Genomic DNA, 122,461 nt, shown 5'->3' with positions numbered 1-122,461 from the left:
TCAAGTTCTGCAGTCGAGCGTACTTCAGACAGATGTGCTGCAAGACTTGCCAGGGGCACTGACCCTTTGAATACAAGAGTGAGACAAGAAGATGGTCATAAAGGCAAGAAAGATGGAGGGATACAGTGCTTAAGAGGGTGAGAAGAAAACAGCAGACTGGAAAATGCATCCCGACTCTGAACCAGTGGAAGAATGAAAAAGTTGTCAATGTTGAAGACGGGAGAAAAGCGAGGATTTCCCTGTTTATCATACCCCATACTCCTGCCCTCTGTCGTGGTGGAATCTAAACCACTGCTCAGCCCATAATGCTGACACAAACATTATTTTTTTGTTTTTTACATTTTCACTTCTGTGAAGTGGAACTCGGAAGATTAACTGTTGGTGATGTTATCTTTTATTATAATAATAATTATTAATATCATTGTTAGTCTTCCTCAGTGTTTGTTTTTTTTACGAATCCAAAGTGCTGGACACATCGCTCGCAGAGGATGTACCCCGGAGATTAGAAGAGGGGGGATGGGAGACTCCTGTCTTTGGGATGACTGTGATGGTGCTATTGGCAGAGCAGACTTCTGGCTTCGGTGCACTTTTTTCATGTAAATACCAATTTACTGCTCAAATGCAACAGAGAATCCCTGTTGGTGTACTGTATATTTATTGTACAATCCAAAACAGAGCTGATATATTGTCCTCTGATCATCTTTTCGCCAGATAGTAGCCTATTGTTATGGAAGGGAATGTAATGTGATTGAATTCATATTCAGTTTCTTTGTGCTTGAGTGAAAATATTACATACTGTAACATATGTTAAACCCTTGTATACTGTAAGGATTTGTATATTATATACATATGTTAATCCAGGGCCAAAAAATACACCGTGGTTATTGGAGATTTTTAAATCTTTTTTTCCCCCAGCTGGGTGCCTTAGTTCTTAACAGTCAGGTAAAAGTTCACCCAAAATCACCAAAGTCATCTTTTCAAATGGTGCCTATGCCACATGAAAAATTAGCGACCAGACCTTTACTAGCATCTTACTGAGTTTAGTATTAAAGGATTTATATGTTTTGTTCATCTGAGTCAAAGTGCAGTCACCATTACATACTCTTTTTGAGGTAAACTAATAGCCCCGCAGTTTGCAAAATGGCCTTCTTACCAATGATTACATGAAAAGATTGATGTATGAGGTCTGGGCAAGACGATCGTTAGCTCAGGCCTCAGTCACAATTTAATACTGGCAACACAAATAGGGTGATCCTCAGCAAATGTCCTTGTGATTGCTTTAGTTGCTAGCAGATTGCCGTGGTCACCTGTAGTTTGCATGAAAGATGCCAACTTGTCTGCAGACATTTATTTCTTGAGCTTTAATGACATTTTAATTAGTTTACATTTGCTTTTAAAGAATAAGTTGTCTTACTGCTGCAACCTACATATTTTGGAATGTGTAACTTTTACTTTGAAAGCATATGTTTAGGTTACACTTACCATTTCACTACTGCTTGGTAAGTCCACTTCTTCCATGCAAAAATCAGCTGAAAATGGAAATTTGCCAGTGTCCAAAGCAATTTCAGAGAATTTTTCTGTCCAGCACCCTCACAGCGACCAATTTGTGATAGTGACTGCCAGCAACCTCCAGCAATCAGTTGCCAAATAGTTGTAAAATACACATGGGGGTTGGCAGGAGGTCATTAACTGGTCTGCACACTAGTGTGCACAGCTGTTTGACTAAGACCTTAGGAAAAGTGGAGGGAAAATGCTGACTAGCTAGGGTGACATGAATCAACCTATTAGCACATCTAAAGCTCACCAATTTACAATTAACATTTAATGTAAAAAAAAAAAAAAAAAAAAAAAGGATCATTAAAATTCACCATTTAAATGTAAATTAGGACATAAATCAGTAAGTTTATAATGTTGCTTTTGTCTTTAGTACAAAACCAGCTCCATATAAATGTCGTATGAAGACCAGTTCAGCAACAGTTTGCAACAGCTAATATGTCTGTTTAATTTAGCTCTGTGATCTTTTAATAAGCAGTACTGTATCTGCTTGAAGCCACCAATGCCAGCAAAGACTTAATTTGAAGATTTGGTTGTCAATATTGTTGAACACTTCTGGCTTTATGGGAGGTTAATCACAGGCTGCCTGACTTGTGAAGCTGATGCTTTAAGGGGGACTAATGAACTAAATGTAGCCTACCCATTCATTCTCATCAAAGATGCTTGCTGGCACATAATAAAACCAACTAGGCATTTTGGAGCTGGGCATGTACATCAGAAACTGAAAAACACACTTTTAAAAATTGTTCTAATGACCCCCCCGCCCAAAAAAAAGAAAAAAAAAAAGAAAATTGGGGGGATGTGATATGGGACAAAATTAAGATTTAGAGTGTTTAAGAAGGCATCTCTCCAACCTCCCAGCCTTTTAGACTAAGCTAACGTGTGGGATTATTCACAAGGGAGTGAACAGGCTTGTTTCACAAATATTGAGATATTCCTGTTAAATATACATGCAAATACCACTTTTGTTGCCAGGCTATGTCAGCTGGCTTCACTCTGCTGCTCACAGACTCCACACTCTGCCTCCTACCCCCATCATGTTCATCATCATCACCTTTGTCCCATAAATGAATAAAAAAACAAAACAAAAACAGCATACTCAGTGGTGCTTGCCCTGCTCTTGTATTTTTTATTTTTTTTAATTTCCAAGAAATACTGTGTTTACCTCTCTTTCCTCCTGCTATGCTTCGAGGCTTGCGGCCTTCCCAGGCTTCTGGTGCTATCAAGTGGGTGCTTCCATTCAAACCCATTCCAGTGTGCTAATAAGAAAAGAAAAGTGAGGCTGGATCCAAACAGTATGAAAAAAAAAATTATATATACTTGTCAAAATTTCTGTTGATTTAATGCTGGTCATGTTATCGTTTAGTTTGTATCTGTCTATACCTCACACTGGGAATTTTCATTGTCAACTGTGTATTGTTGCTTGTGCAGCCAACAAAACAGTCACACCCCCGGACGAAAGCGATCACTTCACCCAGGTGACGTTTGGGTTGTGAAAGGGGAACAGCAATTAAAGTGAGTGTGTAAGGATCTTGTCAGAGCTGTTAAAACCGACGTTCTAATTTTGCTGCTGCTACGTTTTTTTTTTTTGTTTTGTTTTGTTTTGTAGCCACATTCAGAATGACAGTGCTGAGCAGATTTTGTTGGAAAGGATGGTGGATGCTGCATTCAAAGACAGCAGAATTCAAACTGCTTGAACTGACTCATCTACTGGCTGTGGGATTAAGAAGCTCCATTTAGAAAAAGAAAAGACAACTTAATCAAACTGGTACTCGTTGCTGTGAACTTGGATGTTTGAATGTCACATTGCTTCAAAACGTATCTGAAGTGCAAGCGAAATGAAAAGCATCATGTGATTAGCTGCATATATTTTGTATTCAGTATTATTGTTGGTACACTGTTACTAATTTTTTTTTTCAAATGTAAATTATATGCTAATTTATTGCATTGTCACTTGTACATTGATTTCACTGCATGCAAACTGAAATTTAGCATAGTGAAAAAAATGCCATGATACGGCCCTTCACCAACTTTTTTTTTTAAGTAGATAAATGAATAAAAAGAGCAGCTTTTAAACAGAATCCTCTGTTAACACATTCATTTTTACTATGCTTGTCAAAACATATTAGAGTGTGCAACCTTAAAACTTGCATGGCAAGGTTATTTCCATCATTAACTTGGTTTTGCTCAGGTTCAGTGGTTTGGAGACAAAGAGGTGGAGCTGAGATAGTTTAGATGTGCAGCGGCAGGATGGTGGCTATATTAGACAAAGGATGTTGAACATGGAGCTGCTAGGCAGGGGATAAAGTAATTCAGTTTTATTTATATAGCGCCAAATCACAACAGTCGCCTCAGAGAATTGGAATCAACATTATTTATTTGTATAAATGTTAATAGCCATCATCAAACTAAGGATTTAGTCTTTTTATTTATTATATTATTATTATTTATATATTATATTTATTTTATTATGTTATATATTTTATCTTTATCGTTTCTTCTCTAACCCTGTGTTTTAGAGAACAGTCAAAAAGGAACTTTTACTGGGGAAAAACAATTAATGTATTAATGTTCATCAGAATGTGTTTTTTTCTGCCAGCTTATTATCAATACTTGTGAAGAGAATCCCACACTGGAACAGCATGGAGTTGGAGTTATATGTTAGGGTTAAGGATTGCAATACCTCAGCAGTGATTCCTGTGAGAAGGAAACACTCAGGATGAAATATGTGCCAGGGTGGATGCCCCACTCACAGGGTTTAAGAGATGTATACTCTTTTTTTAAATTCAACTCTTGGAACACCCTCAGAGTGAGAACAGCTGATGGTGTTACACCAGGATATTGGTTACCAGCTTTAAAGAAGTGCATTCATTTGCTGCCTCAGTTTAGGGTGACCATATCAAAGAAGGGACTTTTGTTCTGATCCACCTTACTCGAAATCCCCAGCCACATCATTATCTGAGATTCAAGGATAAGACTTTGTTTGAGCAGCGTCAAACAACTTGCCAAACATTTTTGTTGATATAGTTTTATTATTGGACTTTACGTTCTCTTATCCCCATCAGAAAGTGTCTAGGTCCACTCGTAGGAAGCTCTGAGATTTCCACTCTCCCTGGTAATTAATTCCAAATAAACAGTAACTAGCCCACTTGGCTGGGAAACACAGCCATCTCTGTCTAATCCAGTGTCCAATTACTGGGGGAGACAGATGGCCTGTTTGGTTTAATGTAACCAGTTTAGAATACCTGTATGTCTGGCCCAGCTTCTGTCTCTTACACTGGCCCTTCTGCAGGGGTCTGTGATTACATTAGCCCCAACCTGTGGAGCTTAAGGTGACAAGGAGAGAGAGAAAAATAAGAAGCTGAGGGATCGTGTATCTGCAGATGACCTGACAGCCATGAGGTGACTGCCTTACATGAAACATTTACACCTGATTATGTGAGCACATACGTCCATGAGAGCTTGCTGTAGACTCAACACACAAACGGAAAGAAACAGAAGCCATCCACTGGATACTGTGAATGTACACATGGACAAGAAGCCTCCAGGCAATGAAAGCAAGATTTACTGGTATTTACCTTTCTTGGTTTCAGGGCTGCAGGTCTTAAGTCTCGTGAGTTCAGGCCTTAGAATCCCACCAATCCATTGAGCTGACTTATTTGTCTGGGATGGTGACATGAAAAAGTAGTTTCTTGGTTGACTGGGAGGACTAACAATAGGCCATTCAACAATAGCTACAACTGCACTTTTAACTAGTCAAATATAACTTAAAAAAAAAAGAAAAGAAATTATGTGATTTTCTCTTAAATGGAAGTTTAAAAGAACAGGTTTTAGCTCTCCTGTGTTTGTGCAACATTTCAGGATACCAGTGTGCAACATCTCAACTGATTTTTTGATTTCCAATTCAACTGTAATACAGCAGGAGAAGAACCAAGCAAGGGGCAGCTTCCAGGATTAAAAAACGAAGCCAAAGCAGAAGTTCCACAAACTGCAGTTCAGTTGCTATAATGTCTCCAGAAACTGGCTTCAAAAGCAGCTTGGTTGGTTGGTTTTTGGGGTATGCAACCAATACAGACGTGTAGCATGACAGTGATGATGCTATGCATAGTTAGTGGGGGGGATAGAAACAGCAGAGTCCAGCATGAAGGTAAAAAATCTTAAAAAAAAAAAAAAGTTAATCGCTCAACTGCACAAACACAAACAAGAGTACCCCACCTAGCACTTCATTGCATGCTTACAACTAGATATAACATGAAGACTACAGGAAAGAAAAGTGTAATCTTTTTACCGTTATATGTTACCTTTAATAGTTAAGGAGATAAAATTAGTCTCTCTGACTTGCAGGGAGACACTTGAATGGAGGAGTGATAGTGTGATTCCCAGTACATCGGCTTAGTAAGACTAGGAGCTAGCAGGCTACTTATGATAAGAGGTGTGGAGAGGACGAGGATCAGATTTCTCTAGCAAACTCCTGACAATGAAAGAAGCCATTGCTGTGTTTTATCCGCAACACAATATCTTACAAGCTATGACAAAACAAAGCTGTGCAAAGATACACCAGTGATAAGACACCAACAATTCCCAGGTTGAGAACTCAGGCTCGACTACATGCTGGAATTCCTCCGGGAGTTTTCTGCTGTGTGTCCGACTTAACAATCTGCCACCCCTTGAAGTTTAAAACCCCAAATACCTGTGGATTTACTCTTGGCTGTGGTCCTGTCATACCTCTGTTTGTGTGCCTATTCTCCAGCTGAGAGGTGTGAGGATTAGCATAGTGATGAATAACATAGAGTAGCACTGTAAAGGTTTATCTTAATCAGAAGAGCTGTGCCACTGCAGTATGTGCGATGAGTGCTTGAAGTGTTTTGGACACTCTTCCATTTGAACTCAGTGCAGCAGGACAAACAGCTCCAGATGGTGTGGCTGGAGACACTACATGCGTGGATCCGGGGGGTCTGACAGGCAGGAATGCTGGCCTGGGATGGTCATGGCTTCAGCACCTGCTATCTACTGGGCTCTGTCCTGTTAAGCCCTGCTGCTTTTTCCCACAGCTGTGGCCCAGACTGAACTGCCATGGGTGAGATCAAAGGCCTGAGGGCCACTAGTTTCATAGGAGAAGGCAACAGCCATGCTATCACATACGCCAGGACAATGTGCTTTTCTTCACACCTTTCTCAGTGGACTAAACACACTAATGTGTATATGGATGCCATACTGTTACATTTCAGCAGGGCAGTGTTTGTGAATGAACTGAAATATGGCACATAGAAATGTATTTGTATACACCACGGGAAGCCTAGAACGGAGTTGTTACTGGCAGGTTGTGCAGCAGAATGTGGCTAATGATGTGGCTATTTTTATTTTGGTGGAAAATGGAAACAAAGAGGAAAACTTTAATGGAAGCTCTTCTCATCTAGAAGAACACTGCTGTATTAAACCAAAGTCTCACAACTAGGAAGCTGTCTTAGTAGAACCTCCAATCTGTTGTTTGGGAACATATTAAAGCCTTTATCTAAATGATTGAGTGAAATAAAGTTTCCAGGTCATAAAAAGTAAACTGTCATTTAAAAACATCTTAAATAATGTAAAAATCATATTTTTCCAGCTACTGACTTTCACAGTCATGTGAAAAAGAGAAAAGAACCAGCTTTAGCAGCAATACTTGAAGTAATTCCCCAAAGTTTGATTCTGTTCATCTGGTTGTAGCGTTTTCAGTGGGAGAAACGTTTCATCACTCATCCAAGTGACTTCTTCAGTCTCAGCTGACTGCAGGTTTCCCCAATCTTATAAACAGTACATTGCATAATGACTGAAACTGGCACCACTGAAGGAACAATGGGCTGGGAGGTCAGTTCCTTGATCATTAATATGCAAATTCTCATGACCATTGATCAACAACCACTGATCAAAGCTCATTGATCAAAGACCACTGATGAATGGCCATGAGTACCATTCACAGAGAGTTGGAGAATGGCTGCAATCACAGCATTGTAAGATGGCAAAAGATGTACCCTTCGATTCAGAGATGGTCTTTCCCTTTTCACGTAAATGGCCTCCTTGACTCCGTGCTCAAACCAGCGTTCCTCCCTGTCCAGGATGTGTACATCCTCATCATTGAAAGAGTGTCCACTGGCCTGTAGGTGTAAATAGACTGCTTGGCCTTGGCCTGACAAGGTAGCTCTTCTGTGTTGTGCCATCCGCTTCACCAGAGGTTGTTTGGTTTCCCGGATGTATAAATTCTGGCAATCCTCCTGTACACTATGTTACTCTGTTTGTGTTGGGGGACCCGGTCCTTAGGGTGGACCAATCTTTGGCGCAGCGTGTTTTGGGGTTTAAAAGCCACAGAGACTCGGTGTTTAGAAAAAATGTGTCTCAGCTGTTCCAATACTCCTGACACGTACGGGATCACTATGGGTTTTCTCTTAGGCAGCGGTTGTCCTTCTCTCCTGGATCAGCTGGAACTTTCTTTAGGCGCCTTTCCAGCTTTGACAAAAGTCCAGCTGGGATAACCACATTTACTCAGGGCCTTCTTGATGTGATGTTCTTCTGCTTCCCTGGCCGCTGTGTCAGTGGGGATGGTGTTCGCTCTGTCTTGTAGCGTCCTGATGACACCCGGTTTATGCTCCAGTGGATGATGAGAGTCAAACCTTAAATACTGATCTTTATGTGTAGGTTTACTATACACATCAGCTTTTAGATGTCCCCCACTACTGATGGAAATCTCACAGTCTATGAAGGCTAACCTTCCACTTTTCATATCCTCCCTGGTGTATTTGATGTATCGGTCCACCGAGTTAATGTGATCCGTGAATTGTGGTACGTCCTGAGATTTGATTTTCACCCAGGTGTCATCCACATACCTGAACCAATGGCTTGGTGGTGTTCCAGGGTAGGATAGCAAAGCCCTCTTTTCCACTTCTTCCATGTACAAGTTGGCCACGATGGGTGAAACTGGGAAACCCATGGCACACCCATGTTTCTGCCTGTAGTACTGACCCTTGTATGTGAAATAGGTGGAATTAAGACACAGTTCCAAAAGCAAACACACTTGGTCGGTGCTGAGAGTGGTCCTATTGCTGAGGCTGGGGTCATCCTGTAATCTCTTACGAACTACCTCCAACGCTTCCGTGACTGGGATGCAAGTGAAGAGAGATGTAACATCGTACGAGAACATGGTTTCATCTGCCTCCATAATGACATCTCTCACCTTCTCAACAAAATCCAAGGTGTTCTGGATGTGGTGTTCAGAGCTGCCCACCAATGGGTTGAGGATCGGAGCCAGAAACTTAGAGATGTTAGAGGTGACTGAATTGATCATGCAGACAATCGGTCTTAAAGGTGCACCCTGTTTATGTATCTTCGGTAAACCATACAGACTTGGTGTAGATTCCCCTGGGTATAGCCTGTAGTATTAGGTCCGGTCTTGTTCTAACTGCTTCAGACAGTCTATCACGCTCTTCCTGTAATCACTTCCTGGGTCTCGTTTCAGGGGCTCATAAGTATTTTCGTCACTGAGCAGTGACATCATTTTCTCATGATAGTCTTTCTGGTTTAGCAAAACCCTGCGCCTACCCTTGTCTGCTGGAAGGATGATAATGTTGTTGTCATTGCTAAATGATGTGAGTGCCTTTCCTCTCCTCCATACTGATGTTGGATGCTGGGGGCTTCGTATTGCTGAGACAGGCTGAAACTTTCGTCCGTAGTTGCTCTGCTTCCATGTCTGCAACGTTGTTGTTTCGAATTGCTGTTTTTGTGGCTGTGATCAGTTCCATTAGCAGGATTTGTCTCTCACCGCCAAATTCAACCCTTTAGCAAGGATGTTTTTCTCTGCTTGGTCGAGCTGTCTGTCAGACAAATTCTTCACCCACTTGTCCACTGACCTCCCAGCCCATTGTTCCTTCAGTGGTGCTAGTTTCAGTCATTATGCAATGTACTGTTTATAATATTGGGGAAACCTGCAGTCAGCTGAGACTGAAGAAGTCACTTGGATGAGTGATGAAACGTTTCTCCCACTGAAAATGCTACGTCCAGATGACCAGAATCAAACTTTGGGGATTTACTTACCTGGATGATTGAGCATGCATCAAGATATTTTGGCCCACCGTTCTTTACACCATTGCATCAGTTCACTGAGGTTTGCAGACATGCGTTTATGCACAGCTCTCTTAAGGTCCCACCACAGCTTTCAAAGGATCTGAGGTCCAGACCTCAGATACAGAGGAGCTCATGATGGACTCAATGACTGCAAGATGCCCAGGTCATGTGGCTGCAAAAAAAAAAAAAGCCTAACTCATTACCCTTTCACCACTGTGCATTACATTAGGTATGAGGTATTTGTATACATATGCTGTGTTCCTTTTTCACCAAATGCGGTGATATGCATTATGGTCAAAGGTCTCTGCTTCAGTTTCATCTGTCCATTATTCCAGAAGGCATGTGATTCATTCAGCTGTGCTACCTTCTCTTTTAGAAGAGGCCATCTCTTAGTAATCTTTCCAAACAAGCCATAGTTGTTCAATCTTTTTTCTAATTGTACTGTAATGAATTTCAATGTTCAACATGCTAACTGAGGCCTGTAGAGTCTGAATGTAGTTTTTGGGTTGAACTTCTCAGATTGTCCACTCCTGGGAAGATTGTTGCGTTGTGTTATCATGCATCTGAATGCTCCACAGCAGCAAACTGCCAAAACATCTGCTTTTATAGCAGATGCTATTATACATGCTGAAAATCACTTATTCAAGGGTATTTCATAAGCAGCACCTTTTAATTAATTTGGAAACAGTAAGTGTGTACTTAGCCTTTCACAGAACTGCACATAGTCTAATGTTTCAATCTGGAGTGCCAATAAGATAATCTCTAGCTTATTCCGCTGAAAAAAACAAAAAATGCCATGTTAGTGGAAGTTATAGAAAGTAGATCAAAGAAAAATATAAATATATACAATTTTACTACAATAATACCACCACATAGCTGAAAGTGACATAAACTCTAACTTGCATGTATCAGTGCAACAAAGTTCATTGTTGCACTGACTTACATCTTTTCCTATTTTGACCGGCTCTACTGGGATCACAGGTGGGGGGTTCAGCATCTTTGCCATTATAGAATTCTCCCAGAGATTTCTATTAAGGATTCTTTAATTGGAATCTTTCTCTCTTCATCATCAAAACCAAATCAAAAACAGGGCTAGAAGACTCAGATTTTTGAAAATTTAAAGGGTTACCAAATGGATTCAAGCGATATCCTAGTAGCAGCGCCATAGTGCTGTTTTTACTACTCCCTGTTTTCAGAAAGCTAAATAAACTGTAAATTTTGGCTTTCTCCAAAAGCAGTGTGTACTGTTTTACCAGCTGGGTTGTCTTTAAAGGATACGGCTTTGTTACATTACTGTCCTCTGTCAGCAGGACAGACAGCAGGTAAGTGGATTATATGTTTAAGCAATCAATAGCCAATCACTTAGGCCAGTGGAATAAAGCCAAGAGCCCTTGCTTGGTTGTGGATGGGACTGAATAATTGTGTGTGTGTGTGTGTGTGTGTGTGTGTGTGTGTGTGTGTGTGTGTGTGTGTGTGCTGTTGAACTGCGTACTCTATATGCAGCACGCTTAAGGACATCCTCACTTCAGGACATTATGAAATCCATCAGGAGTGAATGATGTTGTGATTCATCCTTTTCTGCTCCAGCTGTCTACATCTAATAAATGAGAGTAAGCTAATGAGAACAAATGGTAATGAGGAGGCAGTGCAGAAAACTACAAGGCCATTCAGTTGCATTGTAATGCTGCTTCTGTCTCTGTTTTGCATGTCCTTCACTGCTACAGTAAAAGGTGAATCTCTTTGTAATACATGGACATGTTGAGGACATCCAGTCAAGGCACGCCAAGCGTTTGACAGCTCCAGTAATGTGAAACCTTTTAAAGATCTATTCTTTTAGTAGCCTGTAATTGTAATTAATTTATGAGGTAACAAAATGTCTTCTGGAGGAAAAAGTCATCCTGTTTAATAGTGTCTGTAATTTTGCCGCTCTCTCGTTACAGTGAAAAAGTGGCTGTAAAGATGAAATGGTCTGCTTGAAAGCAATTCAATTAAGTGAAAAAGAGATTCATCAGTAAGTTGTAATAATAAGAGAACAGAAGTCCATTACAGCCCTTGTTCTTGTCTTTAAGATGGTAAAAAAAAAAAAGGACAAGTCACACCTACAAACAAAATTGTGCAGATAACACAATTTTCATAAAACTACTGCAGCTATCATAACTTTCAGTTGCAGAAGGAAATATTTGGATTTGCAGTATTCTATGAGGTTCTGTGAGCCACTGTAAACTTTTGGAGGTCTAAATCATAATTGGTGACGACTCCAAACCCAACCCAAACTCTAACCCTAGGCAATCAGAATATATAATTTCTGATTTTATTAAATTGTTCTCCAGTGTCCTGGCCATCAGAAACCACAACAAGAAATACAACAAGTTGGGAAACATACTACACATAGTCATGGCACAAAAGTGATTACACTTTATTTAGGTAATGTAATACAGCAACCAAATAAGCACTGAACTCAACAGAGCAGTATGTGTCAGAAGTAACAACAGCAGTACCGTGTGATTTTTGTAAAAGTCACAGTGAGATATAGATGAAGGACAACCTGTCTGAGCTTGTAACATTTTTTTCTTTGCCTGAGGATAAGCTTTGTGCTTCTTGTAAGACTTCTTGAAAAACTTAGCAATGTCCACTTCTAGAGAAATATAATTAAAAAATATCCATCCATCCATCTGGGACTGTGGGAGTTAAAAAACCTCAGGCCTCAGTCACACAGGCATAGACACTAGTGTATGTGAAATCTCCCCTTGTGGGACTAATAAAGGTATCTTATCTTATCTTATCTTATCTTATCTTATCTTATCTTATCTTATCTTATCTTATCTTAGTCCATGACTCTCTGGCAACCACTTGTTTATTGGGACTGATGGTTGCCTGGTTTGTATGGAAAACAAGTCGGAGTCTTCACTACAAACTACAGGCAACAGCTTCAATCTGCTAGTGCCCAAAGCATTTATAAGTAGGTTTTTGGTGCAGTGCTTTATACATATTTGCAACCAATTTCACATGGCAGTAGCAAGCAACCTCCTGCAAACAACTGCCATGCAGTTGGTCAGAGAATACATGTTATTCTTTAGCAACGAATACCATGGGGTCACTTACCAATACTGGGAAATAGTAACTGATTTCACAGCAATTACCAGCAACCACTCACAATCGGTTGGGGAAAATTCATTTTTCCCTATTGAATTGATCTAATGCTGATTGGTTGAACGGTTGGGTTGAATAATACAACAACCTGCTAGAACAGAAACCTTCAGTAAAGGTGAGAGGATTGAAATTGGGAGTGGGTTTAAATACCTTGGGATGATTCTTGACTCAAATATCAGTAAAAATCACATTAAGAAAAATGATCAAAACTTTTAAGTATAATCTCATCAATTTTAGGTGCATTAGAGGCTGCCTCTCAATGCAGTACTGCTAAGACATTCATGCACGCTATTATTACTAATGTCAGATTGCATCACATGTTGGAGCCAAGCTGAGGAAACAGTGGATTCATGTATACCGTGACTGGATAGAATTCTTGCCTGCACTGAATCCAAACCACATTGAGGCCCATGTGAACCATACATTTCTGGGCACTTATCAAAATACAGGTATATTTACATATTCCTGTACTCTGTCAGTATATGAAATAAATTCATCTTAGACTTTTAGATCTGAAATGGAAACATTTCATAAAATCTGACAAAGCAACTCCTGTCCATGTAACTCAATTCTATGACTCGTTCCAGTTTGAGGGTTTTTCTAATTTTCTGAGGGTTTTTTTTTTAGTTTAACCTTGGTGGTAGATGTAGTCTTGGCCTTAATTTATTGTTTACACTGGTGTCCTTCAGTGTACTCAGTTTCTAGAGAATTGCATTCATTCCTTTTCAGCCCTGTCCAATTGCTGTGGTATTGGAAATTTCACAGGCAGGCCTTTGTTGGACTTAATATTTGGCAAAATGAATATGTTATTGCTCATATCCCAACACCCGGGCAGTTCTCTGCATCACCCAGCACTGGCTGGCATCTCTGCTCTGGCATGTCATTTTTAAGGTGTGTCTAAGTAGTCTCAACTATGATCCATAAATATACCAGCAACAAAAAGAACATAGCAACACTGCCAGACAAAGACTGCTCTGTGTTACTTTATCAGCTTAGTATGTTAAAACAAAAGCACTTGCTAATTTTGGTCTGGTGTAACACAAGAAGAACTTTTTGAGAATATTGTGTTCATACAGAGGGAAAAAAGAGAGGAAGCGCTGTAATAGGGAAGAGAAAGACTTGGCCTATATGAAAAATAAATCTTATAAAGTAGCCGTGAAATATGATCAGTGACATGAGGACTTTAATCTAAGCAAAGCATATTAAAGGAGAAGGAGCCCTGATTCAGCAGATGTTAAAATACCAATTCACATTTTTCTGCCTTAAAACAATACCCACATGCACATATGTACATCAAAAGAGTTATTGGTGACTGTAATTCTTCCTCCTGTCTGTGTGTAGTGTAGAAATCCTTTCTAATTTGCTCATATACTGACTGATGTATTGTGTTCACCACTTTAGTTGACAGCTAAAGCTAATAATTAATAGATTCATAGTTTTACATTTTAGCATCAATTCCAGTAATGGCTCAGCTAGACTAGAGCTAAAACAGGAACCTCTTAGGAACAATTGGTAATTGCTTGGTGATTGTGTTGAATTTTTTGCTATCAGTGACTGACGGCAAATAGTTGGGATGAAACAACTTATTGACCAGAGGCTGAGCGTGCAACACCTTCAACCTCTGGACGACCACTTTCAGTCTTAAGGTTGCCTGGTGGGAGGCAACCTATCTCCAAACAACTGCAAACTGACTCGAAGTGACAGCAATCACTATATATTTAAACTCTTTGAGGTTTTGCTAGACATGGAAAGGAAACAATTAATGTGAAGTTTTGTATATGAAGACAGTAACAGATTTGGAAACATAACAAAAATTGCAAAAGATTTGCTGTACTTTCTTGCCAATTTTACTTAGTTCAACCGCAAACTGATGCACATACGTTGCTTTGAGGATGGCAGCTGACTGCAAGTGGTTGCAGGTGTAGTCCCATGCTTTCAAGCAACCATTTCAAAAGCAACAAGATCACAAGTCCAATGCACATGCTCACAACAGTTTTGGTCCTGTCGCCGTTTTCTATAGTGCGACTGTAGTATAATAGGTTTGTGCCAGATGTCATACTCATGTCTATTACCTTGCATAGATGCACTATGATATTACTATTTAAGCCTTGAATTTAGCAATTTTGGCACTGGCATTTTGTTTTCTTGCTTAAAAGAGGACATGACTATATTTAAACAACAGGGTAATGCTGTCCTGCTGTCCTGTTTCACAAGCATGTGTTGATGAAGTGATTCTCTGTGATATCACAACCTCAAAAGGTTGCTACTTGCACTCATCCTTCTTTTCATTACATTTTCCCAAACAGTAAAATTCTGCTTATAACAACATCAGTATTAATTACATAATTTATAATGTTTAATTGGAGTGTCTGATTTACTGCAGAAACAACATTTTCCTTATTATTCTAACATCACACAGTACCAGGTTATAGATATTAAATTGCATCCCACTGAGCATTACTGAGCATGAAACATTTGGTGAAGTGACTGCCTTTAAGTTCCAAAATGAATGAAGTTCTTTTACATCAAATTTGTTTGTTGTTGATTAGAAAAACTATATGCTGCAGTTTAAACAGCTAGAGACATTTGGCTGTTAATATAACATAACTGTTATGTAATTAGGATCCTGGATGGAGGACATTCTATTCTAACAAAACACTATTTTACACAAATAAACATTGTTTTCTGAAAGTGCACAATCTTGCTTCTGAGCATTGTAAACCAATGCACTGTGCGCTGTTGTCTGGTTATCTTTTAAATTCATGGATCTGATAAAATTTCATTTTGGTATCTACTATCACACTATTTCACCTTCACAAGCAAACCCTGTCTGAGGAGGAAGAAAGAATTTGTTCCTAAACCCCATATTCCAAGTTTCAATGATACATGTTTAATTAAACTAACTTAAACTGCAGAATCCTGATACAACATAAGCTTTCATCACTGACAGTGAAATTACTTTATCTGATGTATGGACAAGAAGAGCAGTCTGAGCACCAGCAAATCTTTCAGTGTAGTCATGGGTATGCAAGCGCTGTATTAGGATAGAGTGAGAAAATTTTGAATTTGTCCTTCAACAATAAGGTGCAGACAAAAAGCTGACAGCAGAGACAAATGAACTCACTGCTCTGTCCTTGGACGTCTGGGAATTGCCAGAGCTTAACAATGACACTCTGCTGTGCCTGTACAAACCATCTCCTCTTTGATCTTGCATTTTTCTTCTGGCCATTGCACCCAGAGGAGTTAGCTATAGAGGGAGGACTCATGGTCACAGTAACACACATGTGTTCTCTTGCATAGCTATTCAACATATGAGAAAGCAACTGAGACAATTTGCCACAGTTCTTCTGTCTTGTCTCCACATGTAATCCCAGACTGACTCCATCAAGCTGAGATAAGGGCACTGAGGGGGCCAGACCAGGTCTCCTTGTACTTTTCATTGCTTGAGATAGCTGTTTATCTGACTCTGGATTTGTCATTGTAATAAAGACTCCATACAGACTTTTGGGAATGATCAGATGCCCCCAGTGGTTTTGCAATCTAGAAACCTAAAGGACCTTGCTTTCTTATGGGCTTTACGGTAAATCCCTTCTTTAATGTCATAAATACAAGTTACATGGAAAGAGAAGAACAAAACGCCCTGGTTCCAAAAGGAATGTTTAATTTAATTAGTCATGTCTTTAGACATTAGAAGAATTAGCTTGTCATTTTTGATGCTTACACCCAAGGGCAGAAGGAGAAGGCAGTGGAAGAGCATGATAATGCCATTACCTTCCCATCTCATTCCTCCGGAATCACATGATGAGCAAAAGAGGGGTATTTTCTACTTGAAGTTGGGTGCAGTGACGCAGAGAAATGTTAAATATTCTCCACCTTGTCTTTCTCTCTGGCTTCCCTTCAAACATAAATTACCGATTTACTTGGCAAGCAGAGTCCTTGTAAAGAACTAATTTATCTGAGGAGTGTCTTCAAGGCCAGTGTGGCCATTAGAAATTAGAGCGAAAGAGCATGGGAGTATTACAAGGCTTGCTTTATGACATACTCAAGAAAAAAGTGAATCTCTCGTTACATTTCAGAATATCTCAGTTATTAACACTGGCATGTTTAATCGTGAGCAAGACCCAGAAGCACAGAGTCGGTCAGACCACTGTATCACCTGTTTTAAATTTTCAGCAGCTTGGGCAGAGCTGGCCTCTTAATGTAACATTAACTGTACGTCTCGTTTCATATTGAAATTTAAGCATAATCCCACAAGTCCAGTTAAAAAAAAAGTGTGCTGCTCCTGGTCGCACACAGCAGCTGATCATTTTGGGTTAAGTGTTTGAACAGTTCTGTTTTCAACAAGCCCTGACTGCTCCAGTGATGACCCGAGCAGGACAATGAAAAAGAAATGTGTCCGGATGACTGAGCTGTCTCTGGTTTTTACCCCAGCATTAAAAAGTTGTTTTTCTATTTAATATTTTGTGAAGTACGCAATCATAGCAGAAAGTTCACTGAGAAAATCAATACTTCTCGTAACTGTTCATTAAATGTGTAATGGTGTTTTTACACCTGCTCTGTGGACTGTGCCAGACTAGTGGCACAGTGTTTCCAGTTCCAGCTAAGCTGAGCCACTAACAGCTGTAGATTCATATTTGTCTTATGGAAAAGGGTGGTATCAATTGTCCATTCTAGGGTCTGTGTCCACAGCCAGCCATTTTTTAACTGAAATCCCCCATGACCTCAGTTTTAGAGGGCTTCTCTCAAGCGCTGTAATCATTGCTAGGCTACTTCTTCAGTGTTAAGTTGCAATTTACTGGCTCCTCAGTGACAACTACAATCAGTTTCTTCTTTGCAACTGTTGAGAGCTGATATTCTAAGACCCACCCCTTCTTGATTTTGATTGGTAAGTGAGAGCACTTTGGTGCTCTAGTTGTAAGCAAAGAAGCTCCTCCCACCTGCTGTTCCTTCTACCTGCTCCTTGCCAACCTTCTGTTAGCAAAGGCTGCCAAGAAAGCTGGCTTAAAGACAGGGGGAAAGGGAGCTAAAATGTTTTTTTTCTCCAGACAGAGGATGAGCTAAGGGACTGCACCAATGCCCAGTATAAAATAGATGAATTTTATTTGAACTCAGATTCATGCAAACATACTTAAAACATTTGGAAATCTGCATATTAGGATACCTGTGAAATGTTACTCCCTGTTGCTTGGGTTTGAATCATTCTTTCATTCATTTTTCATATCCAAAGACCCACAGAATGTGGTACTTTCTGCTGTTTTAACTGGCTATAACCACAAAGCAGTATTCCAGTGGTAAAGACCCATAATATATAGCTGATTTGGAGCATGTGCATTCGTTGATCAGCCTCAACATTAAATCCAGAGCCAGGCTGACTGGCTGACGGATTTGATATGTACCGCTCACCTAAACATTGATGCTGACCATCAAACACCTTCCCTGACTGCACAAGTGTTCCCCAGAAGTGATAATGGGTCCAGACACCACAAAAACTATCTAGGAAAGGCTTGAGTAACATGACAAAGACCATCACCGTCAAGCCAAAAGAAGCCACACTTGCCTGTCAACATCCTTGTGCCAGAAACCACAGGACACTCAGCTTTTCTGTATCCATACCCTGACCTAAATGATATTAGGCAAGCATTTTTTGTGCAAGTATTGTTGTGGTCTATATGCCTGACTTGTCCCAGACTGGCTGAAAGCTAAGTGAATAGTAGAGTGTCCACACAAGAGATTTACTTGCATATTTGTTCAAACTAAATCTGAAGAAACACTTGAATGTGGAAGTCAGCCATAGCACCAGTGCAAGCAGAGGATGGATGAGCTGTCCAAACACGAATAGTTGATGCCAGATGGAAAGAAGAGAGTGGGCACATACACCAGGTTTTATAGCCCTTCCATGTAAGCAAGAAAGGCCTCACAAACTGCATTAGAGTATCAATTCATCCTGAAAAATGGCTCCTTAGTGATACATTTGTATAAAATCAAACAGAACAGAGTCATTACAGGCTGTTTATGATTGGTATTTATTTTTCTAACAAAGGCTCACATTTAACTGTAAACAGAAAATACAAAGTCATATAAATGAACATTACATGTAAGGTTCACTATTTTTTTCCTCCTGATGAGTAACTGTTCAGGTGAAGCTGTGAAGAAGCCGTTTCCTCACAGAAAATGGGGACATCATGTTTTCGGCTCAGCATCTTCATTTGTAATGTTCGCACCAGGAAATGGTTCAACAAAGCCGGGTTTGAAGCAATGAAAAGGTAGACTGCCAGGATGCTGTACGGCCAGTTTTGGTTTTAGTCACATGGCTTCGGCACGACCTATGACCTTGTGACCTCACCTCTTGGCCTTCTTTTCTTTCAGGATCTTCTTGCTCTCCTCTCTCCTGCGTTTGTTAACGGGGTTGCGTGGGTCATAGATCTCAAAGGTGTCCTCATCCTGCATGTTGGCATCCTTGACTTTTCTGCTTTGCTCATCAAACTGCAGAACATGGGCCATCCTAAATCAGACAAAGAGAGGTGGAGAGAGTTCAAAGAACAGCAGGACAGGATCCACTAAATCACTGCTCTGTGGAACCGTTACCCAGAGGCCAGTTTCTCCTTTGCTTTGAGAAGTTTCATAACAACAAACCCAATAATTAGTTGAAGCAGGGGAAAATAACAGTCCTTCGGGCAAGATACTGAACCTTTAGTTGCACTCCAATGTGATCATTGGAGTGTGAAAACGTGTGAATGTTAAATAGAAAGCATTTAGGCATAGAAAATAGTGCTTGTATGAATGTGTTTGAATGGGTGAATGAGCTTTGAGTAGAATAGAAAAGCCTATAAAACATCACCATTGGGGAAAACAAAAGAGGGTGGCAGGAACAAGTCTGTAGACCTACACAAGACTGGAATGGATTACAAGATCAAGAAGCTGGTTGAAAAGGTGCAAACTGTTGACCATCAATCGTCCTTTGGTCAGATGAAACCAAAATCGAGCTCTCTGGCAGATAATTACACACTAATCAACGTATATTTTGAAACTACAACATTATTTTATCTATTTAATGATCTGAAAAGATTACTTAATGAACCTTTAAACCCAGTTGAAATGTTAAATCAAGACTAAGAGTCTAATTTGTCAATATAATAGTGTTCTTTAAACAGTAGCTAAAATGACTTAAATAGATGCTCTAAAATCACCAGTGTTTTTGACATTAAGCCTATAGTATTGTGTTTATTTACCAAGTGTGGCTTACCCTCACTGTGGCTTTCTAAAAAAAAACAGATAAAAGAAGGAGGGCATTTCCCAACAAAAAAAATACCAAGGTGAAGTCCAAGGGGGCTTAAACCTAGTGACTCTGGTGGTCTTTGCTACAGTTTTTCCACAGAGCCACACATTAGCACTTTAACACAAAGAACTGACATAATAATCATGGTTAACTTGCATTCACATTCTTCTTAGCCTCATTTCCTGAGCTGAGAAGTAATTTTCCCAGCTTCAAGTCTTTTTTTTCAAAATGTAAAAAAGGCAAAAAATGTAATCACTCTACATTTTTATCTTAATCAGTAATGGTTCCAGTTAGTTTTGCAGCATAGCTGCAATGGCAGTGAATGGCACAGTTCCCTCGCAGCAAGGTTTGCATTTTTAACCTGCTGGTAAGCAGAGATGGGCAGTAACTAGGGTTGCCAACTCCCTGAAAAATAAATAAGGGACACCTCGTGGCCAGGGCCGGGCAACCCAGTTGTCTTCACCCTTCCCAGTGTGGTAGCTCTTTTTTTTGTGTGAAGTTATTTTTTAACCATTTGACTTGAATTTGATTTAAGCAGATGCATATTCTTTGTGATATGACCATATGGGAAACAAATGATCATTTAGCCATTTATTTTTAGCTCAAAATGACAACATTAACACAGTAAAACAGGTCTCTTTCTTAAACAGAAGCCTGTCATGCTTAACTTTTGAGAATATAAGTAAATCTTTCTTTAAAAGAACTCTGTCCTGCTTAACTTAAAATTATATAAATTAATAGAAAACAATAGAACAAAAAATATTCTTGTAACAGTGCACATATAGTGCATTTAGTACAATTGGCTTCAGTTGAGGTATTATTTCAGCTTTTCTAATGCTAATCAGCTGCTCCTGTTTGTAAACCCACTTGTTCCCATGATTACGCATCATAACTCATCATCATTATTAATCTATGTATTACTTTTATGTATTAGTGATCTATTTGTTGTAATCATCTATCCTTGCAGTTGTTTATTACACAAAATAAATTATATTATCACACTTCTGGCCACATAGCGCTGATATTCACTGCACATGCCCATATTAACCTTAACCAGAGGGTTTAAAAAAAACAAACCAATGTTTACATACCATATCTGCTTCTGCCGTGGCCTGGTGGACAAAAAATTGGTTAAGGTTCCCCGAGCTTTCACGCCCCTCATGTTCTTCATGTGCCCACCATTAGAAGCATGCCTATGGAAAAAGTGCGCCGGCACACAGTGCAGTGCGCTTTATAGGTGTTATCGTGCATTTTCCCAGCCAGGTGTTTTCCTTTTCCCATTCCTCCCTGTACTTTTGCAGCCTTTTTTTTCTTTCTCTGAGCGAACAAACATTGCTGGTCTAATGCCGGGCTTACACTGTGCGATTTTTGGCCCATTTTGAGCCGATTTTTGAGTCGTGCGACCGTGCACTCAGGTCGCATCAGAGTATAGTGTGAGACCCTGCATCGTGACCTACCAACTTCTAACCCCTGTGAGTCAATCGTGCAGTTTGAGCAGGAGCTGAATAACGTGACTGAAAAAAAATCGCACAGTGTTTGCCCAGCTTTAGGTGTACTGTCGTCCGAGACTTGCACCGCAGTGCCAGCGTTCGTTTCCCTGTTGGCCATGCTTGTTGTTGTGGTCATCTGTTGTCTTCCGGTATTTTCTCCGTAAGCGACCTTTCCTCGACCAATGAGATGAGCGGTAATCTGAATTGTCATACTCGAATTGTCATAAGTGTGCTGTCAGCTCATTGGTCACAAAGCAGGAGAGGGGCTGGGAATTATGTTTTCAAACAAAGCGTTAATTCCATAAACATTTATAGACTACTTTTGATTCTCACTGTATTACGGGACAAAGTGCGTCCCTTATTAGCTCAATACGGGACGTGTACTTTTGTTTCTAAATACGGGACGATTCCGTTTTTTAAGGGACGGTTGGCAACCCTAGCAGTAACGCGTTACTTGTAACGCGTTACTTGTAACGCGTTACTGTAATCCGATTACTTTTTTCAAGTAACGAGTAAAGTAAGGGATTACTATTGCAAAAACGGTAATTAGATTACCTTTACTTTCCCGTAGGAACGCTGCGTTACTGCGTTACTAAAACCGTGATTTTTTTGCGAGAATGTCTCATGACAGTGACGTAGGCAAGTGCGACGGTCGTGACAACATCTGTGTGCAGATCAACAGTGGATCATATATCGAGTACGGGAGAGAGTATGAGCGTGCAGCGTTTAAAGTGTGGAAGTACTGACCTTACTTTAAGTTTGATTCCATAAAAAGTGACAAAAACATTAGCGTCCATTAGCATTGTGCGTGGGAAGAAAACATCTTTTTACAGCGAAAAAAACCCCTAAACTTCCAAGCAAGCTCCAGTGCGCTACCACGTAATGGGAAATTCACAGAGAAACTGCCGTATCCTTCCACTGACCGCTGCGGCACACCTGCACCAGGGTAAACCTCCGCCTACCCAACTCCTGCTTTACAGGTGAAAATAGAGCAAAAGGACCGCTAGTCTTTGATTTTATTTATTTTCTGCTGTGTTTTACTTGCATCTATTTGAAAGACTGAGTGTAAACACACAAAAAAAATATTTTATGTGCTGGAATGTGCAGAAAATAGGTTTAAATATTAAACAAATTTCTTCCAGTCAGAGAATGTTGCATATAATAAAATTTTTGCTTGTGTACCAACATTACATGGTGGAACAATTGTGGGGCCCAAATTCTATTTACAATCAGCTCATGCTATGCTTGTTGTATGAAACCAGAGGACCAGATGGAAATGCAAACGTAGTTTTGTTCATACCTAAAATAAGAAAATCTTTCAAAGTTCACGATCAACAGATTGTTTCAGTGTGTTTCCACATGCCTGTATTAAAAAACAGAACTCCATGCTGTAAACTTAAACAATGGTTGTTCTAGACCATGACCTCTTCTACGTGTCTGTGCGGTTAGGGTGTTTTAGTATGTTGGTGCGATCTGGATTTTCTCCTGTGTTCATTTGAAATCGGCAGGAGTTGTGACAGCTCATCTAGAATGCCACGGTTAGACTCTGGCAGGCCCTGAGGACTCCTGCTGCATGAGCATGCCGCCTCTGATAATTTGTCTAGCAGTCTCTGTGATGACAGTCTGCCGGTCATACAGGCTCAGAGTCATCCAGCTCTGAAACATGATGTGGAAAGGCAGCGTTCGGGGCTTATCAAAACCGCTGTGCTGCCATAATGTGAGTCTACAGAAGCTTTTCCTCTATTTATTTGTCTTGCATTCTTTTTACTCAAGCAGGGGGTGGGATTTACTGAATATGGAGGAATGGTGAAAGCAATGGAGGGCTCTTTGCTTTGAGAGAGTGGGCTCTGAGGTTGTGTGTTAGCAAAGCAAAGAAGGAGTTGGGGGAGGAGGGGGCAGTAGAGGGAGAGTCAGAATTTGGAGACACAGACACAGATGGAATAGTTTACCTCCTCTGGCCCAGACTTGACTTCCAATGTCTGACCTGTTGTAACCCACATTCTGTTCGCAGTACTCCTAGAGTGGCACAGACTTCCCCACTGGTGTTTTTCTAGGACTGCTATGCTACTGCCCCGTCCCTCCCTTCTCACCATACCTGGCAGGGGCAACACCGTGAGGTGTCTACAGCCGGGAGAGGCTCCAAACGCCAGCCAAGGCTTCTCTCAAATTCATTAGGGCCCCCACATATGCACGCTGACACACAAACGCACACACAGACTGAACTTCAAGGGGGCTTCTTGAGACTAATAGGAACTACAGATTTTGTTATTCTAAATCTCTTGCACACAGACACTTTGCTCACGTTCAAACACATGGTATTCATTTCAAACCCTCACTCTGTGCAGTTAGACTTTGAGATCTTTGGTGAAAAACAGAATATGAGAGGAAAACACACAGTCAGGCCTGATTTCCTGATGGCCAATCTGGTGGCTGTGGCTTGAAATCCCAACGTGACACACATACACAAGCACACAACCTGAACTTTCACACACATTTATCAGAACTTGGAGTGAGCTTTAGATCTTATAGAGTTCAGATTCATCTGTACAAGGAAGGATTTTTTTCCATTGTCTCATGTTTGTTGCTCCTGATATTATGTTGTCTTTTAGCGATAGTCATCATATTATGAATTAAATAATAAAACAACTTTTTTCTAGTTAGCCTGTCATGCTTAAACTTCACTGTCCACAAAATGGTGTGTATGCCGGACTGCTTCTTGGGCTCTGGGAGGACTGATGTGCTCACGTACTGCTCAGAGTTTCTCCTATTATTGACTGCAGTGAACAGTGAATTTAAGTTATAGACCAATGATGTGGTACTTTTCTTGGGGAGTTATATAGAATCAGCATTAACTGTTAACAGTTAGACTAGTAAGTTTGTTCATGTATTAAAGTAGTCTAACCAGAGAAAACAAAAAACATGGACAAAGATTCCCTGTCAGAAAAATGAAGCCACTGCGGAAGTGCCTTAAAAACTGCATTCTGTCTTAAAGCCACCAGATGGCGATAGCTGGGGTTGCAAACAAACGTCCAGCCCGAGCCTTTTCCCTCCATAGAAAGCTATGGGGGTGGGCGGGGGGGTAGACAAGGCTTTCTTTGTTGACCTTTTTGCTCATACCATGTTTTGCTCATTGACTAACAACTTGTCAGTCACAAACCATCTGCTGATGAGTCAGTGGTTTTACACTCAGACCCACCTCTTCTTGTTACATCAGTTTTCTTGCAACCAAGATGTTGATGGCGGAAAACGGTAATCTCGAAACTTCAAAAATGGGAATCCAGACACCAGTGGGTGACATCATAGTGGTTATGTCTTTATTACTGTCTATGAGTATAACACTATAATCAGCAAGTTTTAACTAAAAAAAATAACCAAAAGCAACATTTAAATGAAAATTTAACCGTCTTCCATTTAATCTTTTAAATGTCTTCAAATTTTAAAGAACTAAATAGTCATTTTTAACATAATTGTGTCAGGCCAGGGTCCTTCTGTGTGGAGTTTGCATGTTCTCCCCGTGTTTGTGTGGGTTCTCTCCAGGTACTTCAGCTTCCTCCCACAGTCCAAAAACATGCAGTTAGTGGGGTTAGGTTAATTGGAAACACTAAATTGCCCAATGCGGGAGTAAATGTGAGTGCGAATGGTAGCCCTGTGACAGACTGGCGACCTGTCCAGGGTGTATCCTGCCTCTCACCCTAAGACAGGTGGGATAGGCTCATGATCATGCTTGACTTTGCTTTATTCAGTTGCATAAATTGAAATAAATGAACAATGTCTGGATTCTTTCCTAAAAGATGACCATGAAAGAAGAAAATGAAAATATCCGCTTATTTATCTCGAATAGTGTCAAGCTCACTGACCATCCTTTGTCATCATCCTCTGCCAGCTCCTCCACGTCCTCCTGTGGACCCTCAGTGATGGCCGATGACAGCTTGGACTTGAAGCTGTTGAGCAGGGCCAGCGTCTACCGTAAAGATCAGAAATCATTAAAACACACGTTAACAACTACAGAATTTACAGTCTATTTCAATTTCAGTAATTTAGTGCAACATATTGTGCCCTCTTGCCTGTTCTTCTCTGCTTGAGCCTTTTTTCAGTTTTCGGTTCTTGAGCCCTTCATATTTCTTTCTTCCCTCCAAGTACTCAGCCACAGCTTCACTGGTTGGCTTTTTCTCCACTTTAGAGAGTCAAAAGAGACAAAGTAGACAGCTGTTATAGCAGCAAAGCAAGAAATCAGACAAATCTTAACTAACAACTTGAGAAATCTCTGCATGTCCGTACTTCCAACTGTTCTTTACCTATCTCAACAACTGTTTATCCAAACCACTTCAAGCTTGCAGGCTGTGTTGCCAAGGAAATTAGTTAAGTGCATTGCCAAGTTTGAGCTTGTTTGGATGAGCGACTCTCTGGCCTGAGGGAGCCAGAATGAAAGCCGGCCAAGAAGTTTTAACTTTTACAAAATTACATTATTTGGATGGTCTAAAATTCAAACTGGTTCATGCAAAGATAACTGGAGAGGTTTTTAATAATAGTCTTTGGTTTCGTCTTTTTGACCACTTGTGAAACTGTACCTAAACTGAACAGAATTCAGGGATGTTTTACCAGATTTAAAATAAATGAATAAATATTTATTTTCAGATGTTCAGTTTTAAGTGTAATTAACTGCTACTTAACAAACGACAGGTAAAAAACCCCAAAACAAACAAACAAACAAAAAAAATAAACAGAACAAGAGCAGCAAGAAAACATAAAAGGAAAAGCCTTCACAGATGCTGCTGTACATGCTCCATGACCATGATTACCAGAAAACTGAAAAGATAGTCTGTCCACCTCAGACTGTCATGCTCTGTATGTATCCATGCTATTGCTCACCATCACAAAGAAGGAATAAAATAATCATCCCTCACTTTTTTCCTGATCAAAGATGACATACGTAACGAGCCTTAAGATTTAACCGAGTCAGTTAAATTTTAGCGCAGATTAGAGCAAGTGTGAACCATATTCAGCTGATTTGAGAGTAGTGAAGGTCACTTAACTGGTCCTACTGAAATATTATCAAGGAATTAAAAAAAATCTATTATTATTATTTTTAAATGATTATAGAAGGTGACAAATGTAAGGAAAGTAGTGGTTTGCACCATCTCCAAGTGTCTGAACCTGTTTGAAAGGACTGAACAGGAGTACATTTTAAAATTATTTTTTAAATTAAGCAGTTTATTTGAAGCTCAAAAGCTCTTTTTAAACTTGTGAATTCAAATAAGAAAAAGAGGCTCATTATTTTATTGTTTTATTATTAGCGTATCCTCCAGTTGATAATGAAAACTATAAACGTCGAAATGTCGAATAAATGTCAAAATACTGCACTGACTGTATTTAACAACCTTTGTTGACTACAAACAGAAACTGATACAACTGTTAGGCTACTTCAAAATATACTAGACTAAATTATAACGTATGTGGAACTTGACTTGCAGGAGTCGGAGATTCTTTAGCTAATCATCGCTGATCTCTAATGTGGAAATAAAGCTGCACTGAAAAGAAGAGGATTAATCATGTTGTTGATTCATTCTTTTTTGCTTTTTTCTGTTTCACATCACTGGCTGGACAAAATCCATGAAGTGAAAAAAAAACACTTAATAAAGCTTCTTAAATGTAAATATTTTTATTTTTCATAATCTTCTGAACACTGAAGCAGTTTTAGACTGCAAGTCAGTAAAAAAAAAAAACGGCACCAAAAATGGTATATAAAGATGCCACCCTGGATTTTTACTTCTTTATATGCTCTATGTTTTGTGTAATTTACAGACATAAAATATAAGTGAGAGCACAACCAACTGAACTAACTGACAATGAAGATATTCCTTAGTTTCATCTCTAATACAAATAAAAGGAAGGAAATTGGACTGTAGCCGCCTAGTGCAACAGATGTACTGTATGAGCTGTGTGTGTCACAAAGTACAGACAGAGAGGGTAAAATCACAGTATGCTGGGAATACTTTTCCACCAAACTGTCCTCTCTGCAGTATGTGTGAAAAATTCTCTCATCGTGAATAGAAGGAGAGACAATCAGTGTGCTGACATCGATGTCTCATGCAGTTAATGTGCTTCTGTAAATCTCAGAGTTCAGGCGTACAGTCTGTGAAGTCACAGAGTGGCAGACAGTGAGCACAGTCTGCTGGCTGTCTGAGCACTTTCTTTCCACAACAAAATGTGATGTCACACACAGACACAAGCCCCAGGTCACCGTCACCTCACTCGCCAAGCTGTGCCACTCCTGACTGGATGCTCTGACATATTCAGCTGCACTAAATAAATTATGCAACAGAGAAAACACATGAGGCCCCTGCTTGTCATTTAGGAGAGAGCTGCTATTTTATGAGTTCATGAGACAACATATTTCCCAAAATAGAAGAACTTAAGGCAGGCATATGAACCAGACCTTACTGAAAAGCTTGTTTAAATGACCCAAGCATGCACAACTAACTAGAGACTATACCAACTGAAACCCTTAAATATCCTCCTGAGAACCAGGCTGTTCATTTATGTCCTCTGTAATGGATATTTGTTTTTGGTCTATATCTTTTGACTTATTTCAGGTAACCTACTGAGTCCTAAAGTACTAAATAGAGGAGATTTCCATTGATATCGCATGTGTTTGGGTGGCCTCTTTTAGCTGTAAAAGAAGAAAGAAATCACAAAAAAGTGCAATGGGGAGATTCCTTTTTCCTTGGTTCTCAGGAGGATATGATTAAAAAAAATAGAATAACAAACTGGACAGGTCATGTTTCATGTAAGTCATTGGTCAATCTTGGTTTGAATAAAAGACAAATACAAAATGTGTTATAACTACAAAAAAAAGAAAAAAAAACTATTTGTGTGTCTTTAAACAATAATTCATTATGCACTTTGAGAAAATTAGAAGGAGTTGCTCCAAACCAAATGTCAAGACATCGCCCTCCCTGGGCCTGGGTCTGCCGGAGGTTTTATCTTGTTAAAAGGGAGTTTTTCCTTCCCACTGTCGCCATCTGCTCAAAGGGAGTTGTCTGATGTTTCTCTCTTTACTTTACAATATAAAGCACCTTGAGGTAACTGTTGTTGTGATTTGGTGCTATACAAACAAAAACTGAACTGAATAATGTAACTTGCTTCGTGGTACAGTATAAGAAGTGAGTGCTTCAGTTTTGGTGAGTGAAATTCTGGTGGATCCTTTGCAAATAACTCCAAATAAGAAATCACTGAATTTCCAAACCAAATGCACACAGATCACAAAAAAAGGGGGGAAAAAAATCAAAGTATAACACTTTCCCCCACTTGACTGGTGTCATTACTGAAGTCTGTTGTGCTGCTTAGAGGGGCAGCCCTTTTTCTGACTTGATTTATGACACAAACACGTGATCTTCCTCCATCTCTTGCCCAGTCACCTCTGCTGCAACCTATGACATGCCGGATGCTGACTGATGATGCCCTGAGGTCATGCGCGAAGAACACACATCCCTTATCCAGCTGTTGTCACTGACTATCCCTGAGTTTGATGACATTTTAAATTATATTCCTCCCCTTTCCTGTCACCTGGGATCTAGAGAGCTACAAATCAAGCTGCTGTTATAGCAACCGAGGTGTGTTGTGGACGACAAACGCCCCTTTCACAGGATCAAGTTTTCCCCATTCTCTGTTAAACAATCAGGAGTTTTTAACAAAGTCAAAGTGGCACAATAAAAAGTAATAAATAAAGGTAGTTAAACTGAGTAAACTGTGTAAACTTAAAAGCTGCTCTGCTGATTGTTTAAAAAGAAACACAAAACAACCTCTCTGAAATGAATTTTTAGATGGCTTTGTGTTGCTGTTGTATAGATGCATGACACATGCCTTCCTAAAGTAACCACAATTCAGTGATATACTGCCTTTTGTAATTCATAAACAAAATAAGCAAGACATTACGAAAACTAAAGGGACTCCATCATGGAGCATCCATGCAAAAAGTGATGTGCTTGTGATTTACTTGCATCACTTTGTAGCTGATGATTGGTAACTAGTGGACATCCCAGGCTCCTGTTGCCTAGTTAAGCCTCTAATTTATACTACTCTATCATATGTCCCCTACTGGCAGGTTTCAGAGTCGTTGGCAATTCAGATTCAATTCCCTGACTTGCATTGCTCTGTACCTGCTGGTTGCTAGCGAACATTTTTGTCTCGAGTTGCCTAGGTAACCCTGTAATTGGCAGTAGGTTCAATTGCTTGCCTCAAAGCAGAGAAATTTTTAAGTGGCAACATAATGTTTCTAGTGGTTATGTTGCCCGTTGTCACTGAATGTTATCAGTTTTCTGTGTCCTCTGGTCACCATGTTGTACTTGTACTTGCTTCCTGGGTGTCATTGAGATGACATAATTTGATCGCATGCTATCAAATTAGGAAAATATCTGACTGAAAAAAAACAAGGCAATAAGTTATCTTATTTTATCTGAGCAGTGCTTTTGGGGGTTTAAAGTGGATGAAAATACCAAAGATGTGTTTTGTAAAAACAATCAAGCTGGTCTAAGACTCCCAGTTGATCTGCTGAGCAGTTAAAATAATAATTCCAATCACAGTATTTGGCATTTCATATAGCATTCAATTGATACATGTCCTAAAAATGAACAACATGACTGACAAGGCACCAGTGTAATACAACGCCAGGAATACACACGCAGACCTGTATAATATCTAAGTGGGATAAAGTATGCTGCCACATCATTTTAGAGGGTTTTGAATGGACAGTAGTTTCAGAATGCCTCTCTTATTTTTGGCTCTGGTACCCAGTGGTCATGCCAAGAAAGAGAAATCCAGACTGCAGGAACATGCTATAATTTCTGTGAAAGCTGAAGAGAAAACTGAAGTGATGATTGTGATGAACTAAACTGTGTGTTAAAGGTGAATTCTGAAGAGACGGTTTGCATTTCAGGCCAATCAAGTTTAATGCCAGGCACAGCGGTGAGTGAGGATAAGGAATGGACACAGAATGACATCAGGCAGGCATGCAGATCAAGAATCATATACACACTGATGGTATATTACAGGCTGAAGAATATGCATTTAAGAATATTTTAGTGCAGGCACAATAAATTACTATTATTATTATTATTTTTTGTTTTTTTTTTACATTTATTTTATGTTATTTCAAGTATTCAATTACTTGCAGTAGAATAATCTTTGATAATCTTAACTGCCTTGTAAGTGATAGTAAACTGATCATCTCTAGGACTTTCCACTGTCAGCTGTGGAAAATGGGAATTTGGAGATGCCATCATGACTTTCCTGTTTTGCCATATCTCAGATGACATAATTTACCAAGAACATATCTAGTGGATTATATGACAACCCCCCCGATGATTTGTTACAGATGCAAAATAATTCAAACAAGCATCATGTGTTCACTGAGTCAGCACTGACCAATTAAAGAGACATGTGAGCGAATGGCACCAGACGCTGACCTTCACAAAGTGGTCAAAGCAGAATCAGGAGAAAAATTTTAGCTTAAAGGGATGGCATTGTCTCTGTGTGTGTGTGCGTGCGTAGCCCTTATTGCTGCACAGCTTCTCCAGTGAGATGAGATAAAACAAAAACCTCACCACAGTGCTCGTCTGTGGCTGAGTGGAGTTACAAGATTTACTGCATTTAAGCAGACATCCGTCTCCCCTGCAGCGGCCATTGGCCCGTGACATCTATCCATTCCATTTAATGGAATTAACTTTTGTTTCCAACACAAAAATGTAACGAGGAACTCTTTAAAAGAAACCCCTGCCTCTGGCTAAGCTGACAGGAAAGAACAAAACAAAGGCCCCTGGCTGAATTTAAATACCTTGTAAGATAATAGAGGAGCTTAGGCTACTCGCCATTAGGTAGAACAATGCAAGGCTGCTACTGTCTCAACACCTGAATTAATAAGTGGATTTTTTTTAGAGACTACGTCTTCTTGAGTGTTAGAATAGAGATAAAATTGAGAGCAACACAAATTTAGAGAGAGCAAAATAATTGTAGTTAATGATAGTATTGGAGTACAACATAGTGACTGCATCTTGTCCTCTTTAATCTAAAATCTTGCCGCCAATTGGCAGCAAATAAACATTAGGGTCTGTGTGTCTACTTAAAAGCATGACTCCATCAGTGTTTGTGGAGACAAAAACAATGTTTGAGCAACAAGAGCTCTTCGTGGACTTTTGTAAATTTTGGCTGGTGGTAATCCCACACTTAGGCTGCTCCCTGCAGACACCCCCTGTAAACCACTTTGTTTTGTGGCACAACAACACACACAACCTCAGGCTAACCTCTGTGTCTGAGTGGTTTTTGTAATTCTCAAAAATGCGTTTCAGCGTCAGCAAAAATCCAGTGATTGACGGCATTATGACAGACTGGAGTGTGGTGAAGACCAGAGGAGATTTGGGGGCAGATTTGTACAGAATTTAGTTGGGCCAAAGCTGCAAACTAACAAACACATTGGGTTTGATGTGCAACCATGGCGGCCACTCAACAATTTTTACCCATGCAATTTTCAGAAAGCTTCAACACAAAAATGCAGGCCGTTTAGGTGGTGGGGGGGAAATAGACGTCTGCAACTAATTGACAAAATCAGAGGGTTGCCTGTCTCAGTGTCCATTAGCAGAGAATGTAGCACAGACCACCCTCCTAGAGACTTACTTCACACTTAGATCTACTTTTAAAGATCATTAAAAAAAACCCTAAACCTATAAATATATATTATATACATATAATATACACCCACTATATCATCTGCCACCAATAAATGTAAAATATAATGGGTTACACCAGGACACTTAAGAGTGCATGTAGGGGATTAAACATTTGCACACATACCCTCCTTGACTTCATCTTTTGCAGGTTTTGAACTTTCTTCTCTTCTTTGCTTTATGGCCTGCAGTTCTTTCTTCAACTGTCGCGCCTCTTTCCGTAATTCATCACTGTAAATGGAGAAATACAGTTTTGAGATCATAAACTCAACGTATACATCTGTTATAAAAGGAATACACTTGTTAACAGACAAGAAGAATCCCAGAGCGGCAGGCCCAAAGAAAAAAGTCATCCATTACAAACGAGAAGAGAATAGTTTGAACAGACATTTGGCTCCACTGGCTTCATCGCAAAACAAACACAAGGCATACATTTTTTTACGTTTTAAGAATATTAAACGTCTTTATAAACAAACAAGTTGCTACTTGTCATTATGGTGGGCACATATACGAAACACAGAATAAAGAAGGCACATGGAAAAGCTGGTGTTGATTCAGTAAACAGAAAACACTTTCCTCGAGAGTTTGTGCCCTTAGTTGCTTGTTTGAAGTCTTACTGAATACAACATGATGTTCACTTTTTAAACTATAGTTCCCATTTAGAGTCAAACAAGACGCTAGCCTGCAAACGACCAGTGTCCCCCGATTTCTCAGTCAAATCAGTTCTTCGCTCACCTGATCGCGTTTCAAAACATCCAAATGGTGACAGCCAAATCACTCAATTTGACACTTCAAACGGGACTTCACTAACCAGTGGATGATGTCACAGTGGGTATTACCCATCTTTTTATTGTGGTCAAGACCAAAGTGGAGAGAGGCGAGTCTGGAATTTGAACTTGGTCTCAAGTGAAGATCAAGAACTCAAAAATTAAATCCCAGGTTGATTTAGACACTTTCCAAGTCAAGTCACAGGTAATAACTAACAAGAACCATGCCAAAGCCAGTCAGTCTAAAGCCAAAATCATCTTCCTCTTTTTTCGACTGCTTCCTTTAGAGATCTGCTTGCATCTCACCCTATCACTTGCATCCTCCTCTGTCACACCAACCAGCTGCATGCCCTTCACTACATCCATGAACTTCCTTCAGGTCCCTCTCATTTCTTCCTGCCCGGCAGCTCCATCTTCAACATCCTATGTGTGTAATATATTCAGCCTCTCTCCTTGACACATGTTCTAAATGTCTCACTCTCTAACTTTGTCTCCAAACCGCTCAACCTGAGCTGCTCAAGAACCAAAGCTGTGTTTCAGACCATAAACTCATCCCTTTTGCGATATAAATGGAAAGTGATGAATCTCTGGGGTTGGTTTTTAAAACTGAGTTACAGTACTTTTTTTTTTTTGGCAATCTAAAGCTAAATTTGACTTCAACAAAATTTGTTAATGACGTCAGTATCATGTTCATATTTGTACAACATGCAGAACATGCACATATTTAATTTGCATATAAATCAGAGCACTACACAAGTTGTATGAAGTTAAATATGAATGTTTTTCGATACATAAAATACACAATGCTCTGAGTGGCAGAAGTAATAAAAAACTTTATACTTCCTCTGCTCAAGTGGCACTGCAATAACTATCCCAGGCACTCCTCTCCTGGCTAGCCACCCTTGTAAAACCTTTAACTGGATGACAGAGGCAGGCCAAGGCACATCCTCACTTCCTTAACTCCAAGGTGGTGTCCTTTTTGGCAGGCGGCCTAAAGCCCAGCTCATACGAGGCCAGAAATGCTGATTATTGTTCCCCATCATATGACTGAGACTTCTGCCAGTTACAGAGCAGATATGTTATGTTAAGAAATGATAATATTTTTGTACTGCCTGACAGCTCTGTTTTCATCCCATTCACTTGCAGAGCCACAAAGCACAGGTAAGCTGCACAGTCTGGGCCCCTGGCCTAGAAACATCTGAGGCATCTCCAGACCAAACAATGGCTGCTTTTGTTTCCTACATCTGCTTTTCTGGACAGACATTCATTTCTATCCTTTCTCTTTCCTTTTATGTGGAACTTTGATTCTTGTGTTTGTAGCTAGTGCTATATTTGTTTAATTCTCTGACATTGTCTGTGGCAAAGTACTGAGGCATCAAACTGAGTGATATTTTAACTGTAAGTGGCTCAGCAAATATTAACAGCTGTGTCTGACTTGATGTCATGTCTCTTCCTTGTTAGCTTTCCTGGTTCTTCTGAGGATACACATAAGGAATCAGTCAGACATACAGTTGTTAGTCCTCTGTTTTCCTGAAGAAAAAAAAATTGCTTCAGCTGAATCCAAACTAAGTTGCCAAGGGTAGAAACTGGTTGGCAGAATCTGCCTATGCGAGGAAGTTGCTTGCTCAGCTCAGTCTACAGAAGAATCAATAACAACAAACCTCTTTTCTAAGACATATTTTACATAAAGCATTGTAATGTGACACAGATGTGAAAACCCATAGGTGGGCAAAGAACGTAATAATTTGAAGACTCCAGCTGCTATTCACACTCCCACATGATGAATGGGTTTTTGTCTCTCTGGTGGTACTCTTTGATTAAAATGATAGCAGAAAACTCTCCATCCACGTTACTGCAGAATTACTGCAGTAGGTGGCCAGTTAACTATTTCGTTTTTTAAGGTGATGAAGGCAGCAACAAACCTTTTTAATACCAACTGTCAGATTTAACAAAGATTGTGCAAATGCAAGCTGAGCTCCAATAATTTAATATTGCACTTTCATTAAGATGTTTTAAAAAAGTCACACACACAACAAAAGAGGGTTTAACAGCCTTACTAGTAGTACGGGTCAAGTTTCAAAAACATGCTTCCCATTTATGCAATGTTCTAGCAATTTTTTGTACTTCTTGGTAACAATTTCAAAACTTGTCTGCTATCATCTGATACGATTTGGGTACAATGGCTAATACTTGGGAATAATATTGGTATCGAATGTAGCCAGGGACTAAGACTTTTGTTCCGTGTATTGACTATTTCACCGGTACTGTCTAACCATATTCAGTAAAGGCATGCAAGGATTGAAGGATACTGGTGCTAGGATTGCTAATGTTTATCAAGTTAAAAAATATTAGACCTTTTAATTGAAATTAGCTGCTAGGAATATATACTGCTGTGGACACTGAAACATCACAGGGTTGACCAGCTGAAGATTGAGGTTTTAGCCTCTTTAGCCAAACACTCAAAAAAGTGAATTTGGGTGGTTCTTACATTTAGAACAGTCTAAATTGTAATTTAATTAGTGCTGTCAGCGTTAATCTTGCTAAAATGACGTTAACGCCATAACTGCATTAACGCGGCAAATCTCCGTTAACAAGTTACCGCGGATCGCCCCGTGCGTGGGGCTGCACTGCGTCAACACGTTACCGCGGTTAGCTTGCCGCGTTAATGCAGTTATGGCGTTAACATCATTTTAGCGAGATTAACGTTGATGGCAATAAATTTGATCAAAATAATTTTATGTTTATATGGTGAATCATATAAGATCTTGTTGAAATGACATGATACAGTCTTGCAGGAGTGGTTAGTTGCCTGGACACGATACCACAAGATCACATGAGATTTCAAACCAAAAGAAAATCACTGAGGTTATAAGAGGCAGAAAAGCCTACACACACCCCGTGTATGCTATCATTATTGTATATCGACAAAAAATAATATATATAAAAAAAATCTATATCTTTCCTTGTTATTGTGTACTTGTTGTAAATAATCATTGACAGCTCGGTGGTGCGCTGCTTAGCACTGTTGCCTCACAAGAAGAAGGTCCTGAGTTCAAATCAACCATCTGGCCTGCATGGCTTGCATGGGTTCTCTCCGGATACTCTGACTTCCTCCCACAGTCCAAAGACATGCAGTTAGTGGGGTTAAGTTAAATGGTAATTCTAAATTACCCATAAGTGTCAATGTGACTTCAAATTGTTCTCTGTGTTAGCCCTGCGATAGACCGGCAAGTTTTATGTTATCCAGACTCTAATTTTTTTTAACATTTCAAAAAATAACTCTTTAAATGAACTTAATCATGGAAAGGATTTCAGCATTAATAAATGGCTTTCTATTAGCAGCAACTACTTTTGTTGGACTAATGTAATTTGCATGGGTTAAACTAAGTTGGACTCAACTGCATTAAATAAGTTGATTCATCATTAATAAATTATGGTCCAAGTTAATGTACTTCAGTTGGACCAACTTAAGTTGGAATGATAGAAATGCATAATGCTAAAATAAAGCAATTTAATCACGTGGAAATCCTTTCTATGATTTATTTAATACTTTTTTTTGAGTGCACATAGTCAACACAAATTTACCTGCCTCCAAAAAGTCACATAGGCTGCAGGCATGTTGCTTTTTACTAGTTATCGTAATTATTATTGTTGTTGTTATTTTACTAGTGGCAGTAGCCATCTTTCACAGCTCACTGAGCTCAGGTGACCATTCTAATAGTAAAGACTTGTTGGCAAAGGCTGTGCAGTACACTATATTATATTATCCTTATACAGAAGCTCCCCATTCATTTAATAGTGAGGAGATTCTGTAGTTTTGGCAGTACTGATGATCATACAGTTGGGATTTCCAAAAGCCCTTTAATCTAGTATCTCTTGTGGGTTTTATAGGAACATCATCCCTGACACTTCTCTGGCATTAATGGGCATTAATAGGAAGGATTTTGCAAGCCTATTTTTGAGTAAAGAACACACTGGACTACGTGATCATTTTTGGCCTGCCTTGACATGTTGCCATTAGGAAAACAGGAGATGAATCCAAGGCAACAGCTGAACAATCAGCCCCATAACCATGGTGCCAATAAAGAAAAAAGGGCAGAAAGGACAGGAAAAGCCCCACCAACACCTGTTAGGACACACCTCGGGGCTCAGCAAATTCCTCCCAAGACCCTCACATCATAACACAACAAACTACTCTGTTTCTACACTTGTTGCCCAGTCCGAATCACAATGTTTTGTCTAATGTATGTAAATGCATGTTTTAGTCACAGATTTTTTTTAGGCAGCCAGCAGTATCAATGTTAAGATGGACATTTATAACTCAGGTTCAGCAAAAAACAAGGAAAAAACCCCAAAAGAAAATAACACTTTAATAACACTTCATTCAGTGCAAGGTAAGAATAACTGAAGAAGAGAATAAAGGAGAGACAAAGCACAGGGTAGCTCCTTCTTGTCCCATTTCTGCAAGTCTACCCATCCCTTTACTCAATAAGGCAATCTATTTGCCAGCAGGAGAGACAAATTTAACAATCATTTTAAAAAACAAGGCCAATCGGAGAGGTACTCATCTGTTGTCATTTGTTGCCAGATAAACAGACCAAAACTGGCAGGACTAGATATATTATCAATCTTTTTTGTGACTCCCTACTAGCCCCTGCGGTCTGAGTGTACTTTGGGGCTGCCAGCTACTGTCACTCCTTCTGAAAATTCAAGAAATGTGAAAACCAGAGAGCTGTGGATGATTAACTTTTCATAAAGAAAGCATATGAAGTGATTGGCAGTAGACCAAGTACTCATGATTCCGAACCTTGCATTTAATACTCCAGTGTCTGGCAGGAGTCTGAGGCTGACACAGGAATTTGACAACCTTAAAAATAGTAAAGTGATGACTGTATGGTTCATCAAAAATTCAATAGTTTTTCCAAAATAGACAAGCACGCTGTGCTGTCCTTTTTTGGATTTCTTTGTATTCTCATCTTGCCTTCAAATGGCTTTCACGAAATGTAAATACTGACAGAAATCAAACAGTTTTCACTTAAAATGTGGCCACAACGTGATTAAGATGGGTCAAAAGTATGTCTAAAAGTAAAACTTAACACCTCAGAGTTGTTTAGAGTAAGTACACCACAAGGGTGGCAGCAGCAGCTTCTCTTTGCTACGTTGGATTAAATCCAGTCTAATGACTGAGCAAGTGATGTGGATGAATGTGCTAGAATAACAAGGTGGCTGGGTGAACTCCCCTCGGGGGGCACTCCATGGCTTGGTCAAAAGCCAAGGAGAACTGTGAGCTGGAGTTGAAGAATCTAACCTCAACACAGGAATTTGCAGGACTTTGCAAAGTGATCTAGGTCAATGCAGTGGACCAAGGTTCCTTTTTAGAGCGCTTCACCTGCCTAATTTCTGAAACGATGCTTTAGCCTTCATCTAATCAGTTATGCTGGAAGTAACTCATTAATGTCATAGAGTATTAACTGTATGAATTATACTTAGTTTCACATTTTCTACTTCACTTAAATATTTTGCCTTTATGAGAGAATAAGACATAAATGTGCACAGTATCAGATGATGATGTTGATTACAGTCCAAGCCTCACTTTTGCTTTTTATTCACTTTGAATTATATAAAACAAAGAAACAAAAAAACCCCTCAAAACTTCACACATCTTAGATATGCATTGCTGTATGGAACTGTTTCCAGCAAGCAAGTGCCCCATATGGTGCAGACATGCTACAGTGGTCCAGAGATGTGTAAACCTGGCAGTTCCAAAACATACACAACTCTGCTGCCAAGAACTGGATTATCTCAAGCAGGTTTCTGTACAAATGCAGCGCTGAATGCTTTCATGATCTCTGCAACCTTTCCCTGAGAATGCACTGGGTTATGACCAATGACAAGAGACAAGTGCAGCCAATTAATACACAGTGACATACTGTCTGCAGCTTGGTTGGGATAATTAGTGTCTGATGTCTCATTTAAGGTAAACTGTCCACAAGGCTAAGGGAATGCTTTCTTAAGGTGTTTTAAATACTGAAAAGATGTTTGAAATGTGGAAAGAGAAACAGACCCAACGTGGCAGAAGACCAACAGATGAAGAATAGAACTACAGGGGCCGGTCAATTCATTAGTTAGTCAATCAACGGAAAGCGAGTCAGCAACTCGTTTGAAAAATGATTAATCTTTATAGTCGTTTTTTAACTAAAACCTTCTCCAACATGAAGATTTGGTTTTCCTCTGTTTTATATTAACGTAAACTGACTCTCCCACAAACATTTACTCTCAGGTTTTGGAAAATTGTGGTAACATTTTATAGACTAAACAACTCAACGAATTAAGAAGACATTCACAAGATTAAAACACACACAGCTTTTGATTAGAGCACGTGGCAGAGTGCCAGAGGGAACATAGATTTTTCTTTTCTCTCGAGGAGTTTGACACTATGATAACTTGAAATTATATATTATATACAAATTCACTGGTTCCATGTCCTCAGATGAGAATATCTCCTGGTTTTCTTTTATGATGTTAAAATTTCTTTGGGCTGGGAATGTTTGAAAGGAACATTAAACATTAATTTACAGCCAATATAATATACTGATATTGGCATACTCTTATACTGGCTGTAAAACTTTCTTTTTGTAATATAGTACAACACTCAAAAAAGATGCTTGGTTAGCTTCAGAAATAGTGTCATTAAACAGAATGTCCTACAGAATGGCTTCAACTTCTTTGTTTAAAACACACTTAGTATTGTCTGCAGCACATGTAGGAGAGTTGCATCACAGAGGAGCAGACAGTAATGCAAAGTCAAGCTAAAGTTAATGAACAATGACCCGCATAGCTTTTCATAAACATATGGGAAAAGCAGAGTATATATATTAAACAAAAACAGTCAATGTGCTGATGAATACATTTTTTACTACCCTAAAACTGCTGCTGGCATTGGGCCCCAAAATCCAGTATTCTTACACTCTAAAGAAGAAAATCTACATCATAATCAATATTGAAAAGTCACTGTAAATCAGATACTGGATGCTTTATTTTCCTACATTTATTCACACCTAAATACATTTCTATGTATCATGTGTATACACCTACACTAAAAATACACACAAGTCCCTACCAAATGTAATTTTAATTAGAATATTCTACAGATGACATGAAAATGAAAATCTGGAAGACACACTGAATTAAAAAAAAAAAAGTCATTCCATCTGTATTATTAGGTCACCAAATACACATAAGTGATAACAAGTGGAATAAATAACAGGATGTGCTGTTCTGTCATTATCTTCAGTCTGCTGTAACTAAAAAGCCATTACCAGAAACAGCAGAGGGAGCCAGGCCATGCTGGCAGAAGCAGCTCACCCTGTGTCCCACAGCCATATGGAAGCGTTTTGCTTCCCCAGTCATGCCCCGTCGGGTTTAACAAAAGTGGCGACTACCACATACACTGCTTTTGGGACTTCATTCTGTAGTGTCTTTTATAAAGCACCCCCCACCCTCCCACTCAAGACAAAGAGGCCCACTTGAAAGAGCAAAGGCACTTGATCAATAGTAACATAAAGGGAGTGTCAAACTGTAAGTGTAAAGGCTTAAAGAGAGGTACCCACAACATCGACTACACAACAAGTTGAAGCAAACTCTGGGAGAAATGAATGTGTTTTGATCAATTGTGTCCTTAGTTTTAAAGTTGTATTCACAGGTAAACTATTATTTGGAAACTGAATACTGAATATGAACAAGTCCAAGCATTTTGCAATGACGGAATATTGCAGTGGAATATCATCTGGCTCCTGGAAAGCAACTTAAGACAGTTTTTACATCAAGTCAAAACTATTTTGGATTCATGCACGCTCCTAATTTCATGGTTTTCTCAGCAATAGGGGGAGCTTTGTAAAATTTACTCCGTAAGTCACTACAAACCTGTATATCTCTCTCTCACATACTCACACTCACACACATAGCAACTACAAAGGAATTAAATGAAAGACCAAATAGCAGAAGTCATGCAGCAGTGAAGGCCATCAGACAGAATGGAGATTAGTGACTGCTGTTAACATCCTGCCTCCTTTTTCCCAGGTGACTAGATAGCAGTTGGTGTTCTTCCTTGCGGACAAAGTAGCTGAAAGCCCAAAGCAAAGCAACGGTGGGAGAGCAAGCTCACCCTGCAACAATGCCCCCTTTGTCCTGTACTAACACTGTACCTACCAGCCTGCTCTTTGATTCCCTGCCAAGACAAACCACTGTGTTGGGTTACAGTTCTTGTAGCAAAACAATCTGCGCTTGTGTTTAATATACTGCAGTCTGCCTGCATTGGGCTGGCTGTCAGTCAGGGCACGCACACACGCACACACACACACACACACACACACATCTGACTGGGGGCCCGATCTTTATCCTATTAGCACTAATGAGAGAGGGGTATGTTGATTATGTGTGCTGAGAGCTACCTGTGAAGAGGATATTGTGGAGAGATAACTGTTAAATAACTCTCTCCATTCTCCACAGGTCATTTTCATCCAAATATTATCACACACACCATCACTCTCACCTCCATTGCGCTCATACGGCTGGCTTGGACAGACGTGCTGTTTACTGCTAAGTAAGCAATTTGTGTTGAATGCCAATTTTCCTGCTTCAAAGAGCAGAGTCCTGATGTTGGTCCAGTGAGAAACAACTGAGATGTGCGAGCTTTGGTGTGTGTGCGTGCGTGCATGTGTTTGTCAGAATGTATCAAAGTAAGTGGGTGTGTACTGACAGAGCTGGAGGTAATGTAAAAAAAACAGGTTAGACTCCACTTCATTGGGTGAGAACTAAATAGATAATATTGGGGAAAAAGTAGGAGAACTGGAGATAAGGACTTCTAGTAGACAATTTTTCTTGAAAAGCCACTGCGAGTTTAGTGTACTTGTCACAAGGAGGCTTTGAAATCAGTTGTTTAATGTCTCTTTGGCTCTGAAGAGAGTTTTGTAACAAGTGAAAAACACTTATCAGTTATACAATATTGGGTATTCTAAGTTTGGGCTTGTGCTTAAAGTTTAAATGTGAAGTTAGCTGTATCATGGGAAAAGGAGGATCTAGTGGTTTGTTTGGAGCTTTTCAGATACTATTGACTAGGACTTTATGGTCCGAAATTTCTGAATTCTGACCTCAAAGTTTTCCACGGCAAATGTAAAGAATCAAAATGGCTGTGAGCAGGAACTTTCTTAAGTTCATCCACTGCTACTCATGAAATCAGGGTGCATGATATTAGTCTTAGTTTCTTAATAAGAACTTCAAACTTCCATCATACTTCTTAAAGCAGGATGTCTAAAATGTATGGCTTCCAGGTTATATCTAACAGCATAGGAGCAGGAAGATTCTTCAGTCTCTGCTACTTTGATTTAGACCATTCTTTTTAGTCTGTCTTGTGAATCGCCCGACTTCAAATTTCCAACAAAAATTCATAGAGTATTCCCTAAATAGGAGCAGTTTTTCCATAGCTTCAGTTTCTCTCCCTTCATAAAAACTGTATGAGGATGATTCTTCTTTATATCTCGTGTGTGAACTTCACTGATGCTTCTAGTTAGGGCTGCAAATGTTCTGACAGACACACAGCTGTATCCTACAGCTGTCAGCTTTGTGTTAGGACTCTGCAAACTGAAGCCACTAAAGTGGACGTTTGGAAATATTTATGGTGCCTTTTGTAAACAAATGGAATTATACAATTCCACTACCAGGATATAGCCATACTCCATGACATGTATTCACTATGTTAATGTGGAATGAAAGTTATCCAGATTAAAAATCCAAACATTTAGCATTAACCAGTCAGAGTGACCCACCCTCAAAAAACCCTCGAAGACAAATGCAAACAAAGAGTCACACTTTTGAAACACAAAAAGATCCTGAATTCGCTCAAACACTGAAATGAATACCTTTGCATTCAAGCATCAAATCAAACTATCAAAAAACTTCACACGCAGATTTATTGACATTTAATGTATAACAACTGGTTCAGGACTGATACTTATTGTTTTAAGTATTTAACTGCATTGTTTTTTGTTCCATCATATTTTTTTGGTCCACAACCACCTCTCCTTTTTGAGAGGAAAGGTGGTTGAGAGGTGATTTAACATTATGCGTAGGAAGAGGCAAGCAGACATAGTGTGCCTTCTTGAGAAAGAGAGAAAGCACGTTTGCCTCTATTTGTTTGTGGTCCACACCTGCTCCCATGGACACTGTGGAAAAGCTTATAGGCGAGTATAAGAGAGCTGCGCATCATTCAAGAATACTGTTTTCTACTCCTGCTGGCCAAAACAACCCTCAGGTCACAACAGCTCCTAGTGGGCAGCCCACTGAAGCTCTTGTCTAAATATGGTCGCTCCTGACACTGGAAGATCAAGAAAGAGATTACCATGAAGATAAACTACAGAGGAGGCTGTGCCTGTCTTTTATATAGACTGTGGTTAAAAAAACAAAACAACAACAACAACAACAAAAAGACTTCTGGAGCAATGTTCTTCGGACAGACAAGGTCAAAGTGGAGATTATTTTTGTCAAAAAACAAGCACAGCATATCAGCGGAAACACCTCACACCAACTGTCAAGCAGGATGGGGGAGGCCTGATAATATATACTTGTTTTGCAGCTAAAGGATTTGGGCACCTAACAATCACTGAGTAAACCATAAACTCCTCTGTATACTAACATACTCTAATGTCAAATGCGAGGCCATCTGTTGACAGCTAAAGCTTTGCTGAAACTGGGTCATGCAACGGGACAGTGATCCCCATCACAGCCGCAAATCTACAACAGAATGGCTGAAAAAAAAGAGAAAAGAATCAAGGTGTTGCAATGGCCCAGCAAAGTCCAGACCTCAATCTGATTGAAATGCTGTGACTGGATCTTAAGAAAAACGTGCATAAACGAATGTTTGCAAACCTCAATGAACTGAAGCAATGTTGAGAAGAGTGGGCCAAAATTCCTCCACAGCGATGTGAAAGATTGATAGGGTCAAACACAAAACAATTATTTCCAGTGAATGCTGCTAAAGCTATGATTGGGTGTACTAACTATTTTGTAAGACTACACAGGGTCCTGTAAAAATGTATTGTGATAACGTATTTGTAATTTAACTCATTTCAAGCCAAAGCTTCAAATATTCTCTGGATCCAGCTTTTGAAACTGGATAAATCACTACACATGAATAAAAATAACCAAGTTGGCCCTATAACTTTTTTTCATAACTAATTGGGCTCACTTTTATCTAAAAATCTAATAAAGATTAAGGTTCTCCATCTATTTCAGGTTAGAAATCTATCACATTAGAATGCTTAAATACATCTGAGGAATATTTTAAATAAATCCAGTTAATATATGCCTGTTAAAGATAAATGTTTTGCTACTAATGACTTAAAAAGGGGTATCTATTATGCATTTTCTTATCTTCTGTGACATATATGGTTACAATGGTGGGTGCTCAAATTAAACATGACTAAAGTTTCAAATAGTGACGCCAAGGTATGAACCACTCCTCCCTACGTGCCTCAAGTGCCTCAGTCTGGAAACCTTCTTTCCAGTATGGTGAGCAAGTCAGCATCAAAGTGGCTGTAAGGGTGGCACTAAAGGATGACAATCTAAAATAGCTCACGAACAAGTAACACCAAATCTAAATTGTTAAATATACATTAATTTGTACAACAAAGTCCTCCAGCAATCCAACCACGACTGCTCCAGAGAAACTGCAGCATGACTGTTCAAGAGGATTTGCTGCTGCAGAGAGGTACTAATTAATACGAGCTAATGATTGTTTCTACTGTGTCTAGGCCACTGAGCTGTTAAAATATTATACAAATCCTTCTCATCTCTCTTGAATTTGTTCTTGTTGTCATGAAATTTCAAGATTAGGTCAAGGTGGAGCTAAAACAACGACATTTTTCTAGTAAAGATGCTAAAGGTTTACCATTTCCTGCTTCTCATAAACTGAAATTTGGTGCTTTTATTTATCACATCTGAATGAAATTTGTGGGTTTCAAATTGTTGTTTATCATTGTGTTGCACTGCTATGTCTTTAGGAATCTCAGACTAACAATTACCTAATTGAAAAAAGAAAAAAATATGCAGCTATGAACATTGAAAAGTAACATTTTGTCTATTGGACTCACTAAATATTTTCCTTGTCAAAAAAATAAAAGTTATAATAACAATCAGCAATAGGTAAGGTTTAGCATCATCTATATATTACATAGTCCAATAGCTCCCCCACCAGGATGTCACACCACATTACAAGTTCAACAACGACCATAAGACGCTGCTGAAAAAACTATGAAATACTATTTTTTTGTTTTTAGCAGCCATGTAATTTTAACTACACACAACAGTTTTTAGTGGTAAAATTTTTCAAAATACATAATTTTAGAGAGATCATTATGCAGTAGCTACGTTTTAAAATTTTCTAGTAGTTCAGTTTAATTTATTTGCAGCAGGGTTGCAAAAAAACAAACAAACAACCAAGAAAAAAAAACATACCTGCGGCTCATCTTTTTTTCTTGCTCCTCTTCAATGGGCTCTGCCACTTTCTCTCCACCCTTTTCCTTCTTTAGCTTTTTACTTATGAGCTCTCTGATCTTCTCTTTCTTCTCCGAGTCATATTCCTCATCTGTGTCCATGTCATCCTCAACATCATCATCAGCCTCGTCACCTGACTGGAGAAACACATCAAAAACTTAATGCAGATACTTCGCCTCTGAGTGCAAATGGAGGAAAATCTAAAAGACTTACCAAAGCTGCATCACCAGATGCAGATGCTTTTTTCTTCTTACCCCTGTGAGCAGAGCCAACGTAGGTTCAGACTTTTTAATAATTCAAATTTAAAAAGGAAATTAAAATAGTTTTATAACTATTAATGAATTACTTATTAACTGCTGGAACAGAGCTCAGTCTGGGATCATCTTTCAAAAGGTCATGGCTGCTTTTGCTTTTTCCCTTGAATGTCTATTTAAAAAAAGAAAAGAAAAGAAAAGAAAAATGCCCAGACAACCGTTATTTACATGTCTATGTACTTTTTGAAATTTCTTAATATTTCTAATATACACCTAGTTATGATGTGCGAGTGGCACAAGAGTAAATGTCAGAGGTGCCCACATATAATGGTTTTATGATCCAGTACCTGGCTGACTTGGTTCACCATCTCCTCATCTTCTTCAGCTTCCTCTCCAAATGATAAAAGACTGAAATTCCTGCAAAACACACCAACATGGGTAATTGCAGGGAAATAACATATTGTTATAAATCTTTATCAATAACATTATTGGCACTAAAAATAAATTAAACATGTAGCAAACAGTAATGAGTTTAAAGAGGACCTATTAAACTTTTTACCTCTAGTTCAGGCTATCATTCAGGTTCTTCAAAGAGAAGAACAGGAAGTGTTGCAACCTAGACTAACAGTATGAGGCCAAATATACTGGACCAAACCTGCCAATCTTTGCATTCAGGTGTTTTAAGTCACATTGCCACAGGTGTATGTAAGCCATGCAGTCTGCCATGCAGAATGGTCGCTCTAAAAAGCTTCATGACACGGAGCATAGACCTGAATTAGGATCAGCAAGTTAATTTGTGAAATTTCTTCCATCCAAGATATTCCATGATCAATTGTAAGTGGCATTATTCCAAAGAGGAAGGCTTTAGGAACCACAGCAACTCAATCACAGCGTGGCAGACCATATAAAGTTACTGAGATGCTGAGGCACAATGATGTAATCATCAATGCTCTGCTGACCTAGAAACTACAGAGTTCTCAGCCTCACATCAGCACAATTATGACGTGCTACTGGCTTCGTGGCATGGGTTTCAATGGCCGATCAGCTCCTGTAGGTGTAACGTGTAAGTAGCCAGACACTTTTGTCCATATAGTGTATAAACCAGGGCCAGAGGTTCAAATAATAATGATAATAATGATGTTAGCACAGGTACAATAAATCCCTAGGAGCCAAGAGACCAAAAGCAGAGGTTTCATACTGACCTAAACAATCTGTGTGAATATATTGTTTTCTAACATTTTAACACCAACATGTACACAAAACACCAAAGATCAGGGATAACAGCACATACACCAATCAGGCATTATGGCCACCTGCCTAATATTGTGTTAGTCCCTGACTCGACAAGACTCCTGAAGGTGTGCTATGGTATCTGGCACCATGATGCTAGCAACAGATCCTCTAAATAGAATTTGGATGCCAAGTCAACACTTAAAACTCACTGTTGTGCTTCTTGTCCTCAAACCATTTTTGAAAAATGAAACTGGCCTGATTGTAGGTGTAATGCAGGTAAATGATGCACATCCACGTAATTCATCAGACCAGGCCACCTTCTTCCATTGCTCTGTAGTTCAGTACTACTGCTTGGTGCTTTCTGTGGTGGACAGGGGTCAGCATGGGCATGCTGACTGGTCTGTGCCTATGCATACACAACTGTACAGTGTATTGTGATTCTATCAGAAACAGCAATACATTTTTGGCAGTTTGAGCTACAGTATCTAAACTGTTGGATTGAAACACGGGCCAGCCATCACTCGCGCCTCAATAAGCCTATAAGCCAGGCCACCAATGACACTGACCACTGCATATTTTTCCTGCTTCTAACATCAATTGGGGGAGATAAAGTTAATTTTCTGCCTAACATATCTCACCTACTAACATGTGCCATGATGAAGAGATAATCAGTGTGACCACTATCAGTGTTATGCCTGATTGGTGTATGAGAAGCATAAACAGCAGCTCAGTGGACACTTTCACTGTTTGTAAACACTTGATTTCACTTCAGAATAACTTTGTGGTCTATGACCTCTGTAGTCTTCTGGCAGGTGATAAGCTAAAGGAGCAACAACACTGGGGTAACTAAAAAAGTTGGCATATAGAATGGGTTACCTTAAAGGTTCAACCTTTTTTACATAAATGATGAACCATAGACCAAGGCTCGGTATAAGACTCAGTATAAGACAAATGAGTAATATTTTATACTGTGAATCATGCAAAGCTACTCTAGTAAAGTGCAAGAAAATATATATCTATATACAGATATGGAAATAAGTATAATATATTCCCTTATGTACAAAAATGCAGGTGCTCCTGGGTACAGTCTTGATCTTGTTTCAATCAGAAAGACAGATGAAGGCCGAGCACTCACTTTGTGGCTTTTGACTGTGATTTCTTCGTCTCTTCTTTATCCTTTTCCTTTTTGAGTTTCTTTATTTCACGAGGTATGATGTCATCAAATGGAGAATGTAACACCTAGGAAAGACAAAAAGAAAAGCTTAAATTACAGAAGCTAGATAAACATATTGCTGAGCAGGTAAAATAGAATGAACTAAAATACCTCAGCAGATTTGATCTTGTGAGGATTCAGAGGTCTTTCCTCACCATCACACTCAACTTCTGCTAATCTGAGCATGTTATACACGGTGTCTCCAGTGACCTGGAGTGGGGATTGCAGAAAATAGAAATGGTCAGGCACACTCTTATCACTCTTAGCACATCCTGCCTGGGGAAAACGCCACTCATCTTGGTATATTCATATATTCATTGAAGACAGCATTCAATCATGAATACAGATAGAGAATAAGTCATCATGTTCTTACAGATTTACCTTGCCAAATATGGTATGTTTATTGTTGAGTTCATCTGCACGTCCCAAGGTGAGAAAAAACTGACTGCCATTGTCATGTGGCCCTGCATTTGCCATGGCAACCAAACCCCTCCGATTGAAGCGCAACCTAGAGTGAAACTCATCCTGAAAGGCGAAAGAAAGTTTAGAAGACATCGTATTTTAGTGTCACCTGCTCATAGGAATTAGAAATCCACTTCAGAATTAAAAATAAAATGAGAAGAAAAGCAGCCTCACCTTGAATGGTCGGCCATAGATGGACTCTCCGCCTGCCCCTGTCCCAGTAGGATCTCCCCCCTGAACGATGAAATCAGGCACCACTCTGTGGAACACTGTACCATCATAATAACCTAGAAGATCAAGACATACTGTATACTAAAAAACAATAAGGCAACAACAGTTCCCTCAAGAAATCTGAGCCAACAAGGACATTTAAATAAAGACAGTGCTCAGCTGAATATAGTTTCTGGGATTAAAAAAAGTCTTATGTACACTCATAGCAGCCATTTCTCTGCTTACAAGAATTATATAAGTAACTATGGCTAAGACTCAACATTTATTCACATTTTAGTCCATCAATAATCTTCAAAATAAGATAAAAACATGACACTTACACGCATCATGGCCTAATGCTTAAAGAGGCTAGTTTTACCAAACCAATATATTTTAAGGGCACGCCTGGAATAATTCGGCCTAATTTAGCGCAAACTGAATTTGACGTTGTTCTCCAGTGGTTTCTGCACTTCCTTGGTGAATTCTTACCTTCCATGCACAGCTGCACGAAGTTCCTGCATGCTTTAGGAGCCTCCTTGGACCACAACTCAATGTCAATATCACCTGCTGTTGTCTTTAACAGGACCTGCGAAAAGACCACGAAATTATACATTCAGAGCTAAACAGTGTTAGGAGTGGCTAGCTATTGGTGCCTACAAATCCGCAACATTATGCACGAAAAAACTGAAGTTCAAATTGTAAACTGGCGCTTACCTTCCCATTTGTTGGTGGCTCTTGAATGTAAATGTTGCTCATCCTGCCGCTACGTTTCTGTGTTTTGTTAGCAGAATAAAAAATATATTCTCACACGATCTGAACTTTGGGTTCCTCGAAACTACAGATAGTAAAGTTTGTTACAGTAGGTAACTTTAAATGTGATACATTTCACATTTCACTCTTTACAGCCATATTGGGGATACATGAGTTGATTGTTTACTTCCGAGAACATAGGGGGTTTCGGTTTAATTATTGATTTTCTGTTCCGTCTTTTTCAAAGAACGTCACTTAATTTGTTTTTTTCTGTTTCCATAAAATACATAAAAAACTTTTATTCGCACGTGAATCAAACTCCGAGAGTGTTGATGACAAAACAATCCAAAACAAGCTCGGTACTTCACCCCGAGAAACAGATTTTTGGATCGCTCCTAGTGCGCTATCACAACAGCCCCTCTGGAAACAACAAGTTCCGTGTAATTACAGCGTAATCTCATTAATCCCAATAATTATTCATTCTTGAGAAAAAGTGAGACACATAACACGTTGTTTATAATTAATAATTGCAGAATTTTAGCAACTTGGACTTGAAACAAAAACAACTGCACAAAGAAATCAGAGATTTAGGCGCTGAACGGAAGTACCGTATTTACGGAAGGACCACACGGGCGATCACGGCAATGGCGGCTACTGAAAAGAATGTGGAACTGAAGCGCAAAGTAGATGATGATCATGATGGGGATGGGGACGAAGAAGATGCCGAGTGGGTTGGACCCATGCCAAGCGAAGCCACAAAGGCAAAGAAAAGGAAAGGTGGGATTCTGGCTGTTCATTCGGCACACTGGCAGCTTTTTGCGACTGCTCTCTAATCACTGCTAATAAAGCGCCAAACGCCGTCCGTTAACTTCTGTGTGTATTTGTTTCTCTCAGTACTCGAGTACGAGCGTGTCTATCTGGACAACCTCCCGTCGGCTGCAATGTATGAACGGAGCTATATGCACAGGGACGTCATCACACACTTAGTTTGTACAAAGTAAGTCAGCAGCTACAAGGAAACTTTCCTTTATACGTGAGGAAGCGTTTCCACTTTACAGCACTACTCACTTACATCCAGCTTATTAAACCACCTTAATAAAAGCGATGCAATGTTAAAATGCCCAAACTATCAATTATTAGTATTGCCAGCATACTTCATATTCCAGGATTTTCTTTGTGCTGATCCAGTGTTAGCATTCATGCTTGTGCCAACGTAATATGTAAAAAAAAGTCAACCTAAAATGGTGACGTTTATGATACCATCACCTGGGAAATCTAAACGAAGCACCAGAATTTAGTAATTCTTTTATTTAAGAGTGGGCAGCCGTTTTAATAATTATTATTGATGTATTTTCTATCATTCCAGTGACAAGTCATGCCAATTTCCTGCAGCCTTCTGTTTATAGAGGAACCTTGCAGGCTGTATTACTTGTTATTAGTTGGTTGTGTCTGTTCATTGTTTGTTTGAAAAGCCACTGAGTGCTGTATCTGTAATAACAATGAAGTTCCATCAGCTGATATAAGCTGTGTTGTTTGCTGTTGACCTGTGAGCTTGTAAGATGACATTTTATCATCAGTAATGGCTAACATTTATCTGTTGGGTCTTATCACTTTTAGCCTGAAAGTGTATTATTGTATTATTATCTGTTTCCCTGGCATAAATTGAATGACAAAACCCCCAAAACAAAACAGGCAAACAAAGAAAAACTTCGATGCATCCATATTCGCAATCCTGATTTTTTTTTTTTTTTTTCTCTCTACTTCAAATAAAGATTGTCTAACTCCATCAGTAGATGGGATGTGGATGGGAAAAGTGGGCCGAAGCTGAAATAACGCCATAACATTGTGCTGTTTCAGGTCAGACTTCATCCTCACTGCCAGCCAGGATGGCCATGTCAAATTTTGGAAGAAGAAGGAGGACGAGGGGATAGAGTTTGTCAAACACTTTCGAAGTCATCTCGGTATGAACTTAATTTGTGATAACTTCTTTTTAACATTCTGAGTGGCACTGGACTGAGAGGAGGTTATGGAGACCCGGTGCATTGTATCTTATAATATAACATGTCTTTAATGAGTGAAAAAGATGTGTATAAACACTGTTCTTGCTTTTTGCCCAGGTGTGATAGAAAGCATTGCGGTCAGTGCGGAAGGGGCCCTTTTCTGTTCCGTTGGTGATGATCAGGCCATGAAAGTATTTGACGTGGTCAATTTTGACATGATCAATATGCTGAAGTTGGGGTGAGTCTAAATGAAGATTTTCTGGCTAGACACAATAATGTTTTTGCTGCTGATAGACTTGGAGTGCAAGTTCTCCTTTAATTTGATTGGTTTCTCTACTGTGATCTGTCTATATGTAGCTTTCATCCAGGCCAGTCTGAGTGGATCTATAATCCTGGAGATGCCATCTGCACAGTAGCCTGCTCAGAAAAGTCCACAGGGAAAATCTTCATCTATGATGGTAGGGGAGGCAACGACCCCCTCCATGTCTTTGACAAAATGCACTCCGCACCGCTTTCCCAAATCCGCCTGAATCCCAAGTTTCGAGTCATTGTGTCTGCTGACAAAGCGGGAATGCTGGAGTACTGGACAGGCCTTCCAAATGAATTCAAGTTCCCCAAACATGTGGATTGGGAATACAAAACTGACACTGACTTGTATGAATTTGCAAAACACAAAACCTATCCCACCAGCCTTGCCTTTTCCCCCGATGGGAAGAAGATGGCCACCATCGCTTCTGATAGGAAAGTCAGGATCTTCCGATTCCTAACAGGAAAACTAATGCGAGTGTTTGATGAATCATTAACGGTAACATGCCATTCACCTTTCAGCCTGGATAATTGCTAGCGTTATGAATTTTGCACGCCAATCACAGCTGCTATATGTGTGTTAGATGTTCACAGAGCTGCAGCAGATGAGACAGCAGCTTCCTGACATGGAGTTTGGGAGGCGGATGGCTGTGGAGAGAGAACTAGAGAAGGTGGATGGTATCCGGCTGGCAAACATCATCTTTGATGAGACTGGCCACTTTGTTCTGTATGGGACCATGCTGGGCATCAAGGTCATCAATGTGGAAACCAACAGGTATGCTCGCAAATGAAGGTGGAGACTGAATCACAGTTGTGTTTCGTAATAAAATAATGTTTAAGAGATGTAAATGAGTATTCTAATTGTAGTATACAAACTAATGAAATCAAATGTGATAACGTCACCACTTCACATACAGAGTTATATAGACATATAACTCCCGAGCCCTGTGTTTCTTGTTTTCTAGATGTGTGCGGATCCTTGGGAAGCTAGAGAACATCCGTGTGGTTCAGCTGAGTTTGTTCCAAGGTGTTGCAAAGGCCATGCAAGTGGCACCCACTGTGGAGATGAAAGCTTCTGACAACCCTGCCTTACAGAACGTAGAGCCTGACCCAACCATCTTCTGTAGTGCTTTTAAGAAGAACCGCTTTTACTTGGTGAGACAGAAAGGCATTCATTTCAAAGTGACAGCGCTGCATTTTTTCCTATCTTACTATAAGTTTTTTGTCGTCTCGTTTTGAAGTTTTCGAAGAGAGAACCAGAGGATACCAAGAGCGCCGATTCAGACAGAGACATCTTTAACGAGAAGCCCTCAAAAGAAGAGGTGATGGCCGCCACGCAGGCCGAGGGCCCCAAGAGAGTGTCTGACAGTGCCATCATCCACACCACTATGGGAGACATCCACATCAAGCTTTTCCCTGTGGAGTAAGTCCTCAGTGTGAATGCTTTTGGCTCCTCCTTTCACTTTAGAAGACAGGAACAGAACTTTTCCTCTCTTTGGTTTTAGATGCCCCAAAACTGTGGAGAACTTCTGCGTCCACAGCAGGAATGGATACTACAATGGCCACATATTCCACAGAGTGATCAAGGTACGTTGTCCTTTTTCTTTATGAAGCTTGGCGATCAACTGTGTGATTCTGGCTCTGAGTGTTTGTCTCTTTGTCGTTGACAGGGCTTCATGATTCAGACTGGAGACCCCACAGGAACAGGCATGGGAGGAGAGAGCATCTGGGGAGGGGAGTTTGAAGACGAGTTCCACGCCACGCTGAGACACGACCGCCCATACACACTTAGCATGGCAAACGGAGGCCCCGGCACCAATGGCTCACAATTTTTTATCACTGTGGTACCCACTGTAAGTAGCCCAACTAAAACTACTTTCAGACGTGTATTTTATCATTGTGTGAATAAGATGTCAATTTACTTTTCTGAAAATGTACGACAGCTACATGTAAGATGGTGACATTACCATTTCAAACTTCTAATTAGAATTATGGTAAAAAGAAGATTATATAAAGTACACCCTTTATTGGCTCTAAGATTTTATTTATCAGGTCATAATAAAAAGAATTTAGGTAATTGGGTAAATTAGCTCAATACAACCTCAGACAAAGAACAAAATATGACACTGGCTGATATTCATTTAACAAATCTCAGGACTTATGGTCATAATGTGTCAGGTTTGGTGAAACCAAATGGCATGGCAGCGCAAACCGCTCACATCAGCTCCTAAACATGTAATTGGTGAGATGATGGTTAGACTTGGGCAGCTTTCAGCCATTGACTTGACGGTGAAACTTCTGTGTAAACCAAAGTTATTCTAGAGTCAAATGTGAAGCCATCTGTCTGACAGCTAAAGTGAAAGTGGGTTGTGCAACAGGCAAATGATCCCAAGCACAGTGGCAAACCTACTACAGAATGACTAAAAAGAAAAGAATCAAGGTGTTTCCATGGACCACCCAAAGTCCACACCTCAACCTGCTTGAAATGTTGAAAGGTTGTATTTACCGAAGTGCTCATAACACCTAGATAATGTTTTATTACATCTTGATATGTAAAATCTTAAAAATTACTGTGCACTTTCCTTTCACCATAACTACAGATGAAGTCATAATTTTAATTTATATTAACACACCGTTTGCAATGCAGCAGAAAATGCAGGATTCAGCAAAGTCTGGTGTCGTTCACGGAACAGCATCAGTGTCAGCAATCTTGTAACGTTACATGTAAATGACCAAGCAGAGTGTTGGGTTTCATTCTGTTTCTGTGTAACATGGCAACAGTAAACACAAATGCTGTCAGGCACTCAGAGTGTAATGGAAGCCTACACAGACCTGGTGCGTCACATTTACCAAAGTTTTCAAAATCCACAACATCACTGCATGAGCCAGACTCACGGTTTAATACGCAAATTATTCTAAATGGGGGGTGAAGTTAGAGATAGAATTACTATAGTTTTGTTTTCTTTTTTTAATTTTGCGTTTGTTTGTTTTTTATATATAGTTTTCAATTTACTTTTTATAAATTGCTAGTTTGAGTCTTTTTGTTGTTATATGGGGGATTTTTTTTCAGGATAAAGATTCTGTGTTGACTCTATGCAGAGCTTACTACGCATAATGGGTAATCAGCATTTATACCCGTCTTGCTTTGCAGTTTTGGTGCCAAAACTCTAGTTAGCAAATCTCTTCCAGTCAATTTAAAAGTATGGGGAGAAAATAGTTACCAGACATGAATAGGAGTAAACAATGACATTGCAGGCTGAACCAAACCACATGTAGCTACAGTTGTCAGAAGAGCAGGGCAGGTTATTGAGTAGTTACTGGTGTATGCTTGAGAAGGTTTGCACTTATAACATAGTTTCAGCATTGGTTTAATGCAGAAACAAAAAATCCACCTAAGTCTCAATAAATGTGCACCAAAGCCTCATTTTGCAGGTTGTGTTGACAGATTTGATCTGACTGAGACTTAAATTTAGTTAGTTTGGGGTTAGTTCTATCCATCCATGCATTTTCTTAGCTGCTTAACAGTTGAAGGCTCTATATGGTATTCAAATGGGAAGGAAGGACTCTGAAATAGAAAGAAGACCTGAGAGTGCAAATGGCAGCAGCTCAGAGAGGTACTGTGGAGTGAGGTTGTGAATCTCCTTAAATGCGAGGAGCAAAATCTTGTAATCAAATCTACCAGAAGTTGGTGGAGCTGCTGAAGGACAGCTGTGGAATCCAATGGAAGGAGTTTTGGTGATGATGCAAGCAGTGGTTGAAGTTGTATGGACATTAGAGGAAGACAGAAAAGAGAGAGAGTTAGAGTAACCAAGGTGTAAACAAGGATGGCAGTACTGTTAGGTAAGACATACATACTTTTGGACTGTGGGATGAAGCCAGAGTACCCGGAGAGAGTGTGCAAACAGCATACAAGAAGGCTCCACCCAGATGCTGAATCCAAGCCCTCTCGATTTGACGGTGCTAACCTCTGCACCACCCTTGTTTAACTTAGTTGTGTTTTTCAAATGTCTTGCTTTTTGCCTTTTATTTAACTAAAATGCTTTTTATTTAGTTAAGGATAATGACCTCTGTCAGCAATGGACAACAAGTGCTTATAAGATCAACATATGTGTGATTTTTTTTTTTAAATTTCTTTATGTGCTTCTGTTTTTCTGCAGCCCTGGCTTGACAACAAGCACACTGTGTTTGGGAGGTGCACTAAAGGCATGGAGGCAGTCCAGAGGATCTCCAATGCCAAAGTCAACCCGAAGACTGACAAGCCATATGAAGACATCAGCATTATTAACATCACCATAAAGTAATTGTATGCCTTTGTCATGTAATGTACAGCGATTTATTAAAGAAGACCAAATGTTGTTATAAGAGTGTCTCCAGTTTACATGTCGAAGTATCATCGGGCAAGATGCTGAACCCTGAGTTGCCCCGATGCGCGTGTGTGTGTGTGAGAGAGAGAATGATAGAGACAAGTGCTGTGTGACTGTGTGAATAATATTTGTAGTAAGAAGTGCTTTGTATGTTCATCTTGAGGTGTTTTTTAACTATCAGTCACTTTACCAGTCGAATAAATTTATTATAGAGCATCACATTATGTATAATTTACAAAAGCCATATTCAAGTCCACTGGTAACAAAGGTTTCAATGCACTTTGTGCTTCTACGTTTCCAAAAAACCCCAAAACAAATTGAAATGATGTCGCAAACTATGCGGCAAGGCTTTTCACACGTGCATTTTTCTTTTTGTAGTTGTTTAAATATTTTTATACATAAGTACAAATAGTTAACATTACATAGCAATGAATAAAGATCAAACTCAAATGATGGTTCCTCAATAACAAGACAAGTGTAAGTGTTAGGTTTAACGTTTCACTACTTTCACATTACAGAATTACTGAAGGCTGATTAACGGTGTACCATCTTAAAAGCACTCCAGAAAAACGAAAACATAAAAGAAAACTTGTGTAGGATAGAGGAATATTTTCACGACTTTTTTTTCTTTCGCACTGAGGTTAACACTCATAGTCTACTTAAGAAACAGCAGGTGGTTCATTTGCTTTCAAATGGAAACTCTGGAGCGAGGCGGCAGACGAGTGCAGTCGACAAATTCTGCGTGCAGTACGCTCAACAAAACGGAGGCAGAATCGGTGCATTTAAAAACTGTTTTTTGTTTTTTTTTTTTAAACCCACAACAGCTTGTATCAAAGTAAAGTCTGCTCGTCCCGCTCATCAGTGAGCTCAGTAAACAGTTGCTTAGTAACAGAAAACACTACATTCAAACCAAACCTTACCAGCTGTGGCTTTTAAATATGTTCACACTCTTAAAAACAAAACAAAAGACTTTGCACACAAAGATCCAAAGAAAAAAATCAGCTGCTATTGCTTACGGTAGATGACCAGGCAAAATCTGAACGTTAGACTGCTTGAAGCCACTGTGTTCATTTAAAGTAGACCTATTATGCTTTTCCTTCCTTTCTACTATTTGTATGTTATTGGTGACATTATAATAAGTTTGGCTCTTTATGATACCAGCGTGAGAGGATATCCTAATATGGTCATGGCAGGCATACAAGTTGTGTAATGTGTAAGGGTGTGAATCAGAAGAAAACAGCTTGTTGCAGACGTGTGGCAGCCAAAGAATCCTGAATTGAAATCTATGGAAGGAAGTGGAATAACTAGAACTTCCATGGGGGAATAAAAAGCTTTTTGAAACCTTACTTTGGAGCAAAGTCCAAGTGGTGGGACAGACTGTCACCAAAGCCCCAGTATAAGATGACTATGTAGTATTCTGATTTGAGAATCATGCAAAGCTACTCCAAATTTAATCAAAGACTAAAATTATGGAGCTGAAAGTGTGCATAAGAGGTCCCCTTTACACCATAGCAATGTTTCTGTTCCATCTCACTTAACCTGCAAGTGTACTGGAATAAACTGAAAGGGGACTAAAGTCAACTGTCAGGACGATTTGAAGCGCACTAAAAAGCATACATAAATGATACTATCATCACAACATGGACCGGTGTGCATTTAGTTCAGTTCAAGGTCACATATTTGGAGGATTATGGTGAGTTAACATGTGGGGTAGAAAAAACAGACACAGTTCACTTTGTCAGGGCACAAGAAGCATGTCTAACATTTAACTGGACCTAAGTTCAAAAGCTATAAATGCCAGATAAACAGCTCATCACCTAAACTATGAAGAAAAAATGAAGTGTGTAAGCCACATGAAGGCATAAAGCAGGATGGGAGGACGTAGTCTCAACTCAGGATTTAGGTCCAGTGACTATTTCTCAGAGGTCGGGAGTAGCAGGAAGGGCAGGCTTGAAGACATATTTGTAGTTCCCATATTACGAAGCTAGAGAAGATATATACGTCTTTTGTTTTTTTTGCCGACAATGGTGCTCGGAGATGGAAAGGTGGAGAAGTCGGGTTTAAAGCTGCAGCCTTGTAGCGAAGCTCATGTTAAAAAGTTTTTGGAGAACTGATGAACCAGGCTCAGAGGCTGGGGGGTTTGTGTTCAGATTTCAGGGGGTTGGGTGGAGAGTGAAAAGAGTCCGCATGTGGAGGGAGGAGGCATTTAGGCGACGTCCAGGACGCCGGCAGCTACCAGCTGTCTGGAGAGCCAATCCAGCCCCTCGTGGAGGCCCATCCCGCTGCGGGCGTCACAGCCCTGAATGTGCCAGCTCCTCCCACAGCACAGCTTGTGCAGACTTAGCAGCTCCGTCATCTCCTCCACAGACACAGCGCCGGGAACGTCCTGTAAAGTGGACAGGTGATGCAACCTGGCATCTCTGAGCTTAATCAAGATTACGTGTCTTTTTTTTTTCTTTACACTACCTGTTTATTTGCAAAGATGAGCAGCAAGGCATCTCGCAGCTCCTTCTCTGTCAGCAGTTTGGCCAGCTCACTGTGGGCCTCCATGAGTCTGTCCCGGTGGCAGCTGTCAATCACAAACACCACCGCTGCACAAATATGAGAGTTGAAAGAAAGAGATTTACCATTAAAGCATTTGATGATTGGCAATAGTGGTCTGTACACCTTTCTCATCAAGACTGACAACAACTATGGCTATGGGTACAACATTTTGTACATGTAGCGCTAAAAGGCTGACACCACCCCTCTTCTGTTAAGAGCAGTAGGTGCTTTCTCCCCAGTGCAGTCATAGTAGGCTCAGTTCAGGACAGATTTTCCTGTAGAACAGTTAGATTGCGGCTTCTGTCTACATCTGGTTTACTGTTAAAGCAGACCTATGATGCCGTTCCCTTTCTTCCATCATACAAATGCTGTGAAGGCTGATGCTTGTATAAATGTGACAAAAATAAATTCAAATATTTCCTATGAGCTAAAAGTTCAGACTTCATTAGCATCACCTCCCAGGGTGACATCAGCAGGGGGGAAACCCTCACATACTCCGTGGACCTCCAGCAACGGGAAAGCAGTAGCGATGGGCTGAGGGTCTGTCTCTGCACAGCACTGTGGCCAAATCATTACGCATCACAATTTCTCCTTGTGCTGTAGCAGCCTCACACAGAAAAGAGTTGCTGCCCAACAGGTTAGCCTGGCAAGCTAGCCTGCAGTGGAGTAGTTTGCATGGAAAAGCCGCACAGTGGATACACTCATGAGTGGATGTCAAGACGGCCCAAACATGCAATAAGCCTGGGCATCCCTCACTTTCTCCAAACAGTACCACTTTACCGCCATACTTATCAATGCTCATGTCACATCTTGTTCAGATTATTATAATTCTCTTCTCTATGGTCTACCTCATAAATCTCTCCATAAACTGCAGTTAATTCAAAATTCAGCTGTTCATATTGTATCCAGAATTAGATCCACTGAACATATAACAACAGTTCTTAAACAGCTCCATTGGCTTCCAGTTCACCTACAAATCAATTTTAAGATCCTCCTTCTTACTTTCGAAGCCCTTCATAACCTCGCTCTTCCATATTTATCTGATCTTTTCCATACATACTCACCCTTTTGTCCACTCTGCTCTTTTTCATTTTCTCTTTTGTCTGTTATACCTGCTCACCCGACTACCATGGGACACAGAACCTACCCGTAAGACTTTGGAATACACTTCCACCAGATCTCCGCACTACAAACTCTCTGGGAAACTATTGCTACTTCCCAGGGTGAAAGTATTGCTACTAAACACCAGCAACAGGACAGTAATGCAACTGTTTGTATGCTAGTGAACAACTGAAATGTTGGCAACAAAGCGCCTGGTGACAGAGCTGTTCACTTGAATTTGTGGACAGTTTAGCTTAGCACCTAACAGCACAGTTGTCTACAGGCTTCTGTGCTTCTGTGTTTTTTTTAATCACATCTGGCACCAAGTCAGCCTATTATACAGGGAGGCCCTAGCCCCGCCTGACATGGGCATCATTTAGCCAGCCTGTAAGGGCTCATTTTCCTGTCCTATGTACTAAAAGCCCAAAAAGGTAAAACCTAAAATGAAAAATGGAAAGCAACCAATGTAAAACAAAAACAAATCAAGTAAAAACACAATATCCACAAAGGTTTGAAAAATGGCCACATGCTATGCAGGTGGGTGAGAGGTAAATCTTGTTCCTGAGGGGCAGCTGATCACAATAAAGCCTGCTTAAAGGAAAACAGCTAAAACTTCCTGAGGCCCATCACCACACCTCATAAAATAAGGATTATTTTAAACTGTGAGTCAAGCACAAAGCTACTTCAGTAGAGTCCAAGACAAAAACTGTGGAGCTCTCTAATATATAAGGTTATTTGTAGATTATGTTAAGACCAAGTGAATGTGTCTGGTATTCTTCCTTATGAACAGAACCCATGCTTGATGTACTTCAGCCAATGTGCTTGTATTGTCCTCAAATTATTTTAAAGTAAACGACAAGCCTTTCACAAAGTTAATAAACTCATGATAGCTGGAATATGTTAAATTTTGCAAGATAAATGAGGGTTTGCTTTGCTGTTAGCCAGAACCACGCTGTGTGGCCTCACAGTTTAGTGAGGCTGTAAATCAACCTGTTTCTCATTTAGCCAATGTAACCACTGGGTTTATTTTGGTATATTTTTCTAACTTTGTTTAATTCCCTCCCTGTGCTGAAACCACACACAGATTGAAGGTGCAACAAAGACATCTCTTTACACCCCGCCAGGAATTTGAAATAAAAACAAAAAAAATCTCTCTTTTACTAGTACCTCTAGACTATTGTGGTCTGTTGTCTGACCAATCACTCTGTGGTGTGCCGTGATTTCCCTTAACCCATCAGTGGCCACTGTCAGCCGTTCTTTTTTTTTTGTTTGATATGCATGGATCCCGAAGGATGAAACCGGCTGACTTTGGTGATCCTCTGACTTTTCCGCTCACACCACAAAGAGGTTGACATTTATGGTTCAGTCTGTACCATAAATGTCAACTATCTGATGGATTGCCTTGACATTTCCCGGAGATATTTCAGGTCTGCAGAGGATACAGTGTAACAACATTAATGATTCCATCACTTTACCCAGTACTGTGGGTTAGAAGTAGATGGCTGCGAAAAAGATGACAAAAAAAGCCAATCAATTACTCTTTTTTTTTTTTTTTTAATGCACGGAGTCAAAAAGCTTGTCTGGCAAGCAAAGGTCTATTTACTCATGAACAACAATGATTTTTTCCTTCGAACCTGCAATGCTTTAGTGACATGATAGGGATCAAATGTTTCTCAGAAACCTTAAAGTCAACATACGCTGATCGAGGGAAACAGTAAAATCACACACTAATACAGCTCTGAACAGTCAGATACAGTCCCAGTGTCTGTGGAATCATGCACTGGGACATTAGCTAGGATCTTTTGGGTGGGGAGATAGGGCCACCATGGATCAGGCTTGTTCCACAGACCTTTGATTGGATAGGGATCTGGGGAGTTTGGATTCTCGGTCAGTGCCTTGTGCTCTTTGTTGTATGCCCGGAGCCATACCGGAACAGTTTTTAGACCGTGGCAGGAGGAATTGTTAAAAAATGTTTAAGAAGCTGGCACAAAGCAGCAGTTTATAGGGCTGAAAAATGAAGCAAACTCAGAGCTTCAAAAAATTGAAGTAACTCAAATAGCCACTTGTACGTTGGCCCTAAGAGATCAAACAAACTAGAACTTACAAAACACAAGCAACTAGAAAAACGCTACAAAAGCTCACAAAACATAATTTCAATAAGACACAATGGAAATAGAAACAAATTGTGCAAAGCTCACACCAAAAATCAATCAATAAAAGAATTAACTTTTTTCTTTAAATCACAAAACTAAACTGAAGTGTTTTTGGGGAGACGACAATGTGATGGAACTGCTGCGAAAGTGACAGCAAACGGCTAATAGCAAACATGTATCGAGAGTATTATGTGAATTATGTGATTGTAACACACACTACAATGCAACATTTTCTCCCTCAAATCACTGATGAATCTTCCCCTTTTACATGTGTTTCGTTTCAACCCTACACATGTTTTGGTTTCTGTCACTTCTGCAGCTGTTCAGTCACATTATTGTCGCCGTAAAAATATTTTGTTGTGTCTATTTTAATTTCGGTTGTGTGTTTTTGGACAGTTTTTTTTCCATTTGCTGGTGTGTCCTTACATCACAGTGCATTTGACCTCTCACTGGCACCACACCCATGAGCCTGCCTATGAAATGGAGTCAATCTGTAGAGAACTTCTATTGTCTACTCCCTTTAGGGGTCGCCACAGCGGATCATCTGCCATCTTCACCCTACCCTAGCATCTTCCTCTGTCACTTTAACCCTGTCATCTTTCACTACATCTTTGAGTGTTCTCTGTGAACTTCCTATATACCCCCTGCTGACAGCTCCATCTTCAACATCTTTTGTCAAGTATATCCACTATCTCCAGAGCTTCATTCAAAAAATACTGGTGGTCACCAGTGCTAAACCTTTAGACACCTAGCAGATGGATAAATGGATGTTTGAAAATCATATGCTATTTTCTGAAAGTTGACCACTGACCTTGCTATTAAAGTCAGTGTCACCAGGATTAAAACTCCCAGAGGTTTTCAGCAGATGCAAATACAGTATTGAATGACTTTAAAAATCCTACATCGCCTCACAAACTTGGGTATCCACACCACCTGCAATCAGCTCTCTGCTGGACCTCACTTCTGCCTTAAAACTGGACCCAATGGGCACCGTGACTACATTTGTCTTTTATATACCGTCTGTGAGCGTCAAAGTGAAATACACACAAAGCCAAGATTTCCCAGCAAAACTGTGCATTTAACTAGATGCTCCAAGTTATTCACTTCACCTGTCAGTGGTCCAAGTCACACAAAAGTACTAGTTAAATCCAAGAACATGCTATAAATATCCAAAGCACAGAAAGCACAAAACATACCTTGAGTGTTTAGATAATAGTGTTTCCAGAGGGGTCTGAGCTTGTGCTTCCCACCCACATCCCAGATGGTGAATTTTAGGTTCTTATATTCAACCGTCTCCACATTGAAACCTTGGACAAAGATCAAAAGCAAGCTTTATATAGGATAATATAAAAAAAAAAGAAAGACTTGTATTATCCTGACTCTAAAGTGACTCTGTGAACCATTAAACTGCAGGTGCATTTACCAATGGTTGGGATGGGCTGCATGAACTCGTCTTGTTTCAGCTTGAATAGGATGGTGGTTTTTCCAGCGCCATCGAGCCCCAGAGTCACTACGCGGATCTCCATCTTTGGACCAATGTGGACCCTGTTGTCCTGAAAAGACATTTTCAATGTCATTACTACATTTATAGGAAAACCCAAGGCCTTTCCATTTTTTGCGACACATTTGGTTTACAGAAGCAAATTTCTATGAGCAGCGACAGCGTGTACCTTAGTGAAGGTGACTGGGATGCCGGCATCCAGCTGAATGTGATCTGCCAGCTCAGTGAACTGGTGTTGCTGCTTCTGAAGCGTCTCCAGCAAACAGTTGATCTCCTGCTTTGCCAGAACAACTCTGCAGTCGTCCTAAAAGACAAAAGAAGCAACGCACATCACACCTTTAACGGCATTACGCAAGCATTTCCCCAAAATCACCACAGCTTTGATCTTAATTGGGGTGAGAAAAAGAAAGAAACAAGTTCCTAAACTCACCAGTACTCCTCACATCTCCTACCTGCTGAAGTGTTTTCTCACAGTGCAGGCAGGCAGTGGACACCTGAGACAGCAGGATGGTCATATCCTCCTGCTGCTGCCTCAGCCAGATGAGCCTCTCCCTTACATGGGCGTCCACCACGCTCAGCGCCATCTCCTCCTGCCGACACAGGGTCTCGTGCAGATCTGCAAAATAAGCTCGGACACAGGAGCGGGCGCTCTCTGCTGTGCCGGGGACCTGAAGCACACATGGGAAAGATCTAAGAGCCAAAACAGAAGCATGATCATTCGTGTTTTATTAAGAAGCCCTTTGTCTTACATGTTCAGTGTGTGCCATGCCTACTCCATCCTCAACTATCTGCTCGCCACCTTCTATCTGCTGCACGATGCCGACCAACTTCCTCGAGTACTCGGACACCTCCTCTGTGAAAGTTCGGATACAGTGGGCCATGTCCAGAATGGATGCACGAATCTGATTGGCTTCAGTCTCAAGAACAGCATGCTGTTAGGGAAAATACGGCAATATATAACCATATCTTTTTCAGTGACTATATCTAATATGGGAACAAGTTTTCCAGCTACCTTATGGCCCTGGTGCTTGCCGTACTCCTTACATACACAGCACATGAGGGGCCCCGACTGACAAGCTTCCTCCAGGCAGACAAACTCGATGGCATGGACCTGATGCTGTGGGCACAAGGTCTTCTCGTGGGGCTTATCGGCCAGTGGCACCCGCCGGTGTTTGGCCAGTGTGCGAGTGGAGTGGGTGAGCTGAGAGCACTCGCCACACAGGTGGGTGGCACACACGGTACAGTACATGGAGGCTGTGTGGCTCTCATCCTCGTCGCAGCGAATTATACACTAGTTTATAAAAAGATGGATTGAGGATAAAGCATGCAGAAGGTGTGAAGGTGACACATCTCTTATCAGTAAAATCATAGCTGCCTTACTTCTCCCATGCCTTTCAAGGCGTCCTCTGCCATTCCTGACTGGTTAGTCGCTCCATTCTGGAGTCTCTCCAAGAGTTCAAGCAGAGCAAAGTTTTTCTTTAGACCCCAAACTCCAGAGTCCCCTAAGCAAAAGTGAAGAAAGCAAATTCACTTTGAAAGGCAAATAATGCCAGCACTGTACAGCTCCATGCCCTCAAAAACACCCTTAGCCTCAACTGGATCATGGATTTCTGCAGCAAGAATAATGTTTTCTGTAATAAAGACAACTTCAATTTTTCACAACTTCTGGGTAAAAGTCTCTTTTTTAATGGGGCTTGCATGAAGTCAAATAAAGAGAAATGTGCAGATCACAGGATGTTGTTCTAAGGTTCTTAGTTGGTTTTGATAGCTCTTTTTATGCTCTTGTTTTTAGAAGAACGATCAGTCTCAGGATTCAGCCACTGAATTTCACTTAACGATTTATATAGCAGGTATTACACATATGTGTCCGCTATATACACAATGCTGGAAAGCGTGATGACATCACTCACCCAGCTCAGTGACCTGCCTGTCAAAGGGGCAGCGGACCGCTCTGCCATGGAGGGGCAACCGGGTTAGACAGTCATGGCACACCGTGTGGCCGCAGAGCAGAAGACGAGGGACCTTGTCCCCCTGGAGAGAGAAGACATCCTCACAAACACCACATTCCAGCACCTGCAAATAAACCAATACCAGTATTAAAGCACCCGATCACAGGAGGGTACAGATGCCTCTGGGTTACTGCAGAGAGATGCTCTATAAGGTCTCAGACAGAACAATAACTAGTCGGATGCAGTCATCTTGACCTGTAGCGTTACAGCTGGATAACACTTCTGATTTCTACTTTCAGTGATCTTTAAGTGAATACATTGAAAGCAGTACGAAAAGCATCTTCTGACACGATCACACTCTGAGCTGGGCTCCCTCACAGAGGAGCTGCAGCAGTGAACCACAGCTAGCACTGACGCCAACTACCGACGGAAGACCAGCCAGCTCATCTGCTAGCATGATGCAGGCACAAATACCAGCCATGTCAACGTGCACCAGTCTAAGTTTATAATGCAGCGCTAAAAAACGATCGTCTTGTGAAACAGTGTTTACACATGACTCTGGTCCGATCTATAAAATAAAGCTCTGACATCCTCCTGCCAACGACGCCAACGCAGCAGCGTTCGCCCAAAATCAAAAGCGTCAGAGGCAAGCCTGATGTCGGTCATTCGGTCAACATAACAAAATAGCCAAACACCACCGATCGACATGTAGTTGGATCTAAGATTGTAGTGACAACATTACAACCTTAACCGTGCTCCCATTAGCTCCTCTCCCGTGTCGGATACAGGGCTCCATCGTCGCTACGGCGCCCTGCTTGTTTATTCCTGCTGCAGCAGCGGCCATTCTTGGACGACGGCGCAGAGACCCGAGCAGGTTTGAGAGGACAATCCCCAGAAGCACTTCCGGTTTTGTTCTTTTTCGCTCTTTCAGCATCTCTACTAGTATAGGCTACCGTGCCTATATATTTCCAGTCATTTCTGTTCAATTTACGAAAAAATACCCTGCCCCCAAAAATAACCAGGGGCGTTTGAAAATAGCTGAGTAGCGGCAAGATTTTCTCCTGGAAAGAGTTTTTAAAATTAATATGGGGTTGTAAAACACGGATTTAAAATCTTAAATGAAGACGTGACGGACAACTGAATAATGTTACTTTTTAAAACATACTTATTTATTTTATTTTATTTTATTTTATTTTTTGAGTGGATTACGTATGAAACGCATGACAATGACGTATTTTTGGCGCGTCACGCTTGGCTCAAACAGAAGCAACTAAACGTTGAGCATTGCGTTCGTAATGGTAGGTATAATTTTAATTTTAAGGAATCAGGCGTTTACTGTGTTAATCATTTAAGTCTCATTGTGGTTATATTTTTGATAAATTGTGATATTTTTGATTCGGAGAGGAGGTTCACTTACGCCGTGTTTCTCACTGGTTACGCTGTATTTTCTTTTGGTCATTGCACCTTATTTTACTTTCTTATTTAATCTAACCCCTCAGTTCATTAGTGATGTCTCAACAAGCACAACAAACGATTCCTTCCGCCCCTGACTCCCCTGCGCTGGTTGTCACATCTAACGTGCAGAAATATGCAATAAAGAAGAAAAAAGTCCTCAGCGCCGAAGAAATTGAGCTGTTCGAACTTACTCAGGCTGCAGGAATCACTGTGGATCAGGAGGTTTTTAAGTATGTTTAATAATAACCTTATCTGTGGGTTACATGGAGGACCATGGTTTTATGTCCTAACCCCCTTCCTCCTCCTCACAGAATCATAGTGGACTTGCTGAAGATGAATGTGGCTCCTCAAGCAGTCTTCCAGACCTTGAAGGCAATGTGTGCAGGACAGAGGGTAGCTGAAAGCTGTGGTGGAGACCCTTCAGCTGGCACCCACACCACAAGCATGACCACAGCGCACACAGAAGCCAGAGGTTAGTATCTGAAGAATGGGATGTAATGCAACTGAAAGTATATGTATATTTGTCATTTAAATGTTGACTATCTTTCAGCTCACATAGTCTACCTTCTTTTAAGTAAGAAACATTGCAGAAAGGCTGGGAAGTTTTAGTCTCCCCATTTATACTGCCTTATTGTAGTCCGTTCCTGTTTTCCCCCTCTGTTGGGTCCTCCTAACCCACCATTGGTCAGTCCAGGATGCAGCAGCCACAAACACTAGTTAAGATTCAGATATCACCCCCTAGGTCACAATTGACTTTGGAAAAGAGGGCTGTCATTTGTCACCTACAGTTTAACCCTCTGAAAGTCAGAAAAGTTCAGGATGTGTTTTGCTCTTTTTAATCATTGTGGCTTCACATTTTTGGCAATATAAAACCCTGCACCTTTAATGAAAGCCAAGGCTAGAAGGAGAAAGAACTCATCACTGTCTTTTGTAAAGTGTAGCATAGTTATGCCACAAATCATTATTATATTAGCATAAATTATGTATGTCGGGTTTTTTTTTAAATCGATATATAAACTATTGTTGTATAAACTATCAAAATTCCCAAATCTCAGTCTAATCGAACATCTGTGAGATATGCTGGACAAGGAAGTCCGATCCATGGAGTCCCCACCTCACATCTTAATGGACTTAAAGGATCTGTTGCTAACCTCTTGGTCCCAGATACCAATGCACACCTCTAGAGCGTCTAGTGGAGTCCATGTGGACCAACACAATATTAGGTAGTTGGTGATAATGTTATGCTTGATTGGTGTATGATCTGGTGGGAATGGAGAACATCGAAGGTCCAAGAATAGAACATTAGGGAAGAGGACTGGTCAGAGGGGGTCCTGAGACCAACCTACTTTCCAATGCAAACAAGCCCAGTTGTTGGTAACAGTAATTTCTGATAACAACAAGCGTGTTTGTGGCTACAGATATGATTTTTGATGCAAAGACTCAGAATGTTAAAGTTTTTTTTTTCTAACAATTTATGTTATATTCTTTCTTTGCTCCTCTCTTTGCTTTTTAAGTGTGTGAAATAATCACATTCCTCCATTTAAGTTCTGTATGTGCTGTAGCAGAGGTTCTGTGCTGCACTCTTCCCTTACCCCACCTCACTAACTAAATCCAATCTTCACTTCACCCCACACAGCACAGTTTTCCACATAAAGGGAGGGCATCTGAAGACAGGCATAGTCATGCAAACTCATCTACAAATCGCTCATCCTCACTGTGTTGCAGGTTTTTCTGATTTCCTCTCTATCCCGGTCAGTTCTTTCTTTTCTGTCTTTTTTCTGTGTGTCTTGTTTCCTGAAGAAGAGGACTCTTTGGCCTCTGGAAAGAGCCCTAAACCTGCCGCAGCTCCCCCCACAGCAGCAGGCCCCAGAGCCACAAGGGTCAACACTAAGATTGTGGTCTACGGCCCCCAAGACACTAGTTCTCCTCACTCTCAAGGTCCCTTTTGCTGCACTCTGTCCTTCACCTCCATCTGCCCACTTGCTTGCCTTTCTCATTAACAAAAGTTGTATTTATGTGCCATTTGATATGGAGCAGGATTTTGGAAAACAAACTGCATGCTGTGCTTTCTTTATATGTGCATGCATGCAATTGTGTGTGGACTGCAAAAATTGAATTTGCCCTTGGATGTTTTCATACTCATGGAGATTTATTCACCGTGCAGTGGATTTTTTTCCCTTTGTTTTTAAGTGGCTAGAAAGTTAAAAAAAAAAACTCTGAAGTACTCTTTTTATTGATTCTTTTACACAAGAGCAGCTTGAATTTACAAGTTAATAAAAGTCTTTTATGTTGCTGTGTGATGGTTAACCTGTGACGGAACAAGAAAAGAGGATCTTGACTTGGTTCATACAATATGCACTTACTGAGTTCTATTTTCAGGATTTCACTTACTGAAGAAGTCTTCTTCAGTATAAATGGTCAGAAACTTAAACTTGACAAATAAAGCAGAGAAAAGTGTGCGAGCACCAAGCTTTTTATGACTTTTTAAATAACAGATTAAACATTTGACTTGCTAAGAACCTTAACCCTAAGCAACCCCAACGGCTTGATTTTGTATTTCTAAATGGTTACATCAGTTTAGTGAGATATATATATTAAAATACAGAACTTGAACTTGAAGAAGCACTTTCAAAATAAAAAAGAATGCTAAAATCTGTGATTATAGTACAAATGGAGAGTATAAATGCTATAGAAATACTTTTTTGTAAAACAAAAACAATGAACAATATCACTATCAGCTGGAACAACATATATATATTTTTTCCTGTATTATTATTTTTGCTAAGGCTTATGGGATATTGCTGTCCTCCCACCCAGCTCGGTGGGTGGGAGGGCAGTGTGGACACTTAAGTTTGTGAATGCAATAACTTGAGAACGAAGCGACATAGCACCTTCAAATTGATACCATAGGTGTATCTACTAAAAATCTCGGGTGAGTTTTAATCTCACTAACGTTGACTTAAAGGTTTTTCAAGAATATAATGACATAGGGTTTTGAAATTGATTCCGTAGGCATGTCTTCTAGGAATCTGAGGGGTAGTACTGGTAATTTCCAGTATTTTTAAAGTGATCTTAAGAAATATTGCTCCAGGCTTTCTAAAGGTCCTTCAGAGTTTTTCTTTGACTGCTTTTTCACTCCTTTTCAGTCCAGTCCTTGTACTTGATCATTTTTAGAGGTGTGATTTTTTTTTTTTTTTTTTTTTTTTTTTTTTTTTTCCCGTTAAGCCAGTTGAAACTGACCTGTAAAATATTCAAGAAAACAACTCTTTGTCTGGATCTTTAAAAAAATGCCAAAGTTAACATTGGAGAAGTGAAGGACAAAACAAGAAGTTGGCAGGTCAGAAAACTGTCTGCGGTACATGGACAGTATCTGACAGTCATGTGTTTAAGACATAGGGAAAAAGTTCCAGAAAGAACTGACACAGGACCTGAGAGGTGGATCTGGCCCTTCAGCTGATCCATCTACTCTTTGCTGAAGCCTCATTTGAAATATGCTCAGTGGAACGGGTGGCCATCAAGAAGCCATTCTTAAGGAAGGGAAACATAGAGAAAATGCAGAGGTATGCCATATTTCAAAAGACCTAGACTGAAAATCAATGGCATCAGGTCTTATAGAGTGATGAATCAAATGTGAAACTTTAAATAATTGTGTCAAAATATTCTTTTGAATTGAGAACATAGAAAGTACCGTCAGTTTTTGATCCACCATACAGTCCCATCTGGAAAGCTAAAAGAAAGAAAGAAATCTAGCTGGCAACAGGTTTATTTTTCCCACATGGCAGTGAGCCCAGACATACTGCCAATGCACACAAGCATACCTGGATAGAAAAACACAAACTACAGGGAGTGCAGAATTATTAGGCAAGTTGTATTTTTGAGGAATAATTTTATTATTGAACAACAACCATGTTCTCAATGAACCCAAAAAACTCATTAATAGCAAAGCTGAATGTTTTTGGAAGTAGTTTTTAGTTTGTTTTTAGTTTTAGCTATTTTAGGGGGATATCTGTGTGTGCAGGTGACTATTACTGTGCATAATTATTAGGCAACTTAACAAAAAACAAATATATATACCCATTTCAATTATTTATTTTTACCAGTGAAACCAATATAACATCTCCACATTCACAAATATACATTTCTGACATTCAAAAACAAAACAAAAACAAATCAGCGACCAATATAGCCACCTTTCTTTGCAAGGACACTCAAAAGCCTGCCATCCATGGATTCTGTCAGTGTTTTGATCTGTTCACCATCAACATTGCGTGCAGCAGCAACCACAGCCTCCCAGACACTGTTCAGAGAGGTGTACTGTTTTCCCTCCTTGTAAATCTCACATTTGATGATGGACCACAGGTTCTCAATGGGGTTCAGATCAGGTGAACAAGGTGGCCATGTCATTAGTTTTTCTTCTTTTATACCCTTTCTTGCCAGCCACGCTGTGGAGTACTTGGACGCGTGTGATGGAGCATTGTCCTGCATGAAAATCATGTTTTTCTTGAAGGATGCAGACTTCTTCCTGTACCACTGCTTGAAGAAGGTGTCTTCCAGAAACTGGCAGTAGGACTGGGAGTTGAGCTTGACTCCATCCTCAACCCGAAAAGGCCCCACAAGCTCATCTTTGATGATACCAGCCCAAACCAGTACTCCACCTCCACCTTGCTGGCGTCTGAGTCGGACTGGAGCTCTCTGCCCTTTACCAATCCAGCCACGGGCCCATCCATCTGGCCCATCAAGACTCACTCTCATTTCATCAGTCCATAAAACCTTAGAAAAACCAGTCTTGAGATATTTCTTGGCCCAGTCTTGTCGTTTCAGCTTGTGTGTCTTGTTCAGTGGTGGTCGTCTTTCAGCCTTTCTTACCTTGGCCATGTCTCTGAGTATTGCACACCTTGTGCTTTTGGGCACTCCAGTGATGTTGCAGCTCTGAAATATGGCCAAACTGGTGGCAAGTGGCATCTTGGCAGCTGCACGCTTGACTTTTCTCAGTTCATGGGCAGTTATTTTGCGCCTTGGTTTTTCCACACGCTTCTTGCGACCCTGTTGACTATTTTGAATGAAACGCTTGATTGTTCGATGATCACGCTTCAGAAGCTTTGCAATTTTGGGACTGCTGCATCCCTCTGCAAGATATCTCACTATTTTTGACTTTTCTGAGCCTGTCAAGTCCTTCTTTTGACCCATTTTGCCAAAGGAAAGGAAGTTGCCTAATAATTATGCACACCTGATATAGGGTGTTGATGTCATTAGACCACACCCCTTCTCATTACAGCGATGCACATCACCTAATATGCTTAATTGGTAGTAGGCTTTCGAGCCTATACAGCTTGGAGTAAGACAACATGCATGAAGAGGATGATGTGGACAAAATACTCATTTGCCTAATAATTCTGCACTCCCTGTAGAACACAAATCGGTCATGGATTGGCCTCCCTAAAACTCTGACCTCACCATTATTGAAGTGGTATTGAATCATCTTGACAGAGAAGAAAACAAATGTTCTTCAGAAGCCTAGAGAAATGTTCTTGAAGACTACTTAAATAAACAGTTAAAGAGAGTTCGGGTTGTCTATTCTTCAGTTGTGCTGAAGAATAGATTTCAGAATGAAAAGACTTTAACACTCATTAAAATAGTACAAGTTCTTTTCTCTTTTTTGCCTTATATACTGTATTTCCATGTATGCTTATGTTTCAGTAAATCACAGCACCCATTTTTCATTTTCCAAGCAAAATATAAAGAAATAAAGGGCGACACAAGACTTTTGCACAGCACTGTGACAAGCACTAAACCATCGTGTATGTAAGGAAAGAATCGGTTAAGTGTCTGAATTATGTCATTTACACAGGAAGATCTGTTTACGTATAGCTTTATTGGCTAAAGTAAGCTGTAAGCTAAAGGCTATAGTAGTAGTACTTTGTGTTATTAATAACGAATAAAAATAAATAAATAAAAAAAAATCTTCTTTTCTTCCTTCACCAGTAAAATAGTCAGGTCTCTTGACACATGCTATATTTGCAGTTCATAATTTCTGAGGGCACTTTCTCGCCACTTCATAGTTAATGGGCAGTGCTGTTGTGACATACTGTCAAGTATATAAGAAAACGAGCTGTTTTATCAGCTGCACTTTCTCATTCCCCGTCATTATCATTTCCATTTTTATTTTTCTAAAATGCCATATTGCATGGTATATGCGAAGCAGTCCTATAACAGTCACCTAAACATTTATTTCCTCCTTTCCCTGAGTGCATTTTCTTTTTTGCTTCGTTTCAGGAGTACGCAGTAAAGCCGGTACTAGCCACAGTGAGAAGAGCAGGGAGGCTTCCAGCCAGAGAGTGCAGCGGCAGCCCAGTGCCACTAGAGGGCAGAAAACCAAGAGCTCCGGCAGCAGTAGTTCTTCCTCACAGATAAACTCGACCTAAAACTCTGGCAGTTGGAGGCCATTTGTAAATATGTAGGTTTCTTTACATTTAACTTATGTGTACGTTTCTCTGTTTTACATCTTAAAGGACTGGTTTACCTAGATTACAAATAAATATAGGTGTTCTGGTATCATTTTCCTCCTCCTTTTAAAAGATGAATGGTTGGTGTAAATAATCAGTGTTAATCTTTTTATGTGGTTCAGACACTGACAATTAACTGTAAGATATGTTATGAGGGAGTGTCTGCTGTATTGAAAAATTAAAGCTGCCTACATCGCTTAATCAAGTGTCATTGATGTAAAAATAAATAAATAAAAATTGCCTAATCCAGTTCTTTAAGGTTCTAACTATTTCAAAATGGGTGTGCGATGTGTCTCCTTATTACTCTGTCAGATTTTGGTGGGTAAAGCTTTTTGCCCAGTTGCTATCAAACGAGTGAGACACAAAAGAAGACAAAAATAAATGTTTTAATTTGAATATTTTCTACTGAGAAATGTCTATTCATCGTGAACGTTTTTGTTTTTTATATCACATCTTTAAAAAAATCTCCTAACAATTTACTTATCAGATTTGTCTCTTTTACTCTGCGGCAAGATACACCAATTCCACATTTTTACAGCATTGAAAAATATATGTACTGGAATAGTCGCTTGTATTTGATGTAATTTAAAAAAAAAAAAAAAAAAAGATACCTGATTCAAATTCAGCCGATTTCATTCTCAGAGACATGTTAAAGGTGTTTAAAGTGAGTGCAGAGGTATGCCTCTCAGCAGTAGCAGTATGTGGTGCACAGCAACATTGCATCTTCACGATTTTCCCAGTGTTTGATTTTCAGTTGCTTTGTGACATTGTCAGTGTCTTTCACTGACCTGTTGTACTGAAGACAATATGGCACCCAAAGGTAAAGAGTGGCTCTTTTTCTCTTCGCTGGTCAGTAAAAATGGCTTTCCATCTCAGACAAATGGTTCTTTGTCTGACACCGAGAGAGAAATGCAGCAAAGAATTTGAGACGTGCAAAAGAGATGAAATGCAGATTTGTGTCACTTTGAAGATTTCTCACTGCTTTTGGATCTTTCGGTGTTTTGATGATGAGAAGATGATGCGCATGGAGTGCTGTAACGTTAATATGCGCTTTTAAAAGTTTGGACTTTTATTTTGGCTCTGTACTGGTGACTGGGTTTTCATCTGTCACACGGGGGCAGTAGAAGCACACTGCAGTTAACACAGTGAGCCTAAATCTTCACATAGGTTTTAGCCTTTTTCATAAATTTGCCTCAGTATCATGAAAGAGTCAGGAATGCATGCATTGTGCAGTTTTTTTCTTTCCCATCTGTATTTGAAACAAACCCAGACTCATTCAGAAACAGAATGACACCTCAAAAAGGTAAAAGGTGCAGAGAGAGAGTGTTTGTGTGTGTTTGAGAGAGGCAGGCTGCAGGGCTTTATGTCTTTTATGTGGCCGTTTGTCCTGTTTATGTGCTCCTGCCTCTCCTCTCCTCTGCGCTCTGCATTGATGGCAGCGTGCCTGTAATTGATGGCACCATATTGCTGTGGTGTAGCAGGTTTAATGGGGCTTGACAGAGCAAGGGAAAGCAGCATGCAGCCAGGGAGGGAACTTAACCCTTTCACACGCACTCCACCCTCCATCGGAGACCCTCCCCGTTCTCCCCTGCCACCCTCGCCTGTTCTCTAGTTTTTGCACCCTCCCCCCTGCACATCAGCGTGTGCAAACACAAACGAGAATACAAATAGGCCCTCGGTGATTAGCTTGTTTACGATTCCTACTGTTATCAGTGGTCATGGTAATGGCAGTTTGGTTCATGATCAAGGAAGCTCAGACACCCCTCTGACTCCACTTCTGAAAATAAATACTCGCCAGCTGTTGGGGCTCCTTACTGTTTTGCTTGGAGGAGCCTAAATGTGTTTGACAAAGGTAAACAGCTGGGAATTTATTTCTTCAAACTTGCTGCCAGCCTGCAGTGCCTCGATGTCACCTACAGGGGCCAGTGTGGATCCAAGATACGAGGAGTGGCCTTCCAACTGACTTGGATTTCCATTGGCATCTGCTCCAGTATTTTGGATGTGTTTATTTTGTTATGAGGGAATTTCGTAGCCTGTACAGAGCCTTTCATTAAATAGGGAGCGTTATTCGTCACTCAGGCACGCTGAAAAACATTCAGGCCTGCAAACACGTGCACGCGCCTGCACACACTATATGCTCCATTAATCAATAGAGAGGATGAAATGATGCTATTGTGTGCGAGGCAAGGCGAATGGCATGTTGAAGAATGAGCTAGTCAAAGCTGTTGGCAAATCATTAATGTAAGGTGCTGGTCTAAACCAAGTTCTCACATTCTCTGTGCAAGCTGTTCCCAGGTGACAAAAAACTGGGGAGAGACGCTATTTTAAGAGTCAATATCACACCTCTTGTCTCTCCCTCTCTCTCTCTCTTTCTCCCTCTCTTTTTTAACCAAGTCACTTATATTCCCTACTGAATCGCTTTCTCTCTGAAAGGATTTGGGTGTGGTACGCAGGAATATCCCGTTTCTCGCTTTTTTCCTTCTTTCCCCTTTTTCTCTCAGGTATTATCACTTTCCGTGAACTCTCGGTCCACATTTCTCTGGAAATTTATAGGCCACTTTCCCTCACTTGTTGTCTATACATCCACTCCCTCCCTCTAACCCCTTTGCTCTCCATCATCCCACTCCCCGCCATCCACCCTCCTTGCCAGGCCGGCTGCAGATTGGCTATTTCCTGCACGCGCCCAGTAGAGCCCTTATCAGAGGTAGAGTGCTGATTGTTGGTCTGTCTCTCAGGCTGACTGACAGTTCAGGCTGCGCTGCTGAAATGCCTGATTTGGTCAATGTTTGTCTGTGGGGCCTTATCTCCACACCTTATATTAACTGCCTTGACAGTATGTGCAGGCAGTCTCTCTCCATCTTGTTGCACCCTCCCACCACCACCACCAGCACCTCCCTCTATCCTCTGTCTCTATCTCCATTCACTCTCTATACCCGCCTCACACTATAGTCTTTCAACCAGCAGCTAAACATTTTCCCACTGATCCTTCCCTTCCATCATTGTTCCTCTTATAGCTGGATCAGCACTAGAGGACCATAAAAGTCGCTTTATTTCCTGCTTGTTATTTCTGCCAAAAGCAGTAATAGTGTTAACAGTAGTCCAAGTTATAAAGCAACGTATTTGTCCATTTAGTCGAATCAGGAAATGTCTGTTCTATCTTTTGAACACCTAAATCTCCTGAGATTCCTAGAACACTGATGACTGCTTTTTCAGCTTTGAGCATTGTAAGAATGTCACAATGTGGCCACACTTTATGGTGTGAATTTGTTGCAATTTGCAAAACATTTTAAAATCTTAGTAAAACATAGATGGATTTTCTTGGTCTGACTGTGACTACTCAGTTTGGCTAACTCCTTGTGAGTCATAATTATTAGCCAACGAGCCTTCAGTGTCTCTCATTTTCACAGTCAGACCCCACATTATTAGTCACAATTGGTTTCAAAATGCCAAAAATGGTGACCATTGGTTCACATCCGCGTGGCTGCATCCATTTTTTATATACAGTCTGTGTAGGCTATGCAATAGCTGCTATTTTTAGAAAAGCTGAGTTCAGAAATCTCCCTTTTTAGAGTAATTACATTACCTTCAGTACCTCTCTCCAGGAAACCACCTCCAAAATCAACAGTCAAATTGCATTCCTGCATACGATAAAATAGACCTTGAAGACCTTGAAGTGACATTATCCTGTCACACATAGAGCAATAACATGTGATAAGACAAAATGTGGTTTAAAAGAAAAAAAGAAATTTCTTTGGGATGACTAAAAACACCATACTCCTTAAAGAAAATTCAAGGACATGACCTAAGTATTGTCAATTATAGCTACAGCCTTGAATGTGAACACCAGACAGGTTCACCTGTATTGTTTCTGCATGTAGGCAGTAAAGTCAGTGAAAGATATTTCAAATACAAGAGTATCTACATGGCTAGATACCACTAGAGATAAGTGAGAAAAGATAATGATGTGTGTGAGTGTGTGTGTGTGTGTGTGTGTGTAATATAGTGTAAAGGGTATCTTAAAATACTGTTTTGCATAGCTGCTTTTGTATTCTAGGATGAAAACTCAGGTGTGATATTAAAGCAGCTTTAAAGAAGAGGTAACACACTTAAAAAACCCCACAAGAACGTATCCATTGTGAATCACTTAAACTGACCACCTTAAAATGTGACTTGGACTTGATCTTACTTTAAAATTGCTGTGAGTTTATAAAATGTCAAACCAACTGAAGAAAGTTAAAACCACAAAAAACACAAAATAGTCAGAATATGGTAGACAGTGCAGAGAAAAAAAATCAGAGGCTCCCTGCTGCTTTGTCTGTGTTCTGTCTTCTTATGCAAAGCGAAGCTACACCTTTTCCCACAGATTTTCTTTCTGTTTATATAAGGTTAACAAGAAAATGTCAGCTGATTCTACTCTATTCTTGTATGAGTCACCAAAGATTTACAGTCATCTTTTCCCATCTATTACCTATACCTATTTTGACCATCATCAAATAACAATTTGGCTTAACAAGACTTCAAATTCTTCTATTTGGGTAAACAGAAATTCTGGGGAGAATGCCAACAAAACACTATCCAGTAAATTAACTCTGATATAAAACTCTTTCTCTTGCTACCTGGCAGCTTTCTTGACTTGACTGAGGTACTGTAAAACTCCTATTGAAGGGGGAGACGACCATTAATTTCATGTCAGTGGAAGAACCTTTAGATAATTTAATCCACAAAATAAATTTTGAGTTTGTATTTATTTATTTATAATAATTAATGTAATATAATAATATATGGTATGAACATGATAATATTATATGTAATATTATAATATTTTTATGTATTAAATACCAGTCCAGAATGTTGACACCATCAGCATCTCTGCTCATCCCATTGAGCATATTATGGATAGCGTAAGCCAAGAAAAAACAACTTAGATCTTTACAACTTAGACAAGTGGATACAGTGATGGTAAAAAGTCAGGACTGGATATTGAATTATCTACTTACAAAGTTTTAAATGAGATGAATTCTAAGTCAGATGAACAACACATGACATATTGCACAGTGTGATCAGTTAATTAACAAAAACAAAGCCAACGAGCAGACGCTGTGTGTGAAAACACTCCATGATTCAAAAGCTTTTAGAACCACCTTTAGCGGCAATAACTAGAATAATCACCTTGTGTATGACTTTATCGGTCTCTCTCATTGTTGTGGAGGAATTTTGACTGTTCTTTACAACAGCATTCAATTATAGAAAGCTGTCTTAATGTCCCGCCACAGCATTTCAGCTGGGTTGAGGTCTGGAGTTTGACTGGCCTGCTGCAAAACCTTGATTCTTTTCTTTTTCAGCCATTCTGTTGTCGATTTGCTGCTGTGTTTGGGATTATTGCTTGATCCAGTTTTGGTTGCGCTTTACCTGTCGGAGAGATGACTCTAGAATGCTTTGGAATAAACAGGAGTTCATTCTTGGCTCAATGGCAAGATGGAAAGGTCCTGTGGCTGGAAAACAAGCCCAAGTCATCACCCCGTCACCATCATGCTTGACAGTTGGTCTGAGTTGTTTGAGCTGATACACTAAGTTTGGTTTTCACCAAATGTACCACTGTATGCAGTGACCAAACATCTGCATTGTGGTCTCCTCTGTCCAAAGGACATTTGTCCCAAAATCGGGCTTTCTCCTGACAAACCTATCCAAACAAGCTTACATACTTGTTAAGACCTTTTCTAATTGTACTGCCATGAACTTTAACAAACTAACTGAGACCATACTATTTATCTAACAGCATACTAATTGGGACATCCACATATGGGAATTAATCTTTTTCCTTTTGTTTGTTTTGGACCTTTTTAACCCTTCCCTTATGGGCAGGCGCAATTACTTGTTTAAGATCCCTCCTTGACACTGTGTTAACACACACTTGAATGCTTCAAACCAGCAGACTTCCAAAACTTTGGTTTTATAAGGACCACATTTCTGTTATTATGTCCTGATAACAACTACAAAGTACAAAAACAGGCGTAGTTTATGTTTCACCTTGACTGTATAGCTGCCACCACACAGCTGAAACTGTTGTGAACCTCTATAAAAACCATTAGTAGCTCACATGTTTCCCAAGTCTGCTGCTTACTTGGCTCTTGAAGGGAAGGGTAGGACAAACGCCATCTTTAGTGTTTCACAATTCTGCCACAGACTTCAATTTAGGATTCCTTGAGTGCTACTTCAGCTCCTTCTATAATGTCTCTGCTCGTAACTTGCATTTTTATTCCCATGTGCCTCAGCCACATGATAAGATGATAAAATGCTCATTTGGGCTTTGCTATTACAATAAACACTCACATGCACCATGTAGTTTATTTAAACCATTTCCGCGTATGCTGCAGCATGGGTGTATTAAACCATCACACAAAATAGACGCAAATTAATTGATTATTCAGTGTTTTTAATCAAATCAAATCGAATCAAATCACTTTTATTGTCACATCACATGTGCAGGTACACTGATACAGTACATGCGAGTGAAATTCTTGTGTGCGAGCTTCACAAGCAACAGAGGTGTGCAGAAGTACAATAACATAAGAACAAGCAAAATATAAGGATGGCTAAATCTGAGAGTAATAAAAATATGTACAATATAAGAGTGTATGCATTACTGGATGTGTATACTAAATATGTTTTTCTATGTGTGTGTGTGTATACATATTTTACAAATTAAATAGAGTAAACAATAAATAAAATATATAAAATATACAGAGGTTGGTAGTTGGATATTGTGCAAAACAAGTGGCATTTATATACAGTGTGGAGTGCATAATGTTGAAGTTCCAGTAGTGAAGGTGAGGTGTCTATGAAGTGTTCAGCAGTCTGATGGCCTGGTGGAAAAAGCTGTCTCTCAGTCTGCTGGTTCGGGACCGGATGCTGCAGAACCTCCTTCCTGATGGAAGCAGTCTGAACAATTTATGGCTGGGGTGACTGGAGTCCTTGATGATCCTTCCCACTTTCCTCAGGCACCGCTTCCTGTAGATGTCTTGGAGGGAGGGAAGCTCACCTCCAATTATCCGTTCAGAGCACCGCACTACTCTCTGGAGAGCTTTGCGGTTGTAAGCGGTGCTGTTGCCATACCAGGTGGTGATGCATCCAGTGAGGATGCTCTCAATGGCACAGCGATAGAAGGTCCTGAGGATGCGGGGGCTCATGCCGAATCTTTTCAGTCTCCTGAGAAAGAAGAGGCGCTGCTGCGCCTTCTTCACTGTTTTGTTTATGTGTACTGACCACGTAAGATCCTCAGCCAGATGTACACCAAGGAAGTGGAAGCTGCTCACTCTCACTCACTCTTAATGAACTAATCGTTGAGCAATTCTAGAAATACAAATCTGCTGCCACGTGTTGTATGGTTTTCTACATTTGTAAAGCAACAACAGCAATACTGCCTCTCACAGCCTTGTCTTTTAACAGTGATTGAGTTTATGACTGAAGTGTGGAAACGAAAACTTTCTGCAGACACTTTTGCTGCTTTCTTGTTCACTTGCTGCTGTTTTACATTAACCATAATCTGATTTACAATCCACCAAACAGCATGATTCTCGAGTAACTGTAATTACCAAAGTAAACATATAAACCCTGACTGTAATGACAAAGAGTTAATCCACACATACATACCGAATCCTGCTTTTTTGTTAAGTAGCACTAATCAACAGAGACTGAGGAGGTAAACAAGGCCTCTTAAGCTTTATTTATTTATTCACTTTATTAGCAAGAGGCTGTTCATTCCGTCTGTTAATGGCAGCTGTGGGAACGAATAGAATTCACACTCACTTGGACCCCTATTGTGTGGCAGGCTGTCAGGTTACACACACGCTGACACACACGCACACACAATAGGGGAGGCACTGTGCACAGCTGTTGTCTTATATTATTTGTTTTCTGAAATCTCCATAGTTACAGTAGAAAGGTGCTTCTAATCTTTACTGTTACGACTATATAAATACAAGCTTGTCTAATCAGGCCACTCCAGACCAACTATCAGATTTTGTCTCAAATATGTTTCCATACAATGATAGGAAGCAAAGCCAAGCCATTTTTGACATTCCAGGAGAAACAAGTTTAAATTGAGTTTTCCATAATTACTGTCTGCATAGATGTTCAAATACTACTGATTTATGCTTGTTTTTTTCCCTTGTATGGACATTATCAGTTATGTTGCAATTCACCTTTGATTGTTGTTGCTCTGTGATCTGGCAGGGAACAGTTTTAAGGTTTAACTTGCAACGGAACACCATGACTTAGACTCGAGTGTTCATGTTCAGGCGTATTAATGAGCTGTTAGCTAAATTAGTCCAACTTTTGAGTATAGGGGCAAAGGCAGTTTGGGAAAAAAAATCGAAGGTAATATTAAACACTTAAGTTTTAGGGAAAAATGTATTTCATCGTGTTTTTTAAGTTATTCCCACTCATCAGGGTCTGGGGGCAGTTTGATAAGGATCAAACCCAGTGGGCCAGTTTCCATCTATAAGAGGTATCTATGCATCTCAGAATAGGGACTAAAATCAAACTTAACAGAAAAAAGGCAAACATGATGATCTTACAGAGAAAGAGGATGAACTGAAACATACATGATTACAATATTAATGATAACTGTAATATTGTTCACCCTACAAGCCTAACCATGCTGCCATTGCTGCTCTAGAGTCCGAGCACCACTCTATCCCTGGCGGGACGTGATTGTAGTAGCAATAGCCATAATTTATTGATTTATTTTCCATTCCTTTATCCCCCTTCTTCATCCCCTCTTTGGTTCCCCCTTCTGGTCAGACAGTATTGGAGATAAGAGGGATGCACACATGAACATACATGCACACACACTTTTCAAGTGCAGAGACTCTTACTTGTTTGTCCTGTTTTACTCTGCAACATATTTGTCTTATCAGTGTTTCACTGTAATCACTTGCCTGTGTCTGTGTGTTGTTTTGCAGTTTGTTTACTTTTTTCAGTCAGCACACCTAAGTTATGTACAGTGCAGCACACATGCTCCTGCACAGTGTATCAGGTTCATGTGACTTATGTTTTTTTTTTTTTTTTTGTTTGTTTGTTTTTTTAGGTTATTTGTACTACTTAATTGAAATATCACACTTGAAATAGACATGTTATAATAACTCATTTTCAGTTAGCGCTTACTTGTTCTGAGGCAACGAGTTTGCATATTTTTAACTCGTTTAACATGTTGGTCAGACAAAACAAGCAATTTGCCACTGGTGAAATGTAACTAAATATAATCAAGTGCCTGTAATTTTTCCCCCATTCCATGCTGCTCAAGAGTGCCCCTCTAATTCATTCCACAGAATATTTTACTTTTCATTTCACAGCATTTATTGATCGCTATCAAAGCAAGTGGCATTTTATGTGGAAATAAGCTGCTTTTTAAATTAAAAAACTTAAATGATCCACTAGTTTAAAAAAATGGATCCACATTAATTTTCAATTTTTAAAACTGATTTCAAGTAAATGCAATGAACTACAAATAATACATACTTTATATGCCCATAGCCTATTTTTAATGTACAATATTGCTTTTAATAAGCAAACTGTAATATCTGATGGGATTCCCCCCCTCGTTTTCTGGTATTTTCTAAACTAAACAATTTCCAAACGATCAAAAATGTCTACAGCTTTTCCGATTGATTGCACTGGGGTAAGCGATAACCACAGTATTCCTTGACCTTTGGCAGTGTGTCCAAGGCCTTGGCATCCTTTTCATAGTGGTCAGTGTAAATTAAAATCTGTTTAAACTTTTTAAAGAATACGTGTAATAGCTGTTATGAGGAGGAGAAGTAACAACAACTGTGTTGCTGATTATGAGCTGCTAATTGTCAACTTAAGAATAAACAAGGAAGAAAAGAGGATTTTAATCATTTCCCAATTAAGACACTTTCAAAGGTGTTTTGTGTGCATGTGTGTGTTGCGGTGCTCCAAATTCTATTTAATTAAGGCAGAGATGGAGGTTACTCCTCTACCCTTGTCTATGTGAGATTTAGATGATTCTTTCTAATCTGTGTATTTCAACTCTGAAGATTTTTAATTGACTTTTATTTCTGCATATTTAATTAATACTCCTCCAATTTGCAGTTTACAAACTTTTAAACCTGTTGGGTAGGAATTATTTCTGAGCTCTTTCTGTCTGAGTACCCATATTTGCTTGGATCAATAAAAGCAGGGGAAAAAACAGCAATCAATATCTCCCATTTTTTAAAGAAAAATATATTTGTTCCATGTTATGTTTTTCTTTTTAACTATTAAACAAACCAGCTCCTAGTTTCTGGTTCAGTATTTTAAACCTTTCGTGTCCGTATTCATGCATCCATGTCTGTACAGGTGTGTGTAAGCCCAGAGATAAAGCACCCAGTTGTAGTGCAGGACATTTCCCCCCTGAGGAGTCCTTTATATGTCAGTGCTGTTATGTCATGTTATGTTACAGCCCTGACTCCCTGCTACACTACAGTATCGGCACAAGTATTTTGCATGTGTAAAGACAGATTATGTACTTTTTTTCCTTCCTCTTCTTGTGACATGCTTTTACCCCATTTTGTTGATGCGTGCATGTGTGTTTGCACGTGCACGGGCTGGCTGTCCAACATCACCGTGCTGCATGCTCATTGTGTTGGGTCCTCACTCACTGGCGTGCTGGAAATATGCCAACAACTGCCCCCCAAAACCCCAACTCCCCACCCCCATTGTACCCACTCTGAAAAGAATGAAAGACCTGTCTTGCACACACACACACACACACACACACACACACACACACACACACACACACACACACACACATATTCATTTGTCTATCAAATCACATAGAAAAAGCCATAAATTAGCCTATAACATAACGAATATTTACATACATTGCTGATCCCGTTAAGGTTAATCTCATTTTCATTCAACTCCTGTGGTGCCTCAGAGAGCTGAACCTCTCTGTGCAGTTGCACCTGAATTTTGAAGTTTAGAAGGGACTTGACAGTTTATTAAGGAAGGCTGGACCATTTGATTCTGGTCATTTTTGTATTTTTCCTCATTCTTTCTTCTGCTTCTAAAATAAAGGCTTTTGGCCACTCTTATTTTAAGTAAATAAATAAAGTTTTTGATTTTATAACAGTATCCACCCATGCAGAAAACAGTGGAAAAGGGTTTAATTTATTTATTAGATTTAATTTTTTAATTTATGAGTTAATTCATTCAGATTTGTGGTGCTGGTCCTACAATTGTTAAACAAATACTGAGGGGAAGTCTGTAGGAAAATTCATGGTTGTCCAATCTAAGTGAGACACTGTTTCTAGAACTTTTTAATCTCAACAAAACTAAGCTGCTGAACTGAAAACTGTTATGCTAAACATTTAGTTTATTTTAAATTCTCCAAGCCCTGCAGACTAAATGTTACTCTCTGCATTGTCTTGGGGTTTGATTGTATTTGTGTATATACGCTGTTTTTAGAGTAATGCATAACTGAAAATAATGTGTAACGACAAACTGAATGATATCACCACTTTTTAACAAGATTTTTAGAGATAAAAAAAAACCAACCCCCCCAAATCATAGTTTCCAGTTATTCTCTTTGTCCTCTGGTCGTGTCTCACACTGTTCTATCTTTAAATTTGTGTTTTTTCTTCCTGTTCTGATTTTTCCTTTCCTCCCACCCCAAAAAGCCTCTTTCTTCCTTCCTCTCTGTCAGCTTGCTAGCACCCTCATATTCAGTCTCACTCCCTCTATCTCTGCCTGCACCCCTTCTTCATTCCCTCCTCCCTCCCTTCCTCCCTCGTCGCCCTCTCACTTCCCTCTCTCCCTCTCGCTTTTCCCCTGGCAGGCTGGTGATTGACACTTACAAATTACCCGGCGGCAGTGGCATTGTGTGTGACCCCTCTCTCTCATCTCCAGCCCGCCGCCGTTTTGTCATCTAATTACTGTGAATCCCCGGCCTGCTCCCCACTGCTGCATTTTTAATATGCCTGCCCCCGCCCCTTCTCGCTTTCTCCCTCCCTCCCTCCCTCCCTCTCCCTCCCTCTCTCCCACACAGCCCCCCTCTCTTCCATTCACCTGCAGCCGACTTTACCTGCTCCTCTGTCCAATACTTGGAGTGCATCCGTCGTCTCTATACTCTTCCCGTGCAACCCTCGGAGTGTTTTCTCTCCACCTCCTCCATTATCACATCATCACCTCTCCTGCCTCCTCTCCCGGCTCTCCTCCTCTCTATGGAGTGTCACTCCATCCCACACATGGACCTGTCCATGTCAATCTCTCTGTTTGCATTTCACTTTTCAGCAGTATCATTAGTGTTTGGTAAACATGTTGTCCGGTTCACTTGATCAATAGGCACTAATGATGGCACGGTGCTTTCTAGCTTTGATGACTTTGCCTTCAGATTTGAATATTTTTGGCCGACTGTTCTTACATTTTCCATTTTTCTTTCTTTTTATGAAAAAGCCTGTTCTGCTGTTCTGTGTGCGTTCTTGCAAATGCAACTTTTGTTAAAAATCAAAACCATCCTGTTGTCCATCCTAATTAATTTCAAGACAATGAGCTGTTTCCTTATCATTAATGCGTGTTTGCAATGCTAATTATTTTATTTACTGTTTAAAAAAAATACATAACGACAAAGAATACCAAAATGTCAATGCAAGTGACAAATGTAGCGACTGCAGAATCTCCCTTGGAGACAAAAATACATTTTCAAAGTTGCTGAGATATATCGTCCTTCCATCGTGTGTAAAGACATAAATATAGAGTCCTTCTTTCTCAAAAGGATAATGTGTGTCGGAAGTTAAAGATTTCAGTATGACAAGGTGCAAATGTTCACCTACAGTTCCTCTCATACAGTCTCTTCCCATTTCTTTCTTTGTGTGTGTGTGTCTGTATGTGTGTTCTGTCCAACGCTCAGCTGCCCACAGCCAGACTGAGCTCCCCCGCCGATCTTCATCTTCCAGCTAGAAATCAGCAGAGCATGGCAGGCTGCTGCTATAGCACCACTCTGAAGGGAGGAAGGGATGAAGGAAGAACAGAAAGAAGTGGGAGAAAGAGCAGAAGGAGATAAAGACAAATAGAAAAGGATGAGTGGGGTTGTTGAAAAAGCAGATTTGTTTTTTAGCTGCATTGCCGTGGAAATCAGAAAGTGTTTCTCTTTTCTTTTTCTTTTTTTAAATTCAGAGTACAAGTGATGACAAATGCCTTAAAGCAGTTGACACAGATGTGGAGGCAGCTGGGATGGGCAGGGGCTGACCTGCCCCCTCCACCTTCTGATGTAGCTCCAGGGCGTGGTAGGATTTAGCATGGCCTCATTACCTTGTCATGAGTTTGGAGAAATATGGGCCTCCTGAGAGAGACTCAGGGACGTGCACTGATGAAAAGAGAAAAGGAAGGGAAGCTGACAGCCGACGCATGGAGAACGCAAAAGAAAATGGGAGGGAGGAGGTGGAATGAATGAGAAAAAGGAGGGAGGAAAATAGAGTTAAGGAAAGGAAGGTAATTGAGAGAGAAAGGGAGGAGAGATGTTGGCAGATCTGGAAAAACAGAGGAAAAGTGAGGAGGGATAGAGTATGGTGGGGAGTGGCGAAACTAATGGTCCTGCCTGGAGAGATAGTAGTCAATCAATCATGTTTAAACAAAAGCAGCAGGCCCAGGAGAATATTTAAAAAGTGCTTATTTAATTAAAAGTCCCTTTGCTCATATTTATGAGCCATCCTTCTTTCAAATATTAACCTTCCAGGTCCTGGGAGGCTCCTGGCAACTCAGCCCTGCACTGCGAACTGAGTTGCTTGGATGAGACAACAGAGTTGAAGTTGTAGAGGCAATACAGTAGCTATGATTTTCAAGACACACTCAAATTTTAATTTATTTATTCTTTTCATATGCAGAAATCATTTAACCACAAAAGAGACAGCTTATATTTATAGGACCTGATTGGTATCAATCAATAGTAATAAAAAAAAAAGTAGGATTGCAGCCAAGTATTTTTTGTATTATTGACAATCTTATTATTTTCCACAAATTAATAATTTGAGCTGCAAAATATAAAGGAAAAAGGAAAAAAAAACCCACAGGCCTACAGAGTCCTACAGATTTAAAGGTTCAAAGCCCAAAGCTATATAGTTAAAATAATAATAATAATAAAAAAGAAAAACAAAACTGAAAATCTTCATAACAGTGAAGTTGGAACCTGAAAAATTAATATGATTATTCAGTGAACCACAGCACATTATTCTTTAATCAATCAGTCCTCTACAATTATAAGAACACTGTAAACAAATGTTCCCTTCAATTGATAGATCAGCTAATTATTAATATCAGCCAATTCTGTCACTACTGACTGATATCAACATACTGACATATGTCATTTATTCATGTAAGTCGCCACTGTGTATCAGGTGTGTCTTATCCTTTTTCATGTGTGATTACGAGCTAAAAAAAGTCAGAGGATGAAACAAATAAAGACAATTCGAAATTGTTAATTAAGCAAATAAATACTGTAAAAAATAACTGTTAGAAACCAGTTTGTTATTTTCAACATCAGTATTGGCCCCAAAATGTGCACTCTACAGCTCTTAAACCTCTTTAAACTTAAAACAGGATGTTTTATAAGGAAATATCTGAAGTAATACAGTTGAGATGATGCATTATGTGATGCCCCCAAATCTAAACATATTCAGATAGAGAAAAGTAGCCGATACACACAAGGAGCTAGAGCAAGATCCTTTGTATTGTTATTGTTGTTTGATTTAAAGGGGTGCTGCTATAACTCGATGTTACAACTGCTTAAAAATCACTACTGAAGCAGCAAAGGCCTAAACAGCTGTTTTTTCTCTAACGCAGCTAGTAGCATCTGTTTGTTACACCCTACCATGTTAAAGCTTTACTTTATAAAGCAGGTTTTCTGTTATAGTCTAAATACTATCCTGTGAGACCAAACTGAAATAGCTTAGTCTGTATATAAAAGATGGGTTTGTAAAGTAAAGTCAGTGCAGAAGTGGATTAAACCTGCATTCTTTTTAATGGCTAGCGGAGAGGTGACTTACGTGGTTGCAAAAAGAAATAATTGATTGTATTGACTATGAGAAACTGACCCTGATGCCCAATATCTGTAACCTCAGCAAACACTTTCTTGATGAGTTTCTTTTCTCAGTAGCTAGTTTCACATTGATGACTCCAACATGATATCAGTTTGTAAATGATTTTCCAGGATAGAGTAAAATAGACAAGGACCATATTAGCACAAAGTGTCCTCAGTCCTCAGTCAGATCCACACTGCGCAAGTGTAAAATTATAAAGATAAAATGTATACACGCAAGTAAAGTAAGTAAAAATATTTTATAATTTTATTTGATAGTATGTAGTTGCTCATATTTCTCAGTCACTACTTAGAGTGTTTTTTTAATTTATGTTTCTTGCATATATTTTATATGTTAATATCTTTCTTAAACTGCAAGGTCAACCATTTCAGCACAGCTTTTATCTATTTTCTCTCACTTTGAAAGTCAGCTCGCGAATACTTAATAAACCATATAGATCAAGACCAAATTTCCTAGAGCTATGCAATACAAAGGTATTCACTGAGCATCTCCTCTGTATTCTCACTTATGGCTATGCAGTCTGCACATCCAATATAAATCAGCATTTCTCTGTTCCTGTATCCTTCATCTCCTTTGTGCCCACTTCAGCTGGTGTTTGGAGCTAAAATCAAACGGAGGAAGGGATTTTTCTCTCTTCTCTGACATCGGCATTTTCACACATTCACACACATCTTCAGAGTGCAGGGAATATCAACACTTCACAATCTTCTTAGTTTCTAATGAGAATGCGATCACAGGTAATGCTCACTTCAGACCTTCAAAAACACTTCACTGTTTTATGAGCCTCTTGCTCACTTTGTATAATCACCTCACTGTGTTCAAGCATCCACCTGAGAAATTCTTTCATTGCATTTGGTGTTTTTCCCAGTATTTAAGTACATAATGTTATGAGCATCAAATGGTAGTTAGCCACTTGCTAATCATGTTTGAACATTTAGAGCAGGGGTGTCAAACTCAATTGCACAGGGGGCCAAAACTCAAGGCACACTTTAGGTCGCGGGCCAAACAAGATAAACATTTATTGAACACACTAAAACAATGTTTTTTAAACATAAATATGAATAAAAACAGACAGGAATATTATTCCAGATTAAATAAACTTAAAAAAAAATAAACTTTAAATATTTTGCTCTTCATAAAAATATATCCTGTCAAAATTATGCAAGTTAGAAATATGAACATGCTGCCAAAAACCCCAGAAAAAATAAATGAAAGCATACACAAGGTTCGAGCCGCATGTAGACGGAGCTGGGGCATTGCTTCAGGAATGGAACTAATAAACTGCGCGGCCCATTCAGTGTCGTACTTTCCCTTGAGTGTATCATTACACTGCAGCTCCATCTGAATCTGCACAGGTGCAGTTCAGCAAAGTGCGCTGATTTGGTTCAACATTACTTGGCAACAGGGAAAGTGAGGCAAGTTGCACTGGTGCATTTGTGACAGCTTCACTTGAAATGCCTTCACCGCATCATACATGCCATGTCCATGAACTGACAGATTTCCTTGCTGAGCTCAAAAACTCTATTGAGAACTTTTCCCCAACTCAGCCAACGGACCTCTGTATGATAAGGAATGTCGGCAAACTCCGAATATATTTCCCACATAAAAGACTGAAATTGATGGTGATTTAAACTTTTAGCTCAGATCAAATTTACGGTTTGCGTTACGGTGATCATTACATGCTCCATTTTTAGGACTTTACCACACAGCCTTTCCTGGTGTATGATGCAGTGATATGCTGTTAACTCACGGTACAGTTTTCCTCCTGCATCTTTACTCGCATCCTGCTGACTAGTTGACATACGTTTTAAAAAATGTCTTTTCCTGTCGTTGTCCCGTGCATCGATTTAATGTTCAATATTTCCTCTCCAAGGATGAAGATGGCCAGCTGTGCAATGTCCATCATGTCTATACTTTCATCCACAGCAAGAGAGTATGCAATGAAGTTTTTGCTTCTTTCACACAACTGTGTTCTTAAATCAGTGGCCATCTCACAAACCCGATCAGCAATCGTATCTCTGCTCAGGCTCACATTTGCCAAAATCTGCGTTTTGTCTGGACACAAGATGTCGCACACCTTCATCATGCAGCTCTTCAGAGTGGTACCGGGCTGATTTGGCTGTCTCCTCTGCTACACTAAAACTTGCTTTCACAACAGCTTCACTTTGTGATTTTGCTCTGGTGAAAAACGTCTGCTGAAATGTCAGATTCTTCTTTAGCTCTTCTACCTTCTGTAGTTTCTGCTCTGCATTTAGGTTTTTCAGCTTATCCTGATGTTTTGTCTCGTAGTGCCGTCTTAAATTAAAATCCTTAATTACAGCCACATTAGCTCTACTAATAAGACACACGGGTTTACCAGCAATGTCTGTAAACATATATTCAGTCACCCACTGGCACTGAAAGGCTCTGTTTTCAGAATCAACTTTTCTCTCCACCATTGTGAGCAGCCAGCTTCGCAATAAAAGTTTGACTTGATTGACGCAGGAATGTTCCCAGTTAGCCTAGCGTTCAGCAAGGAGGCTGCAGCGCTGCATTATGGGATCTGTTGTTTGTATATTATTAGCACCTCATATCGCTGGGCCATGCATAACAATAATAATAAATCTATATAAAATGATCTCGCGGGCCGGATATAAATGTACGCCGGGCCGGATGTGGCCCGTGGGCCTTGACTTTGACACACGTGATTTAGAGCATTTGGTAGAGACCAGAAGAGTAAATACTGAACTAGTGGTATATTTATAAACTGAACACTAAATTAATGATAAAGTTGCTCTGTAACAGATATATGAATAAACCACAGAATTAATATGACACTTTGCGGTAAAAAGCCACCAAAAATTTTTAAGGAGACTTGGGATTTAAGCAAAAAACCATCTGTCTTCCAGGTAATGTTTGGAACTTACTTGATTTAAGCCAGATATTCCCCCAACCCACACCTTTTTCTGTTAGTAACCTTTGGTATACTGGAGACTAGTGTTGGTTGTAATGTGAGTAATGTGTACTGTGATTTTTGTTTAATTGTAATTAATAATATTATGTGCCTGTCAAATAATAATGTATTTACACACATACACATACAGTTACTTACTTTTTTCTGTTTTGAAATAATGGGAAATATCTGGTTACATTTCTGTGCTCAAAAAGAAAGGAGAAAAATTTTTTTTTGATGCATTTTCAATGTTTCTTTAGCCTACTTTTTAAAAAAAAAATTTTTTTATATTAATTTGTTCTGGGTGATAACAAGTGTCTATTAGCTGCTTGAGACCTCTGTTTCACTTTTTGAAGCTGCAGCTACAAGCGAAGTACAACTCAACAGCATAGGTGGAGTCGCTCAGAAGGAGAACGATCCCAGACCAACAGCTAGCTTTTAGCTCATGCTATACGCTAATGCTAAAAACTACAGCTTTTAGGTCACTCCATGGGATATCATTAATTTCAGCTTGTTATGAAATGAGGCACAGACCATACAGTCCAAGGTAATTGTAAAGAGGGCCACACACTCCCTAGACAAACAACTTGCTCAACCCAAATGTAAAAGAGGTGGAAGCTGCATAACAATGTGTTTTTTCCCACAACGTACCTTAACCTGTAAATTAGCCAACAATGTTGCACCAATATCTATCTATCTACATATATATATATATATATATATATATATATAAAATTTTATGTATGTATAAAATTGAATGAAAAGCAAACAGCAGAAATGGACAAAAAAATGAGATTTTATCCAAAGTGCTATGGAATAGCTGCAGCAATATTGAGGAACTCCTGTTGTCAGCAGTCTAAACAGCCAACTTTTGTTTATACATGCAAATGTAGGTGGCTGGAGGTGGAGGTGACAATTATCCCACTGGTGTCCACCCAAATAGAAAAATTCAACTGAGTGCTGTTCATCACAGGTAGAGGTCAAATGATGCATGGCTGGAGCTGTGTGCCGTTTATTGTTTGCCCTGTCCTTCTGTTTGGAATTAGATGTTAGCAGAGTCTGAGACTGAAGGGGCTGTGGAAGTTAAGCTAAAACAAACAAACAAACAAAATTAAAAAAACGTAATCATTTAAGAAAGATTAATCAAGATTGGGTAAGTTTAGTTATAGTGTCAAATACAACACTTGATCAGTGCATTCAACATAAACAGCATTGAGGTAAAATGGTTTTCACCACTGAATGTGCATGTGTAGCATTGCCATTGGACTGGTTCTCATATAGCACTTTTCTACTCTACTTGAGCACTCAAAGTATTTTATACTACACGTCTATTTTAGCCACTGACACACAGATTCATAAAAGTACTTTTTATCAAATATTCACACACGTATTTATACTCTGTAGACCACGTCGATATCTTTCCCAAGGATACTTTTGTTGGGTTTGAACCATCAACCTTCTGATTAGTAGATGACCTACTCTACCTCCTGATCCACACCCGCCGCAATTTCAGTATTTTCATTGACCACAAAACGTATTTACATCCACTTTTATGTCCAAAACCACATTCTGTTTATATGACGCATTCACTTCTTTCCTCCATACATTTGCAAAGTTGACAGTCTTCAAAGTATGAATCCTGTGTTGTTTACAGCCATACTTGCCAGTAAGCAGTCTACTGTGCTGCCTTTGCAGCCACCAATGCCTGTGTGTGTTTTTTGTTTTTTTGGCCCATTACCACCACCTGTTGATCACCTGAACTGAATGTAACACTATACTGTGTATCACCTCACCCACAAATGTACAAGGCAAACAAAAATGGGAACACATTTCCTGAAACACGGAAGAAGTCTTATTTTTTGGGGGGAAAATGTACAGCTATTTTTATTATTTATAGTTCTTCTTTATTTGATTGCCTTTAAAATAAATACATTAAGTACATTATACAAAATAGCAAAAATAATACCAAATCTAACACTGCAGAGTACAAATATGGAGTAAATAATTATCCAGGACCACGGTAATCCACCATCATATGTTAGGAAAGAACTGGAATTCACTAAAGCCTTAATGAGAATTAATTTTAAATCTCTTTTCTAGGCATGAGGCAGTGATCACGCTAACAGTCTATGCTTGGCATTGTTGCCCTTGTGAATGGTGGCATCTGAGAAAAATTATGTCACAACTTCTGGCTCACGGTGTGCTTTGGTGTTGATTTGGCTTGCTGTGCACCTCCCTGTTTTTGTAACCTGGTGCAAAGCTGGAGGCACAACTGTGTGAGCAGGTTACTCTGTGCATATATTTCAAATATATGTAGATAAAGGGGCATAGAGACTCTCAGGTAACTCAGAAGGAGATTGCTAAAAAAAAAAAGATGAGAGTTGAAAAAACGTTGAAAAAACTTTGAAAAAACTTTGAAAAAACGAACGAACTCTGCTGTCACTTTGTTCAGTTCAACTTCTATTCGTAAACCTGTTATTATTCTCTTTTATGAATTGCAACACCTACTGCAGTAAGCTGAGTGCACCTCAAACATAAACATAGGTGGTTACGGGATTGCGTTGACATCACAGTTCATAGTAGCAGTGACAGTAGTGTTATCAGTAATGGCGGCATAAAATGGAAAGTCTCCACATACAGATCCAGATGGAGGTCACTGTGACCATGCTGAGCTTTTCCTCCTGGAATTCAAATACACTGGGTGTTTTCTTACCAGATAAGCAGATTGCTACCAGTCCCTGAGTGTGGTTCTGCCTCAGACCTCTTCCTCCCCTCCATCACCAAGTGCTTGCACACATGGGATTGTCTCCAGTATTATATTTTACCTTACAACATAACGTGCCCTGACACGACTACATGTAGGCAATAGATGTGTTCATTCACTTCTTGTAAATTTTGCTGCTGATTTTAGTGGAGTCATGCTCTTCAAATCTGACTCCTGTTGCCTAAAATGTATGTAACACCTTCGCACATCTACTTACACTGCTGCTGTTTTGGCTCCCACCTCATTTCAAATTTGGCTTACAATTCTGTTAGGGCTGTGTATCAGACACCTCCAACAGATCTCCAATCCTGAGCTCTTAAATCTCTATTGATTCAGGTGCCTCTGATCATCGCCAGCCTCCTGTTTCTGTAAGTAATCAAATCCAGTTAAAAGAAACTGTCCACTTGCAGGTATTATTATTGTCAGATTTATTGCACCTCGACACACTTCCTATAAAATATCATATTGTTTAAAAAAAATTACATTTATCAATAAGTCTAAGCAGAAAAGTCCAGACCCCGATTTCCCCGGCCACCTTCTCCAGCTCATTTGGGGGACTCTGAGGCATTCTGTAGCCAGTTGAGAGATATAATCTCTCCAGCATGTCCAGGTTCTGCCCTCGGGGCCTCCTCTTAGCAGGACATGCCCAGAACACCTCACCGAGGAGACACTCAGGATTCTGGCATCCTAGTCAGATGCCCGAACCATGTCAACTGTCTCTTTCGATGTGGAGCAGTAGCAGCTGTACTCTCAGTGCCCTGAGCTATACAACTCCTCCTCCTCTAAGGGAGCCGCACCAGCCTTTGGAGGAAGCTCATTTCCTCTGCTTATATCTTAAACGAAATCTTATCTTATTCTTTTGGTCACTACCCAGAGCTCATGGCCAAAGATAAGGGTAGGAATATCAATTAACTTTAAATGAGTGCATAACAAATGTATTTCAACCATAAATCGCATATAAAAGATGGATGGATCTGCTGTAACGCCACCAACTGGTTTTTTGACTCACTATTTTGATGTTTCATTATTTGCATTCTGTCCAAATGGACCAAAAGCTGAAGTGCTGTTATTAGTAAAAGCTAGCGAGCTTGGTCAGTCAGCTACATGGGAGCAACAAGCATACATGGATAATTAGTGCTAACCAACAGACCACTAATTTAACACACTAAAAGTAAAGAACATCTTTTTGAGGTGTACAACAAGACCAATATGTCAGACAATTTTAATTAAAAATGCTTCAAGAAGCACCAAACATAGTAGAGAGTTCCAGTTCAGTGACTGTAGTTTGTGGAGTTAAGGTCAAGCAGAAAGCCTGTGTTGAATTAGCTGCCAGTCAAAACCTGCAACTTTCAAAACAAAAAGAAAAAGAAATAGTTATGAAATTAGAAATTGATTCAGAGACAAAAACTTATGTTATTGCAGGTGCACAAAATATTTTCTCCTTCAAAGTTGGGCATTTTAACCCTTTATCATCCAAGTACCAGATAGCCTTCCTGGATTTATTTTGTAACTTTGACTGTAAAATGAGAGGGACCATTTGAATTTTTCTAGCCCCAAGTGGTTGAGGAGTTATGGTAATGTAAAGCACACACGGTATAATCCAGGGGGAGCTGATTTTTCTGTCTGTGTATGAACAGCAATAGCTTTGTGCTACTATGATAGACCAGATAGCCTTGTAAAGCTCATCTCCTTTTCTTAAATTTTGTCTCTTGCACAAACAATAATGGAGTTACTATGCTTGTAAAATGGGCTCGCCTCCAGGCCAGTGGTAAAAAAGAGAATTTAAGAAGAGACGAGGGTTGACAATTAGCAATAGCTATAAACTCTGTGTGCAGCACATCAGTTTCATGCTCCATATTCGAACCATATTACTCTACATTGAAATTGAATCAGTGAAGATTAACCCACTTTTGGAGACAGCCTCAAGTGGCCATTGAAGGAACTGTAGCAACCAAATTTACAGGGAGTGCAGAATTATTAGGCAAGTTGTATTTTTGAGGAATAATTTTATTATCGAACAACAACCATGTTCTCAATGAACCCAAAAAACTCATTAATATCAAAGCTGAATGTTTTTGGAAGTAGTTTGTAGTTTGTTTTTAGTTTTAGCTATTTTAGGGGGATATCTGTGTGTGCAGGTGACTATTACTGTGCATAATTATTAGGCAACTTAACAAAAAACAAATATATACCCATTTCAATGATTTATTTTTACCAGTGAAACCAATATAACATCTCCACATTCACAAATATACATTTCTGACATTCAAAAACAAAACAAAAACAAATCAGCGACCAATATAGCCACCTTTCTTTGCAAGGACACTCAAAAGCCTGCCATCCATGGATTCTGTCAGTGTTTTGATCTGTTCACCATCAACATTGCGTGCAGCAGCAACCACAGCCTCCCAGACACTGTTCAGAGAGGTGTACTGTTTTCCCTCCTTGTAAATCTCACATTTGATGATGGACCACAGGTTCTCAATGGGGTTCAGATCAGGTGAACAAGGAGGCCATGTCATTAGTTTTTCTTCTTTTATACCCTTTCTTGCCAGCCACGCTGTGGAGTACTTGGACGCGTGTGATGGAGCATTGTCCTGCATGAAAATCATGTTTTTCTTGAAGGATGCAGACTTCTTCCTGTACCGCTGCTTGAAGAAGGTGTCTTCCAGAAACTGGCAGTAGGACTGGGAGTTGAGCTTGACTCCATCCTCAACCCGAAAAGGCCCCACAAGCTCATCTTTGATGATACCAGCCCAAACCAGTACTCCACCTCCACCTTGCTGGCGTCTGAGTCGGACTGGAGCTCTCTGCCCTTTACCAATCCAGCCACGGGCCCGTCCATCTGGCCCATCAAGACTCACTCTCATTTCATCAGTCCATAAAACCTTAGAAAAATCAGTCTTGAGATATTTCTTGGCCCAGTCTTGACGTTTCAGCTTGTGTGTCTTGTTCAGTGGTGGTCGTCTTTCAGCCTTTCTTACCTTGGCCATGTCTCTGAGTATTGCACACCTTGTGCTTTTGGGCACTCCAGTGATGTTGCAGCTCTGAAATATGGCCAAACTGGTGGCAAGTGGCATCTTGGCAGCTGCACGCTTGACTTTTCTCAGTTCATGGGCAGTTATTTTGCGCCTTGGTTTTTCCACACGCTTCTTGCGACCCTGTTGACTATTTTGAATGAAACGCTTGATTGTTCGATGATCACGCTTCAGAAGCTTTGCAATTTTGAGACTGCTGCATCCCTCTGCAAGATATCTCACTATTTTTGACTTTTCTGAGCCTGTCAAGTCCTTCTTTTGACCCATTTTGCCAAAGGAAAGGACGTTGCCTAATAATTATGCACACCTGATATAGGGTGTTGATGTCATTAGACCACACCCCTTCTCATTACAGAGATGCACATCACCTAATATGCTTAATTGGTAGTAGGCTTTCGAGCCTATACAGCTTGGAGTAAGACAACATGCATGAAGAGGATGACGTGGACAAAATACTCATTTGCCTAATAATTCTGCACTCCCTGTATGATGGTTTTCCAATGTCCAGGACTTGTTGGAAAAGAGTCCACCACTACACTTTTCACTTGAATTGAAAAGTGCTCCAGCTTGCTCCAAAAATAAAAAACCATGTAAACTTGAGTATATATTTGTTTGTTCCAAATTGAAATATACAAAACAAACAAAAGAAAGCAAAAAAACTGCTTCAGTGTTTGGACACATCTATGTGTTAGGTCCCATTTTAGGGAAATAAATTCCACAAATAAGGATTTCCAATTAAATCACTCAGATGTTCAGTGTGGTCTTATTTCAGGTGATGTATTTTACGCTATGACAGAATATACTCTGTGCATCATGTTTTGTTTGCGTTGCTTTATATAACCCAAATAGCCTTCAAAGATAAAATAGACTGGAAATTCAAGTGGTTAGCACTGACAAAATAACTAAAGGATAAAGTCGAAAGGGACTGAAATGAAGCACTATGAGACCAAGGAGTGGGTGTGGGTGTGTGTAGGGGATGTATGTATATGTGTGTATTTGTGAGAAAGGAACATAAAAACTGACTGGAGAGAGGAAGAGAGATAGAGAGAGAAGAGAGGTTATTGCTGGAAAGCGTGAAGACAATAATGCAAACTGACACTTCAGAAATGAGATCCCGGTTGCCTTGGCAACAGGCCCTGGGCTAGGGGCTAGCGAGGGGTGAGGATGGGTGAGGGTGAGCGAGTGAGGGGTGAGAGGGGCTGCGGAGAGGGCCGAGATAGTGAGTAAATTATGTTTGATTAGAAGCGCAATCATTTGAAAAGAGCAGAGAAAAGCCTGTGGTGAGGCATCCAGCAATCAATGAAGGACAGGAATGTGCTGCATGTGAAGACGGTGAGGGTGCTCCTCACTCGAAGCAGCTCCACATGGACTGATGTGCCTCTTAAGGGTTTTCTCAAGTGTTTCTCACTGGTGATGTTTACCTTTAGAGGAGTTTGTTTCAGAGCTGGAGAAAACAAATAGCACGCTGTTTAGTTTTTATCCGAGATACAAAGCATTAGCAGGAAAGAATTACTGTACTGCTTGGTATTTCTTTGCTTCAATGATGTGAGCTGATAACAAGGTGAAAAAGAGAGCATCTGTTACTTCATTTTATTACTCGTATTAACTCCTTTCAGTTTTATTTACAGACACACCTTTAATGCAAAGTGCTTCACGCAGCAAGAAAAATATTAACAGTAAAATATTTTTGGACTTGGACTACCTGTGCAAGCTGAATTCACTGCAGGTACTGTCTCATGTTACCAGCAGTTAAAAGGACACTAGCAGGAAAGCTAAACTTGAACTAAAAACAAACAAAAATTCCCCTCAGAAATTTTAAGTTCAATTTCTGAGGGGAACATGTCATAATTTTACAAAACAAAACACCTTACAAACTTGTATTTAGCAGCATAGAAACATTTAAAGAGGACTTATTGCTACAGCTCCATATTTTTATTCTAGGACTCTGCTGGAGCAGCTTTGTGTAAATCCCTGTTCAAGTTCATCTTTGTTCAGTCCTTCAGTTCATCCTCTGTATAAAACAAGCTGTTTTAGCTCCCATCTCCTACCCTGACTGGATGCTCCTGGCAGTAAACAGAAGATCTGAAAAAGTAGGTGGGAGGCTCATATGTATGTTTAATATGATGATTCACTATCATAAGAATCAAAATCTGTATATTATCAAAATAATCCTTTTAATAGATTTGTTGCTTTCTATAAACTAATTGTGAGCAGGTACAGAAGCCACATAGAGTCAATTTGAGTGTTTTATATTTACAATTTACATTTTCTCTTTTTTTATTATACTAGTGCGCTTGCTCTAATGTCATTAATTACTTGGCTGTGTACTTAAATTCAGTGCAATTCAGTTTTATTTATATAGTGTAAAATCACAACAACAGTTGCCTCAAGGCACTTTATATTGTAAGGTGAAGACCCTGCTCATATGTATGATCACAGAAAGAAGAGATATAGTAAAATTAACACTTTTACCTTCTGAATATTAACTACTTGTTCATATTCTGCAAATGATAATGAAGGAGGTTGGAGCAAAATTACCCAGCATGTTAAATCTTTTTTTTCCATTTTTTGTTAAGTAATCCAATAAAGGTATAAAACCCAACAAATCATTAGTCTTCCAACCTCCTGTACCCTCTTGTTGTCTCTCAGCCTCAAGCCCACAGATTTCTGTTGGTGATGTAAATCTTTTTTTTTTTTTAAACATTTTTTATGAAAGACTACTACAGCCAGTGTGTCAGTGTTGTTTTTTAGTAAATGCTATGGAAACTGTAGCAAGCAGCACATTTGCGGGGGAGTGTTTCCAGCTCCACACAATGTTGTTCTTATGAGCATTTGTGACAAAAAAGGTGTGTGTTTATGACTGTCCATCATAATAAAGGAAGAGGTGTTTTTTTTTATTTTGTTTTTGAGGAAGAGATATAATAGTCTTTGGATGTACAAATAATGTTGGCTAGTTGATCAAACTGACTGTTGGTTTTGGTTTTATTAAAGAAAAAATGTAGATGTTATCCTCTAAACAACGTCTTCTTCAATACAATCCAAATCGTATTTCTGGTGAAGCTGTGTGATGAAATGCTGAGGAAAGGGAAACAGATGTTGCTAGTCTATAGGCTCATGTCTGCATAGCACCAGCAAGTGATGCTAATCTTAAACATGTTCAATTTAAACAAATAATTTTGCAGCTCTTATTCTGATATTATGTGCCTGTCAGCCCTGGCCATTTAAAACTGCTGACTATGCAAAATGACAAATTGCATTTTTTTGGTCTGAATATTAGGCTATATAGGGATTTTTACTGTATATAGTACATTCATTTTTTTGATAAAAAAGGAAGGAGTACTGTTTCATCACAGTATTCCAGGAAATGCTGGACTGAAGCCGTGGGAAACACGGCAAACTGTCTTGAAATGACACTATGGGTGTGTCATCCTGAAGGAGCTGGACTACCTGTGCAAGCTGAATGCACTGCAGGTACTGTCTCATGTACCAGCAGTTAAAAGGACACTAGCAGAAAAACTAAACTTGAACTAAAAACAAACAAACAAACAAAATAACTTCAAAAAGGTGGCTGGCTCCTAGAAAGCTACTCCTCTTTTGGGGGTTATCTTGTTGTTGCCTCTCCGGTGCACCGGTTGTCGTTTTCATTTGCACCAAAGGTAAAATGGAGTTACAATGGCTGATGTTTTATGACAGACAGATATCCCTGAAGTTTAACTGTCTGTCTGAAAAATATGCCGAGTGATGGATGTGGGAGGATTTCAAGTAGCTTCAGGTGACACCAAACAAATAATAGAGCAACAGGTGTCACAATTAAAAATATGAACAGCAACATGAACATCACCTGAGTTTGTAATACTTCAAAGGAATCTCTTCAGTTCATTTTCAATTGCATATTTCTTATTCTTGGACTAGAGTAGCTTTGTACAATTAACAGTTCAGAATGATCCTTATTTATTTTATACTGGGCTCATCTATTGCCTGAAACAACCCTATTTAGCTCTTCGGCTGCTCCTTGTAAACAGCAGGTAGGTGGGGCTTCTGTGTTCACAGTCAGTGTGTACCTTGGATGACCATATTAGGGATATCCTCTCTCACCAACGTCACTGATCTCATTATTTGAAACTTTGGCCATATTTAACATGACCACCAACCCCTCTAATAGCATATATATGACAAGAAATAGGGGAAAGCACGACAGGTACTCAATAAAGAAGCTGTAGAATGTATTTAGACAGCCACCCGTCTTAAAGATCACTCCTAAATATAGATACTTTTGTTCTTACATTAGCTGGACATTTACAAGTTGGGAATAAATTCTTGGCTCTGACTCAGATGTGAATATTGATGTGAGCAAATCGCAAAGCAGTGAATGCCATCTTTGAATGTGTTTACATTTCACAAGAAAAAAAAAAGCACAGCAAAGAGGCAAAGATCAGAACACAGTGGGTCTCTGTTAGTTTCGAAGATGCATTTATGAAAAGTTAGAACATGAATTTCTAAGCAGCAAAAGCTCCAGTAGCAGCGACCTCTGTTCTCAGCAGAGACTAAAACTTCTGACACCTAAACAAGAACTCTTCTTTGAATGTCTCTGCTGCCACCGGGTCCACCCGTCAGTTTGTTATTGTAAGTGTATTTTGGTTATGTTTGCATGATTCACACCCACAACTTTATTTTTAACATTCAGTTTCAACCTTTGAAGCTCTGATGATACCAAAGGCTGGCTTAAAAAATAAAATAAAATAGGATGACCCACAAGACATATTTTTTCACTCTCTTCCCTGAGCAATGTTTTTTTTTTTTTTAAATTTCAGCTGCAAAAGTTGAGCATGTCATTCAGTATGTCAACGAATATGGTAAATAAAACAGAACATGTTTGGTTTTGAGTGAAAACAGGGCCAGAATCATAACCAGGAGAACAGATTTGATAGTAGTATTTTATATTATTTATGATGATTTCTGAGTTAATGCATTATATGGTCTTCCTCTGAACCTCTACTAATCACTACTACTACACTATTGTGATGATTTGTTTGTATTTTCTCTGAAATTGCACACAAGAGACCGAAACCCTTGAATCTGATGCGTTTTTTTGCTAACATGTAGCACAGACAGTATAAAACATGGACATGGCTACTGTGGCATCTCCCACTGGTTTTGGCCTCAACATTTTGAAGCTTCAGTGTTGGGTTTTTTTTTTTTTTTGGATCCAAAAGGTTGCCTTGTTAGCTATACGCTAGCTGGGTTAGCAAGCTACATTCGTAAAGGAGTTGAGACATAGCAGACACCAATATGCAGCAGCCTGTGTCCCTTAACTCTAGTAACCAGGTGGATGAGTTATAAAAAAGAATATCTGTATATTTTATTTCCCTTTTTAGTGTTGTAAAGTTGAACATTTTAACATGTGAGTCTGTAGGGACTGACTTCCTTTTAGAGCCAACCTCAAGTGACACTTGGAGAAACTGCAGTTTGTGGCTTCAGTGTTGACTTAATTTTTTTCAGCTCCCGAGGTAGCCCTTTGGTGTAATCGCTTAAGATTTTGATCTCACCTTATTTGAGGCATAACAGCCGCATTTTGATAAAATGCAAGTTAATTATATCAAATCTATAAGATGGGGATGTCCCTTTATGCAAGGTTGAGGATGTTAATTAATATCTAACCTCAACTGGAGTAGTCATTGATGAATCTGTCACTTGTCCAGTGCTACTGGCACTTTTAAAATACTAATCTACACTTACAGTTGGACCAAACAACAGTGTGAAATAGATCTCAGTGTGTGATGGTTGCATTGCATTGTCAAACCGGAAAACGATGTGTTAACGCTTTTGCTGGCTTGAAATGTAAGAAAAGTAATTAAGCACGAGTCCAAGAGGCAGCAGTCATTACACACCTGGGCCATTTAGATTGCTGATAGTGCGCTAACATTGCATCGTTTACAATTGTCAGTCTAACCACAGATGAACAAAACAGGGCAAAACAAAAGGATTAAATGACAATGACAGTTTGAGTCGACACAAAGAGTTAGTGAATCTAACTGCTTTAGATTATTTCCATTTCCAAGCATGTGCAGCCCAGAAGCAATGACAAAGCACTACTATCTTCTAACCTTTCACTGCTACTTTAAAGCTCTTTAAAATCTATATTATTTAAATATCAGCATAATAATAAATCAGCATATACCTCTGTGGAACTAAATCTAAAGTAAACTTGTGAAAAAACAAAATTTAGATTTAAGATTTTAGATTTTGAAACCGCTGGCATCATTTTGCATAAATTTTTAAAGTAAATACAATCGTGTGTACAAAGTTTTTAATGCCTTGTGTATTGCCCCTAGCACAGATGGACACATATGCAAGAAGCACAGTTGTACACGTATGCACACACACACACACACACACACGCACACGCTTACTAACACACATACACACACAGAGGAACACACATGCACACAGGCAGCAGAACTGAATGCGATAGGGAAGTGAAAAATGATTAACCCAGGGTCAGCTCTCAGCCTCAATCTCAGCAGCGCTCAAAGAACATCCTCGCCTGATTTACACTCGTCATGTTCCACAGCACACATTTGCATATATTTATTAAATTCACCACGCGTTGGAGAATAAAATATAACGGGTTGGAGGGGATGGGAGCGTGAGGAAAGGAGTGGAGGAGGGGAACGAGGGAGGGGGTTATTTAAAGGAGGCGTGTTTCTGATAGATTTGCCTTTCATTCATATTCATTTGTTCTCTCTTTCGCTCTATCTCCCTCTCCCTCTCCTGTGTTTTGTTCATTAGCATGGAGGTCAGCGCAGGCATCAGATGTGACTGCTCAACGCTTTGGGGAAAACATTGCTGTTGGTCAGCCTATTGAATTGACCTTGTTATCATTGTGACAGACTGTGTTATTTATCAGTTAGTTAGATAAGCCAGCATGGAGGATGGTGATAGTCTACCACATGAAATGAGTCTCGATACTGAATCTGTGGTGACAAACGTCGCCCCGGGGTGTTTTCACATTCGCTAACTAAACTCAGTTATCTTTAAGTGTACCAAAAAAGTGAAATGCGAGAAAATAAGTTGGCTAAACATATCTTTCAGTTTATCTGTCGTGACATGTTGTCGTGACATGGACGCTGATATGCTGAACTAAAATGATGAACAGGGTTCTGTAAACACAAACTACCTAATATCAGCATGCTGGAATTTTCTTTTTAACACTCAAAGCTTCACAGAACTGCTGGCAGACTTTTGTTTTGTGTGTTCTCTGTCTTTATTTGGGTAGGAGGATGACTTTTTATTATCATGAATTCAAAGAGATAATCATGCTGATAAGTAGCCTTATGATCTCATTATGGCTCCATGTAGCCTTCACAGACTTGTTAAAAAGTAGCAAACAAGATGTTTTTCATTTAGTCCAGAAACACCTAATTAGCAAAATGTTTCCACCCGCTCAAACCTTGCAAACAACATTAAGTTCCCTATTCTCACTTGAATTTACAGACTTTTTTTGGTTGGAGATAAACAGTTAATGCTGGAATAAAATGCTGATTAATCACCCCAAGTTCACATAAAATAAGGTTCAAACCAGGTAGGTGTGAAAACATTTTGCAACCCTCCTGCTGCCGACTGCCCTCTGCTCTCTGTCCCGTCTTATCCCTCCTCCGGCAACTGATGTGAGCAGCCGTGGCAGGTAAGATCAATAGGGCCGAAACCTGTCCAGAGCTTTAATCCATCAGCTGTGAGCACGGAGAAGAGACAGGGCAAGGAAGGTGTCACTCACACACAGACCCCAGCCCCTTTCTACTCCAGTCTGCTAAATGGGCATCTTTTGAAAACTGTCAATCAGCAAACTTCCTTTAATGCAATTACTCATATACCGTTACCTACCTGGCTTACTTCCTCCCTTCCTCTCCCTCTCATTTCTTCCTACCTACCTTCCTTCCTACCTTCCTACTGTCTCAGTGCTTTGTTTTGATTCTTTCATCTCATCTCTTTCACCTTCTAATACAAATGTCAGGGTAATGAGCAAGGCCAGATTTTTTTTCTCCTTCTGCCTGTCTTTGTTTCATTCTAACATATATATGTGTATTAGGGGTGCAACGATATTCGTATCGATATTGAACCGTTCGATGCAGTGCTTTCGGTTCGGTACGCATATGTATCGAACAATACAAAATTTGTAATTTATTTCATCAACTTTCCTTCTGACGATGCTGTCTGTGTTGAGCGCTCAGTGAATCTGCGTTCGACTACTCCGCCTAGGCTGCACTGTCGAGCGCAGATCCACTGAGCGCTCAACACAGACAGCAGCGCAGGGCAAGCTAGCGAGACAGAAGTTACTCCCCCACCCTCATTCAGATCTGGCGTTTGGAATTATTTTGGTTTTCATGTGACGTATGACCCTGAAGGTAAGCGCGTCATGGACTAAAGTAAAACAGTATGTTGGATGTGCCACGCAATGCTTAATTACATGGGTGGGAACTAGTGTGTTAGCGCAGTTAGCTCGTTAACGTGTTGGCCGTCTAGCCCCACGCACGGGGCGATCAGGGGTAGCTCGTTAACGGAGATTTGCCGTGTTGTGGCGTTAAGGTCATTTCAACGAGATTAACCTGAAAGCACTAGTGGGAACACAGCGAATATGACTGCACATTTACATCATCCTAGTGCAAAGACAAGTGGAAGCAGACAAAAACAACAAGCATGCATGCTACAAACTTTACCCGAGTCATTTAGACAGCCGTTAGCACATGATTCTCCTTATGGGGACCTGATATGTTTAATATGCTGCTGAGAATATAGCCCAGAAGAAGCGTATAGTATAGCTTTTATTTTGGAAAGAGCCATTTCTCTGTAATAAACTCTCTTTTCCAAAGATGAGTGATTCCTCAATCAGATACAGGGCTCGCAATATCGCTAGCCCGACGTCCCGGGGCTAGCGATTTTTCCAGTCGGGCTACCAAAATCTATCTCTGCCTTGCCCGTCGGGCTATTGTAGGAAGGAATAATATATGTCAATGCTTTTGCATTCTTTCGGAAATGTAGCTGGGTAATTATGTCATTGGCATCGGTGAGCCACTGTCAATATGTGACATATTGAAATCGCGTTTGAATTTGCGCTTGTTTTTTGCTTTCACTTTGCAATCGCGCGAACTGTGTATAGAGAGCGACAGTACTGATTGGTGAGTGATGATAATTTGCGCACCAATTCCTCTGACATCGTCTTATCAATCGTTAGCTTACTACGCAAACATGACAAGTGAAATCTCCCGCAGCAAGCTTAAACATGTGAGAGGTTGATCGCGCAGAGAATCGCTGAGCGTTATGTGAGTGCGTGTGTAAAAGCAGCAGGATATATGTTCTAGTTCTGCTGAGCCAAATAAGACAGGTCAGGGTGAAGAAGTGACAGCCAAAGAAAAGCTTACCACAAAACGGAAAAGTTATGACAAATCAGACTATAAGGCAAAAAGAAAGTGCAGCTTTATGGTTTCATTGACAAAATAATTTCTGTGGCTGCGATATGATGAGCTATATAACCAGGGGTGCACATAAGTGGTCCGCAGGTGCGCATTCGCTGTCAAAATAAAAAACACGCACAAGGGTTAGGGTTAGGGTTAAATTTAAAAACTGTACTTTTGAGTTAAAATATATATTTATAATTTTAATAAATGACAAATTAAAAAGGCATGAACATTTTTTTTTGTATCGAAAAAATATCGAACCGTGACACCAAAGTATCGAACCGAACCGTGAATTTTGTGTATCGTTGCACCCCTAATGTGTATGTATGTATGTATATATATATATATATACATATACATATATACACACACACACACACACACACACATATATATATATATATATATATATATATATATATATATATATATATATATATATATTTATAAAAATTAATATTTCATGTTTTTATTGCAGTACTTGCCATTATTGATAAAATCTACATGATCTACATGCCCCCCCCCCGTACTGCACCACCTTTATTGCATGCAAGTATTGACATGTAGCAATAAGAACATAAGTAACTATTAACCAATACATTTATTTCTTTTCTCTTTTCATAATTATCCATCCATCCATCTACCATCAGTGACTTTTCATATTTTTTTCTCTTTATACCACCATAATTAATTTGACATGAAGGGAACACACTAAAAATGTGTCCAGGGGTCCAGGGAGGACAAAAGACACTAAGGTGATGCCACAGGAAATACTCTACTAGAAGAAGACTGAGTTTCAGAAGCCAGGGTTTCGCTTCCAGTGTAGATCAACCTTTTAGTGATGACTGGCAGTCATTCCATGCCTCAAGTAGGAGCCCCCTGATTGGCACAGACTCAAGAGTCCCAGCCACAGATGATCTGGAAACCAAGCAGAGAAAAAGAGACAGTCCACTGGGGAGCCCGGGTCCTGAGAATACTACTTCCTATGTCAACATTGATTGATCTACATAGGGCTTTACTTTCTTCTCCGATTTTGTCAAATGGTCAAAACCAACAAGGCACTATATCACAGTGCAGGTGGTATAAAATATGAAGCTTTAGCAATCTAAGAGCTTCTTAAGTCAAAGCCACTCACCTGGCCTCAGTGTTGGCCATCCGTCCAACCATTCATGCAACCAACTACGGCTGCAAGATGCTGGAGCGGGACAGTGGGCACCAACCCATTACATGGCAGAGAGACAGACAACCATTCACACTTAAATCCATGCCTACAGCCAATTCGGAATCACCAATTAACTTAACATGCATGTCTTTGGACAGGAAATGGGCAACAACATGAACCGTAGCTCCAGTCCCTGCTCCACCACTCACTCATCCAAGTATTAAACATAATCCCTCTATTTATATGTATAAACCTCCTTGAATTAAGGGTGATACCCTACACTTCAGTCATACCTTGATTGGATTATTTCAAATTTAAAGTGATGCCATGCAGAGGTAAAATGATAAAAACAAAGTCACTGTTCAATTATTTAGGGACCGAGTATATGAATACATATGCCTGTGTTTGTGTACATATCCATATGCACACAAACACAGGCATATGTTTGCGTACATATCAGTATGAACATTCACACATGCATGAGAAGATACGCACACATATTGTGTATGTGTCTGTTTGTGTGCGTTTAGAACTGTATACTGTATGTAAATATAAACAGCCTGTACACATACTGTGCAAATCTTAGGTTGCATAGACATGTAAATGTGTGTACATGTGGAAATACACAGAGCACATAGAACACAATGAAAGAAACAAACAAATAAACAACAAAAATAAAAACACTGGACAGTCTCCACAGTTCTGATGGCAGGCAGCCTGCCTCCCTGGAAGGCCCCTGTCTGCTGTGTAGTAAAACAATTGGCAAGAAGGACGCGAACCTCTCTCGCTCTCTCTCTTGCTCTCTCTCTTGCTCTCTTCCTTTCTCTGTTTCTCTCTCTCTCTCTCACTCCCACAGTTAGAGAGAGAGAGTGATGGCAGAGAACCAGTAGCCTGTGCCAACGGGCATAGTGGGACTACTGGGCATGCTGGGACTAGCCTCAGGAGTTAAGACTTGCTGAACTACAGCTGCAACCAACCCAGCCATCACCAGAGCAGGAGAGAGTGACCATGGGATACATGTGCTGACACACTGCTACAGATTCACAGAAACACATATGCTCTCCACCATTTCTCTCTCTCTCTCTCCCTCACACACACACACACACACACACACACACACACACAAAGATGTCTGTCTGGTCCCGTGCCATGTGTCTCAGCTGTGCCAGCATCACCACCCCCACCAGGCCTGGACCTCCCGTGTATGCCACCCCTTTCCACCTTCTTCTCCCTCCTTCTCCTCTGCTCCTCCCTGCCGGTAGCCTTTGTGGGCTAATTAGCGGTGAAATTGGTGAATTGCAGGCTCGGGCACACACACACACACACACACACACACACACATATATAGTCGGTGAATTGCCGGCTCAGGCACAGCAGTGCAGACACTTCAGCATAGCCAAGCGCCACTTCAGCCCCTGAAAAGCCTCTGAAATGGGGCATGCAGCACAAAGACAGGAGTGGAGAGGAGAAGAAAGGAAATTGTGGAATGGAAGAAGAGAAAGAGTGTGAGCAGAGATGGGGAAATATGTTTGCTCTGGGTTTCTTCTCACAGTTGAACACACTGATAATTTAGAAAGACATTTAAATGAGTGTCTTTTTTCATATGTGGTCTGTTTGAGGGTTACCTGACACTCACCTGCGTATCATCAGTTCCTGCTAAGGAGTCAGCAAGAGCTTTTTTCTAAGATAAAGTGAGAGTGAGAGCTTCTAGTCTATAATGATTTCTGTGATGGACGACAGTCATTCCGTCATCCCTCCATCCCACCCACAGCCCATAAATTACCTCTCATATTAACAGGCTGTATTAAAACCATGCAACGTGTTAGGGCTCTCATTTAAAATTAATAAGTGGTAATTATGGAGGAAGGGAATCTGATAAAGAAATAGTAGAGGCTGAAAAAGGGCCCAAGCTAGAAAAAAAAGACCAGAAATGAGAAGAATAAAGGTGTGAAAGGACCGAAGGATTTCTGCTTCTTTGCAGGAATCTCCACAGCACTTTTCACATGTCAGGAAAATAATCAAGAAAACATGCAAATAAGTAATTTGAAGAAGAACAGCTTCAGCCCCACAGATGTTTTGATTGAATGCCAGATACCACAGTCACAGAGACAACATGGCTTCCCAGCTGAGCATGAAATAAGAAAAGTGAGTGGATGACAGGAGGACAGTTGCATTGTTGGATCTGCCTGATGCTTGCCACAGGCACAGAATGAGTATGAGACAACAAATAAATTAACATGAAATTGCTGCACATTCTTCATCCTGCTCTGTCAGCTCACTGAATACTTCGAAGACAACCAGTGTAGAATTCTTCATGAAACTCTTTCTTTCACACTGTCCGCCAACTAGCTGGTTGTTGAAGGATCATTTTGTTTTATTACACCTCGATTCACCTGTCCGTGATAATAACACTGCACCTATTGTATTGAGATAATCACGCTGCTATACAGAAGTGAAATAATGCAGGGAAAAACAGGCAAGATATCGGACAGGATTTAAACCAGTACAGGTTAGCCTATTTTATTTGGAAGAGAAATCGTGTAAAAAAGAAAAAGGTCTCAAAATGTTTAGCTCTAAACATCTGTAGACTGTTTTAGTGACTCACTTTTACATTGACTTGCTTATTAATTGTAATATATATATATATATTAGGGGTGGGGGAAAAAATCGATACTGTGTAGTATCGTGATATTTTGTTTGCTAATAATGTATCGATACAGGGACAGCAGAAATCGATATTTTGTTACAAAAAAAGTTTTTGTGGACTGGAACATGCTCTGACTTCAGAGCATGTTGATCAGCTCCTTTTTCTGAGCAAGAATCCTGACATTCCTTCACTGTCCAAATGTGTTTAACTTTTTTTTTGGCAGAAATAAACATGACAGTTTACTTATTTTAATTTAAGACGTTTTATTTTAATTAAGTTTAAAACTTTTTTATTTAATGTAAAATTATATTTTGTTTTAATTTACTTTCAAATTCTTCAGTTGCTGAATGGGCTGCATAGTTTTCATAAATTGCATAGTTCAGAATAGCTATAATTGTACCAGATGGTTGCATTCAGTTAAGTTGGACTAGACTGTAATACAAACCGTTCAGTTTATCAACAATAAAACTGACTGAAATGAGAGAAAGACTGAGTGCGAGACTTTGATATTAGATAAAATGAATATTGATAAAGTTTACCTTTATGTACAGAATCTGAATATCGCAAAATATTTTAAAAAATTGCAATAATATCGTATCGTGTGTTAAGTATTGTGATAATATCGTATCGTGGGATGTATGGTGATTCCCACCTCTAATATATATATATATATATATATATTAGGGGTGCAACGGTACACAAAATTCACGGTTCGGTTCGATACTTTGGTGTCACGGTTCAATATTTTTTCGAAATAAAAAAATGTTCATGCTTTTTTAATTTGTCATTTATTAAAATTATAAATATATATTTTAACTCAAATGTACAGTTTTTAAATTTAATGTTGCTGAAACAACAAGGGGATAAAATAATAATTCTATCTGACTGAGAAAACACTCATCTTTGGAAAAGAGAGTTTATTACAGAGAAATGTCTCTTTCCAAAATAAAAGCTATACTATACGCTTCTTCTGGGGTATACTCTCAGCAGCATATTAAACATATCAGGTCCCCATAAGGAGACTCATGTGCTAACGGCTGTCTAAATGACTCAGGTAAAGTTTGTAGCATGCGTGCTTGTTAGTGATGGGATTTCCGGCTCTTTTTAGAGAACCGGCTCTTTCGGCTCCGAACCGGCTCTTCAGGTTGTTTTGTTGCTTTAATTCATTTATTATTAACAATAATATAAAATTATGCACAAAAGGAATTACTAATGTAAAAAAAAGTGGTTTTATTTATATATGTTTATATATAAATATATGCGGTGGCCCCTAGAGACAAAACACGTACAAACTCCAAAACACATTTCTAGCATGAACTGAACTTCCAAACCAGAGCTACCTAGATCACTTAAATTACACAATTGAAAGCATATGTGTATTGTTTGTGTATTTATACACAAGCACTCATATATATTCAAATAATAAAAAATAAATGTTCATTTACGTGTTACTACCACACACCAAATCCGGTCGTGGGTACTTGCTGGCTTGTGTAGCACTAGGTAACAAAAGCTCAACATTGCGCCTAGCATCCTGGAGCACTTCTGTTGTGTTTTGTACCTGTTTTGGAGTTTTTACGTGTTTTGGAGTTTGTACATGCTTTAGGGTTTGCACGTACTTCAGAGTTCGTACGTGTTTTGAAGTTTATACGTGCTTTGTCTCTAGGTGCCACTGTAAATATACTTTTATTTATTCACTCCACATAAAATGTAATAAATAAATCATATCCATGCCTAAATCATATAATACAAAAACCAACTAGTCACAGTTCAACTTTTAACTATTTAAATTTTCAGCTTTTTCCTTTTAAACAAATTTAAAGTGAAACAACACAAAACACTGCAAACCACAACACAATTAAATATAAATTAAAATATGAAAACAAAAAGAATATGCACATTCTCTGTCATATAGGCCTGCATGAATAAACTTTCTGAATCCTTTATTGGATGTGGATGATTACTATACCTTTCTAATGTGACGTTGTTGTCCCTGGCTCTCTTTCTCTCTCTCTTCCTCCCGCTCTGTTCCTGTGCTACTGCGAGTGTAAGTACCGCCCCTCCCCCCTCTTTCCAGCACAAGGTTCGCATGCGGAGTGAAGCGGAAAAAAGAGAGAGAGAGGGTGAGAAAAGGAAAAAAAAACCCACGGCTTGCAATAAGGAGCCGGCTCGCATCGTTCACGTCAAAGATCCCATTTCATTCGCAACCGACACATCACTAGTGCTTGTTGTTTTTGTCTGCTTCCACTTGTCTTTGCACTAGGATGATGTCAGCGTAAATTTGCAGTCATATTCATTGTGTTCCCACTAGTGCTGTCAGCGTTAATCTGAAATGACGTTAACGCCACAACACGGCAAATCTCCGTTAACGAGCTACCGCGGATCACCGGAGCGTGGGGCTGGACGGTGTCAACACGTTAACGAGCAAACTGCGCTAACGCAGTAGTTCCCACCCATGTAATTGAGCATTGCGTGGCACATCCGACACACTGTTTTACTTTTGTCCATGACGCGCTTACCTTCAGGGTCATACTTCACATGAAGACCACAATAGTTCCAAAGGCCAGATCTGAATGAGGGTGGGGGAGGTTCAATTTGCCATGTTGCAACAAGCTTAGCTTCTGTCTTGCTAGCTTGCGCTGGGCTCAGTGGATCTGCGCTGGACAGTGCAGCCTAGGCGGAGTAGTCGAATGCAGATCCACTGAGCTCTCAACACAGACAGCATCGTCAGAAGAAAAGTTGATAAAATAAATTAAAAATTTTGTATTGTTCGATACATATGCGTACCGAACTGAAAGCACTGTATCGAACGGTTCAATATTGATACGAGTTTCGTTGCACCTCTAATATACATACATACATATATATATATATATATATTTATATATATATATATACATACATATATATATATATATATATATATATATATATATATGTTAGGGGTGCAATGATATACAAAATTCACGGTTCGGTTCGGTTCGATACTTTGGTGTCACGGTTCGATATTTTTTCGATACAAAAAAAAATGTTCATGCCTTTTTAATTTGTCATTTATTAAAATTATAAATATATATTTTAACTCAAAAGTACAGTTTTTAAATTTAATGTTGCTGAAACAACAAAGTAATAAAGAAAATAAATATATCTGATTGAGGAATCACTCATCTTTGGAAAAGAGAGTTTATTACAGAGAAATGGCTCTTTCCAAAATAAAAGCTATACTATACGCTTCTTCTGGGGTATATTCTCAGCAGCATATTAAACATATCAGGTCCCCATAAGGAGAATCATGTGCTAACGGCTGTCTAAATGACTCGGGTAAAGTTTGTAGCATGCGTGCTTGTTGTTTTTGTCTGCTTCCACTTGTCTTTGCACTAGGATGCTGTCGGAGTAAATGTGCAGTCATATTCGTTGTGTTCCCACTAGTGCTGTCAGCGTTAATCTCGTTGAAATGACGTTAACGCCACAACACGGCAAATCTCCGTTAACGAGCTACCGCGGATCGCCCCGTGCGTGGGGCTGGACGGCACACTAGTTCCCACCAATGTAATTGAGCATTGCGTGGCACATCCAACATACTGTTTTACTTTAGTCCATGACGCGCTTACCTTCAGGGTCATACGTCACATGAAAGCCAAAATAGTTCCAAACGCCAGATCTGAATGAGGGTGGGGGAGGTTCAATTTGCCATGTTGCAATGAGAGCTTAGCTTCTGTCTCGCTAGCTTGCCCTGCGCTCAGTGAATCTGCGTTCGACTACTCCGCCTAGGCTGCACTGTCGAGCGCAGATCCACTGAGCGCTCAACACAGACAGCATCGTCAGAAGGAAAGTTGATAAAATAAATTAAAAATTTTGTATTGTTCGATACATATGCGTACCGAACCGAAAGCACTGTATCGAACGGTTCAATATCGATACGAGTATCGTTGCACCCCTAATATATATATATATATATATATATATATATATATTTGTTATATATTTATTTTCATGCCTTCTTCAAATTTAAAGTGGTGCCTGTTCTTGTATTTTTAAACTTGCCTAGTTATCTGACTGCTCAGGTTAATTAGCAGTGTTGCTATGTTGCTCAGCGTTTCTATCTTTGGAAATATGAGGCCTAAAGCTACTCTCTTGCTGGCAAAGGTTAAACAAAGACAGTGTCTCATGCTTCATATCAGTTTTTCATTCAACATTAGTAACCAGCGCCAGTATACAGCGAACTGATAGTTATGTAAGCTGTAGTAAATAGCACTTTTACTGTACTTTACTGTATTTTACTTGTACAGAAACAATAATATTGTTTAGCAGTCATCACTGATGCTATAGTTTAACTGTAGGTCAGCTTTTTAAATGAAAACTAATTACTTTTTGAATATATTATTATTGCATCACAGCTTATAGGAGATAGCATTCTGATGATATCTGCACATAATGTGTTATATACCATGATCTATATATTTTTTATTGTTACTAGTGTGATTTTTGAAATGAAATGCTCTGTTTTCTACAACATCAAAGGTGTTCCTCAGTGTTGGCCCTGAAATACATGTTGTGGCACATGAGGGCAACTGAGTTCCTCACATGTCAAAAACTAAACAGTGAATGAAAAAGGACACAAACTGCAGGCCCCAGATCCCAGTCTTGCGATTTGTGCCATTACTGCATCATCATTTATATGTCAGCATGCTTTTTTTTCTTTTACAGCAAGTATATTTTAAATAATTATCCAGAGAGTTACTCTGATAGTTTGTTTTACAAACCAATTATTTGACAACTTTTTATGGTTTTATGGATTATTATTTCATTGTTTGTGAAAAGTAAATTAACTAATAAAATTAATGCATTTTAATTACCTTCTAATTTACTGTTTATGAACCCGGTTATATAGTGTTACCTCTGCATTTTATTTAGATAAAAAAAATATACTTGTGAAAAAGTTTACGACTAATGTGATACATATTGGCTCCATACTGATTGGATAATTCACAGCTGGTCCTGGCTAGTTGTGGCTAGTTCTGACAATTTCAGCATCAGTGTGTTTGGATTGTAAATAATAAAGCCAAAAGTGGATGTTATTGGTCAGTTAAGGTGTAAATTCATTAGCTAAAGCATGAAATCCACATAAATATGCACATAAAACTGTACAAAACACAATGGAGTGCTTTTCATTGATATTTACTGTATAATAGGCACAGAAATCTTATTATTAGATCTTCCTGAGAGACTTTAAGCCATCAGCATCATTGCTTTAAACTAATAATACTCCGAATAAAAGGAGCAGAGCAGTGTTGTCTGCTGAACTGTCCTAGTCATCCTTCTTTGGCCCTTTATAGTCCCCAGGGACACATTAGCCTCTTAATGCTTTGTCATCACCATAGGTTAATGGACCTCACAGCAGTCTGTTAAAAACAATCCTGATCAATATGCCATGTGTGCAGAAAAGGATAAGATCCAAGAATAGACTAACTGGACTTTTCTTTTTGTCTTTTTTTCTAGCTTTCCTGAATAGTGTCTATTTTTCAATATTTGTGAGTACTAGGTAGAAAAAATCAAATCATGCACACCAGACTGAGAACTGCAGCTCAGTTCGTGACAGTGTACGAACCATGAAAAGGATATACTGTTAATTTAATATGCACAAGTGCAACCACACCTAGGGACAACTGTTTTTGGAGTCCCTTTCAAGGCTTTAATTGAACCCGTTGTGCTAATTTTCTGTCACATATCCTGTTACAGTGGTGGATCCTCACTGCTTAAGTTTCAAATAAAGAGATCAGCGTATGTAGAAGTGATCTTGGTGAGCCAAACTCTCAGGCTTCAGGCTGCTCTAAATGCTCCTTTTCAGACAAGTTTCAGTAGTCTTGACAAACAGAGAGGATTTCACTAATATGGTCATCTCGAGCACAGCTCGGACTGTGAGCACAAAACCCCTTCCTAACTGCTGTTTAAACAGGATGTCGATTTAAAACAAGGGTGGCCTTGAAGGGAAACGAGCTTAAATGGCTTTTTTCAGACATAGATTGCAATGTGGGTTTGCATTGAAGCCTAGTATAACATAAATAATAAATAAGGATTATGTTGAACTCTGAATCATACAAAGCTATTCTAGTAGAATCCTAGAAAAATAAATGTCAAACTGAGGAGTAGAACGGGTCATCTTAACGCTTAGCCCAGAGAAAAATTATGCCTATAAAGGAAACACAGGTGGGATTTTCTAATGGTCCAAATCAGTGTAACGTTCTTCACTGTATTCACTGCTTTCCTTTGAATGGTTTATCAGATAGAAAGTAGATTGTGGAGGGAGACATGCTATCTGTAGGCTAGCATTTGGGTTCTAGTTAGCACTTCTGTAAAGTCATTCTCATCAAGCAAAGCAAGGTTAGAGGGGGACAATCAACACAGTCCAAACAGTAAGTAAACAGGCTAACACTTGTTCGAACCAGACACATGGAAAACTGCTTGTACACACACGCAGGCTCACACACACACGCGCACACACGCGCACAATTCCAAGCCTCTTTACATCATTATTTCTTTCTCCCTCTCCCTCTCCAGCAGAGTTAGTCCCTGGTCTGGCTCAGAGTGTCTGGCACCTTTTGCCCCAATCGTGCTCCAAGTGGGGGAGTAGCTGAGGGGGGTAACAGGAACGAAATAAAGGAAGGAGAGGAAGGAGTGAGGATGCAGGAAGACAAGGTATTAACACCCTTTTCAACACCAGAGCCCCCTCGCACAAACCGAGCAGAGGGAACAGTCTAATTGCAAGGTGTGTGTGTGTCTATGTGCACGTGCATAGATTCATGTACATAATAGTGAGTGCCCATCAAGGTTTTCTCACTAGCTCTGAATATTTCTTTGACTGCAAGAAAACAGCTTTAATGCAAGGCCTTCTCTTTATATTTAACAACGTCTGTGACACTTCTCATCTTTAATACTTTCGGATTAATGCTGTCTTCTGTTTTTCTTTTTTTGGTCATCTTTCTAAAATAAGTTTGTTCTGACATTTTCTTCTTTGTCTGCCTTGCCCTTCCTTTTCTTTGTCTCTCTTTCATTCTCTTCTTTTGTGTGTGCTGGTGTGCTGCTCATTCCCCTCAATCCAGAAAATTCAGACAGTCTCTTTATTTCTCATTAGTGCATTTTGACAGTTAATGAGTGGACTGGTGCATTTTCATGCGAGCTCCACCTGAGTCTGCATAGTGAGTGAGAAAGTGAAGGAGGGAGATAGTGGATGGGGGTGAAATTCATGTTGATAAATCATGTGGTCAGTAGCACAGGCCTATGTTTATCTCCTGCTGTCAGTGGAGTATGCAGTCTGAGATACTGCTCACACACACACACACACCAACAAAAACGACAGAGGATTGTCGCTACTTGCGATTTCTCTCTTTTCCTCTTCCTTGCACCCCCTCCCTCACACCTCTTTGCTCCTCCGTGGGGGGATGAGGATGCCAGATACAGAGCAAATTGCCCGTTTACATTGCTCTGTCCACCCCAGAATCCCATCAGTTAGCTGTTTGTGCTGATTGCAGGCTGACTAATAGACTTTAAACCAGTCTCTCCCACTCTCACTGTTTTATGTTTAACCTGCTCTCTCTGTAGTTAGGAATATTTCCAGTTAAATGACATTCCTTCTGTGCAAAGTTTTGCCCTTGTGTAAATTTGTTGAAGTCTGCACATATGAAGTCACTGTTTTAAAATGCATTACATGCTATGCTACAACAATGCACCTTTACACACCTTTTATGATAATTTATAAGGCTGTAATTCAAAAATGGATGAAAACATTATGATAGCTGCTGGCTATCAGGTGTTTTTCAGGATTTAGTGACTGTTATTCTGTTATATTAAATAATGGTGAACACAAACAAACTGTTTGGTGTTTAAAAAAGTGTCAGACTATCTCAGTAAGGCTCTAAAAGTGTTTAAAGGGAAAGCAAAGCAAATGCAGAGCTGAGATGATTCCTGGTATAAGCTTTAGGTGGACATATTGTCACATAATCTCTCAAGGAAATCTCATTAAATGAATCCTATAAATTACATAATTGTAGAGTGAAAAGTTTTCATTTCATTTTAAGTTCAAATGTGTAAACTCTAATTTAAAAAAAAGTTGACTGGCTTTTTTGTGAATTATGGTTTCATATTGGCATACACTTTACTTTTATATTCTCGCTGAGAAAGTTGTAACTGCAAAAAGACCCAGCCATGTACGAGTCTCTGAAAATAAGCTTTATTTTTCAGTGCCATTTTCATAATTGTCAAGCAAAGTTTTTTCCAAGTTTTTTCCAAACTTTTTTTTTCAACTATATAGGTTACTTGATTTATGAAGGTAATCACACAATGATCAGTGGGTTTTGATCAGTGGGTTTTGATCAGTGAGTTTTGGTCAGTCGTTGTTGGTCAACGGTCATGAGAATTTGCATAATTAAGATTAAGGAACTGACCTCCCAGCCCATTGCTCCTTCACTGGGCTGGTTTCAGTCATTATGCAATGTACTGTTTATAAGGTTGGGGAAACCTGCTGAGACTGAAGAAGTCACTTTGATGAGTGACGAAATGTTTCTCCCACTGAAAACGCTACGTCCAGATGAACAGACTTTCCTGGATTTCCTTACCTGGATGATTGAGCATGCATCAAGACATTTGAATAACTGTAGTTTTTTTTTACACTTTTTATTTACTTTTTAAAGTAATTATTTATTTAATCGTTTATGTATTAGCTCAAGAAACGGTCTGCTTCATTATAACATGAAACAACACTTTGTAACACATTAAAGTACCACAAAGTATAAAACAATTGGTTTTGACCAACTTCACAAATAAAATGCTATTTATAATGTAGTCATGACAGTGCTTTTGTCCCTTAAAAATATACATTAAATGTTTTCACCAAATAATATGGAAAAATGCAGCTATAGGCTGTTACTGGCATCTGTATTTAAGTAATTGTTTAATATTTCCTTCACCAGTGATCAATATGGTATGAAATTCACATAGCCTTCACTTACCCTCTCATGCTTGTGCCATGTTAATCCATTGTTATACCTTTTCTATACACCAGTGTGTCATAGAGACACGTTTCATCGTGTGCTCATTGTTCGCATACTGCGCATTTACATATGTGTGCGTCATGACACATGCTGTGAAGTGTGTGCTCTCACACTCATGTTTGACAGTTGGGAGTGTCACCGTGACATCCTGGCCTCTGTGAAAAGACATGAGCCACAGTCTATGCAGATGAATGCGTGCGTGTGTGTGTGTGTCTGCAACAGGCCGGTGGGAAGAGAGACAGATTGCGTTTTAACAGCCATCGCTGTCATCTCCAACAGCTGTCTTCTTCCCATTCTCTATTCAGAGGGCCTGTGTTTGCATTGTCTCCCTCATGACTCCCTACAGACACCTTCTGAAGAGAGAGAGAGTGAGAGGGAGAGAGAATGAGAGAGGGAAAAAGAAAGATAAGCCACTAGACCATCCATCCATTCATCCATCCATCCATCCATCCATCCATCTCTTATGCTTAGCCAGCTGAGGTCGTGGCTGTCTTAGGGCAAAATGTGTGTTACACTCGGGACAAGTTGCCAGTCTGCCACTGGACAGTAAAAATTAAAACAGAGAAAAATTCAAATACAGACAGAAAAAGCAATATAAGAATCAAAGTTAAGAGGTTAATGTTATGACAGAGGCAACGTTAGATTTTTCTGCTATCCCTCTCAATTTCTTCATTCTCTTCCATCTGCTCTAAATGTTCTATATCCTCAGTTTTGTGTTTCTCCATTAAATTGCATCTCCACCTCCCACCACCCTTTACCCCAGCCTCCTGTCTTGTATCTCTCCTCCAGCTCTGCTTCTTTTGCCTACCTCTCCACCCGCTCATTGCCTCCCCCTCCACCCTGCTGCTGCTGCCGCTGCCCTGTCTCTCTCCCATGTTGTCTCTTATCAGGTAGAGACGAGATAAGGCCGCTATCTTGCCGTGCCAGGGCTTTGACATGATGCTTTAATGCATAATAAGTTCACTCATCTTTTAATCAATGCAGCCAAATGATAAATTTCTGAAGGGTTAACAGTCAGTCATTGGCAGATTTGGAGAGAAAAAACATAGAGATAAAGTCTGCCTCCAAATCAGACAGGAGGGTGTTGGATTTTGCACAGACAAGTATGCAAATCAGATGTACATATGTACAGTCACTGTCAAATTCATAGCAGACCCCAGGAGCATTGTATCTTTCTCAGTATTTTCTGGAAGAATTGGCTATGATATTTCTATAAGTCCACATTGCCTGAAATCTCCCACCATGTTGCTGTTGTTGTAATTGTGTAAGATCACAATGCGTTCTATTTCTATTTAATCTTTTCCAACCCATTCCAAGATAAATATCTTGGATGCATAATCAACCTGTTCAGCAATAGCATAATTAGTTCTAATTTTTGGGACTTTAGTGGTACTTAGAGGGATATCATATCAAACACAGATACGGTCACATTTAAACCTCATTGTGACAGTCTCCAGTTTTCTTTCAGTTTTGGCAGCCACACTATAAAAGAAAAACTGGTAATATTCCAGATGATTGGATGCCAGAAAAATACTGGATCATCCAGGGTGGAACATCCATATTTTCTGTTGCAAGAATATTTGCTGTGTCTTCAAGAGTGTGGTAAAGATACCAGGAGAAAGGCTGTTACAAGGGAGAATTAGGTAGGGCTTTAGAAGAGCATCAACCCAGCTGCAGGATTAGTATCTACTTCTTTGTGCAAGGAGGAACAGAACAAACGCCACCACAAAATGACCTCATGAGCATGTTTCTGACCAACTGTCACAAAACAGTCATAGCCCAGTCTCGTGCCAATCAATTGTTATTCCTCAGGAATTCCCAGAGCTGTCCCCAGAAATTACTCAGGGAACTCGGAATCAGGTTAAACTGAAAACTATGCATTAATTAGGATGTATTATTTTCAGCAGTCCATGATACTGAAGCAAATGTTCACAGAGAAAAAAATAAACACCAAAAACCTAAACTTCTTCAGTGAACGCATGAGGCAAAGCTAACAGAAAGATCTAAAAAAAAATAATGTACAAAGGAAATTTTTTAGAAATACACCCAAGAGAATTAGGGGAAGTGGACACAGCTAGGGAACAAGGGCTGGCTGAAACTAATCAAGACAACGATAAAAAGGAAAGCAAAATTAAATGAAATACACAGGAGACAAAAGACAGTCAAAATAAAATGGAAAGTGAGAAGCAATAACTAAAATAAGGACACAAAGAAAAAACAGCTTTACAGAATGAATAACACTTAAGGACCACACAGAGAGACCAGTAAGGGAACAACGTAAACTCTACCGCCAGGACTGCATTAATTGTACTTTTCATGTGGCTCTATAAAGGGAAAGTCTGCAAGGTTAAAGTAGATGGTCATGATAAAAAGCATTTCAAAGCATTATAATTTCGGAAGTGAGTGTTGCAACCTGCTGTACAGCATGTTTACTGACTGCCTCAGTCTTGTGCAGCCCTTGATGGTAAATGGTAAACGGTAAATGGCCTGTATTTGTATAGCGCTTTTGATGATGCATAGCTAACCTTAAAGGTTTTCACAGAAACACCACAGGTATGAGAAGTACAGGGTGGGCCATTTATATGGATACACCGTAATAAAATGGGAATGGTTGGTGATATTAAAGTCCTGTTTGTGGCACATTAGTATATGTGAGGGGGGAAACTCCTCAAGATGGGTGGTGACCATGCTGGCCATTTAGAAGTCGGCCATCTTGGATACAACT

General features: G+C 39.7%; 5 protein-coding genes across 7 annotated transcripts in view; 3 read left to right on the top strand and 2 right to left on the bottom strand.

The window, feature by feature from the left end:
- Positions 1-3,635, top strand: part of adamts6 (ADAM metallopeptidase with thrombospondin type 1 motif, 6) — a 75,865-nt gene extending 72,230 nt beyond the window's left edge. For all 3 annotated transcript variants that reach the window (XM_084935859.1, XM_084935860.1, XM_084935861.1), the window contains one exon: positions 1-3,635. This exon is cut by the window's left edge and continues 48 nt beyond it. In XM_084935859.1, coding sequence (XP_084791985.1) covers positions 1-62 — 62 coding nt within the window. In that variant the 3' untranslated portion in view covers positions 63-3,635.
- Positions 3,636-18,802: 15,167 nt separating this feature from the next.
- On the bottom strand, positions 18,803-49,895 carry cwc27 (CWC27 spliceosome associated cyclophilin). Its single transcript, XM_084935858.1, has 14 exons — positions 49,685-49,895; positions 49,460-49,556; positions 48,935-49,047; positions 48,680-48,823; positions 48,410-48,508; positions 48,221-48,324; positions 46,200-46,269; positions 45,945-46,024; positions 45,812-45,854; positions 45,560-45,735; positions 32,410-32,513; positions 25,629-25,738; positions 25,422-25,525; positions 18,803-19,300 (listed from the first exon to the last, which is right to left on the bottom strand). Exons 1-14 carry the CDS (start codon positions 49,724-49,726, stop codon positions 19,138-19,140), a joined length of 1,449 nt encoding a protein of 482 aa, XP_084791984.1. The 5' UTR covers positions 49,727-49,895; the 3' UTR covers positions 18,803-19,137.
- A 442-nt stretch (positions 49,896-50,337) lies between these two features.
- On the top strand, positions 50,338-56,388 carry ppwd1 (peptidylprolyl isomerase domain and WD repeat containing 1). Its single transcript, XM_084935856.1, has 11 exons — positions 50,338-50,497; positions 50,615-50,717; positions 51,578-51,681; positions 51,838-51,958; positions 52,078-52,525; positions 52,611-52,801; positions 52,992-53,181; positions 53,268-53,449; positions 53,532-53,613; positions 53,697-53,879; positions 56,184-56,388. Exons 1-11 carry the CDS (start codon positions 50,365-50,367, stop codon positions 56,325-56,327), a joined length of 1,881 nt encoding a protein of 626 aa, XP_084791982.1. The 5' UTR covers positions 50,338-50,364; the 3' UTR covers positions 56,328-56,388.
- A 187-nt stretch (positions 56,389-56,575) lies between these two features.
- trim23 (tripartite motif containing 23) lies at positions 56,576-66,531 on the bottom strand. The gene is made up of 11 exons (XM_084935855.1): positions 66,384-66,531; positions 65,600-65,762; positions 65,070-65,191; positions 64,702-64,980; positions 64,439-64,621; positions 64,142-64,357; positions 63,859-63,993; positions 63,612-63,741; positions 63,385-63,495; positions 58,857-58,981; positions 56,576-58,776 (listed from the first exon to the last, which is right to left on the bottom strand). The coding sequence occupies exons 1-11, from the start codon at positions 66,480-66,482 to the stop codon at positions 58,597-58,599; spliced, it is 1,743 nt and encodes a 580-aa protein (XP_084791981.1). The 5' UTR covers positions 66,483-66,531; the 3' UTR covers positions 56,576-58,596.
- A 301-nt stretch (positions 66,532-66,832) lies between these two features.
- mzt2b (mitotic spindle organizing protein 2B) lies at positions 66,833-73,992 on the top strand. Its single transcript, XM_084935857.1, has 5 exons — positions 66,833-66,936; positions 67,138-67,323; positions 67,405-67,565; positions 68,894-69,031; positions 73,367-73,992. The coding sequence occupies exons 2-5, from the start codon at positions 67,148-67,150 to the stop codon at positions 73,513-73,515; spliced, it is 624 nt and encodes a 207-aa protein (XP_084791983.1). The 5' UTR covers positions 66,833-66,936; positions 67,138-67,147; the 3' UTR covers positions 73,516-73,992.
- The last annotated feature ends 48,469 nt before the right edge of the window (positions 73,993-122,461 follow it).

Source organism: Perissodus microlepis, chromosome 7 (assembly GCF_051167445.1).
Source record: "Perissodus microlepis isolate ML-2025 ecotype Zambia chromosome 7, ASM5116744v1, whole genome shotgun sequence".
Taxonomy (NCBI): Eukaryota; Metazoa; Chordata; class Actinopteri; order Cichliformes; family Cichlidae; genus Perissodus; species Perissodus microlepis.
Note: the sequence above shows the minus strand (reverse complement) of the source record. Positions and strands in the feature narration are given on the sequence as shown.

What these genes read in the sequence shown, in the direction of transcription:
- trim23 (XM_084935855.1), bottom strand. Translation starts at nt 66,482, where the DNA reads ATGGCCGCTGCTGCAGCAGGAATAAACAAGCAGGGCGCCGTAGCGACG. An exon ending in CAGGCAGGTCACTGAGCTGG is followed by an intron (nt 65,192 to 65,599) that starts GTGAGTGATGTC and finishes ACTTTTGCTTAG; the next exon opens with GGGACTCTGGAGTTTGGGGT. An exon ending in GCAAGCACCAGGGCCATAAG is followed by an intron (nt 64,622 to 64,701) that starts GTAGCTGGAAAA and finishes TTTCCCTAACAG; the next exon opens with CATGCTGTTCTTGAGACTGA.
- cwc27 (XM_084935858.1), bottom strand. Translation starts at nt 49,726, where the DNA reads ATGAGCAACATTTACATTCAAGAGCCACCAACAAATGGGAAG. An exon ending in TGGTGAACCAAGTCAGCCAG is followed by an intron (nt 46,025 to 46,199) that starts GTACTGGATCAT and finishes TTTTTTAAATAG; the next exon opens with ACATTCAAGGGAAAAAGCAA. An exon ending in GAGGATGATGACAAAGGATG is followed by an intron (nt 19,301 to 25,421) that starts GTCAGTGAGCTT and finishes TGTCTGATTTAG; the next exon opens with GATGGCCCATGTTCTGCAGT.
- ppwd1 (XM_084935856.1), top strand. Translation starts at nt 50,365, where the DNA reads ATGGCGGCTACTGAAAAGAATGTGGAACTGAAGCGCAAAGTAGATGAT. An exon ending in AAAGGCAAAGAAAAGGAAAG is followed by an intron (nt 50,498 to 50,614) that starts GTGGGATTCTGG and finishes TGTTTCTCTCAG; the next exon opens with TACTCGAGTACGAGCGTGTC. An exon ending in TATTCCACAGAGTGATCAAG is followed by an intron (nt 53,614 to 53,696) that starts GTACGTTGTCCT and finishes TGTCGTTGACAG; the next exon opens with GGCTTCATGATTCAGACTGG.
- mzt2b (XM_084935857.1), top strand. Translation starts at nt 67,148, where the DNA reads ATGTCTCAACAAGCACAACAAACGATTCCTTCCGCCCCTGACTCCCCT. An exon ending in AGCGCACACAGAAGCCAGAG is followed by an intron (nt 67,566 to 68,893) that starts GTTAGTATCTGA and finishes TGTTTCCTGAAG; the next exon opens with AAGAGGACTCTTTGGCCTCT. An exon ending in TAGTTCTCCTCACTCTCAAG is followed by an intron (nt 69,032 to 73,366) that starts GTCCCTTTTGCT and finishes GCTTCGTTTCAG; the next exon opens with GAGTACGCAGTAAAGCCGGT.